Source organism: Elgaria multicarinata, chromosome 8 (assembly GCF_023053635.1).
Source record: "Elgaria multicarinata webbii isolate HBS135686 ecotype San Diego chromosome 8, rElgMul1.1.pri, whole genome shotgun sequence".
Classification (NCBI taxonomy): Eukaryota; Metazoa; Chordata; class Lepidosauria; order Squamata; family Anguidae; genus Elgaria; species Elgaria multicarinata.
Window position 1 is genome coordinate 55,600,846 of NC_086178.1, and position 143,503 is coordinate 55,744,348.

The 143,503-nt window shown below is 47.4% G+C and overlaps 4 protein-coding genes across 7 annotated transcripts in view; 2 read left to right on the top strand and 2 right to left on the bottom strand.

Annotated features, from left to right (window-relative positions):
* The first annotated feature begins 9,612 nt into the window (after positions 1 to 9,612).
* Positions 9,613 to 53,221, top strand: CRTAC1 (cartilage acidic protein 1). Of its 2 annotated transcripts, XM_063132488.1 has the most exons (16): positions 9,613 to 9,725; positions 16,113 to 16,315; positions 27,229 to 27,425; positions 29,535 to 29,665; positions 30,418 to 30,574; positions 31,533 to 31,667; positions 32,305 to 32,450; positions 33,282 to 33,418; positions 34,118 to 34,200; positions 36,414 to 36,514; positions 36,654 to 36,822; positions 37,727 to 37,875; positions 43,423 to 43,465; positions 43,688 to 43,831; positions 52,033 to 52,158; positions 52,828 to 53,221. In XM_063132488.1, exons 1-16 carry the CDS (start codon positions 9,672 to 9,674, stop codon positions 52,989 to 52,991), a joined length of 2,139 nt encoding a protein of 712 aa, XP_062988558.1. In that variant the 5' UTR covers positions 9,613 to 9,671; the 3' UTR covers positions 52,992 to 53,221. The 2 variants fall into 2 exon arrangements, with proteins under 2 accessions (XP_062988558.1, XP_062988560.1); XM_063132490.1 differs by lacking the exons at positions 52,033 to 52,158; positions 52,828 to 53,221 and adding an exon at positions 45,137 to 45,495.
* Positions 53,222 to 65,143: 11,922 nt separating this feature from the next.
* Positions 65,144 to 101,148, bottom strand: GOLGA7B (golgin A7 family member B). 2 transcript variants are annotated; one of them, XM_063132492.1, is made up of 5 exons: positions 101,022 to 101,148; positions 72,129 to 72,254; positions 71,492 to 71,644; positions 69,445 to 69,546; positions 65,144 to 66,051 (listed from the first exon to the last, which is right to left on the bottom strand). In XM_063132492.1, exons 1-5 carry the CDS (start codon positions 101,091 to 101,093, stop codon positions 65,944 to 65,946), a joined length of 561 nt encoding a protein of 186 aa, XP_062988562.1. In that variant the 5' UTR covers positions 101,094 to 101,148; the 3' UTR covers positions 65,144 to 65,943. The 2 variants fall into 2 exon arrangements, with proteins under 2 accessions (XP_062988562.1, XP_062988563.1); XM_063132493.1 differs by lacking the exon at positions 101,022 to 101,148 and adding an exon at positions 78,236 to 78,319.
* A 21,537-nt stretch (positions 101,149 to 122,685) lies between these two features.
* On the top strand, positions 122,686 to 131,086 carry SFRP5 (secreted frizzled related protein 5). Its single transcript, XM_063132491.1, has 3 exons — positions 122,686 to 123,485; positions 128,136 to 128,213; positions 130,182 to 131,086. Exons 1-3 carry the CDS (start codon positions 122,963 to 122,965, stop codon positions 130,523 to 130,525), a joined length of 945 nt encoding a protein of 314 aa, XP_062988561.1. The 5' UTR covers positions 122,686 to 122,962; the 3' UTR covers positions 130,526 to 131,086.
* A 9,930-nt stretch (positions 131,087 to 141,016) lies between these two features.
* The window catches only part of ZFYVE27 (zinc finger FYVE-type containing 27), a 15,099-nt gene continuing 12,612 nt past the window's right edge, over positions 141,017 to 143,503 (bottom strand). For both annotated transcript variants that reach the window (XM_063132495.1, XM_063132494.1), the window contains 2 exons: positions 143,026 to 143,107; positions 141,017 to 142,012 (listed from right to left, as the gene is read on the bottom strand). In XM_063132495.1, the coding sequence (XP_062988565.1) occupies positions 141,948 to 142,012; positions 143,026 to 143,107 (147 nt within the window). In that variant the 3' untranslated portion in view covers positions 141,017 to 141,947. The remainder of the gene's footprint in view (positions 142,013 to 143,025; positions 143,108 to 143,503) is intronic.

Below are 143,503 nucleotides of genomic sequence, written 5' to 3' on the forward strand. Positions count from 1 at the left end.
GGGTTTCAAACCTTCATTCTGAGTCTGGGGACAGAGAGAGACAATGACAAGACAGTCTACACAGAGAGGAAGTTGTTGGCTGTTCAGACCACCTGAAAAATCCCCTTGGCTTGGCTCAACTCTCCAGCTTGTGTCCTCCAGGTATCTTTGGACTACCAAGACTATCGGGCAGCTACAAGTGAATGTTTGTGGAGAGAAAAATTACAGAAGAGGTGATTAGGCCACTTTATTTTAAAATAACTATGGTAGACAGCTAAGGTAAATTCACTTTAAACAGGCACACACACACAGGAATGTTTAAACCCCAGAAACCTGGAATGTTCCCCAGATGGGTTTGCGGTTCCAGGAAAGAAAGAATTATCTACACTTGACAAACCACTGCAAGAACTAATATTTATATTTTTGACCAATGCTTTCACGTACTTCAATTTTTGACTTCACAGTGAATCCAATGGTGTGAGATATATCTTTGAGAGGTCTTTGGAATTCAGATCTGCAATTTCACAGTGTTTTTACCTGTGGTTCATTAACTAGAATAGATGAAAGCTTCTTACAGTTTTACAACTATGCTGGTGATGAGGTCTGTAACATTTAGACTTGTTTGCCATAGTTGGGCTGAAAACGGAACACAAAACATGAATGCGCCACACACACACACACACACACACACACGCATGCACCTCTGGCCCCCTCTACACTGGCTTTTCACTGCCGTATCTCACTGCCACCTCCTATCCAATATCCTGTCCATTGTTCCCAGCTCCCTTCGCAGCAGCACCCACTGTCTCTATAGCTTGTCGAGTCCTGCATCACCATCTACTACCCACTCCCGCATTTGCTGCTCTCCCTATCATCACCCCCCCACACTCTTCTTGCTGTTCTCTCTGCTGTGTTGACACCTCCCAATTTAGTATAAACTGCCAATATCATTAGCACTGCGCATTCCTCTGCATTGTTAATGGGAAGTCATAACCTGAGCAGGAGGCCTCTTTCTTCTCTCCCCGGACTCTGGACCCTAGCCCCATGTCTTTTGCTCTGCATTGTTCCCAAATTCAGCCAAACCCATGATTGGCAATACTGGTAATGGAGCAATCCACCAAACCCAGCTGAGGGCCGAGGAAGGTCCCCCTGGAGGCAGATTGCTTTCTCTTTTGTCCATAAACCTGAAGTGACAACTCCTTGCTGATTTCCACCTACTGAAGGCAATGTGGGTTATTTCTTCTTGGGTACACAAGAGTGATGGCATCTGGAATGGTGACTAGGAATGTCAGCCAATGTTCAAATTATGGGGTGAAAGGTAGGGGGCCACATAATGAAATCCACAAGCTCCACTCCCAACGTCTCCCAATTTTAGCCAAACTACTCCCCACCATAGCCTAAAGACAGCAGTTAAAGGGGATATCACTAAAAGTTAGGAGGACAGGTACCCTCTGTAGTTCAAGCACTGAACATGGATAGACGGCCCAAGAAAACAAAGTTGTGAAGATCTGAGACCAGAATGCCCTCCTCAGATAGGTGCATAGCCACAGAGAGACATCAAAGAAAAATTCACGTGAGGAGCATGATGGGGCTTCTTTTGAATAAAGGTAGGGGGCCAAATCATGTCCCCCTGTAGCTCAAGCACTGATATTAGGGTCCTGTTAGAAGAGCTCTGTCACTTCTACCAATAACCTTCATAGTCCTATTCATGGTACCAGTATCCACACATTAAAATGGGAAGTCTTTCCTAAGGGAGGTCTTTCACATCCCCTAGGCCAACCAAGCAATCATTGGCTGAGAAACAGCTGGGGTTTGGGTGGTGGTGATGGTGGTGGGACTCTTGTTTTCTTGTGTGGGTATTCTGTGGTCTGCATAAATTGAGGGAGGAAGCAGGAGAGGACCCTACTGAGTCACATGCTCCTCCAGGTCACTGGCACAAGTGAAGCAAGTGTCCCATTTCTGCTAGCAGAAATTTTCGATGAATCTGATGAAAGGGCTAAACATTGGGTTTGAGGGATGTTTCATTTTTTGGCCTATTATGCCTCTTGCTAATCCCCAAAGCTAGAGTCAGGGTTCATGCTGATCACTCCTTCCCTTCTATCTAGCCTCACCACATTCCTGGCCTTTCCAAACTCTCCTTAATCACCCCCAGAGGGACAAGTTGGCAGTGGAGGTTGGTGGCTCCAATGTCAGTGGGGCGGTGAATTCGCTTTGGGTTTCAGTCAGAACTCTAAAGGAACTATCCAAGGTGCAAAGGTGGCTGGATCTGACTGAAAGCCAGAGCAGATTCACCACCCCACTAACATGAGTATCACCAGCCTCCACTGCAAGTTGGTCACATCTTACCTGTGAGCTTCACATGGTCACCACTGTCTTCTTACTGAGATGAAACAGGAGCCAGAGTCAATCAGAGCATGAAAAGAAGATGAAATTAAAATATAACTGACTGGATGTAGCAGAATGAGGTGGGAATGAGGCAGTGGAATGAGGTGGGAATGGAGCAGTAAAGTCCTAAGGTGACAGCATGGACTATATCACTTTGGACTCTAAGTGGGGGAATCACAGTTTTGAAAGATCCCCTATGTGAAACAATTCCCTGCAAGCAGAAACTAGGACAGTAGGGAGATACCTGGGCTATAGATGGGTTGCTCCCTGATATGATAGTTTTCTACTTGCAGGGAGTTTCAAAATTATATTCTCTATCTGCAATCTGAAATGGTACATTAATTTTACTCTACCACCTCATTATGTTGCATATGTGGAAATAGCCTCTCTGAACAAGATAGTATAAACACATGCACTATATACGTGCATATATAGGTGTGGCATATATGTGCAAGTTTCTGATCAAGTGTATAGATTTGTATGTGGCAATATCTCCTAAACAAAGGCTCTGTGTGGTTTTTAGGTAACCTGTTAGGCAGGAAAAACAGATTTTCTTAATGCAAGAAAACCTTTGCACAAGATTTTGTTTGTTTTGAAATTAGTCACATTCTCTAATTTCAAAAAGGATACTTCTCTATTTCTTCTATTTCTCTGCTTCTTATATGAAGCAGTCCTAATTCTCCTAAGAGGAAGAGGAGTCATCACCATGTTGTAGAATACACTTTGTGGAGAGGAAGGAGCTCATAAATTTGTCCCTGAAAGGCAGCTGTTTGACATATTGGGAAAATATCCCCTTATCTAGTAGCTCTACTAAAACAGAGTGAGCCATTATGTTTGCAACTCAGGTTATAGGCACAGAAAACATTAAAAGTGTTTACATTTGACCACCTATTGAATAAAAAATATAGCTGTGCTTGTCCTTGAATATAGTATTCAGGTTTGCTTTAGTTTTCTTCCATCACCCATCAATGGTCACGTCCCAAAGGAATGAACTTTCCAGGTATGTACTGCACAGCAGAGAATCCACTCAAATCAATGACAACTTCCATTGCCTTTGAATGAGCAAATGTTCCCATTCTACATACTAGTCCAGGGGTAGGAAGGCTTTTGGGGATGGGGGCACATTTCCCCCCATACAGCCCTTTGGGGGCACATGAGTAGATGGGGCTGATCATGGATGAGACAGCAATGAGTAGGGCCTGGAGACACATTCACACCCACCCACATATACGCACATGTTCTCACACACATATGTTCACACCATATTTTAAATCTCACATCCTTTCCATCCCGTCTATGAAGAAACTCATGAATTTTGGTAAATTCTTATCAAAAGCGAACTGAAAGAAAATTCTCACTAATCTGCACTGCCCAAATTCAATAGGTCTGGATATTTCTAGCATGGAGAGAACCATGTTGTACCTGCCTGCCCTATAGCTGATAAAGATGAGAAGCCTCTCCAGAAAAAGAGTTGGCAACCCCAATTCAGCACCACAAACTTGCTTGAATACACAGGGATTCAAACCCAGACACTGAAGCACTCAAAGCCCTCTCTGCCTGGATGGATGAATCTGTAAGTTTTGGTTTCTCACACATTCAGGTTTTAATCTCAAGTCATTTCCATCCTATGTATGAGGAAATTTGCAGATCTGGTAATGTTGTTATAAAAAAACAAAATTCTCACCCATCCCTAGATCATATTGGCACACATTTGCAAGATCAGTATTGCAGGTGGGCGGCGGGGAAGGTTAAAGTCTCTGCAAACCCCACCAATCCTGCTTAAGATTCCTTTTTGCTTACTGCTTATTTAAGCTGCCCCCCCTCCCCACAAGCAGGGGGAGGGAGGGCTTTAGCCTCCCCCTCAGCCATTCTGGCAGTTAAGAGCTCCTCCTGCCCCCCTGCACGATCGTGATGATGCTCACTGTTTTCCCCACTGCTAATAGTATAGTAAGCGCTGATGGTTGATCAGCTAGGCTGCTGGGGATAGTGGTTGGGGCTCCATGGGCTAGAGAGAGCATGGCCTGGGGCCACATGGGCCGAAGGTTGACCACATGTGCACCAGTCAATGTAACTCACCTGGATTTCAATCATACTGGTAAAAAAAAGAAAAGGATATTGTGTCACCTGAAAGACTAACAGACGATAGATGTCACTGTGGGCTAGGGTCCACTTCATCAGGTGCATGAAGTGTTGTCCTCAGTTGGCAGGTGTATACAAAGAGAGGGAGGGAGGGAGCAGGAGTGTCAGAAGAATTTGTGGGCTGGAGCTTGATGTGCTTCCCTTGGTTCGCCCCCACCCCCCAGACTTTGGTCCATTTTCTGCAATCAGCATTGAGTCGGGCCAGTTCAAGGATTTTCCATTTATTTTTACCTTTGCGCAAATAGAGATTTGTGCACATTGCAGCTGTGATTCACATAATTTGCACAAGTTGCAACTGAAATTTGCACAAATAGTTACACAGAAAGTTCCTGGATTTCAGGAAAAACCTGCAGCTCAGCCTGCAAATGCAAGCCGAGATCAGGCATATCAGGGAACTTCCCCAAGCTAAAAAAGAAATGGTTTTCCCAGCTACAGACATCCCTAGGAGGAAGAGGTATACATGTAGAGGGGGCAAATGGCAATACAATGGCATTTCATTGCCATTTGGCTCCACTGTTAATGCTCCCTTCCCCTCCCCAGCCCCCATTCATGCAATGCATTGGATGAAGTTATGCCAGAAGAAATCTTTCAGTCTTTAAGACTCTATTGCTTTTGCTGCAGCAGACTAACACAGCTACCTTATCGGACCCTAGTATTCATGTTTTGATTGTAATATGTATGAGAGTGAATTCTCTGATGACTAGATTTCGGAGCTGGGGAAGACCAATAATTGTGTCTGCGGTTAAAGTGAGGTGACTGTTTTTTAGGGTGGAGTTATTGCTAGTTGCAGGTCCTTGTAAATTTGCATAATATACATGCAAGAATAAGAGCAATTGTATATAAATGAGCATGGCAGGGACTGACTGCTCCAACTGGACTGACGTGGAAATGAAACTGTACTATAGAAAAGGGCACTTGGGTCCATCTCACACAGAGGTTTCCAATATCTGATTGCTTTAGAGGTGGCGCATGATATATTATGATTTCCACTGCTCTTTTTCAACCACTCACATATTGCCCACCTGATCAATGTACTTGTGATGCAAAAAAACCCCACTCATGCTACACTTCAAACGTCAGCGCGTACACACTCTTTCCTACACAAAGATATATGTGGGGAATTATAATACATGAAGCATTATAATACAGTTCCTGATGGTGTGTGTGAGTGGAACTGAAAAAGCACCTATTAGCTTTGCTTTGCTATTGACATTAAAGAAGTGGGATGCTATCATTGCCCTCCATTAAACTCAATACCTGTTTCAGAAGGAGTTGCAGTGTAATTAATGTGGCTGAGTAGCAAAGCTGAGGATCTCTCCAACTAGGGAACAAAGGTTTAGGGTGCTTCAGGACAGAGGGCTCTGAGCGCTGTCTTTTCTTCCTTAATGGGTTTTCTGTGTTAAGGAAAAAGATGGGAGAAGTGGTAGCAAAACATTGAAGGGCTGCAGTACAAGATAACGTCATCTGGACCCACGGTCAGCCCAAGATATTTTGCCGCCCGAAGCAAAGGACAAAACAGCACCCTCCATTTCTTGTACAGAAGTCAACTGGACTAGCACTGAACTGGCAATGGGATAGGACCACACCCAAACGCAGCAGGCTAGATTATGGAGTACAGGACAGGCACATACAGCTCTATCTTCCCAAAAAAGAGGATGCCCAGAAGGAATGGTTAGGGGCTGCCACTGCTACCCTCCCCAGCATCTATCACCTGAGGCAATTGCCTCAAAGCTCCATCCGACGAGCGTTTTACTGCACGCTCGTTACTGGGAACTCACGGATTACTCACATGACGTTGTCTGCCTCTCACGTGTCTTCTGCCCCTTCTGGCCTTTGTTGCACAGCAAAAAAAAACCAGAGAAAGTCTGGTTGCTGCTCTCTCCTGAATGGGGCTACTTACTTCCTGTTTTCAGGAAGCGACGTTGGAGCAAGCGATGGGAGCCGCGTGTTTAACCTAGATGTGATGGGGCTCTCAGTCTGCCTAATGGTAAGGCAGACTGAGAGCCCTGGTTAACTTTTGTGAATAAGGCAGAGTGACAGCATCATATAAGCCTTGCCTGGAAGCAAACTTCGTCTGCTGTGTACATCCTGACAATTTTCCTAGTTGGTTTGTGTTGTGAAGGCCATTACACCCTGCAGGTCTTTGGAGAATTGGCAAATTGTGAAGGAGAATAAAAGAAAATAAAAAGAGTCCAAATGGATCAGACCTAGTCCAGTATCCTGTTTCCCACAGCAGCCAACCAGATTGCCTCACACTGTTGTGGAAGGAAGCTGCATTGCAATGCAAATATGGGATTGGCTGACACTCAGAGTGTCGGGGGGGGGGGGGATTGCGGTTCCCTACTGTTGCTTCTCCGCTCCTGTCCTGTTCCACATTACTTCCTCTTTCTTCCTAGAGGAGAAAGAGGAAGTAAACAAAGACCACTTGGCCCTTTCACTGGCTGTTTTTATTGCGCCACTTTTACTGCACACAGCAGGAAATGGTGGCACATTCCATTCCCCCCCCCCAACAAAAGTTGGATTAAAAGTGGTCCATTTTGTGATGGAAAAAAGGAAAGAAGGAGCAGGAGGTGCATGGAGGTGGATGGTGTCGCCTAAAGTACACACGAAGAACCGTGAGTGTGCAGTAGTGAGCGTACGATAAAACACTCGTCTGATGAACCCCTCAGTGTCAGCTCAACATTTCCCCTTCAGATTGGAAGGGACATAAGACAATGCATTGGCCATGATCTGCATTTTTAGAACGTTCTCAGAGTGATTGTTATGGATACTAATCCTTGAGTTTGAAGAGTGGCATTTGCTTGGTCTCTTCCTCTCTTAGCTTTGCTTTGCCCCAGCCCCCATTGGAGCTTAAGTCTGCCATTTGGCTGAGAAAAGCTGTAGGAATCTTTGCCCATTATACTGCAGTTGATCTATGACCACTGCTCATATCCCTCCACGGCACTAGCAACAGTACTTGGAGATATTCTGGAGAGATTTTAATTCTTTCCCCCAAAGTTACAGCCATCATCATAGGAATCTGGGGTCTCTCTATAGCATTTGCACTCTTTGGCATCATGTAATTCTAGTGCCAGCTCCAGGTTTTGGAGGGCCCTTGGGCAAGACACCCTGAAGAGGCCCCCCTCCCTCAGTGAGTCTAGCTTCCCACATCTATGGTCATCAGCTGCTGTTGTTCATCTTCTCCCTCATCATTGCTACTCTGAGGATGTGCAGTTTTGCATTTTAAACTCTCTTCTATCATAGCACCATCCTGACTGCTGAAATAAAATGGAGTTTGTGAACCCAGGTGCGGACTGGTTTGACACTTGCCCCCATTGCCTGCTGCTCTCCAGGTTGTTATTTGGGGGGGGGAGGGTGCAGGGCTATGAGATCCTGGACTTTGGCCCGGAGGTCCAGCCTAGCACACCAATGCACACAGGCAATCTAGAATGCTTATGTCCACAGCCTGAGGAGAGAAGCAGAACCAAAGGAAATACCCCCTGAACAATAGCAAATTTCCCTAGAAATGTTGTCCAAGGTGCCCTGCCAGCAGTATCGTGATGCCAGGAACTCAGCTGGCATGGAAGCACCCAAGGCAGGCATGTCCCAGGGGAGCTGTCTCGTGTTCTAGCTATGTCACCACATTCAGCCAATTGGATGGGCTCCACGTGTGTGCACACACAAACAAGCACACTTTGCCTATACTTTTGCCAGGGCTGGTGGCTTCGATTTCAGTGGGGCTGTGAATCCATTCTGAGTTTCAGTCAGAACCAGCCAGACTTCTAAGGGAGCTATCCGAAGTGCTGGATCTATTTGGAGGGCTAAAATTCAGCCCCGTGGATTAGAGTTCTAGCTGAAACTCGGAATGGATTCACAGCCCTACCAAATTCGGAGTCACCAGCCTCCACTGGCATTTGCTATACGCTTTGCAGCCCTTCCTTAAGGACAGAAGAAAAATGGTCCAGCCAGAGTCAGCAGTTGATGGAACGGGGGCGGGGAGGGCTGGGGGCAGAGAGGAAGGGGCGGGGTTGTCACCTGCCCAGTCCCATATTCACACACAAGAGATTGGAGCGGGCATCTCTGCTCTCCTTCCCCGCCCCTCCGCCTCATCTTCGACCAAACTTGTGTGGGGACAGCAGCAGGCTCACCAGTCAAGAGCTCCTGGGAGACTGGGATCGTTTGGTGAAGGGACCGGCCGTGGCTGTGATGTACTTCAGTGTCAAAGACGGGGTGGGGGACCTGAGCCTCAGCTAATTTAACCGGGATGGAGGGCAGAGAGGAAGCCAGTCCGGGGGTCCTTGGGCCGGGGGTAAGGGGGCATTTCCTGGACAGCGGCGAAGAGGCGGAGCCTGTGCCGCGCCTCCGAGGCTCCTGTCCAAAGTGGCAAACCGGCTTCCCACCCCCCACCCGACTCCTGCGCTCCGTTCCGCGCATCCCTTGCCCCGACAGGCGGCACTTGCATCCTCCCGGCTCGGACGCCGCTGATGGTATCTTCGCGGGAAGGGAACAGGATGGAGCATGTCACGGCAGCAGCGTGACGCCTGCTGCCCGCACCGAGCTCAGCTCTCTGGGAGGCGCCGGGCGAGCGGGAGAAGGAGGGAGCGGGGCGCGGGTCTCGGTGCCCCTGCGCTTGCCTCGGCTCCTCCTCCTCCTCCTCGGTGCCCCCCCCCCCCAGTGGGTGTGGTGGTGCCGTCGTGGGGACAGCGAGGCTGGCTTCGAGCCGTCGCTTCCCCGATCGGAACAGCCTCTTGAAGGTTACGAGGCGTGCTCTTGACGGCTGCTCGCACCCTTCTCGCCTTCCTCGCCTTCTCCCCGCTCCACACACACACACGCACACCCACCCCATCCCCGCCCGTCACAGTTTGGCTCCGTATTGATCGGCGCTGCCTGGCCGCGTTTCCCCTGCAATTCCAGGTAGTAAATCAGTGCCAGGCGGCCCCACCCCCCGGCGTTGCCATTGGGTGCCGGGCCCCGCTCGGGCCGCACTCATTGGCCGCCTCTCGGGCACAAGGCCTTACATAAAGAGGAGCGCTCGCTCCGCTGGGCTCGCTGAAGCTGGAGAGCGAAAGAGGCGCGCGACACAGAGAGACGCGCGCTCGGAGCGAAAGAGCAGCGGCGGCGCCAGCGAGTGGGCACCGGCAGCTGCGGGCATCGGCGCGGGATCAGGGCAGCCCGCCCGCCCGTCCAGGATGCTCCGTGGCCAGCTGGCAGACATGGAGCGCCCACGGCATCCCACCTGCCTGGTGAGTAGAGCTGACCCCCTGCGCAGCGGTGCGCACCTGGCGGGGCAAAGTTTCCCCAAAGAGATGGAGACTTCGGGTGGAGAAGAAAAGTTGGGAGCTGGCAAGCGAGCTGGACAGACGGCCCCGGGCATCGGAGAACGCGCCCCCTGCCCGGCCGCCTTCTGCCAAGTGGCGCTTGAGACCCGGGCGGAGTAAGGAGCACGGGATGGGATGTTGAGGAGGGCGGGGAGGCGCTGCGGGAGGATGCCTAGAAATCGGAGGCTGAGAAAGTGGCTCTGGAGGTAGAAGGGTGAAACCGAGGTGGGGTTTAGGGCAGCAGGCTCGGGGCATTCTGCTATGGTGCGAGAGTGGAGTTTTGGAGGGTTCTGTCAATTGGGCAGGGGCACCCTTCACATCGCCAGCCTGCCCGAGGAAAGTGTCTGCTGCCCCATGGCAGTGAGCAGGAAGCAGAGGCATCCCAAGGGTGCCAAGGTCTGTTTGCTGTTAAGGTGACTGCTTGCCTTCCCACTGCACTGGCTGCTGCTGGCTGGCTGGCTGTGCCCCAGCTCTGGGCTGGCTGGCCACCCTGCAGTGTGGCACAGGGAGAGCAATGCTACCAACTCAGAAGTGCAACTCCGTGGGGCCAGGTGGCTCTGGCTGCTTCCTGAGCCTCCTGCTGTGGGTCTCGTTTGGAGACCAGATACACAGTTTCTACAGCATTAATGCAGTTTCTAGCCTGGCATTAGTGGGCTTGAGGAAGACAGCAGTGCAGCCCAGGACACTAGCATTTTTCTCAGTTGCGGTTCCAGGACAATAGAATCAAAACCAGCAGCAACCCTGAGAGGCATGACTGGAGAACTCGGACCCTATTCTGCTGATGCCAAGCTTTTGTCGTGCTGGATCTGTTTGCACCCAAACTGCTTGCACTAGCAGCACTTTCGAAGATAACATGGTGGGGCTTGGGGTCATGATGTTTCCAGGCTGTTTTGATGTCATTGGCTGTGCTGTTGTGATGTCACAGAGCAGGATGTGGGAATGCATTTGGAGAATGGCAATGTGAGCTAGTGATGTCACTTGTCCACACTAGGGCAGGGAACGTTCTGTCCCTGTGAGATTGTTGTAGGGGAATATATATTTTATATTGGAGATAGTGGTGCCACAGGGACTGTCATGTCATTTAGGATAAATAGCAGGAGGTGTGTAACTGCAACTGCTAGCTGGTGCAGAGCAGTGATACAATTAAGTTTTAGCTTCTGCTGAGCCCACTCATCTGGAAGTCCAGGGTTTGCCAAAGAAGCTCTTGTTTTTGCCACATCCCCCTGGAGCGAGTGGAAGAGAGTTCCGAGGCGTCTTTCTCTCCCCGCCTCGTCTCTCTGGCAGGAAATAAAGCTGTGCCTTCATCTGGGAATGATTGCATATCCATGCTAGCATATCATGCAACCCTCACTGTCATCCCAGCATGCAGAGGCCCTATTGGCACCAACAAGAGCAAATGCCTCCTTGCAAACCTCTAGCAACATCCGCACTTTGGGGCAGGGCCTGCTCAATGGGGTTTTTCTCATCCTGCTTATATGGTGAAAATGGGTACAAACTGCAGTGCAATCAACCACACCCTTCAGGAGCATGAGAGGCATAGAAATGCGCAGCTGCCGGCATGGCTTAAGAGGTCTCTTCTCCTTTGCTCTGGGGTGAACTAATACAGCCATCAGCACTGAAGTTTTAGAAGCTTTCCAGCTCCTTGGCTCCTGGCACCATATTGCCACCTTAACCCCAGAGTCACAAGAACTGGAGTCAGGCGGGATACACAGCAAGTGGGAAAAGAGGATCCACGTATTACCACAGCCTGATGTTTGGGGCAAATTTACTGCAGTGTGGGCCCAGGATGGGCATCCTTGTCCACTTTGCGCTGCCTACCCAAGAGCTGGCCTATTAGTGGAGTTGAAACAGCAGTGCGCAGGCAGGGCACAAAGTCATGAAGGGGACTTCCATCAATGTCCACAACCGGAACAAGATGGCGACCGAATGCTGTTTTCTTTCCAGCTGCCAAGGGCATCTCCAAAAGCAAACCTGTGCCTTGGAGCCCTAGCAGGCGCTTGCCAAGCTTCCTGACAGTGATTCTGAGCCTGGTTTGGTCCAAGGACACCCTGGACTCAGAGATTGGATATGTCTTGCTTTGTCTCTGCTCTCCACCCTCAGAACTAACCAAAAGAAACAGAATAAGGGATGAGCAAACCCAATGCTGAACAGACAAAGGCCTTTCTCCAGTCTCTTGGTTTGATGTATAGTCTTCAGTCTACACACAGGAAGAATTCTCCCTGCTTTTTGGCAAGCTCCTTTACCCTGTCCAGATGAGACTCATTTCGACTTCTGTCTTATTACCCCCTCACCATTCTACAGAGAATTCTGCGGGCACTCCAGAGTTAGCGGGGCTAGACTCCTGCTACATCTGGCACAAAGAGTAGGAACCAGGATTCTGAGAGTAGAAGTAGCCACCAGCCTTGGCCATTCATCTTTGTCTCCCGTCTCCAAGTCTGTTCACTTTTGCATGCTCTCTGGGCCACAAATGGAAGGTGTTATCAGCTAATCAAATAAGAACTCCTCCCTATTAGACAATTCATGCCGAGTAAAGACTTTCACATAGGAATGTCTGGGAAATCAAGCGTATAAAATAATACATGATCATAGGACACATGGGTTGTTGCTGGGTTTTGTTGTTTTTGCTGTGGGTACATCTCCCAGGAACCTGTGGCCAATTGTGGCTTACTAATGTGTACACATAGTGGGAGGGAGAAACCCCAGGTGTTACAGTTTGTCACAATCAAACAATTCCCACCCACACACACCCAGATTTCTGAATGGAAGAACCTTCTGTGTCAGGATTTTGCCATGTATTAAGCAACCCTAAGTGGAGAATGATAGCATCAGGAGTGTAGGGACCAGGGCCGGATCTACACTACTGCTTTAAAGCGCTTTATAACAGTTATAAAGCGCTTTAACTGCTTTAAAGCACTATAAAACTGTTATAAAGTGCTTTAAAGCAATAGTGTAGATCCGGCCCTGGTCCTCCAGGTCCTGGAGGGAAAGGTGAGAGCCCTCGGAAAGGAGAGCAGGGGTTACAAAGATTCAAGTGTGTGCCTATTTGCTTGACTGTGTACAGGTGCAAGCCTGTGTGTGTGTGTGTTTAGGAAAGCAACTTAATTAATGGCCATTTCCCTAATGATCTATCTAGAAATGCTCACTGATGTATGGGTTTAATTAGCCCAAGCCAAATGCGGAGAGCCTGATGGTGGAACATGCCGTCTTTGTCACCAGGCGCCTGTTACCGTCTTGTGTTTATGGAAACTTCTTTAATGACAAGTTAATCTGGCCTAAACTGGAGGAAGGTGTCGGCATCCAGGCTGCCTGCTCTGTGCGATGGATTGCTTTGCTGGGGCCAAACACATGGGAGATGCATTCAATGCCTTTTCCAGACGGCTTCCAAAGGGAGTGGACAGAGGCAAGACTTTATCCCAATATCAAGGACTGAGCATGATGGCTCCTAGCATGTTGCAACATGATGGTGAGCACAATTCTCTGATACAGGGGCTCCTCAAACTGAAGTTTGATCTTAGCCAGGATTTCAAACCAGTGGTATTTAATATGCAACCTTCTGATGGACACTTGCAGACCACACCATGAATTCCACAGCCCTAAACTCTATTGTAAAACAACAATGAATTACATAAAACAGCCCCCCCCCCCCCGGCTGTTCCACCTCCAGAAAGTAATTTTAAGCATATGGTGATTCAAACCAGGTTTTGGAGCTAGCAGGGTCTGGCTGGCCCTAGGCCAGGAGCTGAATAAATTTGGGATGTGTTTGGTCCTAGCACCATATGCTGCTGGTGGCATGGGTGAGTCAGAAGCTTCCAAAGGTGCTAACCCACTTCTGTATCATGGGTCCAGGCAAAAGCATTTGAGGTTTAACACTGGAACAGTACCGAAGCATTTGCTTAGCCGAGCGATTGAGCAGCTGAGAGGAAGGGGTGGAAGCATTATCAGTAGATCAGTTTGCTAGAGTCTAGAACACAACAAGGCACTGCCAGAAGAGGTTGGAGCAATCCCAGAGGGCCAATAATGGAGCTAACGAAGTATTCTCTGTAAGAATGTTCACAAGACAGATTCCATATTCCATAATGCACTTTGACGACCCTTTTGTTCACACTATCAAGAAGAATAAAGCATGATGGGTTTCACCCCTCCGCCTTTCCCAAGAGACTTTAAAGACAGTATTGATTCTAACCTACAGGAGTGATTATAAGAACACTCCAAGCTGACAGACCCAGGGGAGGAAAAGATGCTGATTAACATAAGATGTAAGAGTTTCCATATGTGGATGCTGACAAAATGAAGAAGTGCTTCCTTTTCTAAGCGCTGGCTACCCTGCTTGCGTGTACAAATGCGGCAGGGTGGGTGGTGGCAACCTCTTTTAAGGATTAGCTGATCTAATTGTGAAAATGCTCCCTCAACTATAGGAGGGTGATCCTGATCTGAGAGATCTGCTGAACTATCCCTTGAATGGGAAAGGTGTCCTTCTGGCGCAAGATGACTTGTTTGTTCTTGTGGCTTGTTTGATAGATTATCCTTTAAGAGGTGTTAATGGGCTTTCTGTGGATATCATTTAATGCAGAGAGGGTCCTGCCTTAAGGAACAGGCTAGATGGCTCTCAAGACCTTTTAGTCTTTTTTATTGAATATAAAGCTGGAACCCTCTCATGATGTTTAATCAGAGTTCTTAATTATTGCTAGGGATATAATTAGAGATGAATTAATCTAAAATAGATGTGTGATCTTATGAAAATCTTTGCATGCATGGTCTATCTCCTGGTGTGTACACTAACTTGTATAGATTTGAAAGCTGCTTCTCCCTGTACACTACTTTATACATCTCTTGTGGCAGCAGCTACCTGGGGAGTCCACGGCCATCTTGAGATTCAGTCCCAGGAATGTGGCAAGACTGAATTGTAACGGTTATTTGCCTTGACACTCCAAATGGAACCTCCTTGATTATGGGCAGTATGCCTTGGATTGCAGGAGGCAAACTACAGGCTGCATATCTATTATATCATGCCCTGCTTGTGAGCATCCCATGGCATATGATTGACCACTGTTGGAGTCGGAATGCTGAATTGAAGACACCCTTGCTCTGATCTAACAAAGCAATTTTATAAACCTTAGATCCCTCTAAACCCCTTTCATTCAGAAATGTTCACTCCCAACCCATTATAAATCTCAGGGCAGGAAGGGCCCCTTCACTTTCTTAGCTATTCTACATTTCTGTCTGTTCTGCCTATGCATAATATAGTGTGTTAACTTTCTACTAGTTCAAATTTAACTTCATGCTGGCCAGCAAATGCGTGGCTAGCAGGAAAGCTATGACTGCTCCTTCTACTACAGAAATGCCATAACTTCAAACTGTTGTTGTCTAATGCTCTTTTATAGCTGCTTTCCCTCCCTCCTTCCTTGTAGCCCAGAAACAGCATCCTCTGCTGCCCTTTGATGCAGTCAAAGGGGAGAGTTGGGTCATTCTGCTCGAAGGAGCAGGCTTGAGACCTCCCTATTCCTATCAAAGTCCTGAGGAGAGAAGGGTAAATGAGAAGTCTAATCCAGTGTCCTTTTGTTTCTCTTCAGCAGGGATATGGAACTCTGGAGCAAGTCTGGTTCCACATCCCAATGTGAATTCTCCGAGAAAGTGGAATTCACTGTGATCACTAAAACCTAGACATTTTGCATCGACTCCCGTCCCAGCTCTTCCTGCTTTTGGGACCAGCCCAAACCTGCCATAGATCTAGCATTGCAGAGCTTTTCCCCAACAAGCCTAGAGGATTAAGAAGCACAGGCTTTCTGCCTACCAGTCATTCCTGGCTCTCGCTGAATGGGGGTGGGGTGAGAGACTGCATTGGCACTTGACCAATAGGCAACTGGCTGAACAATCCCAAACCAAAAAGCTCTGGGTTTGCCTGCCCAGACCTGCAAAGGGTAGGTGGGGGCGCTCTCCTAGCATTAAGGCAGGTGGTGTCAGATCCCTGCTGCAGACAGGGTAAGAAACAGTGACGTGGGCAAAATGGATTCTCCTCGAATCTATAGTCCATGACAGGTGAGATTCAGGGAATTTCTGAAGTGGTAACACTGCCTGAGCCCAGACAAAAATGGGAAGAGAATACATTGTCTTCCATGTCCAAATGAGAAAGGCTGAGTGGCACTTTTCCTCAGAGGCCAGTCCCGTAAGTTGTCAGTATATGACTAGGAACTGATATGGGCACAAGTTCTGGAAGATGGCCCAGAATTCATGCACAGGTGTGTTTTTTCCAGATGCTGGAAAGATGAGTGAGGGCAGCATGACTGACGTAGCCACCTGCCTTTCTTTTTGTAGGTGCCAAGGCTGCTGCTGTTACTGTTGTGGAGCTTGATTCTGGCTTGGCCTGGCGAAGGATCCCAGCGCAGTGAGCCCATGTTCACAGCCATCACCGACCGTGTCCTCCCTCCTGACTATGACAGCAACCCAACCCAGCTCAATTATGGTGTGGCCGTGACTGATGTGGACCAGGATGGAGACTTTGAGATTGTCGTGGCTGGGTGGGTACCATGGACAATGCTGGGTAATACCAAATGTATGGGAATAGGGGTGGCTGCCAGGAGAGAGGATGCCTCTCCTCTTAGCTGTCGGGCTGGCAGTAAGATCTTTATGCTAAAATACGCTGGCATTTGGGGCCTGCCCTTCTTGCCTGTCCACCACTTGAATATGCTCCCCCCCCCCCCCACCAAGAGCTTCTCCAAAGTTGAATTGAGCCCTGGGGTGGAAGAGGTTTGATAACCCTGCTCTAACAGCCAATCTAGGGTGTGTGTATGTCTTGGCATGTCCCATTAGGAAAGAGATCCAGTGTCTTCCTGGCTTATTGTAGAGGCAGGAACCAAAGGGATGGGTGTTTTACAACATGCTGTGTTCAGACCGTAGCCCTTGAAATAAACCAAAGCCAATAACAGTGCCCAGATTCAGCTGCAGGTACGAATGTGCATTCTCAGTAAAAGTTCCCTTTAGCAGCTTCCTCAAAGCTTACAACTTAACTGTCTTTCCAAGTCGTTTCCTTGACAAACTGTTTCTGCCAGCAGCTGCCACAACCCCCTCCTCTCTCCCCACCTGGCCAGGCTGGAGTCACGACCCAGCAAATGGAGGCCAGAGGGGGCTGTCCGTTTATACCTGGCCACCACTTGTATAACTTGTCCTGTCCATAAAACACCCCTGAATTGCCCTGAGCAGGAAAGAGCATATATCTATCAGAGAACTTTTTATGCCGAGTGTTTCCTGGAGAGCTGGGTCATATTCGCAACTTCACTTGAGTTCATTTTCCCCAAAGAAATTTCATCTCTTTCTGCAATCCTCAAACTTCTGCTTGGTCATTGCTCCGTCTGTCTCTAATGCAGCAAGGCAGAGTAATGTGTGTGCTTGTAAAGTCTTGGGCTATTAGGCTCCCAGCTTCAGGAATCCCAGAATTTTCTGTATTATCTCCAGTGGGCTGCTAGCCATCATAGTTGTTCAAAGCCACATTGTAAGCCTAAAGGCCATTTCAGAGTATCCTCCATTAGCAATATCCACAGCACCATGCTTAACTGTTCAACAACCATACTGGTCCATCACGCCCCCAACTTGATCCACACTGCTTTTGTCTCTGAAGTGAAGCACCTCCCAAAACACCCCGACTCAAAATGTTTTATCTGCCCTCAGATCTAGGGCTGTCCTTATGCCCATGAGTACATTACAAGAGTTAAATGGTACAGTTTAGCTAGGAGGGAGTTCACTTGCTTTGTAATAGAGAAGGCTGATTTGTTGTCCAGGAAGCAATATAAAGCAGATCAACATTCCCCAACTTGGTGCCCACCAAATGTTTTGAACTACAATTCCCAGCAGTCAATGGTCAGGAATTCTGGGAGTTGTCATCCAAAATATTTGGAGGGGACCAGGTTGGGAAGGCTGAAGTAAAACATGGCCTGGCACTTAAAATAATTGTGGACTCTCAATCTTTATCATGTGGCATCGCTGGGACCTGCAACAGAACATTGCAGTGGGGAGTGCTGCTGTTCAGGATTCCAGCCACTTCATTCCATCTCCCCTCTCCATTTTTTGCTTTGTTTTTTGCCCTAATGGTGAGTCAGCATTCCATGGCCACTGAACATTCCATGGCCACATCAGTCCCCTTTGGCTATTTCACCTTTTCCCCGGCCTTAAGCTTCCGTGCCCCACCGCCCCGAAAAGATTTATTTGTATTTCTGCAAACCTTGAGGTTCCCCCATGTCTGCCTATATCGCCCGCCTTATGCATAGATGGTGCTGTTCTGGCTACATAAACAATGGCTCTCACATCCTGAACATCAGAAATAGAGGGAACAATCCCATCCATCATTATACCGAATGCCCCCCAATGACCTCTGTCAATGCCAAATGATTGTGGTGCATGTCCTGACCGTCAACTCTTCACACAGGCTAGGCAAGCCCTCTCCCCCCACCCCCCAGTTCTCTTATTTGACTCCAAGGTCAGCCACCCTTGGCACAGCCTGTGTGGAGTAGCTGAGTGTACTCCTCACTTAACCACCCTTCCTTCCTAGCACTTGGCAGCCTCTCTTCACAAGAGCGTGAGCGTCTGTGGAGCAGCCAGCAACCAGCACTCTTCTTGTCTGTGAACTCAGGACAGAGTTTCTACCTCATTCTTTATGATGCGGCTCCATCTCTGGAACCCAAGCTATGTTACCCAGCTGCAGGTTGGGGGAGGGGGGAGGCCTAAGGTGGGGGGAAAGCAGGACACAATATGTGATGGGGCCTCCATGGCTTGACCTGAGGAAAAATGAAATTTCCCTTCCTCTGACCAAGCACTATATTCGCTTGGATGCTACAGTCTCCAGCACCCTCCTGGAGGGAGGAGGGACCCTCTTCTCTGTCGCTATGCTGACAGGCCTCCGTGTGCACCTTGACATTGTGTTAATTGGCTGGAGAGTAAGGGAGTGCCCTGTCTCGTTATTGGTAGTGTACTCGGCTTGGAAAGGTGCACAGGAGTGAGCAAGGCATTCAGCTGTGTGCTCCTTGTATCTTCCAGTCATTCCAACTGGAAGAGGTGGGAGGGAACGGAGTCGATGCTTGGCCAGCTGCTCAAAGCACCAACTGTCCAGCCCATCTCACAGAGAGGAACAGCCCATTTTTTGCCTTTGGAGGGGGCATGTAGAACACATTCGAAGGCATGTGCATGAGGCGGCGGAAGTTTCCATGCAGGCACAACTAGGAGTGTGCATATACCTTTATTATTGCATTTATATCCTGCCCTTTTTCCTCCAAGGAAGCCAAGGCAGTGTACATAATCCTCCTCCTCCTCTCCATTTTATCCTCACAACAACAACCCTGGTGGGTTGGGCTGAGAATCTGTGACTGGCCCAAAGTCACCCAGTGGGTTTCCATGGCTGAGTGGGGACAAGAACCCAGATCTCCCAGCTCCCAATCTGACACTTTAGCCACTACACCACACTGGCTACATGTGCTCAGGTGAATGGATGTTTCCTTGATAGGAATGGCATATCAGACACAGAAAGCAACATGGTCTACACACACCAGAATTTAACGAGCTCAGTTGTACCCCAAGGTTCCCTATAACCTTCAAACCAGATACCCTACAGCCCCCATAGAGCAAAGGAAATATTAGAATCATAGAGCTGGAAGGGATCTTGGAGGTCATCCAGTCCAACCCCGCTGCTCAATGCAAACACTGGAATGCAAGAGGCAGCTAGCACATCCCTGGCAAATGGCTGTCCGGCCTCTGCTTAAATGCCTCCCATAAAGGAGAATCCACCACATCCCAAGGCCGTCCACTGCCGAACAGCCCTCGCTGTGAGGAATCTTCTCTTAATGAACTGCCCAGAGAGCCCCGGCTATTGGGCAGTATAGAAATGTAATAAATAAATAAATAAATAAATAAATAAATAAATAATGTTTAGCCAATTCATGGACATCATGACTGGACTGTTCTCCTTTGGAGACCTCTGCACATTTTCTAGACCAGCCTTCCTCAACCAGATGCCTTCTAGTTGTGGTTGGCCCACATCTCCCAGCAGCCCAGCTAGCAGGGCCAATGGTTAAGGACAAATAGATTTGCAGTCCAAACCATCTGGATGGCCCCAAGTTGGGAGATCCTGTTCTAGACTGCCAAGGATCCCTGTGAGGAAGAACGTACTGAGCCTTTTTGAGGGATTTGCAAGCCGCAATGCATTAACATCATGAGACCAACATCTGGGGCCCATGTCTCATGAGACAGCTGTAGACTTGGGATCTGGGAATAGTAGTATTAAAATACACTAAATCATTGATGGATATGAAGAATGTGGACCTTGTAGTGCTAATGTTTCCTCTTATTCTGACGACTGCTCCAAAATCATGGTTTATTAGGGTTGGGAAGCTTCTTTATAGTATCATCTATGGCAGCCTCCCCCAATTTGGTGCCCTGCAGATGTGTTGGACTGAAACTCCCATTATTCCCACCATTGCAGTCCAACACATCTGGAGGACACCAGGTTGGGCAGAGATGAAGAACATGTGGCCCTCCACATGTTGTTCAACTGCCACTCCCCTCATCTCTCACCATTGGCTATGCTGGCTTGGGTTGGTGAGATCTGGAGGGCCACACGTTCCTGATCCCTGTCCAACCTGGTGCCCTCCCCTGCAGTTGGGAAAGGCTGATCTATACTATCATTCTCCTCTAAGCAACAACAATGTTAAACTCATCCCTGGCAAATCTATATCTGATCTAGCTGCTTAAAGTACCAGTGAAGGGAAATTTCTGTACCAATACTGAGCAAAAAAAAAAATGCCTCATTTACCTGTGTTTGTGTTTCACCTGAATCCATCCGTCCATCCTTATTCTCCCATCATTCCCCTGACCTTTCTTCATGGACTTGCATTCCAAGCCCTGCGCCTCCATCACTCTGTCCTAAACTGTCACCAATTTGTCAATGTTCTTATTAAAGGAGAAACATTAATAACATACTGGTTCTTCAGCAGTGGCTTAAGGAACAGCACTGAACACAGCAATTGGGTCCTGCTTCTTAGATATGCTGCTTCAACTAAGGCAACCTCAAAATAACATTTGTTGTTTGCTTTTGTTTAGCTCACATTAGTTTGGGATCTGCCATAATTAGACCCCTCCCCACACACCCCTGCAGTCTTCAGTGCCCAATAGTGGCCTCCTTGGTAGGTTGAGGTGTTAAGCCCTCCTACAACAATGCTATATGCTTCTTTCCTGCCCTGTCCTGGAGACTGGTCCTGCTGCCTACAACATGGATGTTTGCAACTTATCCAAGCAACTCCAGAACAAGGAGCTGCTAATGCCAAATGTCACTCAAAAAACCAAGCCTTGGACCTTCCTGGCATAAGAATGAGGAATGGATGGGTGGGCCAGGACAGAGGAGGAATGTAGAACCTTTCCTGGGAGCTTGGCTGCCAAGCCCTCTGGTGTAGTTGGGGGCCAGGCTATTTTCTGCCTCCCTTCTGTGCCAGGCCATAACTGCAAACAGACGGGACATTTCATAACCACACGGCTGCTGCTTGTGTAACTTGTTTACCAGTACCTGGGACAGAGTTGTTGTTGAGCCAGCTCAGGCAGAGAGCCCTAAGCTGGGAACCGGTGCTATTATCTCTTCTATGGCAGTGGTACTCAAAAAGAATCTTCACCAAAAATTGGGGTGAAGGGGACAACCAACCTTCTATTTAACTTCTCGTATATGCATTCTGTGGAGAATGTTCTCAAAATTCAGGCACCTTAGTTGTACACTGTTAGGGACCAGGGTTGCCAGCTTCATAGCTGGAAACTATGGTGGTAGATTTAAGGGCCCCAAAGTAGTGAAACCTTATGCAGCAGCACATCTCTGCCCTCTGCTCCAACTTGCCTGGCATCACGAATGAGGTGAGAGAGCTGCTATTCCAGGGATAGGTAATGTGGTGCTCATGGCCCCCAGTGTGCCCCTGGTCACCTTTCTTGGCACCCACCCCTCCCACTTTTTAAAATTATTGATTGGTTGATTGAATACATTTTTAACAAATTAACAACAACAAAAATACCTGCAGCTAGAATTGCTTCAAAGCAAAGTGAGGGCCTGCAGCCACTGCCATCTTGATTTCTTCTGGGCCACATGTGGGGCTCTGAGACATTCTTAGGTCATGAAGATGGTGGGCAGATTCTGGCTAATACCTTCCTCTGCAGTGCATTGAGACCCCAAGAAAAGCCAGAGGAAAAAGAAAAAGGGACTCCTGCTTCATCAGCTGGGGGTGGAGCTAAAGAGAACAGCAAGGGAGGGAGTGCTGAGGCCCACACCCCACCTCTGCCTTGTACTCAGTCTTTTAGGCAGGTTAATTGTCCTTTCTGATTAGTCACGCCTCTCATGGCAGCCATGTTGTGGTAGTGCCCACAACAGTTTCTCCAATTGCCAAATGTGCCCATGGCTCAAAACGATTGCCTACTCCTGTGCTAGTCTATTCTGCAGGGGTGGGTAACTTGAACACACACACAACCCAATATGTTTTGGGCTGCAGCTCACATTAGCTCTAGCAAGCATAGGCAATGGTGAGAGCTGACAGAACTTGTAAGCCAAAACATCTGAAGGGCCCCAAGTTACCCTTCCCTGCTGCCCTGCCTTAGAGCTCTTAAAGTTACAGACACACTCTTTAGCTCTGGAATTAACAATCTTACCTGGGCACCAGTAAAATGCTTGTCTCAGCCATATTAGAAAAGCCCTCAACCAGGAGGACTGCCATTATTCCGCCCTCAGAAGAGAATCAGGAACTTTGCAAATCCAACCACCAACACCTTTACCATAATCTACAGAACAAGCGCCCTGTTCATACCTTACTTCTTCTAATCTACTCTTGAGATTGTTGCAAACACATTTCTGGCTTGTGGGAGGAAAAAAGGAACATAGCATCTCATCTAATAAAGTCTTGAGCTGCTCAGAACTAAAAAGTGCTGGATCAGAGGCCACAAGCTTTCCAAATAGATCTTCTCCCTAGCCTTGCCAGTATGATGGTTTTTAAGCATGGTGCATTTCTAGTCAGAAAAAGGCTAAATAAACAACAAAAAATCAGATAGAAACAAGGTCCTGGTGGAAAAACTCTGAGGAACAATTAACCCATTCATATGGCTTTCATCACATGATAGCCTCTTCCCATTAGTGATTACAGTTGGGGAAGAAAGGAAATCTTACAGTTAGTCACAATGTGATGATAGCTCCAAACGGTCAGGCTATCATGTGATAATAGCAACTGTCATATAAGTAACAGCATTGTCCGAATCTATTTTCTCTCAGAGGAATGTTGAGAACCTGAACAAAATCTGTAGCTTCAGAGACGATGTTTTGTATTTCCTAAAACCAGCGCTTCTTACACAAATCACACTCCAACATATTTTTACTTAGTGCATTCTAAAAGATGAAGTAGCACCTCTGATACATCACATGATTTAATTTTTTTTATATTTATAGGGATTTATTTTTAGGTCACTTTTCTCAAGGCAGCATACATGATTTTAAAAAATCATACAAAAGTTTACAAAGAGGCAATAAATACATATACAATACAATACTATAAAACAGATTACAGCAATAAATCCTGCTGCCCATAGAGTAGGGGAAAGCTAGCAAAAACACGTGGGTCCCCGGAGCCTTCCTGAAGACCTGCAAAGAAGGGGACTGACAAACCCCTGATGGAGATGATTTGAGAGATGAGACGCCCACACTGAACACACACACCCCAGCCTAGCTGCCCTTAGTTGCAGGCAAGTGTGAAGAGCCTCTGTATGGATAGGCAGGTAGAGGAGGAGAAGGCGGGCCAAACCATTTTTGTCCAAACCATTTAAGGCTTTAAAGGTTAAAACCACCAGGGCTTTTATTTATTTGTTTGTTTGTTTGTTACATTTATATACCGCCCCATAGCTGAAGCTCTCTGGGCAGTTTACAAAAGTTAAAAACAGTAAACTTTATATAAAATTTAAAAGTATAAAAACAACGGTATCCATTTTAAAACCAACAGCTCTGGGGTTCCGTTAAAAAACGAACTTAGCGTTGTTAAATGGTGTTAAATGCCTGGGAGAAGAGAAAAGTCTTGACCTGGCGCCCAAAAGATAACAGTTTTGGCGCCAGGCGAGCCTCATCGGGGAGATCATTCCGCAGTCGGGGGGCCACCACCGAAAAGGCCCTCTCCCTTGTTGCCATCCTCCGAGCTTCCCTCGGAGTAGTCACTTGGAGAGGACCTTAGATGTTGAGCGCAGTGTACGGGTAGGTTCATGTCGGGAGAGGCATTCCATCAGGTATTGTGGTCCCAAGCCATGTAGAGCTTTATAGGTTAAAACCAGCACCTTGAATTGGGCTTGGAAACGTATAGGCAGCCAATGCAAGCGGGCCAGAATTGGTGTTATATGTTTGATCATCCTTGTTCCAGTTATCAATCTGGCCCTTGCATTTTGCACAAGCTGCAGCTTCTGAACCATCTTCAAAGGCTGCCCCATGTAGAGGGCATTGCAGTAATCTAATTTGGAGGTTTCCAGAGTATGGACAACTGTAGCTAGGTTATCCCTGTCCAGATGGGGGTGCAGCTGGGGGTGCAGTTGGTAGAAAGCACTCTGTGCCACCGAGGCCACCTGAGCCTCAAGTGACAGAGATGGTTCTAGGAGAACCCCCAAGCTACGAACCTGCTCCTTCAGGGGGAGTGCAACCCCATCCAGAACCGGTTGAACACACACACCCCATCTGGTCAGAAAACCACTGGTCAGAACTGGGCTCAGAAAGGCACTGGCAACCAATGTAATTGGCACAGTATCAGTGTCATATGATCACACCCACCACTTTCTGGGCTGCTGCATTCTGCACCAACTGAAGTTTCTGAACCATGTTCAAAGGCAGCCCCACATAGAATGCATCACAGAAGTGAAACCTGGATGTTATGAGAGCATGAATGACAACGGCAAGGTCATTCATGCTGTTCTCCAGACAGAGTCACAGCTGGCATACAAGCAGTTGATACTCCAATTCACCACCACCACCACCACCAGAGCTTGCCCAGTTAGTGCCAAGTCCAAGAGCACACCCAAACTCCGCACTGGGTCCTTCAACTAAGACCACATATATTCCTCTGTCCAGATTGGTCAGTGACCCTACCAACAGTATCTCCTAGCTATGGCCATTTTCATTCATTGCTTTTTTTCTATTGGGCCCCAGTAATGATCCCCATTGGGTGCAGGAATGCATGTTGGCTCCCTCTCTTTCCTCCAGGACCATGTAATATTGTCCTCGTGGTTTGGCCGTGCTCTGCATTTATTCCTAGCTGCTGGAGCTCCCCTCCCTGCCCTCCTTCTCCTCTGCTATATTAATTTCCCCTCTCAACTGTGCATTTTCAGCCTTAGCAAACTCCATGCTAACCACATTAGAGTCACACATCATTAGCTGCCAGATGAAATCACTCAGGCGTTTCTGCAACTTTGCATTGTGTGATGTTAACATGGATGGATGTCTAACAGAACCCAGAGCTCGCCCTGGATCAAACTGTCGGAATACTGCAATTTTGATTACCTGGAGGCTTTAGGTGGAAGGGTGCAGTTTGGCTGGAGCAATCTGCAAGATGGGCAAGTACTGTGAAAAAGCAGTGCTCTTAACACTGCCCAGCCAGCATGGGCAATGCTTAGGAATGATGGGAGTTGTAGACCAAAACATCTGGATTGCACCTCCAAGGATGCTTCCAGACGGAGGGCTCCTCAAAAGACATTGTGCAGCTATTCCATATTTCCCTCCTTAACAGATTTTATGTGATTAGATAAAAGATGGAAGTAGTAGTGGGAAAAACACAGGAGGGCTACAAATGGAAGATGACAGAGTCTGGATCTCCCAATAAAATTCCGTGAATGAAGCAGTGCAATTGCACAGTAAACGCCTTGTCTGAAAGCATCCCAAGAGTTTATATCAGCCCTCTCCAACCTGGTACTCTTCAGGTGTTTTGGACTTCAACTTCCATCTGCCCCAACCAGTATGGGCAATGCTTAGGAATGCTGGGAGTTGTCGTCCAAAACATCTGGAGGGCACCAGGTTAGGAAAAGCTGGTTTATGCATTTGCCATTCCTTTACTTGAGGTACCTACCAGCCAGGACAACCCAGTGTCATGTACCCCTTTGGTGCTCCAGCTCCCAATGAGTCCTACTAATCCCCAAACAGGCAAGAGGACACTACAGCTTGAATCTTTTGGGCATCAGATTGCTGATAATAGATACCTAATGCTACAAACACGCTCTTCTCAGGTCTTTACCAGCTGGCCTTTATTTATTGGGGTGCCATATTTTCCTTGATCCCAGAATCCTTCAGGGTGAGGGAAAAGGATTAGAAAGGGAACTCTGCCTCCGAAGAGATGGGACACAGAGCCCAACACCCCCTCCAAAGCTTTATGCCTTAACCATGCAATGTTCCTCGCCAAATGAATCAAGTTTATTGAGCATAAGATGGATATAGTACAAGTTACACAATGAAACAAAATGAAGGTTTAAGCTACTACTGGTCTATTTATTTATTTATTTATTTATTTATTTCACTTATATACTGCCCCCATAGCCAGGGCTCTTGGGCAGGTTACAGAAATTCTAAAATTAAGATAAAAATGAGTAAACGAGTCTAAACATACAACATTACGTTCTGCTATCCTGACAGATAAACGGTTTACCTTCATAGCTTGCAACACTTACATAGGACTGGATAAAAAACGAAAGACCAAGACTGCCACCGTATCTTCTTCTTCTTTTAACGTAAACCTAGTCATCATAATCAGGTCCCCTGCCTTTGTTGGTTTTTCCATGGGGTGTTTGAGAGAAACATGGTTAATCCAGTTCTTTAGGACTGGGTTTGGATTTCTGACTGGTTAATACTGGGTGGGGGTGGGGGTGGGGGGCGGGGGAAGGACTAGGAACTATGGAGAGCCTTGTGAACCGCCTCCCTAGCTATCACATTAAGCTACCCTGGTGGGGGAACCATGCCTCATTATAGGAGTCGGTCATATCTTTGCTTTGAGCATGCCTTTTGCCATGCTATCTCTGCCTGATCTGGAACTTTTGTGGTACCCTGTTTCCCAGATGGATTATGTGTTTGCAGTGGATACAGATGCTGAATGAAAAGGAAGCTTCTCAGCCATGGAACTCACCGCATGACCATGGGCCTAGCATTCTCCTATGATGATAAAATGGGGTAACCCTGGGGGAAAGAGTAGAATAAAAATGTAATCAGCATATACATTCTCCAGTCCCCTCCCTCTTTGACTTCAAGCACTGCTCCCTCTCCAGGAACAGCAGATATGGGATTGTGCTCTTTGCTCTCTCATCTCAGATTCTGCAAAGTTGGAATGGAGGACTCCACATTGGTGGGAAAGACCTGGTGGGAAGGGCTACGCTCTTGACTCACCCTCTGTATCACATTTCCTGGTCTCTGCTCCTTCAGGTACAATGGTCCCAACCTGGTGCTGAAGTACGACAAGGCACGGGGGCGGCTGGTGAATCTGGCGGTGGATGAACGTAGCTCCCCATACTATGCACTGCGGGATCGCCAAGGCAATGCGATCGGTGTGGCAGCATGTGACATTGATGGAGATGGACGGGAGGAGATCTACTTTCTCAACACCAATAATGCCTTTTCTGGTGCGTGTTGAAGCCATTGACATTCAACTTGCCACTGACAACCAAAATAAGACTTTGATCTTTTCACATGCCCTATGCATTTCCTCACCCCCATTCTCTGATATCCACCCATCTTCGATATTCAACCCATCAAGACTTATTTCTCAAATATCACCTTGCCATACTCCTTCATCTCCCAACATCTACTTAATTCTTGAACCTTTCTGTTATCTAGCATCTGGCACATCCTCCCCGTAATACCCATTCAACCTATGGCTCCAACCCGCCATCACACATTCACTCACTGCTGCTAAACACAAGTTATTTGTTGTTTTTGCTACATCACACCAAGACAGCTACACCTCACTGAAAATTATCCCGTCATCACAACCTGGCCACCGCCAACCAGGCACAGTGTTTATTTATGCTGCCAACAACAGCTTGCAGAAGGCAGGCAAGTGATCTACAGAGTGGCATGTGGTGGTGGCAGTAGGGGATGATCAGTGGTCTGCCTTACTAGGACCCTTTCTTGTTTGATGTTCAGGCTCCCCTCTTTCACATTGTTTGCTTTGGGGCTTCACCTGCTAGCCCTGAGCCCCTGACTCCAGTTCCCTGACCTTCACTGGCCACCAGGGTGGGATGTTTCAAGGCTGGAGTTAATTTCCCAGCTGAGTGATTTTGTCGATTCTCTGGCAGCAGCGGGGGGGGGGCAGTGGGAGGGGGGAGTTGGCTGCTGACTCAGGGCTTTGGCACATCTCTAGTTGCCAGCAGGGACTGCAGATCAGGGAGCCCAAAAACTGCCGAGGGATGCACAGATGCCTCCCTGGGCAAATAGCTTTGGGATACATGGAGGGGTGGGGGGAGACATGAACTCCCTCTGAACAGTCTCCTCCCTGCTTCTGCAATTCTGCTTCCTAGTGGCAGAGGGCATTCTCTTTTCCCTTTGGGAAGGCAATGCTCTGATTTCTAGGTTGGCACTAAGACCTTCTGCTGCATGAGGAGCAGAGGAGATGTTCAGCATGCTGTTGCAAAGTCTGAATATGTAGGTCTAGCCCAGAGGTGGGCACTGCCAGCCTATGTGTCCCAAACCCTAGCCTCTTCCCTGTGGTTAAAGAGGAATTGCATTCAGTTAGCAGACGCTTTGCTGGGATGGCTTCACATGTGCATGTGGGTACCCTAGGAAAATGGGGCTGGATCAGGCCCGGCCTTACTCACATCACTGTGACTTGCTCTCTAGGTTTCATGCCAGATCTTGTGGCCAAGTCTTGATCCTTGTGGGTTAGGATATCTCTGCAAGTGACAATTACCCTTCCTCCCGCTTTGCGGCAACACCTTTGCTCTATATTATTTGGGATTTCTGTGGCCGCCTGCCCAGAAAGGAGCAGTGCCTCATCTACCACCCTCCTGCAGCATCCATCCTGACTTGGGCTGGGCCCCTCACCTGCACCATCGACTTGCTCTTGGCTCCACTTATCCGTCTTCCTGACACACCCAATTACTGTTTTGCAGCTGCCAAAGGCTGCCGCTCCCTAAATCAGCCATTCACATTACTCCTGGCGTCGGGGCTCGGCCAGTGCCTGCCATTGATTTTCCCTTTTCCCTTTATGATGTACATGGCTCCGCGCCGCTCTGGCACATTTTACCTTAATGAGTTTATTCTTCTGGGCCTCCCTTACCAGCCCTTAAGCTTTGCTGGGGTTGCTGCATTCATTGTAGTGCAGTCCCGGTCATAGCCCTGCAGTACTGGCTAGCAATTAGGCATAAGGTGAGGATATTGACGGGGGCGGCCATTGATCAGGAATGAGTGTCTATCAGCAGAGTGGATGAGATCCAAATGAGCTAGCAGTGAGGTTCCAGCCTGGATCTTGATACAGGGGTTCAATAAGCCTATGCAAACATCTGCATATACATATAGGGTGTGACATCTGCACAGTGTAAGGCGGGGGCTCAGGGCCAAATTTATGCCAACTCTCTGCACCTGATCCCTGGTGCGTTAGAGGGGTCCTGTCACCAAAGGACATAGGGTTCTAGAGCACAAGTCAGATGGGTTCTGTGACTTCGTAAAGAGAGTCGATGAAGTGTGAGGCAAAGGGACCCTGAAATGCCTGATGGCATCTCTCTCCTCCCCAGGTGTAGCCACCTATACAGACAAACTGTTCAAGTTTCGCAATGGGCGTTGGGAGGACATCCTGAGCGACGAGGTGAATCGGGGTGTGGCAAGCCGTTTTGCTGGGCGCTCAGTGGCATGCGTGGACAGGACGGTGAGTGGATGGGCGGGGTGGTGTGGGACGACTGAGGCTACAGCAACGTTCCCCAACCCGATGCCTTTCAGATGTGCTGGACCTCACTTCCCATCATCGCATGGCTGGGGATGGTGGGAGCTGTAGTCCGGCACCAGGCTGGGAAAGGTTGAACTACAGCTTCAGGGCTGTGGATCTTGTACAGAGTTGAGGAAGGTGCCCACTGCCCAGCTGGGAGCTGAAGAGGCCTCACCTAAGCTGCCTGAAGAGAGAGGATAGGTCTGGAGGGGACTTGCTCTCCACAAACCCTTCAGTGGACCGGTTCTGCCCCCTCCCCCTCAGCTGTCAGGACTCCCATCAGGGGCTGCCGTGCCAGGCGGGTGCCGTGCTGCTGATAAACGCCGCCTGTCTGGGTGATTTATGCCCCTGTCACCTGCGCTTTCTTCTCCTTCTACCTTGTGTGCTTCGTTTTCAAACGATTATTGCTAAATAAGGGTGCCACAGGAGAACAATGGGGGGGGCAGGGGGCGGTTGGCAGAGAGGCTTGAGGCAAACAGGGGGCATGAAGGACTGGCATGTCCCCGTTGGAAGCCCAGGGGGGAAACGGATGGACTAGGCTGGTTCTGCTTGTGCTCATCTGTCTGGCATTTAGCAGACTCCTCGTCAGGGCCCTGGGGCTGGCAGCACCAACTGGGTCTGCTCACATGCAGGGAGGAAGGGACCATTCCTACGGAGACTCAGATCCTTCCTCTCCCCTGACTTCCTTCCTACAGGGATCCGGCCGCTACTCCATCTATATAGCTAACTATGCCAGTGGGAGAGTAGGCCCCCACGCCCTCATTGAGATGGACACAGCTGCCAGTGACCCAGAGCTTGGCATCGTGGCATTGAATGACGTGGCTGCGGACGCAGGAGTCAACAAATTCACAGGTAGGAGGGCAGAGGGTTGCTGTTCTCAGAACTGGCCTAGTATAAAGCAGACCAGGCCTCTCAAGCAGGTGTGAATCTCTGCATCAGGGCACTTCTGGTCAGGGCCAGCTCCAGGTTTGAGGAGCCTCTTGACAAAGTACCCTCCATGGGGCCCCTTTCATGTGGGTTCCCCCTCTACGATTTGTGAAGGGGCTTACTCTGTAGAGCAGCAGAGTGGCAGGATTATTGTTTTTCCGTAAGTGTTACAAAGTGTGTCAGAACTCCTCTGGGCAGTACTGGCAGCCTCCCTTAGCCACTATTTTGTTTTCTCCACAGTGCTCTGGGTGTTCTCTGAGTCTGGGGCATCATGGGGAAAATGAAATTATGGCGACCTCAAGAACATGGCATCCTCTCCTGGTGGCTGCTATTTGGCAGCTGCCCAGGGATGCTTCATGTTGATGCTGGGGCTGCCTCTGATTCTAGTCCCATTTCTACTGAGAGGACATCCTGTGGTCTTAGCCCTGCTCTAAAGTCTCTATGAATAGTGGAGGATGGTGGCTCCAATTTCAGTAGGGCAATCAATCTGCTCTGGGTTTCAGTCAACCAGTCAGAACCCTAAAGGAGCTATCCAAGGTGCCAAACCTAGTTTGGGGATAGGTTTCAGCATCTAAGATAGCTCCTTTAGGGTTCTGACTGAAACCCGGAGCTGATTTACTGCTCCACTGACATCGGGGCCACCAGCCTCCATGGTTCAGTCATGAACTATTTTTTATAATGATTGTGGTAACTTGATGATTGCAGATGAAGAGTGAGCCCCAATATCACATCAAGGTTCAATGTGTGTCGTTTCATCTGTGGGACAACGCTGGGGTGTGAACAAACTCGTGGATGTTTTGTTGGTCTTGAATCATCCCAGCTGGAACTTTCCCCAGTGCAGCTGGTGGGAACGTTCTGGAACTTTCTTTCTTCCCCTTCCCAGGGGGTCGGGGTGTGGCTGTGGGGCCCATCCTCAGTGAAGCTGCCTCTGACATCTTTTGTGACAATGAAAACGGAGCCAACTTCCTCTTCCAGAACCACGGTGACGGTACCTTCATAGATGTAGCACCCAGTACTGGTGAGTACGTACCCTGGGGTGAGGGTGTTTCAGAATTTTAGGACAGAAATGACTGTGTAGCAGCTGGGCACTCTCTAATCTCATTGGGGCCCTGAGATTGTCCTGTTCCACTGCTGGTGGGGTGGGGTGGGGTGCTGTGGCAGGGGTGGATGATGAGTGCACGCCATCTCAGCCAGCATTAATTTAGCGTCTGGCTGATCACTGGAGTTTAACGAGGTGTCAGAGCAGCATCCATCACCACGCTGCTGCTGCTGACACCTTTTCTTCCTAGAAACACTTTTTCCTTGTCAGCAAGAGAACGGGACTTGGGTGGCTAGGGGAGGGGAAGAGGTGATAGGATGGGTGGAAACAGGGATTGTGCAGACGTTCTCCAGCCCCGATCTGATCCATTACACATTCCTGCCATCCCCCACAACTTGCAGCTCTCATTGCCCCTATTACAGCTCTCCGCTGGCAGATTGAATTTGGACTGTGCTGGGTAAGAACTGCCCAATAACCCTCTTGTCTCCTTCCCCAGTGTGGAGCCTGGAGCCCACAACCTTCCCTATCAGCGATAGGGAAGGTTCCGTTGAGTACACAGGGATGTAAGTCACCTTTAGACGCACAGCCCTGCTGACTCCTCTGCTGCCCTCTGTAGGCTTGGATGACCCATACCAGCATGGGCGTGGTGTGGCACTGGCCGACTTCAACCGTGATGGCAAAGTCGACCTAATCTACGGCAACTGGAATGGACCCCACCGGCTCTATCTGCAGATGAGTGCAGGTGGGCGTGTCCGCTTCCGGGTAGGTGTTGTGCGGATGAGGGAAAGCCAAAGTGTGGCATACTGCCAGGATATCCTGGTTGTGAGCAGGGAAGTGGCGGGCGGAGCTCCAGTAGAGTCTCAGAAAGAGTGAAATGCATAGATTTGATCCAATCACCAAAGAGGCTACTATCTCTACCCCCAGCAGGGTTGCCAGCCAATTCTTGTTTTAAAGAGGGGTGTTGGACCTCTCTCAGCCCGACCACCAAATTCCATTTCAGAAATGCTCTCAAGGGCTGCATTCCAGTGGTGGGTGGAGCGAAAGACAAAGGGGCAAACCCAAATTACCAACAATACCAGCATATTTTAACCTTAGTGCCAGGAACTAAGCCTAAGGAGAGGCATCTCAGCCTTATGGTATGGTGTGTGTGGTGGGGGGAGATTGCACAAAAGCCAGGACACCCACCAAACAATCTGGAAGGGTGACAGGGTGGGACCAAGGGAAGGGGCATCTGGGGAACTCTGGAGGGCCAGATTGGTACCCCAGGAGGGCCGGAATTGGCCCCTGGGCCTGAGGTTCCCTGCCCTTGTGTTAAAGGATTGCCTCCTATTTCAGGCCTGCAGCTCCAGAGTATCCCTTATTCTTGCAATGTAGATCTAGCAGCCTTTTCCTTATCTTGGTTTCCACCCCAGCCACCACTATAGTAGCTTTTGGCCTATCCCAGCCTGTGGCAGTCTTATTCTCCCCTCCCCGCCTTTCCTAGCTCAGCCACCACACCTCCTCCTGCCACCTAATTCCCTCCCTAGAGCTGAACGTCCTCTTGGCCCTGCTCCAGCCCAAGCCCTGCCCCACTAATCCCCGTCCTTCCCCCAGGACATTGCCACGCCCAAACTGTCCATGCCATCACCCGTCCGCACCGTCATCGCTGCTGACTTTGACAATGACCAGGAGTTGGAGGTCTTCTTCAACAACATCGCCTATCGCGGCTCGTCCGCCAACCGCCTCTTCCGGTGGGTGAGAGCCACATGGCCACCAGAGACTGGGGCAGTGGGCTCCCCATCTTACTAGGCTCTGGGCAGTGCAGGAAGGGCTTCCCCACACCAGAGTCTGGTGGAAATCCATCATGTCCTTAGCAAGTCCTGCATGCAGAAGTGAGAGTATGGGGTGGTGGGCGGAGGGAGGGCTGAGCTCTCTGTCCACAATATAGTGCCATTTAGCTCTCCTGCGCTAAAATGGCTCAGGGGCAAAATGGCTCCACCAGAACGGGGAGGGGGTGTCCTACTCAGTTCTCTCCTCCCTCTAGCCAGCTGATAGAGCTGTGACTGAAGCCCTTCCAACATCACTACCGATACAGCCGTCTGTTCTGCCTAGACCACATCCCTGGAGGTTCTGGCTTTCGCTAATTAGCACTTATGCACGGTTCCCATTAATTGTAGGCAATCAATGGCTCGTTAAACAGAGCCGCTTACATTTCTCAGGCTAATAAAGTGATAGCAGCAGCACATGGCAGCTCTGGAGAGTCCGTGCGGAGACCTGTCATTGTGCGAGTGGGCAGGGCCCCTTCTGGAAAGATGAACATTGGCAAGAGAGGGTTTAGTCTGTGGACAAACAGTGGTGCCCATTCAAGTCATAGGCTTGCCCCATCAAGAGCACATGCGTGGGAGGGGAGTGCATCCATGCTTCCCTGCTATGACCCCTTTCTGCTGCAGGATCACCCGCCGAGAGCATGCTGACCCAGCCATTGAGGAACTGAACCCTGGTGATGCTGTCGAGCCTGAAGGGCGTGGCACCGGTGAGTCATTGTGGTGTCTGTCATGGACCACTATTGTGTTGTTTCATTTAGCAAGAGGAGGACTGAAGTACCAAGAGATTACTCTAAGGGGTCTTCAACTCTTTTGGGCTGGTGGGCACATTTTGGAATGTTGAGAGTGTGTCACGGTCAATCCCACAAAATGGCCACCAGAGAAGGTGGAGCTTTCCCTTTCATAAAATGTCTGCCATGACAATGCCAGTTTAAAAACACTCATTTTCCAGAATGTAAACTAAAAGGAAAGTAACTTGACCAAGAACCCAATTAGAAGGCAGATGTGGGGTCTGATCTCTTCTCAATCCTCCCAGAGTGCAGGACACGGAATCATAGAATCATAGAATCATAGAATAGCAGAGTTGGAAGGGGCCTACAAGGCCATCGAGTCCAACCCCCTGCTCAATGCAGGAATCCACCCTAAAGCATCCCTGACAGATGGTTGTCCAGCTGCCTCTTGAAGGCCTCTAGTGTGGGAGAGCCCACAACCTCCCTAGGTAGCTGATTCCACTGTCGCACTGCTCTAACAGTCAGGAAGTTTTTCCTGATGTCCAGCCGGAATCTGGCTTCCTTTAACTTGAGCCCGTTATTCCGTGTCCTGCACTCTGGGAGAATCGAGAAGAGATCCTGGCCCTCCTCTGTGTGACAACCTTTTAAGTATTTGAAGAGTGCTATCACGGAATAACGGGCTCAAGTTAAAGGAAGCCAGATTCCAGCTGGACATCAGGAAAAACTTCCTGACTGTTAGAGCAGTACGACAATGGAATCAGTTACCTAGGGAGGTGGTGGGCTCTCCCACACTAGAGGCATTCAAGAGGCAGCTGGACAACCATCTGTCAGGGATGCTTTAGAGTGGATTCCTACATTGAGCAGAGGGTTGGACTCGATGGCCTTGTAGGCCCCTTCCAACTCTGCTATTCTATGAATTCTATGAAAACACAAAACTACTCTTTTGGGCCCAATAGCACTGGAGGGCAGCACTATGCTTTGCAGCATATTACCTTCTCAGATGATGATGATGATGATGATGATGATTATAAAATTAAGAAATAAAATAATAATCAGGCAGGGCCCCTGGAGTGTGCCAAGAGAGGAATCCATGAGCACATTGGTGCTCACAGGCACCATGTTGGAGACCGCAGCTGTAACCACTGGAGGGAGTTGGGACAGACCTTGTGCCACAGATGAACACTTTGCTGGTGACCCTCTCTGTGTGACAAAGAATCCAGATGTCCAGTCTTAATGATTATGCATCCCCTCCCCACAGTCTTACGAGGATAATGAGTATTCCTTCACTTACTTCAGAGTGTGATAAGCCAGTCCTGCTTCTTTGGGTGGTATTCTGCTGAATGGGGCCCTAGACATCTGCCCCACAGTCCTACCCTGAAGTGCCACTGGTGCTGGCTTTTCAGATAACCTTTATTGTAGCCTTTTTAAGGCTCATGCACTCCTTTAATGTCCCAAAGAATTCACACCTAGGTCTGAAGAAGGGAGCCTCACCTTGGAAGTGGCCACAGTACACATCTCCTCACAGCAGCATGCACAAAAGGGGGCACTTGTGGGAGGCAGGAGAGAGCTGGCGAAGCCTGCAGGCTGGGTTCCTTGCTGAGCCATGACAAGGTCAGAAGTTCTTGGTGTGTTTCAGGCGGAGGGACAAAGCATCCACATGGCCTGAGCCACAACGCTTGTGGCTGGTCCACATGGTTGGCTGCATCTGAGAGCAGCTTTCCCCCATCTGCTGCTTTCCATATGTTTTGGACTACAATTCCCATCACCCCTAGCCAGCACGGCCCTGCTGGATGAGGGTGATGGGAGTTGCAATCCAACACATCGAGAGGTCACCGAGTTGAAGAAGGCTGTCTTAGAGCATACCAAGACTGGGAAGGATGGTCTTTGATTCCCATCCACCACCAGGATGCTGGTCTCTTGAGTAACTTTGGCAGAAAGGTGGTGCCATTGATGAAGGATTTGGTACCAGGTACAGAAGCAGCCCCTGGAATAAGCAGGCACGGGGATAGACAGTGTCGCTACAGGCAAGGGGTGGTTCAAATGAAAACAAAAAGCAGTGATGGAAGAAATTGTGTTCCTCGACTCTCTCCCCTGGGTGTTCTACCACCCGTGATGGTGGCGGGGGAGGGTCATCCTATGAGGAAAGTGGGGCAGAAAGAGACCTGCTGCTGACTTCAGTTGTGTCCTTTCAGGGGGGGCAGTGGTGGATTTTGATGGCGACGGGAGGCTGGACCTGATCCTGTCGCACGGCGAGTCCATGGCACAGCCGCTCTCGGTCTTCAGCGTCAACGAGGTGGGTTCAGCGGTGGCTGCTCCTCCTCAGGCGTTGAGGCCCCCTCCCCCTCCCACGTGTCATCCAGCATGGTCCCCCCTCCTCAGTTTCATGCCCGCCTCATCCCTCCCCGGCTGAGTCTGTCTGTCCATCTCCACAGGGTGCTGGCAACAACTGGCTGCGGGTGATTCCACGTACACGCTTTGGGGCATTTGCTCGCGGTGCTAAGGTGGTGTTGTTCACGCGGCACAGTGGCGCCCATCTGCGCATCATTGATGGCGGGTCTGGGTACTTGTGCGAGATGGAGCCCGTTGCCCATTTCGGCCTGGGTGAGTGAGGAGGAGCGGAGGCGGAGCTTGGCGTGCTGTCCCAGGTCTCTTCTTGTCTTGTCCGTCCCCCTGACCGGGCCAAGAAGGCCCAGCATCAGGGCTCCCTTGGACCTTCCCCGTCTCTCAACTCTGACAGGACCTGCCAAATGCTAACACATTCCAAGCGACGCAAAATTTGATTTGGACCTATCACGAACCCACTTTCTGACCACTCGACTCCTTGCGGTGTGAAATCTTCTATTTGTATTGCCCCATCCTTGAACTCCTCCAATTCTGCAAATGTCTTTCCAAACTGCCGTTGATTCTACAGTACAATAAAGCCTTTCTCTCCCCAAGCCTTTTCCCATGAAACACGTGGAAAGCCTATTTTCCCATCCCCTTATGATCAAGCGCACAAGGGGCTCTCACAGAAGTTCCCAGAGATCAGAGCATTCCCAGAAATGAGCGCACGCATTGCAGGGAGGCCTTGGTTGCCCCCTCCAGCTGTTCCCACAGAAGGCACCGCGTATCTCCACACCTCATTACTCTTCCACAGCCCTGAGGTGGCCCAACTTAGTGGGGCATGGCCAGGCCAGACTGGGCAGTGAGTCGGGAAGCCAAGTGGCTCTGGGAGTCAGAGGGTCCATGCACCAGAATGCCCCCCACATCCCCGCTCACAGCTGGCATTTTGCCTGGGAGCTGTGCTGGTCTTGGCATAGAGCAGCTGGCCGAAGGACATGATCCCATCACATCCCCAGTTCTTTCATTTCTGTAAGAGGAGGTTGTTAAAATGGGGGAAGAGGGAGGAGAGGAGAGGATGGAGCACTCCGTGAGAGAAGGATGGTTTGGCAATGGCAGTGTGGCTCCCTGAGTGGGCTGCTGATCTCTCCTTAGCTCAGCTCTGCATTGCTCTTCTTCCCTGCAGGACAGGATGAGCCCAGCAGCCTGGAGGTGACCTGGCCGGATGGTCGGCTTATCAGCCGCACTGTGGGGAGCGGCGAGACCAATTCCGTGCTGGAAATCCCCTATCCCCAGGACACTCCGGGGTCACCCCCTATCATACTTCCTCTTGAGGTAAGCCCCATCTTTGGTAGCCAGTGATTTGGAATGGATCCCTGCAAAGCTCCCCCTTCAAGCCACTGTTCTTTTTCGTGTCCTATTGGGAAAAGAGCCACATAAAGTCCAGATGGAAGCTCTACGCTCCACGAGTTAAGGGGGTGTGTTTTGTTTTTGGTCCCATTACTAAGGCAAATGGACAACCTAAGCTTTTTTCCCCCCTGTATGAGGAATGTCAATAATCATTGTAATCGTTCCTGCCTCTAATAATCAGCTCAGTGCCCTCATGCCAAAAGAAACAGAGCCCAAGTGAGGCCACCCAGGGACAAGAGGGTGGTATCTAGGGTAACCATATGAAAAGGAGGACAGGGCTCCTGAATCTTTAACAGTTGTATTGAAAAGGGAATCTCAGCAGGTGTATGGGGAACCTGGTGAAAATTCCTCTTCACCACAACAGTTAAACTTGCAGGTGCCCTGCCTTCTTTTAAATCTGGTCACTCTAGTATAGCTCCTGCACTTTAATTGTTGTGATGAAGAGGGAGTTTCACCAGATGCTGTATGCATACAAATGACACCTGCTGAAATGCCCTTTTCTAGACAACTGTTAAAGATACAGGAGCCCTGTCCTCCTTTCCATAGGGTCACCCTACCTCAGCCCAGTGAGGACTGAGTATGTCGCCAAGAGCTAGAGAATGTTGATCCCCATTTCAGAAAAGCGATGGGAGAGGTGTGTGTGTGTGTTGTGCGTTGGCCTGCTTGAGCCCCTTGCAGGTGATATCATGCCAGAAAAAGGCATGGCCAGCTGGAACCCTGACCAGGAGCACTTCTCCTAGCAAGTAAGGATGTACTGCACTATTTGGTTGCAAGTTCCACTTGTTCCCTCTAATACACACTTAACTACGTGAGAGTTGGCTATCAGTTTCAAAGTGAAAAGGGGCACCCAAAAATAAAGAGAATCCAATGTTAGTCTAACTTAAGTCCCATTCATTTCAATGGGTTTGTCTAAGTAGGAGTAACACTGCGTACAACTCATGGCTTCCCAATATACATTTGGGGCACCATTGGTATGTAGAAGTGCATATGTTTGTGAATTAAAAGGGAATTATTATTTTTTAAAAAACACTACCCCAAATGGCCTAACTGGGACTGGTGAGCTTATGCAATGTTGATGGATGCTGAACATACAGGAAGAGAGCAGGGAGATGGTTGGAGAATCTAAGCAGCCTTCCCCAAACTGGTGCCCTCCGGATGTGTTGGACTAAAACTCCCATCATCTGCAACCATGCCGGCTCAGAATGATGGGAGTCCAACACATCTGGAGGGCACCAGCTTGGGGAAGGCTTGTCTAAAGAAATCAGAAATCAGGCAGGCTCAAGAATCAAGTCTATGGTTAGGAACAGTTTGAGACACAGATTTTGTGTGTTAATTGAAAACATGCACAATTCACCCTCTCCCTCTGGAAGGCAGGGTGAGAGGGGGAATTGACCTGCTGAAGGCCCTGGATGCATATAGTAAGTATCAGGGTGGAAGGGCAGGGGAAGAATCGGGGAGGGGGGAGCCTTCCTCATCTCTAGAACTCTGAGCATTCGACCCCTTGCTATTTAGCTGTAAAATACTCAGGTTTGGGGCTAGCTGCCCTCTAGCACTATAAAACCACAGCATGTGAAAGTCGGGTGGGGGCAGGTGTCCTTTCTCCCTTCCCCACTCACACGTAGAGCTCCATCACATGGGGAAAATAACGTTTGCTTACCGTCGCTTCTCCACCCAAGCATTTGACCCCCATTAGTTCCTCTTTCGAAAGAGGAAGTAAACAACCTGCATGTGGCTCATTCATTGGGCCGTTTTGATCATGCTGCTTCTCCTGCACACAGCAGGAGAGAGCAGCAACTTCTGTCTTTAAAATAAATCTGAATTACTGGGGTGTGTTGTTGTTTTTTGTGGTGCAAAGAAGGCTAGAAGGGGTGGGAGGTGCACGGGAGGCAGATGACATTTCGGAGTGTCTGGTAACAAGCGTGGAATAAAACGCTTGTCTGATGGACAACCTCCCACTAGAGGCTGGTGGCTCCAAGGTCAATGGGGCGATAAATCCACTTTGGGTTTCAGTCAGAACTCTAAAGGAGCTACCCAAGGTTCCACATGTGACTTTGTATTGCTTTCCTTTTTTCCCTTCCATTTTTAAAATTTCAAGGTACTGTACCAACAATGTACAATAAACACAAAATAAAAGAATTATTCACTCTGAAGGAAAGGAAGGAGAAAAGTATACGTTATAACACATTTTCTACATAACATAATTTATAACATGGGGATGTGGGGGTGGGAATATAACACTGGACCCTCTCTTGAAACTTGTCATTCCAAAGGTTAATAGACAATGACCATATTTGTACAAAGATATCATTTTGTGGGTTATATTGCCCTCTTGTGAAATAAGTTAGTTTTGTGAGAAGTTTTGCTATATCCCATATTTCCCTGAACCATTCTGTAGGACTTGGTGGTTTTATTGCTTTCCAATGTTGCTTGATACAAATCTGGATTATTATGGTGCATTTAGTTTAGTTTATGAGGGGCCTGTTCAGACAACACTTCAGGTTCTGTGGTTAACAAAACTGTGGTTCTACGGGGTTAGCACTAACCACAAGCTGTGCTGTCGCACACAACACTTTAAGCCATGGTTAGAACCGTTAACCCTGCTGCAGACAGTCCAACTATGGTTAGTGAGTGGGCAGGGTTTAGCAAAATGCATTGCACAAGACACCTTAACCCTGCTGTTTAACCAAAACCCTTAACGAGCAGGGTTTAACGTGTCTTCTGAACAGGCCCAAAGGTGTCAAATACCACTGATCAATTAATCTTTTTTTAAAAAAAAAAATCCTGTAGGTTTCTGCTTAGGAGGTTAGCTGTTGTGTTACTTCATATTTCTAAAAGTGCTTGTGTGTGCTAGGAGCTGTATAAAATACACAAATCAGCAAGGACCCTGACATTTTCCAATTGGGGTGAGCAACCTGTGGCCTTCCAGATGTTTTGGCCTATAACTCCCATCAGCCCTAGTCAGTATAGCCTGTGTGTGGGGATGATGGCAGATGTAGGCCAAAATACCTGGAGGGCAACAAGTTGCCCACCCCTGTTTTAAAAGGAGAGCAAAAGGGAAAGTTCATCAGATACTAGGACGAACACATAAATAACAGGATTAAAGAGCAATCAAGATGAAAAAGCAAGTGACAAAAACAATAACATGACATTAAAGAAGCTGTTGTTGTTTTTTTTAAAAAAGATAAAAGAGTAAGTCAGGCAGATGTCAGAGAGTTGCATCCAGTAATTCAGCTCCACACGCAACTGCAGAATAAATTACCTCCTTTAGTTAAACCAGGTCACACACTGAGCTTTGAAGGACGTTGTATGGTAGTTGTATGTACCTGCTGTATTTTTCTAGGAAGGAGGCATCCCATCAATGTGATTCCACAGCAAGGACGGCCAGGTTGACGTTGTAAAACCCCACTTTTCTCTCTTCGGTCTTGCTCCAACCCACTCCCTTTCCCAAATCCCTTCAAGTCTGTTCCCTTCTAGTGGTCCAGTTTCTGTATTCTGGGGCTCCCTGAATGGTGACAGCAAGATTAAAAATTGATCAGAGTGGCTAGAAGCTGTAAAACTGTTAAAGGGGCCTTGGTGTGAGGCAGATAATAACTGAAGTGATGTTGTTACAAAATGTGCTTCTGTCAGCACAATGGCTTTCAACACTAGAGATGCAGCGGCAGGAGGCAGAACAGGGCTTGGAGAATGCTGCAGCTCTACTTCTTCAGCTCTGGCCAGGGTTACTTCTAAGTGAAGCCATCCGACGTAGACTGCGTTTGCGTTCCCCCTGTTCTAGTTCCTCTGCTGCCTCAATGGGGCAATGGAGATGACCAATAACAGACGGATGAAATTTGCAAATGGAATTTGACTATCCACTACCATTGATGAGAGGGCTGGATATGAATGTGCAGGATATGCATAACATCTTCAAATAATTCAGCCACTGTTCTTCAGATGGGGCTGAAGAACATAAGCTCCATAGCCAAAAGGGAAAGAAAGTACAGGCTACTTAGGTTATATAACCTCACCACTGTTGTGGGAACTGGATTGTGAATTCTCAGCTACGTTCAATAGCAGATTTTGAAGATATTAAAGGGATTTGGATTTGCTTCATGGGAAAACAGGACTGGCAAAATACAGGATTTACTCTGACGGTTAACTCTTGTCTTGCCCCTATCTAGAAAACTGCCGTAGGTACCCTAATGTACATATGGAGTCCTCCACCCACAAGGTGGTGAAGCACCAATGCAGGTACATCCATTTGCACATGTGGATTTGTCCCTTCCATTGAAGTACATGGGGAAGGCCACATGCATAAGGGCTCTATGTACATTGCAAAGCACATAGGGCTCTGGATCTGGGTGGCTTGGCTGTAATTTTACTGCATGTGTAGAACAGGCACAGATGCCACTGCCAGTAGAAGCAGGAGGGGGTTGCACATTAAAGTGCTCCAGCATTTTAGGAGACTGCATAGCACTACTGTAGGCAGCGAGATGATCAGGCACAGCAGCCAGGCAGGAAGAAATGATGAGACAATAAAGAGTTAATCTCAGCAATAAATGGACGAAGGCATGCCAGAGAAATTGAGGGGTTAAGTAATTCTGCAACATCCCTCCCCGGTTTCAGAGAGAAGGATATTAAGGTATGGGAAGTATCCAGTGCTAGTATCCAAGGTTAGTCCTACATAGAGTAGGCCCATTTAAATGAATAGGACTTAAGCATGCAGCTCTGTATGCATGCTGGGAGACCTGTGGAGCCCCACCCACTTTCCCCTACAGCCCAGCCAATTGGGATTGCTGGGGCAGGGGAAGAGGTTTAGCCCTTCCTGTGACGTTTCTCCATCATTAATGGTGGTTGGGAGACTGCAATCATAGAGGAAATTGCTTGGGAGCCAGGGAGGCTTCAACCCTGCGCACTGAGATGTGTGCATGGGGAGGGGGAGGTGTGCATGTGAGGCACACCACACCACACAGTGTGTAGTCCCCAGGGCCCAAACATTGCCCATCTCGGCTTTAGAGTAAAAAAAGAAAGACGTAGCTGGTACCCACATCTTCGAAGTAACATATAGTTAGGGTCTTAGAATTCTGGAATAACACATAAGCCTTTCTCATTGACACATAGGTTGTAGGAAAGAGTATTTGCACATCACAAAATCTGAGAAAAAATAGGTGCAGAGAAGCAAAGAAATTGAGCCTTGGGAAATGACTGGGGAACTAATAACAACCTCCGACAGCCAAAAGCCCTGCCCAGATTCCTTGTACTTTTTAAGCATCCAACAGAAACTTTATGTACACTTTTCAAAACTGACTCTATAACAAAAAGATTCAAAACTGAGAACTACCACATTAGCTACTATATGGTCTGAAGCAGAAATTGCAGACATACAAATTCCCAGACTCCTTGGAAATTGCATCTCAGAGTAGAAACGGTAGAGAGAGATGAGCCTGAAAGGAAATTAAGTGCTGATGACAAATTTCTCTCTTTCCCTCGCAGTGTGGCCAAGGATTCTCTCAGCATGAAAATGGGCGATGTGTCGGTGAGTCCCCTGGCAGGGAGAGGTCTGTGAGTGGTGCTGGGGTGTGATTTCTTCCGCCTGCAACTGGTCTCAGCGGGATAGAGTGGTATCCAATGACAACAGCATGGCTGGATTCTGAGCAGAAAGAAACCACCCAAGTGTGGTGTGGAGAGGCTGTGGGTCATTAGATTTTGTGCTGTCCCGGGCTTGCGTCATGCTCCCTTTCTCTTCCCTTCTTCTTAGATATGGATGAATGTGCTGAATTTCCCTTTGTCTGTCCAAGGGGCAGGCCCATCTGCATCAACACATATGGCGGATACCGTTGCCGCAGCAACAAGCGCTGCAACCGGGGCTTTGAGCCCAATGAGGACGGCACGGCGTGTGTTGGTGAGCGGGGGCTTGGGCAGACCAGAGAGTTTAACTCCTCGCAGAGGCTGAGCTTGGGGTTCACTCCCTAATGGCAGCCAATGGTGACCTGGGTTGGGAAGCACGCGCTCCCTGCATCAGGCAGGGAAAAGTTTTGCTGGGGCTGGCTGGGTGGGTTTGTTTACATCAACACATGAAGGACCAAGGGGGTGGGGAAATTCTAGTGAAGTCCTGAGTTTCGAAGCACAATGTCTTTAAGTCAACCAATGAGAAGACGGTGTAGCTGGGCAATATAGCCAGGGGTGTAGCGTAGCCAGGATTGCAGGGATGCAGTTCCAGGACCCTTTTATTAGCAGGGATGCTGACATCATCTGCCTACCCCACCCCCACCCCTAGACTTCCTTGTTTCCTCTGAGCTAAGTTGACATCCTCACAGTACTAATGGGTTTTCCCAGCAGCAAGACAGTTTTCCCTGGTATTTAGGGGTGGCTTGGTCTGAATGGGCAATAGACAGGAATACTGGAAGCTGTAGTCCAAAACATCTGGAGGGCATCAGTTTGGGGAAGGTTGTAATAGATCTCAGGCCAAACTAGGCATTTGGCATCAGCCATGTGTCTGGAGAACTGTAATAACTGCTGAACAGCTGCAAAGCGGTGGGAGGAGGATGCCATTTGTTGGGGGGAATTGGCAAGTGGGGGAAAGGATGCTTAATGTTTCCCCCAATTGTTTTCCTGTGTATCCGTCTCTCCCAGCCATTTCCTGGCTATTTGATGGCAGTTGGGGTTTCCAGGCCTTTTTCTGTTGCCATGAAGGGCTAGTGTCCAAGGTGGGCAAGGCTGAGCAACTGCTGGCAAGAGCCCCCTAGACTTGTTCCCCCTCCTCAGCATTGCCACCTGCTTCTTCACCTGCCTCTTGCTCTGGCCCAGACAACAGTGGTGGTGAGAAGGAGGAGCAGCAGGTGCCCCCTGCCTGCCTGCTCACTGGCCCTCTGCCTGTCAAGCAAGGAAGCAGGAGCAATGAGGAGGAAGCAGATGCTAGTGACAGTGTTGGTGAGAAGGTAGACTCATTGAAGGAGGAGACCCTCTGAAGGTGTCTCCCCATGGGCCCTTTAAGCCCCAGAGATGACACTGCTGCCAAGCATTTGGTGCAGCCCCTGCCCCTCTATCCTGAAGATCTCCCTCTTGCCATTTGTCACTAACGTGCCCTGTCCTTCTCTCTCTCTCTCTCTCTCTCTCTCTCTCTCTCTCTCTCTCTCTCTCTCTCTCTCTCTCTCTCTCTCCCTCCCTCCCTCTCTCTTCCTATCTTTCTATTTCCCTCTGTGTGCAGCTCAAGTGGCCTTTTTTGGTGGATATCCTTCTTCGGGGAGTTGGCTGGGTCCCACCTTGCCCTCAGCCCCTCTCCTTCCGCTTTGCCTCGGACTCTGCTTCCACTCCTATGCACTTTAAGCCTTGCCAATAAAGGACAGAAACAGCCTTTATGGATGAACTGGCCTCCCCTGTACTTCTTCCCCCTACTTTCTCTCATCCAGTCTTCTCATGGTGGTCTCTGGGAACATGGACTGAGGTGGGGGCAGCCATCTTCGCAAAGGGCACGACACAGTCCAGCTGATGACACTGGCACTAGTGACACACCCCTTGCATGTTTTCTGAGAAAACAGACAGGGCAGCGGCCCCCCAGTGCTTTGTCTCCTCAGTGTGGTGGCCATCTTCCTTGGAGCTTGCCTTTAACCAAGATGGCGGCTCCTGCTGGTAGTTCCTTGCTTGGTTAAAATCAATACAGTTACCCTGTGCCTGCTGGTTTGGCCTGTGACATGATTGCTTCCCTTCCCTTCTCCTTCTCCTTCTCCACCTCCTCCTCTTCCTCCAGCCCGACTGGACCGGGATTCACCTCTGATCTCGTTTGCCAATATGTGTCTGTAGTTTGAATCCGCTCTGTCTTCCAGCTGGAGAATCCCCAACCCACCCAATAAACTCTACACTGTCTATAAGCACCTGCTTGCAGCTATGCTTGGGGTGTGGGTGAGGTTGGGGACAACAACAGCTCATATTCAGAAGTAGGCCAGAATGAGGTGGGGCCAAACTGCGTGCCTGTTTCCTTTTGCAAGAAACATGTGAGCTTCTACGGGTAGTGGTTATCTAAAGCTCTAGCAGGGTAGAAGGATGGGAACATTTCCATGAAATATTGATTGCGTAGGAGGAGGTGGTAGTGCCGTTAGGTGATGGTAGACCCCGAGCTTAATGGTTTTATGCCCACCCATCCCCGCCCCCACCCTTTAGACCACAATGTGTATTATTTCACTCACATCAACATGTGGTGAGCCAGCCCTGCTGTATCTGGGTCCTCTTCTGCTCATTCTGCTGAGTGGCGCCCTGGGCTTCCTACCTTCATGGCACCACTGGTAGCAGGAGGTTCCAGTTTGTAAGTTGGCTGCACTTTGCCCATTGGCCTCCACTGTTCCTTACACAGAGCAGCATTGTGCCCTTCTGCTATTTAGCAGCCCAAGTGTCTGAGCTGAAGCAATTTCTTCCATATGCAAGCAGCTGTACTAGAATCCTAAAGCCATATAACTTAGCAGGTCATCGCCAAGCACGCAGGAGGAGTGCTTCGTATCAAAGACTGTTGTGAGGCAACGTAGGGGCTGCTTCACATATCACATCGTAAACACATTTCAAGCATGGGCACTATCTGTTGTACCATGACCCCCTAACTTTGAAGGAATGCAAACAATGCACAATGGGCATATGCCAGGGAGCCATGATCAGCCATAGTTTCCACTTTGTGCTCACAGATGTGCATTTCCCATTCAAATGTTGTTGTGGTCTTGTCTCGGACACACTTGGATGTATTGTGTGCAGTGAAGAAAGCCCAGACGGCTCAAGCAAATGCCTTGTGCCACGTGTCAGAGGAGAGAAGGGCAGGGGAGGCAGAAATCCTACAGGTACCAACCAATGTAAACTGGTGGGAAAAGCCTTCCCAAAACATCATATGATCTGTTAGTCCCCGAGTTTACAGGAAGGACTGGTCTAATAGGTTTTCCCATGGAGTAAATTTTCTTCTTCTTTTTCCTTTAAGTAAAATTAGTAGTGATGGATCCAAACATCATCCAAGTACAGCTTTGTATATGAATCCAGATCAGCTCATATTGCAATACAAGGCACGCACTATAACCCTGGAAGTTCTTATTGTCTCAGATTAAATCCAAACCAGAGACGAACTTCCTCTATTATCACCTCTATCCCATACATCCGCCCACCACCTCTAAGCCCTTCTCACTTCCTTATTATTTTGTGTGCTCCAGCAGTGGAGGAAAGGAGGGGGTTATCTCTCCGGCCCTCTCTGATCCCTGGCATGCTTTGTGTCAGATGCAAGGAGCACTGGGAAAGGTCAATAGTTCTGGGAACTTGCATTTCCCAGTGCACCTTGCATCCGACACACTGCCAAAGCAGCATGGCAGGTATTAGAGTGGGAGCAGCAATGAAGTAATTGTTGGGAAGAAAGCAGCTTTGGGGAGGCAGACAGGTGGGCAGATGGGTGAGGGGTATTCATTGCCATTGTGGGGGAAGGGGAAAGAATTGGATTCTGTCATGTTCCCAGCTACCTAACTGAGGTCACATCAGGGTCTGAAATAGGCTTGGAATTGAGTTCAAGAACACCAAGCTGTTTTCTGAAGGGGGAGTAGGAGATAGTTGTAGTTTTGTAGCTTAATTTTGAGCCTGACTGGGGAGAGTTCATCCATCACTACAAAATTAGTCATTACTTTTCTGATGATATTGAGGAAATAGAAGACACTCAAAATCTTAGGCGAGGAACAATTATTTCCTGACTACACCTGGCCATTTCTGAGACACAAGAGGATGCTTAGAATTCAACACCCTTCATAAGTTTATCTGGCTCTCTTTTGACTAATGCCATTGCTACTCCCTGCTCCAGAGGTACAGCTTCAGAGCTTCATTCCTTGGGTGCTTATAAATCTTCATCTTATCTGCAGGCTTAATGTGTTATTGGAGAACACAAATCTGTCTGCTCTTTCACTGCTATAACTGAAACAATTCTCTCTCCAATATGATATAATGAGTCAAATCAAAATATGATGGGCTCATTTATTTATTTATTTATTTATTTATTTATTTATTTATTTATTTATTACTGCATTTGTATCCTGCCTTTTCTTCCTGTAAGGAACCCAAGGCGGCGTACATAAACCTCCTCCTCTCCATTTTATCCTCACAACAACCCTGTGCGGTGGGTTGGGCTGAGAGTCTGTGACTGGCCCAAAGTCACCCAGTGGGTTTCCATGGCCGAGTGGGGACTAGAACCTGGATCTCCCAACTCCCAGTCCAACACTTTAGCCACTACACCACATCGAGCAGCCTTCCCCAATTGGGAGCCCTCCAGATGTGTTGGGTTACCACTTCCACCACCCACCTACCCAGCGTGGGTGTTGTTGACCAATACATCTGCAGGGAAGCCTACCTTAGAAGAACCTGCTTCTTGTACATTCTGATTTTTGCTTGCAGCCCTTCCACATTTCTGGTGGGCCCCACATCCTGCTGGAACATCCAGTTGGCTACGCACTGCCATGGAGCCCAGCTGCTGAGACCCAGAGCAGCTTTTTCTCTACAACTGTCTCAGCCATACAAAAGGAGCCAAGAGGCTTAGCCGGAGCAAAAGGCACTACAGCAAGTCTCTAACTGTGCAATCCTATGTGTGTCTACTCAGATGTCAACCCCATTAAGTTCAATAGGACTTGCTCACAGGTAAGCACACATAGGATTGCAGCCTAAGTCTGCTGGCGTCGAGAGAAAGCTGAGCCTTTTCACCATTTCTAGAGCACATTGTCCCTTGTTGAGTCCACAAGGAAGACCAGACTCCACTTTATCCATGGCCTGGGTACTAAGGTCCACATTGTATTTATGCTGGGGAGTCCTAAATTGTGTGTCCATAGAGCAATTTTGAAGGGTACAGATTGCATTTACTTTGCCACAGTCTGTACATACTGATGACTCTATCCCACCCTAGTCTCTTCCTATTTCTGCTCAACTACACCACTACCACAACACTGAACATGTACCATGAAGTCTGCCTGTCAACTCTGCATAGGGCTGAGAAAGACTTTTGCCTGAGAGCAGGGTAAACTGCTACCAGTGTAGACAATACTGAGCTAGATGGACCAATGGCCAGACTTGATATAAGGCAGCTTCCTGCATTTCTAGGAGTTATAGGTTTGCAGCAGCAGCAACAACAACAACAACAACAAGGTACCTGCTGTCATCTGAATGTGCTTTTAGGACCATTCAGCTATAATTTTGGACTTACAGTTCTTGCTGTGTGATTGAGCACAGTTGTTCTCGGAATCCCTTTTAGATGGGAATGAAATGGATGGATCTGTTTTAACACTCAGTGTAGGGTCCTAACTAGCATAAGAGGCAGGAAGGAGAGAGGGCAGCAAGAGCTCCAGATGATGGCTGATTATTTATTCATTTATTTTTTTTCTATACTGCTCAGTAGCCCTCCATCTTCTGCACTAGGCAAAGGTTTAAATGGCTTAACAGCTAAGTTCCAAATACATCTTGAGCATGCAAGGAAAGGCTAGACATAATCTTATAAGGATGATTTAAATATAGGACATCCTGTTTTATGGCAGGGAGCGTTGGATTGGTTTATGTCAGGGATAGGCAACTGGCAGCCAACAAGTTGCCTCCTGCATCTTCCCTTGCTAAGTGGGAAGTGGACCATTTCTGATCTCATTACCACTCCCTCCTAGTGCAAAATAGGAGGATACCCTAGCAGCAACTGCATCATATAGAGGTCATGGGAGTACACCCTCCTTTCATGGCAAAAGGGGGCTCTACCAGTCCAGAAGCAATGCAATGCCCCACATTTTGCTTTTTAGGCTTAAGCAGTATGTGAACGATTTTCACATTGTTTCCAACTTATCCTCTTGGCCTCGCAGCAGTGAAAACAGGAGGGATGGGGCTCCTGCTGCACACTTCAGCCTGGAGGATCCTACCTGTCAACACTGTTCAAATGCACAATGAGATCATCATAATGGTGGGGCTCCAGTTTCTGTGGATCTTGGCTGACCAGCCATTAGATGATCCATTGGGTCTTTTCCAGCTCTAAGCTTCTGTGCTTCCTGTGCCAGTTTAGCACATCCTGAGAGGTCTTTGCTCTTGTTCTTCATGGATTCAGGGTAGCTTGTGTAGTTGTATTTATATTATTATTATTATTATTATTATTATTATTATTATTATTATTATTATTGCATTGTAATGCACAGCATTAATTTCATATTCATCATATTCATTACATCAGATCTGTATCTATTCCAAAAGCTAATAAATAGAACCCAGTTTTTCAAAACACTTGAACTGAGTTCATCTGTCCATTGCAGAGCAGTTTATAACTGGTGATTTTATTCATCAGCCTAATAGTCCATATCATTTTTATGGTTGTATTTCTCGAGATAGGATTGGAAAGTCATCAGATCTGGCTGGTTATAAAACTGAGAAACTAAGGTGGACAGGTGATCTCTTTTACAGAGGACAATCCTCTATTTGAAGGTGTCCTCTATTTGAAGGGATAAACTTGTCCAATTCCAGTTTAAAGGTAATGATCTGTAAGAATTATTGCCTATCCACAGTTAACACTTGGACAGTGGGCTGAACAGGCAGACACACACATCACCTAGTCACAGTCTTTCACAGTGTGTGGAGATGTACTATATTTCTATTTAAATTATAATAATTATTTCTAAATTTGCATCTATACATATAAATTAGCATGTGCAAATGACATGCAGCCCAAAGTTCTCTTTTTATTTTTTATTTTTTGCAATTCATAGGTGGCCACCCTATGAAGAATGCACACATGCATATACAAATGCATGTATACACACATGCATATGCAGGGATGCACCCAAGATGTTAAAGTTATGTTTTCCACGTCATGGGAGTATGTTTGTATCATTCTAAGCCACGTATATTTATGCTCAAATGTGTTGTGAGTATTGCATGTGTGAATGTGTGGGCTATGTATCTGGATTGTATAATGCACCTAGTTCTAGGGAAAGGAGCTATTGGGGTGGGATGGTTCTTGCGTCATCCTTCCCAGACCTGGCAGTAGCAATGAGACACTTACAGCTGGAATGGAGTCTGGAAGCCTTACCTGCTGCATCGACACATTACTCTGCTCCAAAAGAGAACAGAAGAACTCAGATATTAGACATCTGGGCAGTGGTGCCATGGGGCCTCCGTGAATCATTGAGCAGGGAGACATCTCACTTGGCCAACTAGGTCCAAGAGCACAACCTACAGAGTGTGACCAAGCCATGATTTGTTTGTTTCCTACTACAAGGTAATGTCAGCAGTGAGGTGGCTGCAACACTCAGATATGGTTCCTGCGCCCTCTAAAGGGCAGAAGTAGGATCAGAACAGCTGGTTGCAAGCTTCACCACACAGGACAGGAAATGTGAGAAAGAGCATAAGGGATAAGGAAAACGTGCCCTACTGATGTTGTTGGGCTCCAGCTCCCATCAACCCCAGACAGTATGGCCAGGGGTTGGAGATGATGGGAGTTATAATACAAAAACATCTGGAAAGCTGCAGGCTCCACACCTGCACTACAGGTCCATGCTAGGGCAAGGGGAAGAATCCAGCCAATGGAATCGAATAATGGCCTAGTAGTGTCCTGTAGACAGTAACCCAGCACTAGGGTTGTACTCAAGGGGTGAGTGTGACAGCCATGTTTGCCCTGCTTAAAGAATGGGAATGGTTTCCTTGCAGCTGGCCAGGGTTTGCTGCTCAAATTAGGTGTGCATAGTTACACAATCCTGGTCAGTTTCATTCTATTCAAGTTTTAGGGGTTGGGGTGGTTATGGGTCTTCAGATCACATTTTTACAAGATTGACTCTGAGGATACCAGGGCAGGATCTACATTACTGCTTTTAACGGTTTATAATGGTTATTATAACTGTTCAGGCCCAGGACACATTACGTATACCGTTTTCATAACTTTTTAAAGTGTTATATCCTGCTTGGTGTAGATCAGGCCCAGGAGTGGGAATTCAGCTAGATTTCCTGCATGGGGCAGTGAGGCCAATGTAGACAGTAGGCTATGGGGTGCCCATAGGGTTCCTCATCAGGTTGGTGGTATGTGTGTGAACACAAACACTCCAGCCTACTGCTCACTGTGATCACCTATAATTCCTCCTCTCTGCCCAGACATAGACGAGTGTGCCAAAGGTCTGCACAACTGCAGCCACATCTGTGTCAACACTCGGGGTGGGCACTCCTGCCACTGCCACCCTGGCTTCAAGACTGTTGCCGGTGATGCCAACAAGTGCTTGGGTAAGTAGCCAGTATCTGCTAAGGAGGGCAGCAACTGATGCTCGAAAACCTCTGCAAGGAATGAGCTGGACAAAATAGCCAGGAACATCCGTGATGTGCTGTAGCATCTCCTCTTCTAGGTCATGCTGGGATGTCCCTTGGCACAAACGTATGGAGGACTGGGTAGGTGACTGCCCCTTGCAGAGTGATGGAACTGGACTGGAACAGGGCCAGCATCAAGGGTAGACATGGTTGGGGATACTTGCAGAGGGCTCATACACCAACAGGAGCCCCCTAGACTTGCTCCTCCTCTTCACCATTGCAACCTGCTTTTTCATTTCCCTCTTGCTCTTGCCTTGACAAATGGTGGTGGTGAGAAGGAGGAGCAGTCCATGCCCTGGGCTACTTGCTCGTTAAAACTCTGCATGCTATGAGCTTGCTTGACAACAGTGCTGGTGAGCAGGAGACTCCTGGAGGGAGAGGGGCCCACTGAGGGTGTCTTGCCAAGAGCCCTCCTAACCCTGGAGCCACTGCTAGCCTGCAATAAAGATTTGTTCCAGAGAAGGAGATGCACCACATTTTTGATCTCCAGAGGTCTGGTTTTCTTCACTGTGCTCCACGCCATTCAAGCTCCCACTGCTACCTTCTCCTCACACTGGGTGACCCACTCCTCTTCCTTCTGTTTTTCAGATGTGGATGAGTGCAAGGAGAAACCAGCCCCCTGTGACCACATCTGCCACAATGAACCTGGCTCTTTCCATTGCCACTGCCAAAAAGGCTTCTCCCTGGGGTCAGACAGACGGCATTGTTGGCGGGACAGACCAGTGGCCAGAACGTTCTTGCACTCTGCCTGAAATGCATAGCAGGCATTGGAGTGCACTTACTGGCTCATATCTAGCAGGTTGACAGTGCCCAGTTGCTGTGTGGCACAAGTCATCATTTCTGCCTCCAGTTCAAGATTGTCCTTCCATCTCCTCCAGGCTAATGTACCATGGTCTGTTTGGAAACTGGACTCACCCATTCCTTGCTATTCCCACTTGAATCCAAAATAAAGCACGCCCCTCTCTGCTCATTTTATGGCTAATTGAGGATGTGGTAGTTTATGATCTCTGGTATTACTTGGTTCTAGTTCTTTCCATCCTGGCAATGCAACAGTATTCTGCCGGCCTACAGACTTGTCTTTCTAGGGATGAGGACCAGTCGAGACATATATAAACATACCACTTCTGAGTTCAGGCCAAAAATAATAAAAATACAGCATGATCTTATTTCCATTCCTGACCTTGTAACAAGTTACTTATCTCAACATCACCCTCATGGACTGGGAGTCCAAGTCCAGGGAGTTCTCTCCACTTTTACCTTGGAACACCCCAGCCATTTTTTGATTCTGAAATACAAAGGAAATTGGCTCATGAATGTTAGTACTGTGCTAAAATACCAGATTTAGCTACTGCCAGGATGTTACTGCTTATTTTTATAATCAGGTAGGTAATGATGCCTGAATAACACACAACCTGGAGAAATCAGGACTTCGGTGAGGAATCTCTTCTTGTTACTCATTTAAGCCAGAACTTCTAATCCCTTCCAATCTGTTCCCTGCATATTTTACAACAACAAGAGCCCAAGCCTATGTTTGTTTATTCAGATGTAAGTCCCATTGAGTTCAACGGGCAAATCCCATTGAGTTCAATGGGACTTACTCTCTGGCAAGTGTGTAAAGGATTGCAGCCTCTTTTGAATCTGGTCACCCTAGGCAGGGCTCATGCAGCTTTAACTGTTGTGACAAAGAGGAGATTTCAGCAGGTGCTGACTGCATACAAATGACACCTGCTGAAGTTCACTTTTCTATACAACTGCTAAAGATACAGGAGCCCTGTCCTCTTTTTCACATGGCCACCCTAATTGCCACGGAATTGCATGTGTCCAGGCTCTGAGCCTGAAATGAACATGGGTCATGAGTGTCTGGCTAGCAAGTAGCAGTGCTTGGCGTACAATGCCTGATGCTCATCCAGAAAAGTGGCTGTGCTCCCTATTGCTTTCACTTATGCATCATGGAAGCTTACCGGCCTTTGGGCTTTCATGGCCAATGGTCATTGTCTGCACAGTGCAGGCCATTTGGTACACAAGGTTTAGTTCACTGACAGTTGGAATTGGTCTACATGCAAACAGGTTTGCCTTTCGGTGGAACTGAGATAGTTGCACACTAGTAAAAAGAAAGAAAAGAGAAAGGGTGATAACTGAACAATATTACAATTGTAACCTAGATCAGAGCTAACACACAGTCCCCAATTCCATTTCCATCTCTTTCAGGCATCCACTGCAATTTTTCTACTCATTGCAGTTGCTGACTGTTGGTGTTTGTGTGTCTGTAAGTAATGAAAAATTATGTAAATGATGGAGCTGATTGTCAAGAAGCTTAAGGCTGGCAATGCAACATCATATAAAGTTAAGATAGTGCTGTGAGGCCGTCAATCCACAGCACCATGCAAAAACTGTCATGGTGTTGGTGATGTTCAGTGATTATCACACAAAGGATTTCTGCTTGCTAGCGGACAAATCCATAATCCATTTAAGCCAAAACACTTGAATTTAAGCTGCTTCTAGTTATCACATGAAATTAATGTAAGCAGATTGCGCTGAGGAGGCCTATGGGATGGGCAGCTTGATCTTCAAGTCAGATCAGATCAATGCAGATTCATGGTGCTAATACCTTTTCAGTTATGTCACATGATCTTATAGCTTTAATTTAGCATTTTTGCAGTCATTCTGAGCGTCAAATTCTGTACCTTGTTTACAAAATGACAGGGTCATTTGTTATCTTATGTCAGACCAAGGCCCCCATTTCATCTGTTGTATTTCCTCCTGTCACTGTGATCTGTTAGAGAATGTACTGTATCTCCCAAAAGGTCTGGATTACATCATCCTCACATGCATCGACACTCTGTGGTGCAAGAATCTTTCCCCCTTTCCTTAGGAAACCAGGGAAACACAACTCCCATAATTCCCTGGTTCCAACACAAACAACCCTGCAATTTATTTACAAGCAAGTCAGCAACTGAGGGAGGCAAATATGGGTAGGGAGACATTTTTCTCCCTTTCTCATGATACTAGAAACTGGGGTCATCCCATGAAGCTGATCGGTGGATTCAGGACAGATAAAAGGAAGTACTGTTCACATAGCACATAATTAAACTGTAGAATTCACTATCACGAGATGTAGTGATGGCCACCAATTTGGATGGCTTTAAAAGGGGGAGTGAATAAATTTCTGGAAGAGAAGACTATCAATGGCTACCTCCAGTATCAAAGGCAGTAAGCCTGTATACACCAGTTGCTGGGGAACCTGGATGTGAGGATGCTGTTGCACCCATATCCTGCTTGTGGGTCCCTGTTCAACAGCTGGTTGGCCACTGTGTGAACAGAGTGCTGGACTAGAGGGACCCTTGGTCTGATCCAGCATGTCTCTTACGTTCTTATGATGTGCCAGAAGTGATGGCTCCCAGGTTCCAAGTCCTGCTCCTCCTTTATGCTGTTGTCCCAGCTCCCAGGGAAGAGGTCTCTCCAGTCCCTGCAGATCCCACCCCTTATCTTGGCTCTGCTACACATGGACAACAACACACAGCATGTGGGCTGCATCCAGCACTTGGAGGCTGCCTGTGCAGCCTGCTGAGGGGCCCGTAGCCCCCAGTTCCCCATGCCTCTGCCACACAGGGCACACAGAGGTAGTCATCCCAGTGCACCCTGTTTCCCAATTCTGCTGGGAAACTGGGTGCATGAAAATGACCTTCCCTGCACACCCTGTGTACCAACAGAAGTGGGAGTGCTGGAGAGAGGTTGCGAGAGCAGAGTCATCCACATGACCCTTCTCTTCCAGTAAGGTAGCTGCAATGGGGCAGGGCGGAGATTAAAGCCTTCTCCCCACCACAGCAATCTTCAGCAGCATCTCTGCAATGAGGGGAGGTTTTAGCCATCCCAGTGATATTACTGAATATTGTTGAGATGGATGCAAGGTTCATTGCCCACAGTATTCATCAGGAAGGTGTGCTCTGGACTGCAGAACAATTTCCCCCAGTGGGTGGCACTAAACACCACAACATTGGCTCTGAAGGCCTCTGGAGACTAGGATTTTAAAGGCAACTGAGACTTGTCAAGCCCAGCACATCCTCTGGGCTATATTGACAAGGCTGATTCACCTGTCTGCATTTGATTCACATTTGAATCAAATGCATCAAGTCTGCATTTGATCACCCCCTTTAATAACAGTGTCAAATTATTATTGCAACATCGTGCGATACTTGCAGAGGCTCACTTGAGTCAGCTAATGATTAGTTCCCCTTACCCAACACTAGAATCCAACCTCTGGTACATGTAGGGCTGCTCTGTTAGCCTAGTATAGGAAGCTGCATTATACCACCTTGGATTGTTTATCCACCTAGCTCAGATGCCAGGGATCGAACTGAGAAGCTTCTGCATGCAAATCGTGTGCTCTATCATCAAGCTGTCGTGGGCCTTTCCCTGTATTAGCCATGGACAAAGTGAGAAAAACGCAAAGTGCAAACTGGGTTTCTGATTCAGGTAGTCCTGCCTTTGTAGGCGATAGAAAATATTGATGCTTTTTGTGAGAGTTTGATGGAAAATAACAAAACAAAGTAAATATGGTGGATAGGGGGGGAAACAAGTTAATGGGAAATAAGGTAACAGCAGCTGTCCCTGTTGCTCTCATTGGTGCAAGTCAATTAAACAAGAAAGCATCAATTTCCCAAGTCATGTAGGGCATTGGCCTATGTGACAGTCAAGAGCTAGAGGGGTAAGATCTTTGCCTTAATGGTGGTCTTCAGGTGAATGGAGGAGAGTCATAGGACAGATTGACACATGCCTATATGTCATTCGATAGCTCATCACTTACTGATATTACTTGGTGACTCACAGTTAAATGAGTGACCTGCTCTCATTGGAAAATGTTGCATCAGGGTGGTGGTGGTGGTGGTGGTGGTGGGTGACATATGCCTGTATGTCTGTCTGTTCAATCTGGGATGATTGTTTCACACATGTAGGTTGTCACTTTATGTTGCATTCATCAAAAGATGAATATGCCTATGTGAATTCATTAACAGAATCACATTAAGGTTCATTTAAAAGATCAGAACACAAATTAATTGTCCATAGTTTCTACTGTTTATATCATTTCACAGCATTTTCTTACAGATTTGGAAGCAAACTGGAAGGTCATCTAGTCCAACCCCTGTCAGTGCATGGAAACCCACTGCTCAGGCATCCCTAATAGCTGGTTTTTAAAAAACCTCTAACAAGCATTTGCTTTAAAACATCTAACAAAGAAGAGTCCAGCACTTTCCAAGACCGTCTGCTCCACTGTTGAACAGCTCATATAATCAGGAACATCTTCCTAATATTTAATCAAAATTTGAACTCATCTGTTCAGGTTTTACCCTCTGGAGCAACAGAAAACATCTATGTGACAGCCCTTCAAATATTTGAATATGGCATATCATATCACTTTTTTATCATCTCTTATTCTGGCCAACTATACCCAACTCTTTGAACTTTTCCTCATAGGACTTGGCCTTCAGGCCCCACACCTTTATCACCCTCCTTTGGACATGTTGTAACTTGTTAATATTCTTATTAAACCATCTTGGTGAGAACTGGAAATGACACTCCTGCTAAGGTTGACTAAGGCATAATAGAGTGGTACCATTATTTAACATGATGTGGATGCTATACTAGGGTGACCAACTGTCAGGATTTCCCCGGATTTGTCCTGGTTTTTGTTCTTTCCATGGTGTCAGGGGGGATTTTCTATAATTTTCAATAATGTCCTGGAATGACACACCTTCCCCTTTAAGGCTGCCATTAGCATGGCAGGAGGGAATGACATGCTTTCTTGAGGCACATCATTCCCCCACCCCGAGCTCCAATTGAGGTCTTAAAGGGGAAAGTGGGTCATTCGTGGACATTATAGAAAAGGCCCCAATTGGAGTGGATGGTGGTGGTGCAGAATGAAATCCTTTCCCCTCCTCCACTCCAATTGGGTTCTTTAAGGTGGCGGGGGAATAACGTACTTTCTGCAGGACTCAGAAAGCTGCTCCCCCACACACACACACACTAGGTGTCCTCTTTTTTGGTTTCCCAAATATGGTCACCCTATGCTATACTTCTCTGCATGCAGCTTAGAATTGCATTTGCTTTTTAAGCTGTCACTTCACACTGCGGGGTCAAGTTCAGCTTGTAGTCTACTAAAACTCCTAGATTCTTGTCATATGTCTCACTATATTTTATAGCCTCTCATTGTTTAAACAAACACACTGGGAAACAGTTTCATCCATCAATTGAAAATCCTTAAAAGTGGAAATCTATGGCTGAATCTCTTTTAAAATTTACTTCTTTTTTAATTTAAAGTTTTCCATGGAGAAAATGCATCATTATTGCAAGGACTATATGTATTAAATAAATACATACATTTTATGCTAAGAAATGCTGAACATAATCTTTCAAAATGATGCATGTTCTCTTATTTTGCATACTTCAATCAGCAATTATTTCTATTTTGCATGATTCATAGGGAGGGCAAAAACGCTAGAGACCTAATTCCTTACCTCTGAAAATCTTATTCAGCTACTGGTCCAGCTTCTGATACTCCAGCTGATATTGCCCATGTCACTTAAGCATACCTTCACAGCCCTAAGGGTTAGAAAAATATATTTAAAACAAAAACTGAGATTATAAGGAAACTCATCCTCTATTGTAGTCTGTGTTCCCACAGAATTGCACCACAATACATGGCTGTGGTTATGTCTCTTTGACCACTTGAGGGTGCTGTTATACAAACATGAATCTCATGGTTAGAAACCTCTGTTTTAAAGAATGAAAGTTTAAATTCACCCATGGGCTGTGCATGCACAGGTGCAATCGGTGTCATAAAAACATTAGTTCCAGTCCCTACATTCCTGCATGGTCCAGTTGAACAGGAAACAACATCTCCATGGACACATATTCCATAGCCAATGCTCTTAGGTTAATAAAGCTAATCACCTGTTTTGGGTGGAGATAGTGGAAGAAACGTAGTCTTTATGGAGGCGCTTTGGTGCCACGAGGTGCCTTGCACCCGCACTTGCCTTCCTTCCCAGCATCTGCACAGGAAGAAAAGGCAAGTGTGATTTTTTCAGACCATGCCTCTGGAGAAGTAAAAAAAAAAGGGGGGGGGGAGGAAAGGAACAGGTCTGTTCCTCCCCCCACCCTTTTTAAAATTTTCTAATCTCTATCTGTGGAGCTCCGCAAATGCATATAATAAAAATAAAAATGGGGGGAAAGGAACGAGGCAGCAGAGGAGGACGCGAGAGGGACTGGGCGAACCACTTCTCCTCCCTCTGGCTGCCCGTTCCTCCCCCCCTTTTTTAATTTTATAATTATCTGTGGAGCTCCGCAGATACATATAATTAAAAATAAAAATGGGGAAAGGAATGAGGGAGCCAGAGGGGGGAGAAATGGTTCTCCCAGACCTTCTCACATCCTCTGCTGCCCCATAGCTTTCCCCCATTTTTATTTTTACTGTATGTATTTGCGGAGCTCCACAGATAGAGATTAGAAAATTTAGAAAAGGGTGGGGGGGAGGAACAGACCTGTTCCTTTCCTCCTCCCCCCCTTTTTTTTTTTACTTCTCCAGAGGTGTGGGCTGGAAAAATCGCACTCCCAATTGGTGACATCAACTCAATGATGCCATCCCCTGGCCATGCTCACCGCTTGTCTAGAGCTATCCACACAGACCTGTTCAAGCAGGAACCATTATGGACTCAAGAGGTTGGTGAAGCCCTCCTGAGCCATACCAGGCTCAGAAATGATCTTGGAGGGTTCGTAGAGTCCACCTCCAATGAGAGGTGAGCTTTACGAGCTCCAAAATTCTTCTCCAGCTCAGCACAAAGGCCAGTCCCTGGGAGAAGTACATTTCCCATAGTCCTCCACACCCCAGTACGTTGTTATCCAATGTGACAGGAAAGAGAAAAGAGGGTGGGTGAAACAACTTCTTGTGTGCCTCTGCTTCTGCTCCCAGTGTCTCCACAGCTTCATGGTAAGAAAAGAGAAGGAGGACGGTGGTGGGGGGACGACAGATTTTGGAGATGTGGGAGGGCAGTAGAGATGAGCGAATATATTTTTTTGTGTGCTCCCTGATTGGCTGGGAGTGGAGAGAAATCCCCAGGTCTTCTGATCATGTGCTCTTCTCTGCTGTGGCCAGAGCTCTCAGTGCAGGATGCAGAGCTTTTTACTCTACTCTGTACATTTCTGTGGGAGTGGAGGAAGTCACATCAGCAAGGCTATTTGTTTGTGAAAGCCTGTGACCTGGTGCACATGTAATGACAATCCAGAGTATGGATTGAGTATGGGTAGTTGTTGAATCATGGGTTGTTGTTACATGTGAACCTGCACTATGGTTTAGCTATGGGTTGTTAACCATCCCAACAACAAACTATAAGTTTTCTTCCTGGGTTGTTCATGGCTAAAATCCCATATTTAAACCATAGTGCAGGATTTGCACATAACAACAACCCTCTATTCAACAACAATCCGCAGTTCAACAACAACCCATACTGCACCCATACTCTGAGTTGTTGTTACATGTGAACCAGACCTGTGACTCCACATTACCCACCTTTGCTTGCTCAGGACAATTGCCTACATACCTACATATGAGTTCAAACAACCCAGGCAGCAGGTCAGTTGAGCGCTAGCTGCATTACAGTCTAAACTGAGCAGCAGGACTTACACAGCAGGCCAGTGTAGTCTCTGATGAAGTCATGATTCAGGCACCTGGAGCATTTGTTTTAGGAGCAATGTTAGCACCAGGTCACATTTCTCCTAAATGTAAAGGTACAATTTATATCTCAACTGCACATGCAACTATTGGAGTCTCTGGAATTTAGATATAAATGAGGTTTCCAATACATCAGAATTCTTTTCTGAAACTGTAAGCCCACTTTCAGATTTACTGAATGTCCATCCATTAAATGGATTCAGCATTATTCCACTGTAATTAATGGGAACTCTTACTAGTAGTTTATGTACCCCTTAATACTACAAAACCTATGATGCAATGCAACTGTGAATGAAATACTTGTGTGGGAGTTAGATCTACTGTTTACATATAAAATCTCTCAGATAAGAGCCAACTTTGATGCCATCATTATAACAGAAGCTGACAATGGAGTGTCCAGCAACTCCGCAAGTAGAATTACACTGGATCAGTTTCAGCTGGTGAGTGCCAAGGACGTGGACAAGCTGCTTAGATGAGTGAGGACAACTTGCCCTCTCAATCCCTTCCCTCATGGCTGGTCATCCAGGGAGGAGATGCAGCTAGACAACAACTACACCATATTATTAATGCATCTCTCAGGGAGGGGAGTTTTCCATCATGCTTAAAAGAGGTGGTAGTATGGCCGCTTCTAAAAAACGCCCTCCCTGCACACCCTGCACCTTAATAATTACAGACCAGTATCAAATCTTCCATTTTTGGGCAAGGTGATTGAGGAGGCAGTTGCCTTCCAGCTCCAAGCAGTCTTGGATGATACAAATTTTCTACACCCATTTCAAACTGGCTTCAGAGCAGGATACAGAGTTCAGACCACTATGGTCACCTTAGTGGATGATCTTTGCAAGAGCATTGACAGGGGGAGTATGTCCCTGCTGGTACTTTTGGACCTCTCAGTGGCTTTCGATACCATCAACCATGGTATCCTTCTGGAACACCTGAGGGGATTGGGAATCAGGGGCACTGTGCTCCAGTGGTTCTGGTCCTACCTCTCGGGTAGGTTCCAGATGGTGATGCTTGGGGATAGCTGCTCCTCAAAGAAGGAGCTGTTCTATGGCATACCACAAGGACCATCCTATCCCCAATGCTGTTAAACATCTACATGAAACCTCTGGGAGAGATCATCCGGAGGCATGGGGCGGGTTGCTATCGGTATGCTGATGACACCCGAACATATTTCTCTCTGCCTTCGACAACAGTGTTACCTAAGGATAGTGTGTCTCCTCTGAATGAATGCTTAGAGGTGGTAATGGATGAGGGGAAAAACAAACTGAAGCTGAATCCAGACAAGATGGAGGTGCTTACTGTCAAGGGCCCTTATCTGGGTTTGGAGGTGTGTCAACCAGTTCTGGATGGGGTTACACTCCCTCTGAAAGACTGTGTTCGCAATTTGGGCTATTGGGCAGTATAAAAATGAAATAAATAAATAAATAAATAAATAAATAAATAAATAAATGGGGGGTTTGCTTCTGAATCTGTCACTCCAAATGATAGCCCAGATAGATGCGACAGCCAGGAGTGCCTACTATCAGCTTCGGCTGATATGCCAGCTGTGCCTCTTCCTAGAGTTAGAAGACCTAAAGATGGCAGTGCACATGCTGGTAACTTCAAGGCTCACCTTCTGCAATGTGCCATACATAGGGCTGCCTTTGTACCTAGTCTGGAAACTTCAACTAGTTCAAAACAGGGCAGCCAGGTTGGTCACCAGTGGTCATATTACACCAACATTGAAATCACTTCACTGGCTGCCAATTAGTTTCTGGGCAAAGTATAAAGTGTAGGTTATTACTTTTAAAGCCCTATATGGTTTGGGTCCAGGTTACCTGTGGAATTGCCTTCTCCCATACAATCCACCCTGCACACTCAGGTCCTCTGGGAAGGGTTTACTCCAGTCAGCCACAAATAGACTGACGTTACCTAGAGGACCTTTTCTTCTGCCACCCCCAGACTATGGAATGGACTGCCAGAGGAAATTTATTGGCTTAACACACTCTCTGAGTTTAAGACAGCCATAAAGACTAGTCTCTTCCAGCAGGCCTACCAAGATGAATTTTAAACCTACGAATTTTAAGATGTCGTGATTGTTATTTTAATATTGTATTAGTTTTATATGCTCTTTTAACCATTTTATGTGTTATATTGTATTTAATGTTGTTCCCCACCTCAATCCAGAGGTAGAAGAATTATTATTGTTGTTGTTGATGAAGGGACAGATCAGACAAAAGCAACATTGGTAGATTCTCACTTGCCATTTATTGTCAGAGGTTTCCATGTAGAGACAGAGAGGTTCAGTCATGACCAGCTTCATGTTGCAGAGGTGATATCCAACATACGGCATGGGGAGGAGCTGCTCAAGGCATCTGGGTGTAAGGGAAAAACCCTCCCAGGTTCACACTGTCCCAAACCTCTGTGCTTCTGTCATGGCCCCTGCAGCTCTCCCATTCCCCCGTCCCTCTCATGGCACAAAACAGAGGCTGGTCATTCTCCAAATCCCTTCCCACCATCAAAAATAGGTATGTCCCATTCTGAAATCAAGACGTTGGGCGCACTGATTGAAGTAGCTGAGTCACAGAAGAGCTTGTCCTCCATTCGGTTAACTTTTCCATCCTAATCATATCCTGGTTTCTGCCCTCCACAAGTTTTTCCCTCCTCAGATAGCTATGATCAATTCTTTTCTTTGAGGACCTCAGCAAAAAAACCAAAACCAAATCTGCCTGGGTGCAGCACATGTGGTGTGTGAGAAGTTGGAAGCATTGAAGGAGCTGCTGTCCATTGCTGAAAGTGGTGCTAGGCATCACGCACCGGGGTGAGGCAGCAACATCACAGTTTTATTAGCAGGGATGCTGATGTCATCTGCCACCTCTATCAGATTTCCCTGTTCCCTCTGAGCTTAGCTGCAGCGCTCACAGTAGCTGGGGGGAAATGGATTCTCCCAGAGACAATATATTGTTCCCTGTTATAATGCAAAGGATTTTTGGGTGGCTTGGTCTTGAATAGGCAATTAAGACCCATCAGCTTTACCAAAGACCTGCTCCTGGTAGAAATGAAACCTGCTGGAACTGGTTTGATTTGAATCGACACCTCTGGCTGCATTTTTGGACATTCCTCGGGGTGGGGTGGGGGCTGCTCTAGGCACTGTCATGATCCTGAAAGGATCCAGAGCTTAGGGCAAGTTCCTTTGTGTGCCCAAGCAAAGAAGCCATCCTGGCAGGCCTTTGCATTTCAAAATGTACCACCATACCACTGGTCATTCATGATTTAGATACACCTGTTCATTGGGCAACCCAATGCAGCCTTCTCCCCTTACTTTCCCATCTTGCTGTCCACTGGGGGATTCAGAGAAGTGGCACTGAAGCACCAGCATCCAGAGGGTCTCAAGTGTACGTGGGACACAGGTAGCTATTTACAGGGGGAAGGAACATGCAGCAAGAACACAACCTGTACATGCAAGTGTGACAAGGTGATGCTGCAGAACACCAGTGTATGGTGGGGAGGGGGAAGAGGGAGTCAAGCGTTGCAGGTTAAAAAAAGAAGAAGCCCTACCATGCCCACCTTGGAGTTACAGCCTCCTTTCTCTTCATCCCGTTTGCCAGAAAATGGTGCACAGGTGGGGTGGGGTAGGGTGGGGCTTTGATAGCTAGGACTATATTAGATATTTACACACATCTTCAAAAGAGGCTTCTCGGGCTGGACTGGGCTGAGCAAATAATGAGCCAGAGCCCTCTCCCACAAAGCACCACCATCATCTCCCATCTCTCCACACTCTCCTCCATGATCCTAAAATGCACTGAAACCTGTTGGAATTGGTCAGCGTGAGTGTGGCGCAGTCCTCCAAATTAGGGAGGATTTACAACCCCCAGCATTATCCACGCAGGCCCGGCTCTATCATTAGGCAAAATGCAGCATGTTGGGAGGTTACAGCAAAGTGTTGGAGTAGAAATCTGTGTGCTGTGTGGCCTGTTCTGCACCTTCTAAGTTAGCCTGCTGCCCTCAGACGCAGCGGCGGAGGCTGTCCCGCCATCACTGTTGGAAGACAGATGCACGTGCTAGTCCAGTTGTTTTTTGTACACAGAAGGGGAGAGGGCACCGTCTTGTCCTTTGCCTCAGGCAGCAAATGTCTTGTATCCTCCCTGCATCCATGCCACTATCCCACAAAAGGAGCCAGAATAGCTCCCTCCCACCCACCCATACCGCCCCCCCCCCTGGCTCCATAGGATCCCCTTGCCCTTCTGATGCCCTGAAAGGAACCAGAGCAAAGGGCAAGTTCCTTAGTGTGCCCAAGCAAAGAAGCCATACTGGCAGGCCTTTGCCAGGACAGGCACCCACACTATAGGTATAGGAGAGGGTGCAGGTGCCTGCAAGGAGCACCCACCCACACACACACACAGCACTATGGACATGCCTCACGTGCCCAGAGAGCGTGGCATGCAGAGCGGCAGGCAAAGATAGGTGCTGGGAAGGCATGTCAGCTGCCAACTGAGGAGGCAACTGAATGATGGAGATCAGGGAAAGGACTGCAACAGGGTCTCGAACACACAACTCCTCTCAGCCCAGCCCAGCCCACCTCCCCATCCTGGCCTGATCTTTCTCTGCTGGTCCTTTCACCATTAGAAAGAGGGGCATAGTCAATCAGGATGATGCACCTACAGCTCAGGACGTCAAAGGTAATGACACATCTGGGCATCTGGGGGAGGGGTTGTCCCCAGCATCCCCAGGAGTCCACAGGAAGTATCAGTGGCCCAGGGTCTCCAGGCCTCAGCCACAGGGAGGGATCTCTCTCCTTTGGGGCCAGGGCCAGGCCAAGCATCCCCTAAGGAGGACATTGCCCTCGCTGGTTGTTGCAAACCCCAGGGGCGTCGCAACACTCCCCGCTGGCGTCCCAACCCCCCTGGGGGAGCTCAGAAGCGGGTGCTCTGATAGCGCAGCCTGCGGATCTCGGAGACACCGTCGTCCCGGCAGTACAAGTCCCTGCCGGGACTCTGTGCCAGTCACCGACCACCGGCTCCCCCGCCGCCACCCCCAGCGCTGCTGGGGGTGCTGGTAGAGCTGCCTGAGCTGGAACTGCTGCAACGATCTTCGTAGATGGAGATCTCGATCTGCAGGCAAGAAGCTAAGGACACAGGGAATGGATGAGGGGTACCCCAGACCCCTCCCCAATTCATTCCCCCCCCCTTTAATACACCCATACCAGTACACATCTTGCTGCTCAGTAGTTCAGGTACTCAATGTGCACATGCATTATGAGCTTTTCTGTATTATTTCTAACTCTCCTTTATGATCCCTGCCACGTTTGGGTTTTTGAAGGTGGAGATGCATTTTGCTGATGTGTTAGGAAAACAGTAAGTCAGAGCAGCAGGAATACCTGTTGGGTTGGGGGAAAACAAGTCCAGAGTCAGAAGTGGCTGCTGGAGGCACTGGATGTGGGGAGTCACTGACGTGTAAAGTCCTCTGCCCAGTCTTCTGGCTGGTGTTGCTTCCTCACCAGGTTCTCAGCAGTGGCCACAGGAAACTACTCCCACCCCAGCCACCCACTAATAGGCTGCTAGGGTTATGCTTAACAGGCAGATGTTTTCAGCCTCTGGGATGGTTGGTTTCCTCACCTGGGATGATGTCCAACTGCTGTGACTTTTGGCTCTGCTCCTTTGAAGGGTTGTGTGGTGGCAAAGAACAGTAAGACTGGGATCCATTGATCGCATTTTCCCAGAGCAGCGGTGGCAGCAATTGCACGGTAGCAGAAAAACTTGATGGACCAGGAAGAGACCGTGAAGAATTTCTGACACCACTTTTCAGGGGAGAAGAGCATGGAGCCACGTGGAATTATTTTTTGATACCATCAGCAGCATCTGTCTCCTTGGACTCAGCTGTCTCCTTCTTTAATTCCTCCTTATCTTCAACTCTTGATAATCTTGCTCCATCTACAACTCGGATAGTTCGCCCTTCTCAACCCCAACCGTGGCTCACCTCTTCCCTCCGCTACCTTCGCTCTTGTTCCCGGGCAGCTGAACGCCTTTGGCGTAAGACCAGGGACCGGGCAGACTTTGTCCATTACAAATTTGTACTTTCCTCTTTCTCTTCTGCCATCTCACTGGCCAAACAGCAGTACTACTCAACGCTGATCCAGTCAAATGCTAGGCATCCTCAGCGGCTCTTTGCGTCCTTCAATTCTCTTCTGAAGCCTAATCCGCCATCTCTCCCCGCCTCTCTGTCTGCTAACAACTTTGCCTCTTTTTTCAATGCTAAAATCCAAACTATCCGCTCTGATCTGGCCAGCTCTGCTCCTCTTCCAGTTCCTGTTCCTCATCTGTCAGCTCCTCCTGCAAATTTCTCTGCGTTTCCTTCGGTCTCTGCGGATGAACTGTCTACAATACTGCGCTCTTCGAAGCCTTCCACTTGTTCTCGTGACCCGATTCCTTCTCGCGTCTTTATTAATCTTATTCCTGCTATCCTCCCTTCCTTGCTACATATTATTAATCTTTCTCTGTCCTCTGGTTCATTTCCTTCTGCTTTTAAACATGCTACAGTCTCTCCCATTCTCAAGAAACCTACTCTTGATAGGCTATCTCTGTCTAACTACCGACCTGTCTCTTTGTTGCCGTTTGTTTCAAAGATCCTGGAGCGTGCGGTCTACTCTCGCTGTCTTGACTTTCTTTCTAGTAACTCTGCTTTGGATCCATTTCAATCTGGATTCCGTCCTCTGCATTCCACCGAAACAGCCCTTACTAAGATCACCAATGATCTCCTTACTGCCAAGTCTAAAGGCCATTATTCCGTTCTTATTCTCCTTGATCTAACTGCAGCCTTTGACACGGTTGATCATGATCTTCTCTTAGATTCCCTTCATGACCTTGGATTTTGTGGCTCTGTCTATAACTGGTTTGCCTCCTATCTAGCGGGTCGCTCTTTCAGCGTGTTGACTAATGGCAGCTCGTCTTCCTCCTTTCCCCTTTCAGTAGGGGTTCCGCAAGGCTCGGTGCTTGGCCCGTTGTTGTTTTCCTTATACATGTTGCCCTTGGGCAAGCTTATTCAATCTCATGGTCTCCAATATCATCTGTACGCCGATGATACACAACTATATCTGTCATCTCCGGAACTTTCTCCTGATGTTCACGATCGTATCTCGGCATGTCTTTCAGATATCTCAGCTTGGCTGCTTCATCGTCGCTTGAAGCTTAACATGGCAAAGACTGAATTGCTTGTTTTTCCTCCTAAACCTTCTCCTCATCTCTCATTCTCTCTTACTGTCAATGATGTTACGCTTACTCCGGTCAAGGAAGCTCGTAGCCTTGGCTTTATCTTCGACTCCTCGCTCTCCTTTATTCCTCATATTGAGGCAGTAGCTAAATCTTGTCGATTTTTCCTGTATAATATTGCCAGGATTCGATCATTTTTGTCTGTCTCTTCTGCCAAGACGCTTGTTCATGCACTGGTTATTTCACGGTTGGACTACTGCAACCTTCTTCTCTCTGGCCTTCCTTCTTCTCACATCAGCCCGTTGGTTTCTGTTCACCACTCTGCCGCAAAGATCATCTTCTTAGCACGCCGCTCCGACCATGTTACTCCGCTTCTGAAATCTCTTCATTGGCTTCCAATTCACTTCAGAATCCAATATAAACTTCTCCTGTTAACCTTCAAAGCTTTTCACGGTCTAGCTCCTTCCTATCTCTCCTCTCTCATCTCACACTATTGCCCCGCTCGTGCTCTTCGCTCCTCTGATGCCATGTTTCTTGCCTGCCCAAGGGCCTCTACTTCCCTTGCTCGGCTTCGTCCATTTTCGTCTGCTGCTCCTTACGCCTGGAACGCTCTTCCAGAACATTTGAGAACTACAAGTTCAACCACAGCTTTTAAAGCTCAACTAAAAACTTTTCTTTTTCCTAAAGCTTTTAAAACTTGATGTTGTGCAGACTTCTACTGTTACTTTCTACTGTTAGTTTTTCCCTACCCTGTGCCTGCTTACCCTTCCCTGTACCTGTTGGCATTCTCTTCCCCTCCTTATTGTTTTACTATGATTTTATTAGATTGTAAGCCTATGCGGCAGAGTCTTGCTAGTTACTGTTTTACTCTGTACAGCACCATGTACATTGATGGTGCTATATAAATAATAATAATAATAATAATAATAATAATAATAATAATAATCTGGTATTCCAGATCCATTGTTGTGTGGACAATATCGGCTGCTATATTGTGAACTGCTTTGAGAACCACTGTGGTTCTTGCTATATTTTAGAAATAGTGTAAAATAAATAACTGAACTTTACACTGTGTTTTCACAATTGCTTCCTCTCCCTCTCCCTCTCCGTCTCCCTCTCCCTCCCTCCCTCTCCCTCTCCTTTTGATAATGAATGGTGAATTTGGAACAGAGAATCTCAACTGAGATGCAGGAAGTGACCTGTATGTGATGGCAAGCAAGGGGCTGTCTCATGAATAAGAGCTAGCTGGACGGGGCCACATCTTTCCCTTTTGGCTTGAGTGTCATTCAGGAAGGATACAACCCGCATGCCCCTTTCCACTGGGTCAGTCAGCAATAGCCCTCGTGGAGCATAGATTTTCTCATTCTGCTCCTGGATGTACTTGGAGATCTTCTTCAGAACCTGGGGAGATAATTAGACACAACTGTTCAGCAACGACTTGGCAAAGATGATGCCTCACCCCAGTTAGTGACCCCAGAGAGAGGGAGATACAAAGGAGAGAAATCGATAGCTTTAACTATATCCTCTTATGTTCTCTTGGGGATAGTTCACCTACTTTCAGAAAAAAGGAGTGTTTCATGAAACCTGAAAGGATGCATCCCTGGTAATAGAAATGAGTATTGACTAAGGAACCCCATTCCCCATTTCAGGTCAGCAATCTCATTGATAACCATTCAGCCAATATTTACAGCTTCCCAGGACAACTCATTCTATTTCCTAACTATGTTCCTACATCGAGCATGTTATGCCTGAGACTCATCTTAGGGCAGGGGTGCAGAACTTCAGGCCCAGGGGGGAAATTCAGCCCTCCTGGGCCCCCAATCTGGCTGTTCAAGGTTCTCCAGGTTGCCTCACCCACTTTCCCCCATCCACAGATTGTTTGGTGGTCTCCTGGCTTTTGTGTAGTTCCTCACCCCCACCATACTAACAGGTGAAAATGCCTATCCAAAGGCTTTCCCACGTTGGGGTGGAGTGGGGGACTTCTGTTCTAAAAAGCGTAGGAATATTTGAAATAAATAAATAAAATTAGTTACTAGCAGTTAGTTACTAGGTGGAAAAATCTGCTTCTGCCAGTGCCAACATCTAGATCTAACCCATGGTGCAAAGTGACCGTCATTGTGAAAGCAATAGGGATGGATAAGGGTTGGAGGGAAGAATCCTTTGACCCCCCAGACAGCATCAGAGGGGCCATGGGATAGTTGAGATTCCTAGATCCGAGGTTTAAGACAGCATTCTGACCTTGAAGCTGGAGCTGGTGCAGAAAGAACCACACCAAGTACTCTCCAAGCTCAGAAACCTGAACTCGGAGAACAAGAGAGGGTGTATGTCAGTGGACAAAGAGGGGAGGAGACTGGAGACACCAGGATATGAGCTATCCTGAAGCCTGTCCAGCCTCCTTCCCTCCCCCTCTGAAACACCCCAGCTAGATGGGCAAAAAAGCCCATCTAGTGAAAATGCAGGGTGGGAAGAAAGCAGTCTGGGAGGAACAGCAAACACAAAGATTGCCTCTACTGCTCTTCCTGCCCTGCATAGGGTGACAGTATGCCTTCAAGTTTGGAGGTTTACAGTCATTGCCATAGGATTGCACCCTAAATGACCATCATAGAGACAGTGTTGACTGTTGTTTTGTGTGGCAGTTCTATCCCCTCCCTGTCCCATCAGAGGCAGCTGGAGACAGACAAGCATTTCTGAAAGAGTTGAGAGGGGTTTGAGAGGGGTCTTGTTCCCACGGTATACTCATGGCTCATTTCTTTTATCCCATTGTTACCCCATTGTTGGGATGAGTGTCTAAATCACGAATTGTGATCCTGCTTCCAAAACATCTGCAGCTCTCGGGGGAGGGGGGATGACCAATTACGCCTCTAGCCTGAATGTACCAATGGCATCTGCCTTTCAGAAGACAGGCTAACAAAATTAAGCTCTGGAACAGAATGGAATTCTCAGGTTACCACCTGTTTGACTAAAACATAAATCTGTTGCCAATTTACTGATCCTGCTGGAACAAAACCAAGATATTGTGCTGCTTCTGTTGGCAACAGATAAGTTAACACTTCACAGGGAAAGAATTCTAATCGTCTCCCAATCTAATTTGCTCAAAAACAGTGAAGTGCTTTGAAGGGAGGGAAAGAGCAGAAACTTAATCATGGATCTCCTGTGCCTAGCCTAGTTTGTCCCTTAGTGCACCAGGATACATAGTTTCTTTCCTTCAACAGTTCTAGATCTAAATAAATAGTTACTCTGATTGTGTTGGTTCATCTACCATACATGCTGAATATTGGGTCATCAGTGTGTTATAACAACGTTCATAATATCGGTGGTTCTCTTCGTTCTAGCGTGCTCTCCAAACCTTCTCATAGTGGGTCTCCATGCAAAGGAAGATGAAATAGGCTGTGGCACAAGCCAGACATCCCTCCAGATAGGAGCTGCCCCCAATTTTCTCAGCCTCTGCATAGAAGTTGTTGAGGGTCTTCACTGTCTCCTCGAAAAGTTGCCGCTCAATCTTTGGCAGAAAGAGAAGAGAGGAAGAGCAGAATAAAAGCTATGTACAGAAGGCCTTTTTATGGATCCTGGCTTTCCCAAATGCAAAAAGGCAGAAAAGTGACGTTAGCATAGAGAAGGGAGCCCTTAGAGCAAAAGCAGATATGCTGTGGGGTGACATATATGTGAGTGTTGGCATGCAAGCCATTAAGTGGAAGGGATTAAAACTACTAACAATTTAATAGAAATACCAAAAGGAGAAAAGGTATAGGTCTGTAAGAAGATAGCAAACCTCTCTGTGAAACGTAGGTTTCCAAATATCTAGAACAGCCTTCCCCAACTTGCACCCTTGAGATGCATTGAATTACAAATCCCATCATCCCCACATACTCTCCAGATGTGTTGAATTACAACTCAGCCCATCATCCCTCCAATACTCTGGTCTAACATATACTAAGCCAGTCAAAGTGTGAGCCATGGCAACCCTAGGAGATAGCTGACTGTACCCGGCTGTCCAGCTCAGGAGGAAATTTGGTCTGGAACTGACAGATGGTGCCATCACTGTAGTCCCGCTGCACAAAGACCTTGGTGGCCAATGAAGCACTGCGCCGTAGTTCTTGGAGATTGTGGACCTGGGGAGAAAAAGAGAGGCAGGTGGTTACAATAGGCAAAACACCTGCTTGGAGGAAATTGTGTCCTGGCACTCGCTGTTCAAAGAGCATGGACTTTTCTTTGTGCTCTTCACGACCTCATCTTGATGATTTCGGGTCTGCAGCGTAGGGTGGTGCGAGGCGGTGCGGTGCTGCATTGGCGCTCCTTGTGACCATCTACAGCAGAAGGAGCACAGTTCCAGGCTTTCCTGTAGGCACTGCCACCGCGCTCGCCCACCCGAGCACACATGCAGCAGTTCAGGGGCACCTGGGAGCATCCATTTTTCCTCTTCCAAGGTTAGTTCTATTTATTTTTTTTAAGCTGTAAATGCGAAGGGTCACATTTACAGCTAAATGGAAGGGAAAACAAGGGGGGAGGAATGAGGTGCTCCCTCCCTCACAGAATATCCAACCCCCATTTATTTATTTATTTTTGAACAAGGGTCCTTAGAGGCGTGGAGCCTCACTCCAAGCTAAAAAGAGTCAGGGTACTGCCCAACTTATTTAGAGTGGAGCTTTGGGGTTTTGCCCCTGGGTTGCTTCGGAGTGCCGGCTGCGTCATGTAGATCACCTGCTGCCACTCCCAAGCTACCGTAGGGGGAAAAGTGCCTGTCTAGACAAGCCCACTGCGTCCTTCCAATCCATTTTTTTTCACTGAGACAAACCTGTTAATTCTCCCCCAGTTGCAACAATTTCATCTAGTGACTCTCTAGGACAATTGTCTCACTGACATGCCTTTCTTCATAAGAGGGAAATACAGAAGGGCAAGTGGACATATCCAAGGAAGACACTCTGCTAAATAGCACAGAAAGGGACTGCTGCCGCCACCGCCGCCGCCACCACCACCACCACAGAGAGCATCACTGGAAAGTAGGGCAGTTACCCCATTAAATACATCTTGCCCAGTTAATCCCATACATTTTTGAACCAATTAATCAACTGTTAAAAGTGGGTGTTAGATATTCTCAAACTCACATAGGATCTCTGTGAACAGTCTCTATGGGAAAGTTTAAGTGATCCATCTATATGAACTGGCTCAGGGGGTGCTGGTCCAGTGGGAAAGACCCACATGATCAGGCCCATCCAAGCGGTTGGATCATTCAGCATTCTCCCAGCTGTGCAATCACTAGTCATAGATAAGTATCTCACATGGGAGAATCATTAAAGCAGCTTTATCCAATCAGGCACCCTCCAGTTGTGTTGGGCTACAACTCCCATCATCCCCAGCCAGCATACCCATTATGGCTGCAGTTGGTGGGAGCTCTGGTGCAACACACCTGGACGGTTGGGGAATGCTGCCCTAAATCTGCATTCAATTGCATATCAATAAAAATAATAGTTATGATGGGGGGAGGGATACTGTCATTGTTTTTAGATGATGCATCACATGCTGCAGCCGGCACCATCTTAGTAGATGCATTCCTTCCTGTGTGGGCAAGATATTAGTGGGGGGGGCATGCCTTTTCCAATTTGGCACCTACCACCTGCAGTTTTTGTATATGCATCACTGCAGGTCAATTTGTATCTACTTGTTTGTGTTGTTGTTTTTAATCTAATGCCTAATTAATTTTCGTTGATCAAAAAGTACATAACAAGATTGAACTAACTGATAAATTAATTAAATATTGCAGTTCTACACTGAAAAGATAAAAAGACCTTCTATGAGCGATTCCTCCCATTGTGACTAGCAGGCTCAGGGGGTGCCGATCCTACGGGAAGATTCTTGTGATCAGCCCCTCCCAAGTGGACATGGAAATCCAATTCCAATTGGGGCCATGGTGGGAGCAAGGGATTAAAGCCCTCCTTCTCCCAGGCCATGGTCCCAATCTGACACAGCATCACTCCGTGCCAGCTATTCGTTGTTTTTAAAGAACAGCTATGCAAGGATGAACTAGGTGATGGATCTCACTTCTGCTCAGGCCCTAAATGTTGCCTTGGAATACTGGTAAGGGTTTTAGATGTGGAAATATAATTTGAAGTTTAGGCATTTATGTTCATTATTGTATACCTTATGTGTGTAAAAGAGGCATCATAGATCACCAAGCTTTTATATCACATCAGAGAATATTATTCAATGGACGCAGGCACATTATCAGCTGAGAATCAGTGGGTGATGAGATATAAAGTCCTGCATAAGATACATGTGTGATTCAGCCCTCATATTACATTTTGTGGGCTATTCTTTCCTGATGTGCAACCAATATTGGCTTGCTACTTTTAGGGGGCAAGAGGGTTAAAAATGGGATTAATGCTGAAGCCAGAGTGCTGCAATTGGTGCTGTAGCAAGAGACAGAGCAAGTTCACCAAAATCACCAATGACTGCAAAGCCTGAAACTCTGGAGCTATATAGCTACAAGGATTGGGGCTGCCGGGGACATATAGGAAAGACCACCCAACTATCTCTGTAGAAGGGCCCTCCCAGCTAGGGGTGTTGGAGAAATCTACAACAGATTCTAAACAAGTTGCACAGATCCTACAGACTTGGAGACTAGGTTTTTACTTTCTGGAATTGTACACAAATTTATTAATAAAAACTACAAAAAAATACAAGGAAAATGCAGATTCATGGGGCAGGGGGCGCATATTTGCTCAAATGCGTATTTTCCAACATGAATGCAAGTTTGGGAAATTGAGAAAAATCCAAGTCCATCAAAGAGTGGACAATACAAAGAAAAATACCTGACAATCTATGAAAGATAGACAGAACGGGTTTAACAAAACCCGTACATTCCCACCCCCAGCCATCAGGGCCATGGTGGATTCTCCCAGGATTATTGATGAAGGTGATTCTCTTGAAACTCTCTTTCTGCCCCCTGGTGCCAGCCAACTTTGAGTGGCAAATACAGCCTGATACACTTCCGGTTTGAATCCCCACCAAGTATGCAGATCAAAGGTAAGACCAGGAGAGAATCCTATAAAGACAAGAGCCTTGGGCTGATACAAAGACCAGTCTTGCATCTGTCTTTCTTATTTAATGTAGATCCAAAAACTCCAGTCCCAGAGCAAGATGCTCCATAAACACTGCAGACATCTGTCACATAGTTTTAGGGAGCAAAGGTCTGTATGACTCCCGAGGCTAACCCATTATAAACATTTCATCAAAAACTCTGAACGATCCCCACTTTCCTCAGATGTGCATACATTAACATGTTTTCATAAATTGCCAGCTTGTAGCTGAATTTAGCCTGGCCATTCTGAAGTGAATTTCTTCTCTGCCCTTACTCCACTGCACAAGGTGAAGTTCTGGGTTTGTTTATTTGTTTTCTATGTAAATGAAACACATCCAGTTTAATGACCATGTGCCTCAATAGCTGAAGCATTAGACATAGTACATGTCTCTGCACTCACCATTTCATGTGGCATAATAAATCAGCTTCAGTGTAATCTTCCCCAACCTGGTGCTCTCCATATGTATTGAACTACAACTCCTATCACCCCCAACCCAACAATCTATTAAGAATATTTTGCTGGAAATGTTTTTTGAGAGATTGATATTTACATAAATTACTACTATGTATAAATTATATAATGGAGAAGCCACACTATTGTTGAGATACATTTTTTGTATCTTAATTGTCTTATATTATATGACATTAATTTGCTGATTATTTATCATTTCATATGTTGAATGAGGATGCGGCTAAAGAAATGTGCTTTTGGAATTAAGCTATTATGTTGGACGAAAATAAAACAATGTGTTATTGTTGATTTTAAAAAGAACCAAATCTCTGTCTGTTTACGCATCTATCCATCTCTGCTCTCACAACCTACTGAAATAGAGTCTATAAGAGTTAAACCAGGGCAGCCCCAAAACACTGAAGATCACACTGAAGATTGGTGGCTTCACCAAACACTGGAATAACAGGAAAAAAGAAAGAAAGAAAGACAGACAGACAGACAGACAGAATCAACAGTGCAATCCTATACATATCTACCCAGAAGTAAGCTCCATTAAGTTCAAAGGGTCTTTCTTCCTAGTAAGTATAGGTTTTCAGCTGAACAGCACCAAGATGCATGAGTAGTCAGCTTGCAAACAGTTATACTCCCAAACAGGATTTGCTCAGAGTTAAGAGTGGTGTGATTGATAAACTAAGAGGTGGAGCACATTTTGTTCCTCAAGGTTTTCCTTCCCTCATTGTGATAAATTCCACACACAAAATAGCCAACCTGGAACTCTATACCTCTTAGCTCTATCCCATGGACCCAATTTCTAATGAGCTTTGAGAAACTGCAGCTTCCAGGAATTCTGCCAGCCTAGTTCCAAAGCTTCAAAGGTATATCTCAAATCTGTCATCTTGACCATTTACAGTGAGATGTAGGCTTTTTTCAGAAGCAGAAATTATATATATTATATAATATCCCCTCCCCCAATACAGGGTTGTTTATTGTGGTTGTTCCTAGGCAGGGAGAGAACTCCTTAATAACCATTCCTTTACAAGACTCCAGACAAAGCTGCATTACATACTTGCCTAGTTAACCTGAATCTCAGGTCACACTGTTTAATAAAACATCCCTGACGCTGGTAACACTAGTAATTGCATTATGCTTTGATTTCAGAGCATCCCTGGTTCTTCTCATTCAGGGTTGGGCTCAATGTTTATTTAATTTGAGCACCTGCAAACCTAGCTTGGATGCTATCTGAGGTCAAAATCTGAAGACCTGTTGCTGGGGAAAATAGAACTGGGTCTTCTTGGTAGGGGGATCAGGTTACACGACCTCTGTCCAGAAACAAATGCCAGGACAAGTGCCTGCATGTGTGTGCAGGAGGGGGATTCTGCAGGCACCATGTGTTTGGGTGCTCTGGCTGTCGCAGGCTGCTCCGCTGCACTGCCCTATTCAGAAACTGCCGCCCTTTCCCTAGTAACAAGCAAGCCCTCGGTTGTTTCCACTCTGGCTCAGCCCGCTTTCTGCTCGCCTGCATCGGGGCTACATCCAGCATGACAACGACAAGGAGGGGGAAAGAGCCTTCCCCAGCTACTATTGGGTTGGCACAGGTTGTGACGACAGCACTGAGGGATGGGGGTGAGATGCAGGAACCGACTTGGGAGGGATCCTGGGCATAGGCTGTAGTACCTTTTGAGAAAGAGCTCTCCCCTCCCTCCTCCATTGCTTTGAACCCCACATGGAGCAATGAATGGATTTGTGGCAGGGTGGGGGTGTCTTGCTGATGAGTACATAATTCAGCAACCTGGAAAGTGGAACTAGTCTTAAACCAGAGAGTCATGCCACAGGTATCTCCTCTTCCTTCCCCCTCCCAATTCCAAAGCATCCGAGCCATATGCAAAGTGCAATCTGGGGGGCATAAGGGATGGTGTTTCCTCAGCCTTGTGACCTCCTTCTACCTGCCCCTTCTCTGTGCCTGGCAAGTACCGCCATGTGCTTCCTGTGTCCATGGAACAACACTAATTCACTGATGAGCACAGCGAGGTATTCACAAAACCCTGCTTTGTTTTTTGCTCTGTGGGTTGCAGAGCAGGAAGGGCAAAGCCACACTAGAGAGGATGGCTTTGGACTGAGCGATGGCGTTCCTTCCTAGCCCCAAGCACACACCAGATTTTCTCAGGACTGCCTTCCTTCAGATCAGCCTTCCCCAAGCCGATGTGCCCCAGATGTGTTGGACTACAACTCCCAGCACACCGTGCTGGCTGGGATGATGGGAGTTGTAGTCCAACACACCTGGGGCGCACCAGTTTGGGGAAGGCTGCTTTACTGGCGCGGAAGGCGGAAGCACAAGAGACCCATTGGGCCTGCAGCAGAACAAGCCAGGTGATGCGCTGCTGCTAGAGTGCAGCAGCCGACGTGAGCGAGGGATCGGGAGCGCCGGATCTGGCGGCTCCTGCCGCATCAGGCAGCACTAACGCAGACCAGCCAGGCAGGTTCTGGCCGGCGGCTGCCATGACTCGGCAGAGCCTCGTAGCCTCTCGTGCCCTCCGTGCGTTCTGTGCTTCCCCCGCGCTGCTCACCTCGGTTGCCATGTTGGGTGTCGGCGTGGTGGATCCACGCTGCTCGTGCGCCCGGGAGCGAGACCGCAGCTGCGACTAGAGCAGCTCGGGGATGAAGACTCCCGGCTGCCCAGGAAGCCGCCCTCAGGGGCGCTGTCCCTGGTGCTGCAGGCGGAGGGCACGCTGGAAGACCGGAGCTCCTATGCGCTGCGCTGGGGCGGCGTCCGCGGCGGCGAAGCGCGATGAAGGATGGGCGCAGGGAGTTCGCCGCTGTCCCTGGTGCTGAAAAATCGGGTCTCGGCGGCGCAGGAGCCGGGGGCACGCGCCCCACCTAGCGTTGTCGGCGGTGCTGACGACCCATTTCCCAACTCGTCCCCCTCAGCGGGCAGCTGCTTCGCTCCCCCTCAGCAGCCTCGACGCTCAGGCTCGCTCAGTGACTGGCATCTCCACAAGGGGAGGGGGCGGAGGCGGGGGCTGCCTTAGTGGGAGCCGCATCCCCCCAGGGCGTCCCCATGCTGGAGCGCCGGGCTCCAGCTCCGGCGCTGACTTGGAGGAGGGACGGTGGGAGGCGGAGCTGTAGAGCCCGAGGAAAAGAGCAAGTCGCCTACCGCTCATTTCCTGCTCGTCCTCCCGGAGCCAAGATGCGGGCAGCCTCGGACAGGGGTGAACGCCTGGTCACCTCCCCCGCCCCCGCCCTGCCGGCCTTCCCCCCCCCCCACGGTGCCAAGGAAGAACTGGTAGCAGCTGCGAGACTGACTAATTCACCACACTAAAGTGCACTTAGGTTAACCTTCCCCAACCTGGAGCCCTCCAGATGTGTTGGACTATAACTCCCAGAATCCTCTCCCTGAGGTTGGGGAAGGCTGACCTAGGGTACAGTGACAGAAGAGTGCCTAGCAGAATAGCCTCCCTGGGCAGGAGTATTCACCTTCAGACAGAAATAAACCTTCAAGGATAATTGTTGTTGTCTCTGAATGCTCCATTTGGAATTTTAAAATAACCAAATTTCTTCCTATTCTATGGAATGATGTTCCTAGGATAGGATTGGAAGATATAAATAAACATGATATAAATAAGCTGACATAAACATGGATTTTCAATGCCTTTGAAATGAAATATATGTATTTGCATCTCCTCTCTCTAGTTCTGAATTAGACAACCTTAGATGCAGCAACATTAGTTAACTGTAATGTTGAACCAAATGTTTGGGTGGTTAGTTCAAATTCAGCCTCCTGCCTCTCAGATCCTGGTGCCTCTTTATAAGTTCATGCCCTGAGAGGCTTTCTCTACCTTTAAGAGTTTGATTGTAATATGAATTTGTTGCAGGTGTAGCTTTTCAACCTCTGGTTAGAACTTCCCCTTTTAAAGGTACAGGAGCTTTCCCAGCTCCTGGAAGTAGTAAACAGATGCTCAGCTTGTTCCCTGGCCCACAATACCTAATCTTGAGAACATCTTTACCTGTCCATTCCCTTCCTGGTCATAGCATACAGTCCCTAGGTCCCACATAAGGGGTCTTACCAGCTACACCTTCTCCTTAGTCCCTCTCTTCAACTCCCAGGGATCCACCACTCTCCTTGGGTTCCATCTTCCTTTTGCCACCATGACTCCCACCCAGTCGCTCTGCCTGCCCAGACATCCCCCTGCCCAAACCACAGACTGCTCCTGCCAACATCATACAGCCTTTCCCCTTCTTAGGCCCTATGAGAGTTTTCCGCCCACAGCACCTTTCTCACAGTTGATTCCTTTCCTCAGTTTCGGGTCTCCTCTGCCTTTCCTCCCCTTCGCTTCTGCTTTCTCAGCTTATCCTCCCCTTAGGTTTCCCAGTCCACTGCCTGCTCTACCCTGCCTGGACTCTGTTTCTTACCTTCCCTATTCTTAGGGGGCTCCTGTTATTTCAGCTGCCTGCTACACACAAATATACTCCATCATGTTCATTTCTTCACTTACAGAGAATCACAGAGCCCAGTGCAAAGGAACCTCAAATTCTGTGCCAAAAAAAAAAAAAACTAAATTCCACAATCTATATGAATTATGTAGATGTTAATGTCTTTGCTTAGCGTGTATAATTTATTTTGTAGATGTGGGAATGGGGTAATGAGCTATGTAGTGCACTGAAGCCTCATCCTCTGATAAACTTCTCCTGTTGACCTACAAAGCTTTTCACTGTCTAGCTCCTTCCTATCTCTCCTCTCTCATCTCACACTATTGCCCCGCTCGTGCTCTTCGCTCCTCTGATGCCATGTTTCTCGCCTGCCCAAGGGTCTCTACTTCCCTTGCTCGGCTTCGTCCATATTCTTCTGCTGCCCCTTATGCCTGGAACGCTCTTCCAGAACATTTGAGAACTACAAGTTCAACCACAGCTTTTAAAGCTCAGCTAAAAACTTTTCTTTTTCCTAAAGCTTTTAAATCTTGATTTTGTTCTGACTTTATACTGTTAGTTTTACCCTACCCAGTGCCTGTTTACCCTACCCTGTGCCTGTTTGCATTCTCTTCCCCTCCTTATTGTTTTATTATGATTTTATTAGAATGTAAGCCTATGCGGCAGGGTCTTGCTATTTACTGTTTTACTCTGTACAGCAACATGTGCATTGATGGTGCTATATAAATAAATAAATAACTAAATAAATAATCTGAAGCTTCATTGCAATCTTCCTATGGCTTTGGAAATTTCATCATATAATTTAAAGACTCATCTTCAAACTTCTAAGGACTAGAAACTGGGTTTTCTCTCCACACACACCCCAACATAAAAAGTGAGATTCTCATGATACTAAGTCTGTGTTTTTCTGCAATTACATAGCATCATAGAGTGCACACAGACTTGATATAATTCCTTCTGCCTATGTGAATTTTCTCGCCAGCCAAACTAATCTTTCAGTTCCCTCTCAGAAGTAAGACTGCAGTTCATCCATGATAGGGGAGCTCAGTTAGGGATGCTCAGCTATACACAGAAGACAGAAATTGTGTAGGGGTATGTGTGTGATATGCCCTACTTTAAGAAAAAAGAAAAGAAAATGCTTAGGTCTTGAGATTTTGGGTTATTATGTGACTCCAAGAGACTCTAGACTTGCATGCATACTTATCCACTTAAATAATCTCAGCTGCATGCCTCATTCAAACCAGCACACATCTGCAGAACCACCCCACCCCACCCTTCAGCCAGGAATCTGCTCCTCCTGCCTCAACCTGAAAACCAGCCCATCCACTCAGCCCCTCCTCTCCCCACTCCCAGCCCTTCCCAGTTACCACAGCCCAGGCCCCTGGCAGGCAAGTGTACAATGCAAAGGCACGTGATAAAGTCTTGTATTTCTGTACAACACAAGGAGCAATATAGATTGCTGAGAAGCCTGTCACTCTGGGTAGAGCTCTTGATCTCTCCATCAGCAGAGTGGATGTTTAAGACCCAAAGGGAATCCAGCTGTTTGCTGGCATGAACAGAGCTGCTGTGCTGACCTGAGCAGATGCTGGGTGTGCCTGGCCCAAAGCCAGAGTTAATACCTGGTGCTTGAAACCTGCAATTATCAGCAGAACACATTTGCTCTGGAAATGTTGTAATATTGCTCATTGATGCCGTTCTGTGCAGTGATCTCCAAACTGCAACCTACTTTTCTTTGTTAAAACTTCATATCTGATGTCCTTTCTCTATACTGAAGATTTGGAAATGAAAGCCAGGCTGCATTTTGGAGATCACTGCACAGAACAGCTTCAACAAGAGATGTGAAAAGATTCTGGTTTGCTATGGCTCAGCCCCAGTTCCATGTGAGTGGCCAAACTTCCAGAAGATTACGTAAAGGCAGGACTTTGCAGATGGCAGAGTCTGCAGTTTGGACAATAAGGGATAGGTAGGATGGCTGAAGAGTGGTACATTGCTGGGGTGTTTTGAACCCAGTGGAAAGAGTCATGTCTGGGGGAGAGAGAGCAGGTTTGGGAACCACCCTAGGTAAAGGTACTGGCTTTCTGAGACAGTGCCTTATAATCACAAGGCAAGAATTAAAGGACTGGCAAGGATAGGCCATGCATGTCGGGACGCATTTCAGAGAAATGCTAATAAGGTTTCTGACAGGATGAGCAGAGAAGAAGCATGGTTTAAAGTATCTCTAGGGCTTGGAGGCTCAGAACCGCACTTCTGCTTTATGTAATACAGTCTACAGTATACAGGAAGAAAGGTCTTGCATGAGCTAAGGCAGAGACTGGGAGTCAAACAGTGTATTTAGAAGGATTGAGGACATGTCAGTCTGTAACATATGCTACATACTATGTACATTGATGACAGACAGACAGAGCAGATCACAATCAATGTGCATTGGCACTACACAGAGTAGCACAGGCAAAAATGGCACGTCTCTGCCCTAAGGAGCTTACAATCTAAGTTGCTTATTCCAGCTAGGCCACTCCATTATGTCTTGGGTTGGGATTAAATCTTCTTGTGCCTCAGATCACCGAGCAGATTCAAGACAAACTGGAGAGACTTTTCCTTGGCTGTTGTCATTCCCCCAAAGATTTTGCTGACATCTGAAACCAAGCTTCCCTGCAGGACATAAGCTGCCCTTGGGAAGGAAGCAATGCCTCACAAATCACTCGTGGTACTTAGCGGAGGGAGGAATCTGCCAACAACAGTGCTTTATGGCAAGTAATTATGCCTGCTGCCTAATGGGCTCAAACCAATCCTTTTAGGTCATGACTGCTGCTGCTGCTGCTGCTGCTGCCGCCGCCGCTGCCACCAGATCCACTGTGTTTTGCCATGAAAGGGCCTGACTGATAAAAAGTTTAATAAAATTTAGAGAAGGGATATTGCATAGCTTTCCATTAAAGGGGTACAAAGGCATAGTTATCGTTGGGACTGCAGTGAAGGATCACTCTTGCCTTCAGTTGTGTGAAATGCAAAATCTCTGTGTGCTTTACATATTGGAAAGATATAGACTGCTTGCTATAAATTGGAAGGAAAAGCATATATATTCCACAGGGGAGGAGGAACTAATACATGTCTACATTCTGCACAGTGGCTCTCTTTCAATATTAGCTCTAGTAAATCAGTCTGCAAATTGCAAATACAACTGGAGCTTTAGTTGATTAATCTACCAAGAACATTGATTAAAGCTCACAGCTGTGCCTGATACTGATACAGCCATTATCAGCAGGCCTATTTAGTTTGCACATGGCATAAACGGCCTGGCTTTTACATCAGCTGGGGGGGCGGGGGAATGAAGGGATGCAATGCTGACCTAGCTATTTCTCTGCATGGAATTAAAAATATGGACTTCTGGCAATAACACAGCAGGAGAACAGAAAGAGAGGTTGAAAGTTAGACATGCATGCAACTAGCTTGGGAGAGATGCGTCTCCTGTGAGTAATGTTAGGGCGGGGATGGGAAACATGTGGCCCTGCAGAAGTTGTTGGGCTCCAACTCCCATCATCCCTAGCCATTGTCTATGCTGGATGAGACTGATGGGAGCTGGACTCCAACAACATCTGGAAAGTGTTAGAGGAACAAAGGAGCACAAAGAATGTACAGTTGGCAGAACAATCCAAGGAGTTTGTCCAAACCAGATCAGACAATGGGTGGAAAGGACTTGTTATATTGGTGCAAACATCATGAGATGCATTATCTGACAGCTAAGCTAAATGACAAATCCACAACCAACACATATATTTCCTGCCCTTTAAAAGGTCTGGATACTTTAGAAGGTAAAAGCCTCCTGATAATATGTCTGTTTCTTATTGTGATATTATGTGCATCATCAAAGAAGTCCAAAATAAAAACTCTGAATCAACCCATAAAATAGTCTTCTCAGCATGATACCACACATCCATGTGGCATGTATTGGATCAGTCACCATTAATGGCAAGAAGCCAGTAAAAGAAGAAATGATAAGCGAACAGGATGCCTAGAAACACAGAAAAACTAGTCAGTTAGCCAAAAAAAAATTGTTCCAAATCTGAAATCATCAGTAGGATATTCTAAGTTTTGGATTGTTAAATAACTATTTCTAAACTGTGCTGTTCCTTGTCATCCTCTCTGCTTGGGAGGTGGAGAATCCGCCTGGGCACCACAGGGATCCCAGCCACTGAGAGTCAGTTAAGGAGCAGTCGCTTTTATTTTCTCCAGCAGTCATTTGACTTCTTTGTTCCTTTTATGATACTGAAGTTCAGTTTTCGGGGTGAGGATGCTTCCAGAAGAGGCTTACTTTGTGTCAGAGAACATCATGTTTCTCAATTTCAGCCTGGTGGAAATTGGTCTATTGTTGCATCATGCAGAACATGATCGTAGCCTTCAAAATTAACTGAACCAGGATGCAGCCACACCCATAGCCAGTGGTGGCATGGACCAAGAATCAGGAGCTTATCTCTGACAGAGGCCAGCATACCAGGGTGGGACCACAGCTGTAAAACACCCCACAGATAGTCACACCCAAAGACTATATTTAGGAGATGAAGTTGCTTGGCAGTCCTGGTTCCCCAGCCTGGTGCCCTTCAAATGCATCTAGCTCCTGAAAAGTCCTGCATTTATATTCTTCTTCTCATGCGCTTTTCCCAGGCATCCTCCTTAGTCCATTAAGAGTAAGGCTTAAAGCTCTTACTGCCAGTAACTAAACCTTAGGAGAGGCATTTCAACCTTTTAGAAGGTGGAGAAACTGGACAAAAGCTGGGAAACCACCCAATGATCATTGGTGGGGAAAAAGGGGGTGAGGACATCTGGGGGAAACCAGGAGGAGTGTGAGCCTGTTGATTCTCCTTGATCTCTCAGTGGCTTTCAATACTATCAACCATGGTATCCTTCTGGGACAACTATCTGAGTTGGGAGTGGTTGGTACTGCATTGCAGTGGTTCTGCTCCTACTTGGTGGGTTGGCTCCAGAAGGCGGTGCTTGGGGAACATTGCTCGGCCCCATGGACTCTCCAGTATGGAGTTCTGCAGGGGTCAGTTTTGTCCCCCATGCTGTTCAACTTCTACATGAAACCATTGAGTACGGTCATCCAGAGTTTTGGAGTCCATTGTCATCAGTACGCTGATGACATGCAGCTCTACTTCTCATTTTCATCAGGTGAGGTTGTAGATGTGCTGAACTGGTGCCTGGACACGACAATGGACTGGATGAGGGCTAAATAAACTGAAACTCAATCCAGACAAGACTGAGATGCTGTTAGTGGGTGGTTCTGCTTACCAGATGGAGGGTGTTCAACCTGTTTTGGATGGGGCTACACTCCTTCTGAAGGAGCAGGTTCGTAGCTTGGGGATTCTCCTAGAACCATCTCTGTCACTTGAGGCTCAGGTGGCCTCAGTGGCACGGAGTGCCTTCTACCAACTTTGGTTGGAGGCTCAGCTATGCCCCTATCTTGAAAGGGATAACCTGGCCAGTTGTCTATGCTCTGGTAAACTCTAAATTAGATTTCAGAATGCACTCTATATGGGGCTGCCTTTGAAGATGGTTCAGAAGCTGCAGCTTGTGCAAAATGCAGCAGCCAGATTAATAAATGTGCAAAATAAAGAGGTTTGAACATATAAAACCAACTCTGACCTGCTTGCATTGGCTACCTATATGTTTCCGAGCACGATTCAAGGTGCTGGTTTTAACCTATAAAGCCTTACAAGGCTTGGGACCACTATACCTGATGGAACGCCTCTCCCAACATGAAGCTACCCTTACACTATGCTCGACATCTAAGGTCCTCCTCTGGGTGCCTACTCCAAGGGAAGCTCGGTGGTGCCCCCCACCAAATTTAGAATAATCTCCCCTACATTGGCACCAGGCTCAACTGGCACCAACGTTGTTATCTTTTGGGCACCAGGTCAAGACTTTTCTTTTCTCCCAGGCATTTAACAGCATATGCTGAGTTTTTAAATTGACTCAGGGTCTATATTTAGGCCTGGCTGAGAGTTCACAGTTGTTTTAAATATATATTGTCCTTGTATGTTGTCAGTTGTCTGTTTTTATGCTCTTTTAGTTTTAAATTTTGGATATTGATTTTTAATGTTCAGCATTTTAATCTTTGTAAACCACCAAGAGAGCTTCAGCTATGGGGCGGTATATAAATGTAATAAATATAATATCTGTGGCCAAGATCCAAGTGCTTGTCAGGAGCAAAGGGTACATAAAACTAAGGAACCTATTACATTTACTTGCCAATACCATTACCTGCTACACATTCTTTGCTCCAGCTGCTGAGCTTGCCAGGTTTCTGCAACCAGTTCTGAGTGTGTGGTGTCAAGCTAGTAGAGAGGGTGCTTGCTGTTGCTGGGTTATAGGCCCCACTGATGGGGATCGTATATGCAAGGTTCTCATTGATAGCAGGGCAGGCAGAGGGTAGGGAATCACAGGGTGGCAGGAGGCGGGTTTGTGTCAGCCACTGAAGGGCCAAGGCTGCTTCCAGGAGTCCTTGCAAAATTCTAGTAGTATAACTGGCCTGGGAAATAGAAACCTGATGCCTGGGATATCCCAACACACACACATGTGCACACACTTACTGTCCATACTAGATTTAGCTTCCTGTACAGCAGCAGCTGCAGGGACTCCCTGAATGCAAAGACATATCTAGAGCCGCCTGATGCTCCCATTTCCCATTTCTATCACAAGCCCCCTGCTGCAATGCCATAGGCTCAGTGTCCACACCCTTCGGTGCCAAGCGTATGCCATCCCCTCTGTGACGTCAGCCAGGAGTCGTCTCCCCAGCTGGCAAAAGGGACGTGCTGTGTTTCTATAGCAACACTTCTGCCTTTGGATGTATGAATAAAAGATTCACACTCGTGCACTCACAGTGGTCTGCTACTCCTTCCTTGGAACAGAAGGAAAGGACTTCAGCCCTTTGCCATCCCATCCCTCAATCCTTTTTCTCTGCCCCTACAAAAATATTGTACCCTGAAGGTCTACGTCTCAGTGGCTGCTTGTTTGTGCACAGTGCACAAAACCTTCCCTGCATGTACACACTAACCGAGTTTCCCCCTGATGCATGCAGGACTGTGTGTGTAAAAAAGGTGTAACTGCATCTCAGGCCGCCACCCCACTGCTGTGCTCTCAAAAAGTAAAGATGTCAGTGATAGGAGAACACCCAAATAATAGAACTGGGTTGCCCTAAATCAGGGGTGGGCAACTTATGACCCTCCAGATGATAGGATGCAGAACTGGTTGGAGCATTTGTTCACCCACATGTAGTTGCTAGTTTCCCCTTTTGCCTTAAATCAGATACAACATGTTGAGACAGAACAGATTCTCCAATTATTTCTGCAAGACATATTGCGCTAAGTGAAAAGTGGAAGACATTTAGCAGTGAATCCTCCCAGAGAAAAATCTCTTCTGGGTTCACCCAGGGCCAACGTGCACCTTGGTCTCCTGCCCAGAGCTATTACTGCACTGCATCACTCCATCCATCACTCACACCAGTGTCAGAGATGCAAGCATAAACCAGGTTTTGTAGAAGGCTGAGAAGGAAGCCAGTGACATGGCTTTGTGCATTATTGATTCTGCAGGTCTCATCACATATCAGGACATGGGGGTGTATTGACAATAACGCATTGGGGCCGCGAACCCCCAAAAACCCACACTTGTGCTGCTGCGGGGGTGTCCCCACAGCAAAGAGTGAGCGCAGGGTTTGCATCTATCAGTCAGAGGAGGAGGAGCCACCACCGCCCTGTGCACTGTCGCTCCACACTCTGCCGCACCACTGTGCATCACCACACAAGCGCTGCTGCGTGTCCGCACATACCTCCCCACTTTTTTGTGGGGCTTTCCCCACCAAGCGTTTCCTTCTCCCCATGCTGGAGGAAGCATGGAGGCATCTGAGCGGCCATTCAACTTGCTGGCCACCCCCTCCCCCTGTCTGGGCAGATGGTGTCCAATCAGGGGTCACTATCTGCCTGGCCACACCTCTGCTGCAACTCCGGAGCAGTGAGAGACAGCAGATGCACCATCGTTGCCTCAATCCAGAGAAAAAGTCAGGATAAGTCCCCAACTTTTTATTTCAAAGCTTTGGAGGAAAGTCCTGGGATGGCTCCACAGTCGCTTCTGTGTCATATAAACAACACAGCATCACTGTGGAACCACCCGGGGCTTTTTCCATGTATAAACAGCCCCAGAGCAATATGAAAATGTCACAAACAGATGAAACCCCAGTGCCACCACATCTTGCACATCAACCCACTGTAAGATCCATTCATCAGGGTGCACAGAAAGATCCATGATCAGGCCTTCAGAGATAGATTGACGGAAGGCACTCTGGGCTATTCCTCTCAGCCCCCAGCCCCATATCCATCTGCCGCTGCCAGACAAATACTGAGCCCCGAGGCAAAGATGAACATGGTACCACTGTTATGCACTGCTCCTGACTTGCACATCGTACTAGCAAGGCCTAGTGACCTCCTTCAGTTCAGGCCTGCCAAGTTACCCAGAGGGAAGGGGATGAGCCAAGACCTGAGCAACGACAAATGCAGAGCTCCAGAAGTGTGCTTTTCCCACTATGTTCTGTACTCAGCAACGTGGATTCCATCGGACACAATTCAATTTCCTTCAAGGATACCTTCAAGAGAGCATCAATATGTGTGTCCAACAAGCCTAGAGTGAGCACACAAAGGTTCGGGTATATGAAAATGTCCTGAAGAGTTATGGACGAAGTGTAACTGGTGGTGAAATTATCTACTGAGCTATCAAGGCAGTTTGGAGTTCAGAACAGAGGCAGGCACCACTGTAACTAAAGATCACTTGGGAGAGAAGTTTCAACGGTGCTTTAGCTCAACAGCAGGCAGAAAGTAAGTCTCTAGATGTTTTGCACTTCAACTCCCAGCTTTCCTGACCATTGGCTCTGCTAGCAAAGGCTTCTGGGGATTGAAGCCCTGAACATCTGGAGATGTACCTTCTCCCCACCCCTGCTTTAGCAATGCTAGCAGAGGACATTCACATGGCTGGGGACACACAATGGGTTGGATCCAAGATCTGCTTTTTGTAAATGGAAGGGCTCTGCTCACAGAAGATGCCTTTTCCTGATTTGGGGGGATCCTTCCACCCTCCCCCACATCACACTTTACCCCTGACCCCTCTGTGTAGTATCTTCAGGGAGCTGGAGATCTGCTATGGGCAGGAGGAGGTGGGGGAGACTGCTTCCATCAGCCCAGTTACATGGGCCTAAATCTGAATCCATCCCAAGAGTTTTCAAGAGAATTGAAAGTGGTTTGAATGAGACATCATTACTCATTGTCATAGGCACATCTTTCCTTCATTCCACTCTTTCCTCTATCTATTTTGTAGGTTTTTTTAATTGTTCCAAAACCCTGCAAAACCTGTTCTACCAAAAACACTAGTACAAGAAATAGTACTTTAAAACTCCTGCTACACTGTAGAGCAGAGGCAAAAGGGAGATGAGCCCATAGAACATAAGCAGTGCAGTTTCTTTCAAGTGACCTTCAATTCCATTATTATTATTATTATTATTATTATTATTATTATTATTATTATTAAATTATCTATTAACAACCTCTCAGCCTGATCCAAAGATTTTTTTGGAAGTCATTTCAAAGCTTGGGATGAGGGTGTAAATTAATGAAGATGTTTGGAAGTGTCTGGGATTGTTGTTGTTTTTAATTTAATATATTTTGTTTTCTACTATCTGTTTCTTGATTCCTGGGTCCAGCTTTAATAAACATCTGCTTCTAATTTTATTAGGACTTGGACTCCCAGAGGATTTGGGAATCTGTTTGCTTGCTTTCAAGATATCTACCTCACCTTTCAACAAGTTCCCAGGGCAGCTTACAAGGGATCAACGACCAATAAACCCAATTAAAATATACAAATGATAGCAAAAAAAATAAAAATAAATTAAAAGTGCAGAAACTCAAAGAACAGCATAACAATCTTTCATCAGAGGCACTGAATCAATATCAGAGTAGGCTCCAGGGCCAGGCAATCCTCTTTGGAGAGAGAGTGTCCCACCACGGAAAAGGTCCTTTCTCTGGTAGCCACCCACTGCACTTAAGATGGCAGGAGCACTAGAAGGTCTTTGTGTATAGACAGGCACATGTGGTGTCAGGCAGTCCTTCAGGTACCTTGGTTCCAACCCCAGAAGGTTTTTAAAGGTCAAAACCAGCACTTTGAATTAAATCCAAAAAGCTTCAGACTGGGAGGCAGAGCAATTGATGAAGCTCTGGCATAGTACAATCCTAGTGACAGGTCCCCATTAGTATTCTAGTAGCTATATTTCTGAACAGACTTCAAAGGCAGCCCCACAAATAAAGCTGTCCATCTCAGGGACTAAAAAAAGACCATAAAAGTCTTGAGATGTGGGGCAGTCAACTGCTTGCTTGTTCTCTTCACAGAGTTTGTCCTGTCCTGGCAAAGGGTCAACTTTGTGCTTAGAGTGGCTGGGATCAAGCATCCAACTGCAAATACATTTTGCTTTCTAATGTGCATGTCAGGTTTGAGAACAAAAAAGGCTGCCTATCATATTAAATGTACTGGAGGTATCATCTGAGAGGCCTGGTTCAGGTGCAGCTATGGTGTTTTGTCAATGTTTGGGGAGACAAGGCAGAAGAAAGTTTAATCCAAAGGGACAAGGAATCGTCCTTCACATTCGGAAATGTATTAAACTGGGATTCAGCTTTGTTGTCCTACAGCACCAGCAATGAACTCCTTGCCAACAAGGTACATTGTTGCACACTCACCTTGTCCAGTAGAAGATTTTGACAGTTACCACACTTTTGTCTGTCATAAGAAGCTATTTGCAATAGATAGCATTTTGCAACAGATAAGTCTGGGGTGGGACTACAACTCCCATCATAATATGACTGTCATATGTGAAAATCATCCCTGACCACTGGCTATGGTGGTTGGAGCTGATGGGAGTTGGAGTTCAACGCCTTCAGGTGTCCCACAGGTTCTCCAGCCCTAGATAAGCACTTTATGAGAGCAAGTAACTGCTGGAGATTAGCAGAAGCACTCCTGTGAATGATGGGTAACCAGGTTAGCTAGGGCACCCCCTTTATGCTTCTAAAATGTGACCAGTGTCATCTGGAGTCCATGATAAACAAAGGAGCCTGGTTACCTTGCCGTCATCTCTGTGATTCAACTTTCTTCTGAATGGCTGGATATTTCTCAAGCCGGGGAGCCGGAATTCGTCACCCCATATGTACTGGGGGAGGTGGGAGAGAGTGTTCACAGGTTGTTGGGTGAGGCAGTGCGAAGTTATATTTAGACCTGGCGCAGTACTGACTCAGTGTCGTGTTTATGCAGGATTTGTTCCATAATCCCAGCCAGTCTATAAGAAGAGCCCAGAGTTCTAGCATAATCCATCCCAGGTTTTATATTGCTCTGTGAGATAAGGAGGTACTTGGGGAAATCGCTAGCAGTTAGTTAGAATATATTGTACTGCATAGCATATAATTAAAGTTGTCTGCCTGTTTGGTCTTTTTGAATATTGTAGCTTCTGTGTCTTTCCTTCCAAAGAACGCCCCATCTTTTGGGACACAGCAGCACATGGCGACATTTGAAAGGGGGTGGAGAGGGAGGGGGAGAAAAGAGGGAAAATGTGCTGATGCTAGAAGAACCCCTAGAGTTTTCTAGGCTGCTCACAGCAAAACCTAGCAGGTCCTAAGGGAATATAGATGATGCGATTCCAATCTTACTAGAGCAACAATAATATGTAGTGGAAGTTAATACCTATGGCCACTTCTCCCAAGCCTCTTGGATGTCATACCTGAAGGTCACTTCAGAGATTACTACTTTTTTTTCTTACGTGGGAAGACTTCTGTGTAGGTAAAAGCCTGGCATCTACATGTAGATTGTCATATGTGAAAATCATATACTCTAGGGATGAGAATCCTGTGGCCCTCCAGATGTTGTTGGACCCCAACTCCCATCAGCCCCAGCCAGCATGGGCAGTGGACAAGGATGATGGGAACTGTACTGCAGCCCCTGGTGCAGTAATTTCATACATGATCCGGGAAGATCTAATTAGCAATGACTTCCCACTGCATGTTTGTGCATTCAGTGGCACAGCCAGATTCAACCTCTGGACCAAATTCCTGGGCCCCACAGCCCAGGAGCTGCTCAAGCGACCACCCAGAGAGCCAGGGGTGGGGTCGGGTAGTGGCAAACAGGGCAAGTGTCAGCACCTGTGCGAGGAGGGGCACATTTGGACCCACTGGGGCCAACACTGCTCCCCGTAGCATCCTTCCTTTCTTCTTATTTAAAAAAATACACACACTTTATAGACCGGGAACAGCCAGGCAGGCATGTACAAGATCACAGATGCTCATTTTATTATTTTACTTTAAAAAGTTTTTCTACAACAAAATGATGCTTATTCCCAAGAAAGGGTACAATCCTGTGCATGTTTAGACACAGAAAAAGTCCTACAATTCCCAGCATTCCCCAGACAGCCTAGCTGTCCAAAGAGGACCCCTATCAGACCCCTATCTGGGGTTGAAATTAGCTAGCTGCATCACTGTCTACACAGTGAAAAGGTGTGTGAGTGCTCGTCATACCTGATGATCTAAGGCGTTTTTCCATGCTGTTTTCCTAGTTCTTTGTACAGAAAACATAACAGGTCCCTACTCTGGAGTTAAAGAGAGGTAGTGCTTTCATAAAGAACTGTACAATTCTCTGCCAGGACTATTCCTTTTGTACCCAGTGAGCTGGCTATGACAACACCTGACAGATGGTGCTCCTTCCCAGGTGTCCCTGCCTGATTTACTATTGCCAAGGCAGCCAGATCACATGGCAGAGCAAAAGATAGGGAATTAACTCTTGCGCTAAATAAGCTATAGAGTTGGGTCCCAGCCAAATTGCATTCTGCCTGCCGTATGATGATCTAAGTGTGTCTCTGTATACAAGTCATACCTGTCTCTCTAAGATCCTTCAAACTTCTCCACTGTTCAGACAAGGGCATGGCTGGATACTTAAAATATCTGGGGCATGGGGTCATTCGCCTGCTCTAAGAATAGTTAGGTATGTCAACATTTCGCTGAGGGAGTCAAGACTGAAGAGTGGTAATATACTAAGTTATAAGTATAGATGACAATTTAGAAACAATCACAATAATCATTTACATTTCAGAGAAAGCAAGCCAATTAATTTTCCATCCATATCACCGCCAATAAATTCTTCAAAGAATTTGTACCCCACCCCAAGATCACATCAGATCGATAGTTCATCTTCAATTGGAGATAAATTAATTGAAGAGGAATTACTGACTTGAGGTGACCTGGGGTGGGGTTCAAATTAATTGCAGGATGTATTTCCCACCTAAATCCTGCTCTAAATCAATTTCTCCTTCAATTAATTACCTACATTAATCATAACCCCTGAAAAGACCTCTAGGTTTAAGATGACAGAAAGTGCGCCATATTCAGGGCAGGGACAGAAAAATTAAATAATATCCCTCCAAACTTTTATTGAGAGAGAGAGAGAGAGAGAGAGAGAGAGAGAGAGAGAGAGAATGAATGTGAGTGATGCTTGTCCTAGTTACTTAGCACCAAATGGCCACTAAGAAGTGGGATTTTTGCATCTCTAATAAACAGATTTAAGATGGAAGTGCCACTCTTGTGGGCTTTGCATTCACTTGTACAGTTTGAAACATGCCAGTTTTTAATATGGCCTCCCAATAATTCCCCAGCAACAAATAATTCCCTACTCACACCCGCAGGCTCATGTCATTTAAAGGGAAAAAAGTCAAGCCTTCTTTACATGCATTTGCATGTAATTTGTGGTTGGCCCCACAGGAATGTGGTTCAAGTGCATTGTAACTGAAGGCCCCATTGTACTATGTTTATGCACAGAACTCGTGCAGGAGAGAAGATCTGGGGGGATATGGAATTGGAGGAGGCCGACACAGGCAATGCTAGGAGACATGTAGTTAAGAACGGGCAGCAACCAAGAGGAGTGATCAGACGGCAAGGAAAACAGGGATCCTCTACATTAACAGCAGCGTACAAGAGGGAATTGCTGCAGATGTAATTCATGACGGGGCGGTGGTGAGAAAAGCTGCATGTCCACACAGTTATGGAAGTTGCAGGACAGGAGCTCTGTTCCTTTCTTTGTGGGGGTGAGGAAAGACTGTCCGACATGCTAAACCATGGTTAGGCCACTAACCCTTTTGCAGCAAATGGTTAGTAATTGTAAATATATGAAATAAATAAATAAGTTTGGGAAACCAAGCAGGGCACATTGCTAACAGGCCTCCCCCATAGTTTGTCTACCAGTTGAGCCAGTGAGTGTGGGGCTCGGCTGCTACTGCCGCTGTTCCTCCATGTTGTCACTTGCTCTGCTTGCCCACCCTCTGCCATAGCAAAAGAGAGGACGAATGGGTGGCGACAAGGAGGAGAAGGAGCAGCAGCAGCCGCCGCATGATAATTCCCTTGCTTTCTACAATGCTGAGGGAGAAGTTAAAGGAGAGTTCCCCAACCTTTTCGAACCAGTGGGCACATTCAGAATACAATACTGAAAGTGTCGTTGACATGCTCACAGAATGGGGACCATGGTGCGGGGCTTGCTCTTTCTCAAAATGGCTGCTATGCTGGGTGTGACCAGCCACAAAACACCCTTTTCTCAGAAGACAAACTGTGAGGCTAAAAGAAAAATAGCTTGCTTAAGGCCATTCAAAAGTGAAGTCTGAGCTCTCACACACAGGCAAGATACCCACCCACACCCAAACTAACCCAGACATGTGGCTCACACATACACACTCCAGGTGTACACTCACATAGTGTACACACATACAAAAAAAAAAAAAAACAGGAAAAACAACACACACTACACCAATCCACCCCCACAAACACACCACAAATCCTGGCAAAAAAACACGATACCAAAACAAATGCCAAAAGACACTATACCAAAACAAAGCAGGCTAATGTACACATAGCACAGGCAAAATACTTCCTGTCATTCCCTGCCAACCTGCCTAGCCCCCACCCTCCTTACCTTTTTCTTCTTTCTGATGGCTAGGCAGACTTAAAAATGAAGCACTGGGCTACAGCCACCCACCATGTTTATTTTCTTAGGATCATTCCGGGGCCCATGTGAGGCATTCTTGAATGGTGCTGGAGCCAGGCCTTCGCTTTGAGCATGCCTGCCTCCTAGTTAAACTCTCTCTCTCTCTCTCTCTCTCTCTCTCTCTCTCTGTGTGTGTGTGTGTGTGTTTACATCTTTTCAAATAGTGATGATAAAAATATCAAGAAGAGTAGGGAGCTGGTGGGCACCAAGAGAGGAGTCTGTGGGCAAATTGGTGCCCTTGAGCACCACATTGGGAACACCCAGTTTAAATGAACATGAAGTGGCAGACTCCTTGAAAACAGGCACCCTGCTGGTCCTTAGACAGGTAAACACATTTAGGATGCAATTCCCATGGCTGGCTGGGGGAATACTGGGATCATGAATAATGCAAATGTAGCTAATGTTATTTGTATACGCCTTTCCCCTCCCCCCATCCCTTATGCCCCCTGATTGGCTGGCAGTGGCAGCCTAATCACATGGCTGGGCTGGAGCCTCTATGTCAAGCAATCTCTCAGATTCAATGTCCCCCATGAGACAGGACACCCATCACTTTTCAGACCGCTGTAGATCAATGCTCATTTGAAGCATGTTACATTTGTCCAATTACACTAAAATTAAAAGTATATTAAAGAAAGACCAGGGGAAGATAAGGATGACATAAAATATGGGAAAGTAAAACGATGAGCTCTAAAAAAACAAAAACAAAAACAGGACACACACACACCCAGCCCATGCTGCCATCCTGGCCCAGTTCTGCTGTTCAGGCCTGCCATCACTTTCAGTAATTAAGGTCCACAGGGGAGGCATAGTCCCCATACGGCTCCCCTTCCCCTCCCCTTGAGCTGTCATTACAACCTGCAGCTGGTGTCCCCGTTCATTACACCCACTATGGCTGGGCTGTCATCAACTGCCTGCTAAAGCCCTCTTCAAAGTAAGTAACAGAAAGCACAAGCAATTTGGCTAGGAGCCTGTCAGCTGTACTCCAAAGCAATGATGGGGAGGGGCTAACGCTGATTGGATCATTAGGATGGAAAGTGACACAACAGCCAAACCAGGTGATAGCAGAAGCTGCTGGAGATATGTATTGACCTTTTTCAGAAAAGCACCAGGTGTGCATGGAAGACCTACTTCTATGGATGCCTTTGTGCAGGGGACATACTTTCAAATGCATGACCTTTTAGGGATAGTCTAAAGCAGGTTTCAGCTCCTTCTCCCCTCCTACACTAGAATTTGAGGTCCTCCAGGTAAATAGAGGCACTCAAAGCAAAGAGCATGATTCATTGAGAAGGGAGTGGGGGAGGGAGCCTGTTATTTCTGGGTAAGGACAGATATCAGGACAGGCATTAGCACTGGGTGGCCCTGCTGAGTTTAGAACAGCCGTTCTACCACCACAAACATGGATGCCAGCCATGCAAAGCTTTATCTGGCATAATAATATCAACACATTATCCTGAGAGGAGTCCAGAAGGCAATCTGCTCAGGAAGAACTTCAGGTTTGCAGGTCAGCTGGAGATCATCCGAGGTCACCTCTTTGCCTACATTTTCCCCACCCCTTTCAGCAAACCCCTATAGAATGGTGCCTTGGGGCATCAGAGCTAACAGGCCCTTTGACTCCATGAACCACAACAGGGGTAGTTTCCTTTCTTAGGATGGGCTCATAGTCGCAGGTGTCTTTCTGGCTGACTGTGATGTTCTGTTGGCCATCAGCACTACATCTGGTACAAAGAGGTTACATACATTTTATCTGTGAAAGCCTCTGTTACCAGATGTAGTGGTGGCTAAAAGGGTAGATACATTTTACATCATGAGGCATATTAATGGAAAGGATGGAGCCCTGCCGTGGGCTTCCCAAAAGCATCTGGCTAACTGATGTTGGAAACAGGATGCTCAACCAGCAGGGCTCTTCTTATAGGAATGTTACAGGATATTAGTAATAAATTAGGCAAGATAGTCAAAGCATATCTCTTCTTATGTAAGCATTAAGGTGCCAAGAGCTAGAAGTAAACTATAAGGAATTGAGAGCTCTGTTGGTGCCGTTTGACAAACTAGTTATTTTGCAGACTTGAACCTTAATGTGTGTGTGTGTGTGTGTGTGTGTGTGTGTATCCTCGCATGTAGTTTTGCACTTTAGCATTTCACTTTTGTTTATTTCACTTTTGCCTGTCGTCTATTTCACTATTGTCTATTTCACATTTGCTAGTCTACAGTGGTGTCTATTGGAGCTGTGCTAGTCAACAGTGGCAATCCAGACCTTTTCAGATGTACACTGTTCTGCATGTTAACTACCACATTCCTCTTGACCAAAGTACAGCTATTATTTGTAATACCATGTGACATTGGCTTCCAGACAGTCACACATGCTTGCTAGGATGAAACATTCAGCTGTCAATTTTTCTCAGACCCTAAACTGATGGCCATTCTCTTTAATAAAGAATAGGGAGGTGTGAACAAGATGAACAGAGAATGAGGTGAAGGAGCAAACAGAGCTACATGGATAGACCAAGGCTGAAACCCTGTACCCTATGTGAGCAACGCAGAATGAAGTGGTCTCTCATAAGATGAGTCCCCTCCTCAACCAGGGTGCTGCCCTCACCCTCAGTTCTCTGCTATCATGCCAGCCATACATCACTTTAGTGCAACAACCTACTCCATCCTGTGGCATACAGTTGATCCCAATGGAAACAGGAACAGAGCCACTCACAGGTGTGGGCAAGTGTAGGCTGTTGGAGGCCCTAAAGTGAGCCATGGAGGGGTCTCAGTTTAGAGCAGGGATGGGAGATTCTATGGCCCTCCAGATGTTCACTCCAACTTTCATCAGCCCCAGCAAACATACCCAATGAGCAGGGATAATTAGGGCTTTTCCATACAAGATGGTTAATCAGTACCTTTAACTGAGGCTTCTGTTTCCAGATTCTTTGTGGGATTAAGGTCACCTCCTTTACACATTTTTTTTCTCCCAAGGGTTTGCTTTCTCTGCCTTTCTATATATTTCATTACACAACCACTAGATGATGATGTGGTACTATAGAATTGTGCAAAAACATGAGAGTCTCATTCCACCATTTCTAAATAATATCATACTTTCCCCAATCTAAAAAAGGCAGGGATTTTTTTTACAAAGAGGGTCCCTGGAGGATGAAGACATTGTGTAAAGGATCTGCAAATTACTATGAGTGAGCAGTCACAAGCACATAATAAAATGTCTTGTGTAGAAAGGCTCTGGGCATTGTAGTCCAGCAACATCTGGATGATCGCAGGTTCCCTCCCCAAAGGAGGGAAAGAGGCAAAATGAGTGCAGGACAGGGACGACGTCATGTGAGTACCATGCTGCAGAACCATGTATTATTATTATTATTTATTTATTTATTTATTTATTTATATAGCACCATATATTATATAGCACCATTTATATACCAGGCATCGCTGGTGTGATGGAACTCTGGGAAACTGACAAAAGGAGAGTTGATCAGTCTGGTGTCTGTCTATATCAGCCTCTCCCAATCTTGTGCCCTCCTCCTATAACTCCCACGGCTGACCGGGGGTGGGTGGGTTATGGGAGCTGTAGTCCGACACATTTGGAGGGCATCAGGTTGGGAAAGGTTGGCTGGCTGGGGATCATGGAAGTTGTAATCTAACACATCTGAAGGGCACCAGGTTGGGGAGGCTGATTTGCTGGTGAGGATAATGGGAGTTGTAGTCTAACACATCAGAGGGCCGTCAAGTTGGGAAAGGCGATTCCTGCTGCCATCACCAGCCCTCAGGCACAATAGCTCAGTCCTCTATGATGCATACAATGTTTCGTGCCCAACCTGTCCTAAACTCCCCCCCCCCAGCCCCTGGCATATCGCCTGTTGGACCCGCAGGAGAGCAGCACAGGCTGTGGCCACTGCTGCAAGAAGTATCCTGACCCCAGTAGGAAACTCCCCGCCTTCCCCCAGGATGGGTGGCGGCAAAGGTGTTGCCAGAAGACTTGCATTCAGCAAAGTCCCTGGTCCCCAAAAGGTTGCTTGGTCGCGGGGTGGGGTGTTGCTGGACTGTGGCCTGGATCCACCCCACTCTCCTGGGATTCCCTCCTGCATGGAGAGCTGTCCTGTTCCTCTTTCATCCCCTCCCTGTCAGCCAGCCAGCTAGCTCTCCCCTGCAACAGGAGCTCAGGTATTATGGGTACAGCTGGGGGACTGGGGCAGGGAAGGAGAAGGAGTTGTCAGAGTAGCTGCCACCATAAGGGATCAGGAAGGATCCCTGCCACTGCTGCCGCCCAAGGCCCTTGATGGCACCGTGTTGCCTGACATCATTCCAGGGAAAGGGACTCAGCCCAGGGGCGGGGTGTTGTGGGGGGAAGGGAATGAGCTAGGCAGCAGCATCTCTGCAGTCCCTCCAAGCAGCCAGGCAGGATTTATTAGTATGGGAGGCAGGAGCTGCAGCGCGGCGATAATGGCGCAGCACCAGATGCATTCATTCACCTCCCCTCAGAGCCAGACTGAGCCTCAGCCAAGGACACAGCCTGGTGCTTCAGGGACACACGTGCATGTCATGGAATCGAGGAGAGTTTGGAGGCCACCGAGGCTAGATGTCCTATGCACCAGGACGAGGGCTCTGGGAGGGGCACCACGGCTGAGTACCTGGCCACACTCCACCCTGCTACAGGTTCATGCCACAAGCCTGAGCATATTACTGCCCCTCCACAAACCTCATGGAGTTTGCCTCAAGTCTGCAAACCTCCCCACCCACCCATGACCTTAAAACAAAGAAGGCAGTTCCCTGCTGCCACACAGTTCTCTGCTATCACAGAATGTCCTTCGCTTTAATGGCACGGTTTTCTCCCCCTTCCACAAGCACGCAAGCAACCAAACACACACATGCCCCAAATATGATGCCACTGCACGACAATCCACCCCTACTCCACTGCATGCTTGTTACTGGGAACTCATGGATTTTCCCAGGTTCCTCTCACAACGTCTCTTCACGTGACAAAAAAACACCCCAGTAAGTCCGACTTATTTTTAAAGATGGAAGCGACCGCTATCTCCTGCTGTGTGCAGGAGAAGCAGCAGGATCAAAACAGCCCATTGAATGGACCACGAGCACATTGTTTACTTCCTCTTTCAAAAGAGGAAGTAATGAGGGACAAATGTGTGGGCAGAGAAGTGAAGGTACGCAAACACGATTTCCCCCATGTGATGACACTCCAAGTGTGGACTCATCCCCATCTTTTCCTTTAGGCCCAAAGGTTCCTCGGCCTCCCCAGAAGGATTGTGCTGTCATTTTAGCTGAAGTCCCCCTCTCTCCCCTGAAAGGCCTCTTTGGTTCTCCCTCACTGCCTGCAGATCTGAGCAGCCAGTTGTAACCAAAAGCCCCAATAAATAAGCTGCAGGGAGCAGAATGACAAGGGCATGGCAGGATCCAGGCCTGCGGAGCAAAACAGAGCAGACGGGAGGCTGGAGCAAAGAGTCTGCTAGCCCAGGAGGGATTGTTCACCCAGGCTGACACACAACACAGCCAAGACTGTGTGCCCTGCACAGAGAAGGCAAACAGAGGCTGCTCCAGGGTGGAGTGGATCTAGCCCTATGGTACTCTGAACCCTAGAGCACAGGCCCTATGAAAGGGGGATGCCATAACAAGGGTGGTCAAGTTGTGGCCCTCCATATGTTTTGGCCTACAAGTCCCGTCAGTCCTAACCAGCATAAGCAATAGTGAGGGATGATGGGAGTTGGAGGCCCAAATACCTGGAGGACCACAAGGTGCCCAGCCTTACCTAGCAGTCAGGGAGAGGCTTCACTGCAGGGAGCCAGATAGCAACAATGCTAACATGAGAAGGGAATGCTGTTGCAGTACCTGTGATGCGAGGGTTGGCTCAGTCTCGGCCGAAGGTCTCACAGTGTTTTCAGATGAGCCTCCAGCCCCCATTGAGTTGCGTCAAACGCCGTCTCTCTTCCTGGCTCCCACACTGCCTTGCTGAGATGGCGGCTGCCCTCAGCACGTCACTGACAGGCACAGCTGCTCAGCAGGCCCAGCCAGCTAGATTGACATTCGGTCATCCACCAAACCAGCTCCCCTTGCAGTGCCGATGCCCATATCCAAGATCCTATCGGAGTTCAGAGCAGGGAGAGAAGGTGGAGTGATGCAGACCCCCATGTTTAACAGCTGTCTCTGGTATGGGTCAGAGCTCCCATCGCAGAGATTGCCTTTCACATATGTGGAGGAGGAGGAGGAAGGAACTCAGAAGAATTGAGAAACTGAAGCAACTGAAGCTGAGAGTTTGAAAGGGGAACCAGAGGCCAATGTGAATTTCTGTGATCTTTTTGGACAGCAAGGGGCTCAGTGTGAAACAGCAAACAGGAAGGGTTCTAGAACAATGCCAGTTGGAGCTGGTCACCATCACTCATGATAAAATCCAGACCAGGCTACTGTAACACAGTCAACTTGGGGCTATCTTTGAGAAATTTTTGGAACTATGATTGATCCAGAATACAGCAGAAAGCATGTTGACTGGTGCCTGATCCGCAGAACAAAATTTCCAATTTCACTGGTTCCCAGTTTGTTTCTGGGCCCAATTTAAAGTGCTGGTTCTGACTTTTAAAGCCCTGAATGGTCTGAGATCCAGAAGATGTCTTAAGGACCACTTCTTCTAGATGAACCTGCCCTCTCACTCAGATCATCTTTGCATTGCCACATCTTCTTTCTCGTGTGGTTATACAAGACAGCACCTTCTCAATGGTGGCTCCTAGCCTATGGAACACCAACCAACCAACCAACCAACAAAAAGAGGTTTACCTGGATCCCACACAAATTGAGTTCACACAGCAAGTTAAGACCCTGCTGTTTAAGATAGCAAAGAGCTAGATGTTGTTTTTAAGGGCTCATTCAATTCTTCAGTTTCAATGCTGGTAGTGTGACTGTGTTGTTTTATTATGCTTTTTATGTGCTTGCTTTTATATTGATACTAGCTGTACCCTGCCACGTGTTGCTGTGGCTCAGTCTGGTTAAATTGAAAAGAAAGAAAAGACAAAGCGGATGTTTCTAATATGTTTAATTTCACAATGCTTGTGGATATACAATATTTTTAGTTGTTCCATTGTCTGTGTAGATATAGAGATTGTCTGGTTTGCCGACTCTAGAACACGCAACATATAATTGTCCATGTGAGAAGCAATCTGTGTCTAGATCTAAACCTCACAATTCTAAAGATTGGCCCTGAGCTTTGTTGATGGTGATTGCAAACGCCAATCGAATTGGGAATTGCAATCTCTTAAATTGAAATGGCATATCTGTTGGAATCATAGGAATGCGAGGAATGAGGACATCTTCACCTTTGAAAGGTCCTGTCAAGATTGATCTCCGACTATAACAATTGCCACTTCGTCTATAGTTGGAGCATTGAATCTTCGCACATGTTTCCAGCAGGCGTTTTGTCAGCATGAATAACAATCTTGTGTGTATCAGATGGCATCATGTCAATTGCTGTTTTGAACAAATGTACTAAATTGTTCTTTTCGTGAAGTAGCTGTTGCAGTTTTGAAACGATGGACCTTTTTATGCCGGTATAAATTCCGCAGCGTGCATTCAATTCATCATTGCCATCACCAATGAAATACATTTGTAGGAATTTATGTTGACTATCTTGAAATGGAAGGAAGGAGCCAGCTTTATGATAAATTTTTCCTTTGACTTTGAAAGTTGGCATAAATGGAGCTGTGATGATTTCTGTGCCGAACGACGTCATTTGGAAGCATGAGTTGTATTTCCTGATGTTAGATAGGAAATGCTTTGATTCTGTGGTATATCCGGCAAGCAAAGTTTGTAATGGCTCTGGTGGTTCTCCAAGTTGAGGCAGTTTAATTTTTCCAGCAGCGCAACACATTCCTTTTGTTTCTCCATTAAATTTAAGAGCCTTGCAATAAGGACACACTTCAGTCATAGTGCCGATGAGAACATGCCACCTCAAACTATAATCATCAGCTGGGTTGTACCGGAATGCAAGGCGATTGTAATCGTGTGATTGTTTACCATGGAGTCGTGTTTGACGCTGATGTGCTGTTTCTCGTTGACGTCTTTCAGCCACTCTCAGCCTGTCGCGTTCATTCTGTTGAGAACAAAGCAGATCTGAAGCTGTAGAATGCGATTGCTGTGCTCGCAACCGTGCATCCTCAAGTCTGGCTGAACGTTGCTTGGCTGGTTCCTTGGCACGTATTTGAGGCATTCTTTTTCTTTTTTTCTCGTTTGCTGATGCCCGTTCTTCCTCAGTCTGATTTGCAATTTCTTGTCACAGTGCTTCCGCTCTGCGAGTACGACAACCTAAGTATGATCTTCTGTGAGGCATTATTTGGATGAAGTAAAGCAGATTGTTTGGTTTTTTAAAAAGGATGTTTTTACGGTGAGGAGGTTAGTGGAAACTCCTGGCAGTTACCTTTCTTCAGAACGTGTAACTGTCACAGGTGTGACATCTATATTCACTCAGCCAATTGTGAGAGAATATGCAAATAGGAGAGGAGGCAGAGGCAGTGGATTGGCCTACTGGTTGGCGATATCACAATGACTTATAAGAGCAAATAGGAGAGAACATGCAAATAGGAGAGAAGGCAGAGGCAGTGGATTGGCCTACTGGTTGGCGATGTCACAATGACTTATAAGAGCAAATAGGAGAGAACATGCAAATAGGAGAGAAGGCAGAGGCAGTGGATTGGTCTACTGGTTGGCGATGTCACAATGACCTATAAGAGCAAATAGGAGAGAACATGCAAATAGGAGAGGAGGCAGAGGCAGTTGATTGGCCTACTGGTTGGTGATGTCACAATGATCAGCAGGACTGGTTTTGAGGAGGCCTATTTCTTCGATTTTAAGACAAACCTTTGACCCCATAGAGAACATAGTTACATAACAACACTGGCGTATTCAAACGCAACGCTGTGTCAAAATTTCAAAGCAATCGGTGAAGAACTTTCGGAGATATAAAAGCATGTTTTTACGGTGAGGAGGTTACTGGAAACTCATGGCAGTTACCTTTCTTCTGAACGTGTAACTGTCACAGGTGTGACATCTATATTCACTCAGCCAATTGCGGGAGTACATGCAAATAGGAGAGGAGGCAGAGGGAGCGGATTGGCCTACTGGTTGGTGATTTCACAATGATCAGCAGGACTGGTTTTGAGGAGGCCTATTTCTTCGATTTTAAGACAAACCTTTGACCCCATAGAGAACATAGTTACATAACAACGCTGGCGTATTCGAACGCAACGCTGGGTCAAAATTTCAAAGCACTCGGTGAAGAACTTTCGGAGATATAAAAGCATGTTTTTACGGTGAGCAGGTTACTGGAAACTCCTGGCAGTTACCTTTCTTCTGAACGTGTAACTGTCACAGGTGTGACATCTATATTCACTCAGCCAATTGCGAGAGTACATGCAAATAGGAGAGGAGGCAGAGGCAGCGGATTGGCCTACTGGTTGGTGATGTCACAGTGATCAGCAGGACTGGTTTTGAGGAGGCCTATTTCTTCGATTTTAAGACAAACCTTTGACCCCATAGAGAACATAGTTACATAACAACGCTGTGTCAAAATTTCAAAGCAATCGGTGAAGAACTTTCGGAGATATAAAAGCATGTTTTTACGGTGAGGAGGTTACTGGAAACTCCTGGCAGTTACCTTTCTTCTGAACGTGTAACTGTCACAGGTGTGACATCTATATTCACTCAGCCAATTGCGGGAGTACATGCAAATAGGAGAGGAGGCAGAGGGAGCGGATTGGCCTACTGGTTGGTGATTTCACAATGATCAGCAGGACTGGTTTTGAGGAGGCCTATTTCTTCGATTTTAAGACAAACCTTTGACCCCATAGAGAACATAGTTACATAACAACGCTGGCGTATTCGAACGCAACGCTGGGTCAAAATTTCAAAGCACTCGGTGAAGAACTTTCGGAGATATAAAAGCATGTTTTTACGGTGAGCAGGTTACTGGAAACTCCTGGCAGTTACCTTTCTTCTGAACGTGTAACTGTCACAGGTGTGACATCTATATTCACTCAGCCAATTGCGAGAGTACATGCAAATAGGAGAGGAGGCAGAGGCAGCGGATTGGCCTACTGGTTGGTGATGTCACAGTGATCAGCAGGACTGGTTTTGAGGAGGCCTATTTCTTCGATTTTAAGACAAACCTTTGACCCCATAGAGAACATAGTTACATAACAACGCTGTGTCAAAATTTCAAAGCAATCGGTGAAGAACTTTCGGAGATATAAAAGCATGTTTTTACGGTGAGGAGGTTACTGGAAACTCCTGGCAGTTACCTTTCTTCTGAACGTGTAACTGTCACAGGTGTGACATCTATATTCACTCAGCCAATTGCGGGAGTACATGCAAATAGGAGAGGAGGCAGAGGGAGCGGATTGGCCTACTGGTTGGTGATTTCACAATGATCAGCAGGACTGGTTTTGAGGAGGCCTATTTCTTCGATTTTAAGACAAACCTTTGACCCCATAGAGAACATAGTTACATAACAACGCTGGCGTATTCGAACGCAACGCTGGGTCAAAATTTCAAAGCACTCGGTGAAGAACTTTCGGAGATATAAAAGCATGTTTTTACGGTGAGCAGGTTACTGGAAACTCCTGGCAGTTACCTTTCTTCTGAACGTGTAACTGTCACAGGTGTGACATCTATATTCACTCAGCCAATTGCGAGAGTACATGCAAATAGGAGAGGAGGCAGAGGCAGCGGATTGGCCTACTGGTTGGTGATGTCACAGTGATCAGCAGGACTGGTTTTGAGGAGGCCTATTTCTTCGATTTTAAGACAAACCTTTGACCCCATAGAGAACATAGTTACATAACAACGCTGTGTCAAAATTTCAAAGCAATCGGTGAAGAACTTTCGGAGATATAAAAGCATGTTTTTACGGTGAGGAGGTTACTGGAAACTCCTGGCAGTTACCTTTCTTCTGAACGTGTAACTGTCACAGGTGTGACATCTATATTCACTCAGCCAATTGCGAGAGAATATGCAAATAGGAGAGGAGGCAGAGGCAGTGGATTGGCCTACTGGTTGGCGATGTCACAATGATCAGCAGGACTGGTTTTGAGGAGGCCTATTTCTTCGATTTTAAGACAAACTTTTGACCCCATAGAGAACATAGTTACATAACAACGCTCGCGTATTCGAACACAACGCTGTGTCAAAATTTCAAAGCAATCGGTGAAGAACTTTTGGAGATATAACGACAGTAACGAACGGTCTTTTTCATTTTTATTTATATAGAAGATTAGGCTGCCTTACATATCCATTTGAATGGGAAAGTAGGATATAAATATTTTTAAGCCAGTAAAAACAAAATAATAATATAATGTTGGTCCGCAGTTCCTGGCACCAACTGCAAAGGGATGGGATGGGATGGCTGCAAAAACTAGAGGAGACCCTGGAGGAAGCAGCATAAATCAGCTGGCTGTAAGAAGCCACACACTGCTCCAACGTCTAATGAAGGCATAGGATTGCAAGATCAACCTTGCGAAGTCCAACGGCACTGTGAAACCGATGTTTTGCAAGAGGCAACCATAAGAGGCAACGAAGGATATAAGGTCGACAGGGGAGGCAGAGCTATGCTGCAGAGTAAAGGCTACCTGGGAGTGATGAAGAGACCCCAGCTAATCAGTGAAGCAGAAGCATTTTGAGCCACTGTATCGCCCTTCCCAAAGGTCAATGGCCGACTGATGTCCCCTATGCTGGTAGATCAGAGGCTGCAGTAATGAAGGTGTCTTGACAGACAGAGAAAACAGGCCAGCTGGCTGTGAGCCCATCCTGTGCAGGCCTTTCACAATCCCCTGATCAAAAAGGGAACTCTGTGGTCTTTGAATTCCCTCCTACTCGTCTCTGTGCTGATGCCGGGGATCACAGGAAGATGGATCAGAAGTTGTGGTTGTCGGTGGAACTTGGGGCTGTTTACACATTGCCAAAGAAAAGGAAGCCCATCATCACCACAAAAGAGGACACCAATTTGTGTAACATTTTCATAAGCAAAGGGACATGCATAGGTGCAAAGTTAGAAATAACAACTATTATTTAAATAGAAATACAAGACATCTCATAATAGTGGGGAAGACAGACTAAGTGACCCGAGTAGTTGCTCATTCTGCTGTCTGGGAGCTAAGTGTGGATGGATACCTTCAAGGCCACTGCTGCTCCTCCACCACCACCCCCGCCCCACTTTCTGATGGTTCTTTAGCTTTAAACCAAACTTGGACTGGACAAGCTATCAAATAGAGGACACCTTCAAATAGAAGACTGTCCTCTGCCAACTTTCCAAAATGAAAGTCTGTGCTCTGTAAAGAAGGACATGCGGCCGCCTCATGCCTTCATATGGCCAGGAGTGAGACTCAGAGCAGCCTGAGGTCAGAGAATCTCAGGAAGCAAAACTCATAGCAGTGGAGGCTGGTGGCTCCGATGTCAGTGAGGCTGTGAATCCACTCCAGGTTTCAGTCAGAACTCTAAGAGCAGCTCCTTCTGACTGAAACCTGAAGCAGATTCACAGCCTCACTGACATCGGAGCCACCAGCCTCCACTGCTAGGGAGCTCTGAATGAGATGAGAGTCCCATTTGCTTCTTTGGAACAGAGAGAGGCCCCACACCAAAAGAAAAGGGGATTGTGGATCTCTTAGGGCTCTCCCACTCCAGAAACATTGCAAAACCCAAGACCTGGCTCATGCTCCCACTTTAGCCTCTGGGACATGGCACGCAGGGCTTTCTTGGGACAACAACAAAATTATCCTGGGAACACAGTAACGGACGCTCAGCCATCAGCATCAAGGCTTGTGTTGAAATTGGGGTGGGTGGGGTGGAGTTCTGCTCAACCAGAAGCAGGATGAGAGCTCAAGGGAGTGGGGGGACATTCATTCTCCCCTCGGAGTCAGAGATGCCCCATATTCTCCATGTAACACTAGAGGGCGCTATACTACTTTCTTGGAAAAAGTGGATGCTCATAAAAGAAACCTCCATGAGAGGTAACATTGAGGAGATCTAACCTTAGCGCCTCTTTTTCTAATTTGGAGGGCTCTTTCTTTCTTTCTTTCTTTCTTTCAACCCTAAATTATCCCTGTCATCATTCCTCATCAACCTCTTCAAAAGCAGAGACTAAGTGAATAATACCGTGAATACTGCAATACTCTACTGCAGTGGATTATATCACCCAGAACCATAGACTAATTCCCTAGGGATCGTTAATGTGCCATCTAGACATCACAGTCTCACCTCATTTCATAGATTCCCTTATGGAAAGGAAGAAGGGGAAATAATTCCTCTCTGTCATAGGAAGTTGACCTTCTGTGCTGACTAGAGATGGGGTCCCGGCACCTCTCAACGTGAACATCTCACCCAGGCAAACAGCGGGGGGGGGGGGAATAGCCATGCAGGAGGGAAAGGTGAAATAGTGGGGGTGGGGGAGCACAGGGAAGCCCCCTTCCCCATTCTGAGCTAAGGCTTCAGTATGTGGGGGTGGGGGTGGGGTGGGGGGAAGCGGCTGTCAGGAGGCAATGCCTGAGGGAAGCAGCCAAGTTAGCCATGCTGTTCACAGCCAGTATTCATAATTGGTATCTTGTGGCTGGCTGAGCTGCAGGCACATGCGATGTGTGCACTGGAGTACTCTGAGGAGACAGTAATTGCAGTGACTATAAGCGTGGCTGGGTTTTGATGGACAGGGAGCAGATCAGCTCTAATGAGGCTGGAGAGAAGCCCCTCAAGCATAGCACCCTATGAACAGGCAGGAGGGTGAGGAATACATACCCGAGGCCAGGACAAATCCTCTACCATGATGGGTCTAGGGGAGGGTGGGCAGCAAGCATGGCAGACACAATTGTCCAGCAGGACCCCCGTGGTTTTAGCTGCATGCCAGACAGAAATTCAACAGGTGCTGCATTTCTCCACATGGCAATGCAGAGAAATCTTCACCTGTTGAATTCCTGCCTTGTCTAATGTCCACTGATGAGGTCATCCAATTGCCCTAATGTTTGCAGCCTCACTTAAAGTAGATTCCTCCCCCTTTCATCAAAGCTCACTCTCTTTTGGCCCAGCCTCCGCGTCCTTAGAACTGTCATCCTGCGCAAAGCAGCTTCTGATTTATTTGAAAACGGTTATCGCGCTGTCCGCCTGCCTTCCCTCCACTTTCCCTTTAAGTGATCTGGCCCAGTTCTTCTGTCTTACCTCATAGGTCTTGCATTCCAAGCCAATCAACTTCCCCACTCACTTTCCTCTGAACTCTCTCCAGATTGTCAGTGTCCTTATTAAAGGGAGGTCCACATTTCTGAGGCTTGGAGCCTGAGGGGTGCTGAGTGGGGTGGAATAATCAAATCTTCAGTTTTAATACAGTGCTCTGGCTAAAGTAGCACATAATACCAATAGCTGTTCTGTAGCAGGATCTCTGTGTGTGTGTGTGTGTGTGTGTGTGTGTGTGTGTGTGTGTGTGTGTGTGTGTGTGTAAAAAGAAAGAAAAAGGGGGGGGGAAGCAGGAATCCAGACATGTCACTTGAGCACTGGCCACTTTTTCCACCCAGTTTCACATCCACTCAGAACTTATAGCCCTTGCATTTTTACTATCACTGAAGGTCAAAATGTATGTCCAAACTGGTTGAGTAAATACATGCACTTTGGCAAATGATGAAGGAAACATGAGATTGCTTAATCATCATACACCCAATGTAAGGCATGGAGGGGGGCAAATTAGGCAGACACCTTGGACATATTCTGGGGGTGACAAACAACCCCCTGAAGGGGGCAGCACCCTGGCTCCTCCCCCCTCACCTCTCTGGGTAACCCCACTGGCTACTTCTCTGCTGGAACAATGCCAGCAAAAAAGCAGCCAGTGCAGCTCTCCAGAGAACAAACCCAACCCAAATGCTTCACTTTGAGGGGTCCTTCCTAAAAGTGAGCGAGGCATTCTGGGTGAGGTGGCCTTGAAGATCGCCCGTGGTGGCATGGCATACACAATCACCAGGGCCACCTCATGCAGAATGATCACTTTGAGGAAGGACCCTTCAAGTGAAGCATTGAAGCGGAGGTGGAAGAAGAGGAGGGCAATTGTGGCTGCAGCCAGGGGTGGGGGAGACAGAAGAGGAAGAGGGTGGCCATGGGGGGGGGGAGAGGAGGAGGAAGAGGGTAGTGGGGGGGGGAAGAGAGGAGGAGGGCAGCAGAGGGGGAACACAAAAATGTGTTCCTAGTCCAGAACCAGGGTGCCCAGCAACCAGACTCTGGCACCAGACCTCCTGTACCGCCAGCACTAAACCCTTGCAGACGGCTCTGTGCTTTCTGTCACCCAACAGAGTAGTCAGTCATCTGATCCCAAGGGCCCATCCTTCTTCCCCAGGCCCTACAAAGATGGAGGTACTGCTGGCAGTCAGGCATGGTTGGGCACCTGCCAAGAGCCCACACTGCTGCAGGGGCCCAGTGACAAGAACCCCCTGAAGTTGCTCCACCATTGCAACCTGCCTCATGCTTTGGCCCAGACAATAGTGGTGGTGAGAAGGAGGAGCAGTAGATGTCACCACCTACATCCTCATTGGATGTCTGTCAAGTGATGATGAAAAAGAAGGTGAGGTGCAAATGCAGCTGGTGACAATGGTGATGAGGAAATGGACTCACTGAGGGGGCCCATCAAGAGTGTCTTGCCTAAAGGACCTAAAAAACCTGGAGCCAGCACTGTCTGGGGAGATGGTTTACCAACAGGATGGCCCAAGACATGTTGCTATCTGAGGTGAAGGCCAAGATGGAATCCAAGTCCATCCCCTCCACATACTGACAAGACTGGAATTTGAATCTTACTTCAGTAGTGACAACAAGACAGCATCCTCCACTGCACCTGAAGCCAGCAGGCTAGCTTAATGGGAGTAGGTCAGGCCGTGTGTGACACACAGCTCTGTCCTCCAACAGAGGGGAACAGCTAAGTGGCTCAGGTGGAACGGCCAAGGGTTGCCACTGCTACACACACACATACACGCCAACCGTCTCCCGAGGCAGACAGCTCACTCTGGCTAATAGTTAGGCTGGTGCTGTGTTCAAACCCATTCTGGATAAGTCTACATTTTCCCTACAGGGCCAGGACATGGGGTGGCCATGTGACCTCTATTTTATAGAGGACAGTCCATCATCATCATCATTATTATTATTATTATTATTATTATTATTATTATTATTATTATTATTCAGAAGACAGACCTCTAATTTAAGATGTCCTCTGTTTGAAGGTCTGTCCAGTCCAAGCCCAGGATAAAAATAAAGAAACATCAGGGGGGGAAATGCTGGTATGGGCCTTGAAGCTACCCATCAACAGCACCTGGACAGCAGGCTGAGCAAGGCACAAAGGTCACTTGGTCAGAGTCTGCCACACTAGGGTGGGGTGTACTGTATTTCTCTTTAAATTATAATCACTTCTAAAATTGCATCTCTAAATTAGGATGTGCACATTTTATACAAATCAGTGCCCTCATTTCCCCTCTTTTTTGGTGATACATTTCCTCTTTTTTGGCCACCCTAAGATTCCTGACCCTAACCCTAGCCCAGCTATCAATAGGCAGTGTTCCCTTAATTCCCCCTAACTCGGCAGTACCAAGCCCCACTCCTCATCTCTAGGCAGGCGTCATTTTGTCTCGCAATAATGTCTCTCTGCAAAAAAAAAAAAAAAAAAAAAGCAAACATAAAGGCCCCATAGGAAATCAATTTGCCCCTCCCAGCCAGGACTCAGGCAATGCTAACTATCCTTACCCAGAGCAAGGATTAACCCCTGCTCTTCCACTGGCCCTCTTTCTTTTAGTTCAGGATTAAGTCCCCCCCCCCCCCCCGACTCAAGGTTTAGGTACACCTACACGTGACCAGCCATTACAGTATGTTGCCCGCATTGCCGATCACTGAGTGATCCATGTGGGTCAGCAAACCTCTCTCTTCCTTTTCCTTAAAAAGAACTGTTTTAGGGCAAGTCTGACCACAGTTTGGATATGGAGTAGGTAGTGGTGGTACTTCTAGTAATCTGGGTGAGGGTTACAAACTAAATCAAACCATGAAAAATTCCAGACTACAGATAACGCAGCTTGGAATGTGTCTCCAGGATGAGAAAGGAAAACCCTCTTGCTTCCAGAGATATGACCAGATCTCAGACTCTTTGACCTGAAGTTTCAGGGTTTTATCCTCCTTCACAGGGGGCTTGTCTAGATGGGTGCTTTCCCCTGCGGTAGTTTCGGAGTGGCGGCAGGTGATCTACATGACGCAGCCGCCACTCCGAAGCAATCCAGGGGCAAAGCCCCAAAGCTCTGCTCTAAAAAAAAGTTGGGCACTTACCCTGACATTTTTAGCTTGGAGGGGGGCTCCATGCCTCTGCAGACGCTTGTTAAAAAAAAAATTAAAGGGGGTGTTGTATATTCTGCGAGGGAGGGAACACCCCATTTCCCCCCTCTTTTAGCTGTAAATGCAAACCTTTGCATTTAAAGCTTTTTTAAAAAGGGGGGGACTTAGGCCATTTTTAAAAAAACCAACAACCCTAACCTTGAAAGACAGGGCGTGGATGCTCCCATGCACCCTGGAACGGCCGTGGATGGGCTCAGGTGGGTGGGCACGGCTGTGGCGACGCCTATTCGAAAGGCCGCAACTGCACTCCTTCCGATGTAGATGGTCAGAAGGAGAGCCAATGCAGCGGGCACGCCACCTCACACCACCCCGCACTGCAGACCTGACGTCGTTAAGATGAGTGCAGGGTCTCCAAGAGGGGCAAAATTTCAGGACGAGAGTCCAGAATTAAGCAAGCTATTTTCTGCTTGCCTCGATTGGAGCTTTGGCTATCAGCTCCACAGATCAGATTCAGGCATAGCTATTCCCTGCCTCCACCAGATGCGTCTGGGCTCCACTCAGCTCTGCCATGAGGCTGCCCTACAGCTGCAGTGCCAGCTGTATTAGAATGTAAGCCTATGCGGCAGGGTTTTGCTATTTTATTGTTTTACTCTGTACAGCACCATGTACACTGATGGTGCTATATAAATAAATAATAACAATAAATAATAACTAACCTTCCCTATATAGGGTCTGAAACTTTGGAGGCCTGACACAACCCTAAACAGGGCAAATCTCAGGCCTACATTTCCAACCAACTCAGCTTCCACCTGTTCCTGTCATCATTACAGGGTGGCCAGATGTCCTTCTTCACAGAGGACAGTCTTCTATTTGAAGGTGCCCTCTATTTGATGGACTGTCCAGTCCAAGTCTAGTTTAAAGAGAAAGAACCATAAGATGGGGAGAGCTGCAGGGGCCTTAAAGTTGCCCATCAACACTTAACACCTGGATGGTAGACTGAGCAGGCACACAGATCACCTGGTCAGTCTTCCCAACTATGGTAATGAGATGTGTTGCTGTTTGAATTATAATCGTTATTTCTAAGTGTGTGTGTGTGTGCGTGCATGCAAATGCTATGCATATTGATGACCTCTCTTTTTTATTACCCATTTCCTCTTTTGGGGTGAAGCATAAGTAGCCATCCTATATTCATGGTACAAGTGCATGCCGCAGTCCTCATGACTGCTGTCTCTTTGGCATTCTGTGCATGTACACGTGTACACACACACACAGCTTCATAAAGAACCATGGCAGTTGGGAGTGGGCATTAGGAGCCGTGGCCACGTGAGACCAGGCAGACCCCAGAGCACCAGGCCAAGGGGTGGAGTGACTACAATTCATTCAAGTGGTGGCAATAAAAGGGATCGTGTTTATTTCCAAGAAATGTGGAGACATTGGTCTTCAAAGGATGAGAGTAATACCCCCCTCCCCCCTTCCCCCAATTTCTGCAATGAACAGTATGGATAAAGGTATTCTATCAAGATTAATATGTGCTGATGCCTATGCAAGTGTATTACACAAGGTGGGAGGGGAAATGGTGGGAGGGGAAATGGGACCTTGGAGGGGGGTGCATACATGTCTGTGAAAAACGTTCCCTGTTCCCAAGACCTGGCAGAACGGCCTGTTCCTGGATCTCTCCTCTCCTCTCCACCCTTGGCCCAAGTTTACTGGGGCTTTTTCTCCCCTTCCCACAGAGCCAGCATCTGGGAACGATTATCTCTTGGCACAGATCCAGACTAAGGAAGGCAGGAGGGAATGAAGCCTGTAGGAGGTGCTGTTGCGCACGCACACAGAGCACTCAGTGCACACGAAATTGTATGTCCAGCACCTTACACTGATCTTCTGTCATCACAGAGAGGCAAAGTGGTTGGGCAGTGCTGCCTACGACTGGGTCATGAAGTCAGGTTAGCATTCAGGTGTTCCAGCCTGGTTGCTTTCTCTTTCAAGCAGAAGTTACAAAGGATTCACTTTTCTCTCTCTCTCTCTCTCTCTGCCTAAAGTCACTTAAAAATGCTGATTCACACACACTTACTTCCATCTTCACACTCTTATAAATTCCCTCACGCAACCTCACCTCATGACAATCACACTCACACCTCAAGGTCTGTCATCCTCCCCTTTCTTCTCTCCCCCACCCCCACCCCCCGCCGGACGCACTGCTCATGACCGGATTCATCCCAGCACATTCATCACCAGCCACTGATTTTCTGTCAGTACCAGAGGCTGCTGAGCTTATCTTGCTCCTACCTGTGATAACTGGCGGCCTCAGGCCACCTCCCCTCACTCCAGTCAGTGGGCTTGATAAAGCCATGGCCTTATCTTATCAGAGCTCCAGTGGCAGCCACAGATTAATGGGGCTGAGAGAGCCTGTCTCCCCAGTCCAGGCAGGAATGCCAAGGCTGGGTCCCACCTCGAGTCCACAGCCACAACAAAAGCAAAATGGGGCCTGAGAGAGGTGCAGAGGAGGAATTCTGGGTGACAGCACCCAGATGATGAGGGGCTGGTAGATACACAACAGCCACAGTTTCATGGGCAAAGTGGCTTCACTTGAAATGAAGAAGAAATTCACCCCCTAGAAGGGCCAGCATCAAGGGTAGGTATGGTTGGGCACCTGCTGAGGGTCCACACCCCAGCAGGGGCCTGCTGCCAAGAGCCCCTGGGAGTTGTTCCTCCTCTGTGCTTGTTTACCTGCCACCTCTCGTTCTGGCCCAGACTAAGGTAGTGGTGAGAAGGAAGAGTCGTAGATGCCACTGCTTGCATGCTCATTGGCTTTCTGCCTAGCAAGCCAATAAGTGATAGTTGTGATAAGGAAGAGGAGGAGAAGGAACAGGTAGCAATGCTGGTGAAACTCACTGACGGAGGGAGCCCATTGAGGATGTCTTGCCAAAAGGCTCTCACGAACCTGCCTCCTGCAGGGCCACATCTACACCAAGCAGGATATGACACTTTAAAAATGGTTTGAAAACTGTATGGAATCCACACGTCGTACTGAGGCCGCTTCCATGCGGCCCCAGTGCGACCCCAAAGCGATCATGTAACTTGCCTGGAGAAGAAACGAGGAAGAGGCGTCCTTGCCGGCGCCGCCACCCACCTCCCTCCTCGCCAGCTGGCTCGGAGAGCTCAGCAGAAGAAGGCGGGGTGGAGAGCTTCTTCCACTCTCCACCCCGCCTTCTTCTGCCGAGCTCTCCGTCCCGGCCGGCGAGGAGGGAGGTGGGTGGCGGCAGCGGCGGCAAGGACGCCTCTTCCTCGTTTCTTCGCCAGGCAAGTTACACGATTGCTTTGGGGTCGCACTGGGGCCGCATGGAAGCGGCCTCAGTACGACGTGTGGATTCCCCGTCTTGGGCACCAACAGTTGTCACTACTGTTATAAACCATTTTAAAGCAGTAGTGTAAATCCTGCCTCCTGCATACTTCAGACAGGTCCCCCATGCTGTTGTCATTTAGGCATCAGGTAAAGACCCCCCACCCCTATTTGTGCAAGGGGTAAAGACAACAAGTGCTGTATTTGCTAATTGATTCATTGAATTTTATTATAAATTTGTGATTTTTACACTCATGATTTTAATGCAGTTTATGTAGCGTGCTGTATTTTATCTAGGTTTTGAGCCACCCTACACTGTTTGGGAGGCAGGGCAGGGTATAAATTAAATAAACGTCACAGAGGTTTCCCACCTATAAAAAGAGAGCCATGCAAGTCTTTAGGCTACATCCACAAACCCACACCCTCTTACCTGGGGGTAAACCCAATTAAACTCAACAGGACTTACTTTGGAGTAGACATGTATAGTATTGTGCCGCAAGGTGTTATCTGGAGTGTGTGGAGCTTTTGGATGCTACTTAGCTAGGTGGAACAAGAGTCCTTGACGAAAAACCCACTTCCACTGTATGTCGTTCTTGATCCAGTGACAAAGCCACCTTCACTACATTGCTGGTTGTTGTTGTTTTAAAGGAAAGAACCATGTATGGGCTCTGGTCATTTAAAGAAGAATCTTCCTTTTATTTCAATGTGCTTTGATAGAAAATGTCTGTTATGTGCTTCATCATGTTATGTGCTTGCATCATATCTCTTAACAGGGTTTAAAGAAGGATTGCTGCTATGAAAGGCAGATTCTGTGCCTTTAAACAGCTGCATAACAGACATAATTTGATCAGGTGCAGAGGTCCTAATGAGCACGTTAGAAAAAGATGCACCAGTTTCATTTTTGTCTGTCATGCAGCTATTAAAAGCACAGAACCTCTGCCCATAAAAAAGTGGTAACCTATAGATCGAGTCAGAAAATTTGTGATTCTCCAGATGTTTTGGCCTACAATTCCCATCAGCCCCAGCCAGCATAGCGTGTGGTGAAGGATGGTGGGAGATGTAGGTTAAAACATCTGTAGTGCCACAAGTCATCCACCCCTGCTATAGATGAATGAAAGTGTGCGTACATGCATGCATCTATGTTCATGTGCATGATGCTGCCAATTGCTCATTTTTAACGTGTTATGAAGCACCAAGAGCTTGCTAATTGAAGTTCCGTTCTATACTTGGAGGGGGAAATCCTATTTTAACTCAGCACATTTCACTGTGATGAGACAATGTGATAGCACAACAGTTTTGTGAAGGGAGATATTGCTAGTTTTGGCTGGTTCTCCACAGTAATTCTTGATTCAAGTTTTTGCTGCTACAGGTTCTGTGAAGCTTGAACATTTTAAAAGTATGTCAATCAGTATGACAGGCTCCATTCACTTTCCTCCCCCCAAAAAGAATGTTTTGACTTCTTTGGGTGAAAGTAAAGCAGTTACAATTAGTGACCCAACTGAGGTGAGGGGGAAACCCTGCCTTCCCCCACTCCCAAATTGTAATGTTGGAATTAACAGTGTCTGGGGAATTACCTTGACTCTGTCTGCAGTAGAAGCCACTGCAATTGCATTGTACTTTTCTTCTCAGAAATGACTCCTTGTCTGTCTTCTCTACCTGCAGGTTCCTGGCCACCTTGGGCTCTCTCTACCCCCAACATGGGGTGCACATCCCATATAGGAAAGGAGACAGCACCACAGCAGACATCAAGAATGATCAAGAGATACAGAGCGTCATCGTACGAGGGTGGGCGGGAATTGCGTTTCCTTACCATCACTCCTCTGCACTTCCTCATTCTTCCCAGAGGGGAAAGAGGAAGTAAACAAAGACCACGTGGCCCATTCAGAGGCTGTTTTTGTCATGCCGTTTTTCCTGTGCATTCCATTTTTTAAAAAAAGTTGGAATAAAAGAAGTCTATTTTACTACGAAAAAACGAGCAGGAGGCACGCAGGTGACGGACGTCACTGGCCTTGCCTTTACGGCTTCTTTAACCCGACCTAAATGTGCATATTTGCGTTTTAGGTTACATGACGCAGGCGTCCATTCACCTCAGTGCTGGGTTTTAACTGCAATAACGTACATATTTGCATTCGCAATTTACCGCGACTTTTGGATCGGGTCCAAGTTTGCACCGGATTACGGCTGTGTGTCTTTGAGGGAGTTATGTCGGATTAAGGGTGTCTTGATCCCCAAAGCCCCTCCAATACCTGGAGCTGGCACTGGGCCTCTTTGCCGGTGCCCGAGTTGCCTTTTGCTCTCTAGATGGTTATTCCCCCTGCTGTGGGGCCCAGGACTTCGGCCCTGAAGTCCACTCCTAGCTGCACCACTGCTATGCAGAGAAAGGTCCCCAGGTTAGATTTTATCCCATTCCATTAAAGTGAACTTTTGCCAGGCTGTTTCTGGTCTCCTAAACCAAATTCAGGAGGCAAGAGCAATGCGCACCTCATACCTCCATTATTAGCAAGGCTATGATCTTACGTCCTAAGCCCAAGCAGGTGTAGTACCTTAGCAGCTAGTACCTTCCTTTCCCCATAGGGCAAAGGCCACAGCACAGCAGGGGGAAATGACTCATTGATCCTCAGGAGCAGGATAGCAATAGGAGTCCCCTGACTGATAGCCCAGATAAAAGCTGGAGAAAAATCACTTTCTAATGGGTCTGCCTCAGGAGGGGCAGCCAGTGCAGCTGAGCGGGTTTCCAGGGATTCAAAGGCATGTATGCACTCTGCAGGGCCATCCACACCCACCCCGAATCGAACCTACAAGGAAAGCAAGGAGGGAGGAACTCTTCTTCCCTTTGTGAATGGCCCTGCCTTTTCCCAGGCGGAACAGAGAGAGACCAGCAGAGAAGAAGTGTTGTGGTCACTGCAGACCTTGGGAATGCTATATTTAATCCGAGCAACTTCAGAGCACCAGGAAGCTGTTGCAGAACTGAAATCCATTCACACATTTGATTATATCCAGATTAGTTTGTAGCAGCACAAAGATTGTGTCTTGGGCTGCTGAGTGGTTTACTTTGGCATAATAAGATCTTGTGGATAGGGTGGCCTGTGACCTACAAAGCACAGTCCTCCATTTTAAGGACTGACAGAGGACGGTCCTCTGTTTAAAGCCATCCTGTATTTCAGTGGTGGGCAACTTGTCAACCTCCAGATGTTTTGGCCTACAACTCCAATCTGCCCTACCCAGCATAGCTAATGGTGATGGATGATGGGTGTTGCAGACCAAAACATTTGGAGGGCCACAAGCTTCCCACCTCTGCTGTATTTGAAGGGCTGAGACTTCCAGGGCAGGTCTGTTAAAGAGAAAGCACCCTAAGAAAGCAGAGAAGGAGCCTTAAAGTTGTCCCTCAATAGTTAGCCCCAAGGCACCACACTGAGCAAGCACACAGGTCAGGTGTTCACAGCCTTCTCAACTATGGTGAGATGCATTCTATTTCTATTTAAATTATAGTCATTATTTCTAAGCCAACATCAATACATATATTAGCATATGCAAATTATATGCAAATTTACATCTTCTTTTGTCCTTTTTTGGGTGACCCATTTCCTCTATTTTGGCAATGCATGAGACCACCACACTATTTGTGGACAACAATCTGTTTTCTTAGACTCATTGCGTGACTATCAAAATCCAGCACAGAGTTAAGCCCATCAATTTCAATGAGTTTAAAATATGCTCTATGGTAGGTTTTTTTTAGCATTTGGAAAGGAATCGCAGGTTGTTCTTGCACTACAACACAGACATTCTCTACTTACATGAATATACTGTGTCCATATATGCATAATGCTCCAGTAATCAAAGTGGATTGCCAACTTTTTTTACTGGCCCCTTCTCCTGCACCTTTAACCGCAGTTTGATCTTTAGACTTTGCTGGTGGCATTCAGGGCCGGATTAAGGCCAGCTGAATGGTGCCCCCTTGGCCCTTCCACTGCTTAGCCGGCAAGACATTAAGACTCAGTAAATGCTGAAGGTGGAAATAAGACATTAAAAACTCAGTTTTCTTCAAGGCCATCCCCCACGCCAGAACACACAACTATATTAAATATAAACTGCTTTTTATTATATGTATTTAACACTAAATAGCAGCAAGCAATATAAGCCAATTACTTACTTATAACTAGGGCAATGGGGGGAAAAAATACAAATTTTCATCACTGTTTTATGCATTTTTAATAAAACTGTTATAAGGGGGAAATGCAAATGCAAAAATTGATTGAAAATGATTTTTAATCTGGAATTCCTTAAAATTAGAGGGCTGCAGCTATGGTACCTGTACTCTGTGGTGCCCCCCTTCCCTTGGTGCCCTAAGCACGTGCTTATATTGCTTAAAGGTTAATCCAGGGCTGGTAGCAGTGCTGATCTCCAATCTGTAATAAGCTTCTCCTAGAGATTTCTGAAGTTCAAGCTGTTGTTGTTGTTGTTGAAGTCACAAGAGCTGTCCAGGACAGTCTTTTTTTCCCTCCTGGCCATTTGACAACCCTAATTTTCTTTAGCTTTAATTATAACCTTGTTGACTTGGTTTTGACCAACCTTCATGCAGCTAGTGAAGTAGGTAATAATGAAATAGGATGGCAAGGAGAGCATCTTCCATCCTTGAACTTTTAAAAGTTAATTTATCTCAGGATCCATCCAAGTCCAATTTGGGACAATTGCCCCCTCCCTCAGCAGTCTGTCCAGTCCTGTCCCATACTGTTCAGGATGCCCCCCCCAAGCCTCTGCAGATGCCTTTTGGGGGGCACAAGGAGCAACAGGAGGGAGGAGGAGGAGGATGGGAAACTTTCCTTCCATTAATTTCATTAAGTTAACTTAATTTAGGATCTAAGCCACTGAATCATCCATCTGAATTGATTTCCTATTACAGGAGTTCACGAAAACCTGACCATGTCAACAGAAATATCCTCCAAAGCTGATTGAAAGCCATCCAGGTCCACCAAGGGTGAGGCAACCTAACTGGTCTACCATCCCAGAAGAAGTTAAGAGAATCCATGAAACCAACCTTCACCATGCATGACATGGGGGCCATCACTGGCTCCCCCAACCCCACAGATCATCTCCTGCTTGCCCTGTACAGAAAATCAAACTGAGAGTGTGACTTGCCATGTGTGTTGGGCAAAAAGCACAGCAGGATGGGCCCATAGTATTCATGATGGTCTTGAGCCCACCTGTTAACAGGGCTTTAGCATGAAGACTGAGGTTACTCAAAACCATACGTTTAAGGACGCTCAACACCCACTCTGCCAGTTCAGACAGAGACTTTGTTAGGTTGAAGGATGGCCAGTACACAAACAGAATCCTTAATCTGTCCCAAATACTGAGCAACTGTATATATAATCCATATGAACTGCATCTTAGATCAGGAACATTGTCCTCAATATCCCCTGCTCATAGCTAGGTGGTGTCCAGTAATCCAATGGCCACTCTCACGCCACCATTTTGGAATCACTGATATCATGGTGCCTTTCTGATTAAATGTTTCACCCTTCACTTCCTTCCCATTCCTGCTCCAATCTGGCCAATTACATTTGAAGCATTTACTAAGTATTCATCTGATATCCAACACTGGTCCTATCAACAGGTGGGCAACTTGAGGCCCTAAAGACGTTTTGGCTAGGGTTGATGGGAATTGTAGGCCAAAACATCTCGAGGGCCATACGTTTGTTTATTTATTTATTATTGCATTTATATTCCGCCTTTTTTCCTCCAAGGAACCCAAGGCAGTGTACATAATCCTCCTCCTCTCCGTTTTATCCTTACAACAACAACCCTGTGAGGCAGGTTGGGCTGAAAGTCTGTGATAGGCCCAAAGTAACCCAGTGGGTTTCCATGGATAAGTGAGGACTAGAACCCAGATCTCCCAACTCCCAGTCCAACACTTTAGCCACAACACCATACTGGCTCTCCACCTTGCCCTATACTCTCTGGTTGCTATCACCTACATTTGGTTTAAGCCCATCCTTCATATTTTTAAAAAATAATGATAATCGAGGTCTGTCTACCTGTCTGATACTCCCATAGAGAAGAGGAGGCTGGTATTCTTTCTACACTGATACCCGATTCCACAAATTCTCCCTGCCAAGCTTCTTTCATCAGCATATATTTTTGCTAAAACTAAATCAATCCCAAATGGGGCTTAAATTTAACAATTTCCAGTAGCACATCCAATTTTTTTCCTGACATTTGCCCATCTTAAACAATATTTGCCAAAAGAAGGGGGCTGTTGGGTTCTGCCACCACCATCACCACTAGTTTTTAATCTGCAAATGAAAAAGTTAAAAGCCATAAATTACATTTCAATATTTAACTAGCGAGTTAGACATTCAACACTTATCACAGGAGATATTGAACTGAGTGGACAGGTTTTTATCAGGCCTCCTGGGCATAGGTATTTTCTCACCTGAAAAGCGGGGTGGGGGGGTGGAGATTTGAATTAAACCACTTTCACATGCAGTGCCCAGAGTTCACTTTTAAAAGCATCCAGAGATAGAGTCTGGAGGCAGGAAAATTGCATCCTTCCTGAAATCGGCTTCATGGCATGTCATCGCCATGCCAGCTGGGGCCGATGCCTCTCTGCTGCGCTGGAGATGGGAACAAGCCAGTAGAATGAGGAAAAGGAAAGAATTGGTCAGTAGAGGGAGAGAGCAGGAAGCAGGGGGTGGGGGAGAAAGAGAAGGCTGGAGGAGCGGCCCAGAGTGGGAGGTGGGGACATCTTCATGGCTGGCTCCCAATTCAGTCTTGGGAGGGGAGCATGCCTGGAGCAGATTGGCTGCTGGCTCCCCCCAAGGGGCTGCTTTGGAAGCCTAGAGGGGGTGGTGCTAAACAGCCCAGAGCAGAGACTTTAACTTAATCTAGCTTCAGCTCGCTCCATCCCACTGATGGTGCCAGATACAAACACGCAACCTTGGGGAGAAGAGATTCGCTTTCCTGGGCACAAAGGCAGGGGTTGGCTGCTCGGCTTGGCTGGGCTCAGGGCACTGCCCATTCCACTTGGCTCCTGCTGGCACCGGTGGCAACTCAGCCCCACCACGTCTCCCTCCAGCCACCCTCCCTGGCTGAGGCAGCCCTGGGGGGAGTGTCTGTGTGAGCCATGATGGCACCCTGCCAGTGGAATGCCCGGGGTGCAGCGCTGCTGGTCCTGGTGCAGGGCTGGGCACTGTCCGTGAGTCAGGAGTATGACTACTACAGCTGGCCTTCGGACAACTTCCAACATGGGCGCTTCTACGCCAAGCAGCCGCAGTGCGTGGACATCCCCGCTGACCTGCAGCTCTGCCACAATGTGGGCTACAAACGCATGCGCCTCCCGAACCTGCTGGAGCACGAGTCCATGCCAGAGGTCAAGCAGCAAGCCAGCAGCTGGGTGCCCCTGCTGGCCAAGCGATGTCATTCGGACACCCAAGTCTTCCTGTGCTCCCTGTTTGCACCCGTCTGTCTGGACCGGCCCATTTACCCATGCCGTTCACTGTGTGAGGTGGTCCGGGACTCCTGTGCTCCTGTCATGGAATCCTATGGCTTCCCCTGGCCGGACATGCTCAACTGCAACAAATTTCCCTTCGACAATGACCTGTGCATCGCCGTGCAGTTTGGAAACAGCCAGGCTACTCAGCCACCAGGTAACTGCATGGGGGGCACAGAGGGGAGGGAAGCTGAAAGGGCCCTGTGTTAAGAAGAAACTATTCCTGGGGCTAGTTGATACTGTTCTTCGGGTGCAAGCGCTGCATTCACACTTCCCATTAGACTTTGGATCTCAAAACCAGAAGATGCACAAGTTGGAGCATTGTTAGACCTGGGCCCCTGGCTCTGAATCTATTTCTCAGTGCTACGGATCTATTTCCCAGATTCCGGAGTACTCATTGGTGCCAATTGAAGTGGTTTTTGTTTCGTCAGTGGTGTGGGGGTGAGGCACAAGGATGCAAACTCGGCCAAGGCTTGGAGTTTGATCCCATGTCCATGGCTTATCCGATCCATTCCCAAACTGGTAGCAGCAAGTGGCTTCACAACCTCTTCATGCCTCAAGACACAGCAAATTTTACTGATGTACCTGTAACTTTGACAAACTCTTCTGTCATAGGTCAAAAATTAGAGTAGAAAGCGGCCTTCTGTTTCACTGTCTTTGCAATATTCACGCACTTTTATTTCTATCTCTTGATGAAGTTTCCATCATTTCCCATTCCATTAGCGTGAAATACAGCAGTCTGTCTAGCCAGACAGACTGCTTTGGCTTGAATGCTGCTGAAAAGAACCACCTTTGTCCTGGGATATTGTCTCCATACCCAATGTTGTTACATATTCCCATATGTAACATCTGCTGTTTCCTCCAATATCTGTTCCTTCCAAGGGCACCGTCTTCTGGGTGTCACATTCCCAGTACGAGTTCTTCTAATGATGTATCCAGACTTGGGATAATTGGAGCAGTCCTTCCAAGATTTTGTTGTTGTTTGGGGGTGGGGGATTAGTCCATAGGGCTAAAAGGAGTAGGCAGAAAAACAAGTGACTGACCCATCCATACACACACACACCTACCTATGTGCAGTCATTAGGAAAATATTTGGCACAGCAACCAGTGGGAGGCAGTGTTTGAACAAACCCAGAAGAAAGGGGAACTTCAAAGAGATTCAGGACAGGGAGTGAGACACTGGCCGACTTGAAACTAAGAGCCACAAAGACCTGACTTCTCTACAGCTTATCCTCCTAGAGAGAATGGCTTGGGCCGCTCAGTTGATTGGAATAACTCACAGCACCTGACTTACAGCAGATTTTTGCACACACTGGGAAAATCCCCCCCCCCCCCCCAATTCTTAATCACATATTCAAGATCTGAATTCCATTCTGGGCTTGGTAAGCACCATTTTCCATGGATGGGTTTACTTCAGGCTCCTCTTAAATTCAAGAGAATTCTTGGAGGCAAAGCATATTGTTTTGCGCTCCAAAAATTCAGGGCAGCCTTCTCAGGATCCATTTCCTTCCTTGGAGGAGTGAGCACCAGAGATTTAAAGCTCCATCTGACAAGCGTTTTACTGCATGCTCGTTACTGGGCACTCACGGATTGCTCGCATGACGTCGTCTGCCTCTCACGCATCTTCCGCCCCTTCTGGCCCTTTGTTGCGCCACAACCCCACCCCCAGACCCCCAGTCTGGTTGCTGCTCTCTCCTACCGGGCTGAATGGGCCTAACTACTTCCTGTTTTCAGGAAGTGATGTCGGAGCGATGAGAGAAGCGACAGGAGCCGCGCGTTTCAACCTAGATGTGATGGGGGCCTTAGTGTGTCTGTGAAAATCTGTTTATTTACAAATATATAGGCACAAACCTAGAACAGCATAAACAGTGCCTGTCAACACAGGTCTTGGAATAAAGAGCCTAGCAAGCCCAAGCACCCCACCTGCTTCCACCCAGCCACCACTTCCAGCATCTTATCCAGTACAAAAATTGCCCTCTTATACAGCTTTGTGACTGATCTCCAGGAATGCTCTAAGGGCAAGTCCGCAAACTGTAGAATAGGGGATGCAGGACACCTGGCAGAGGCGTGGGAAGACAAGTAGCAGAAGATCCCAGGGGAAGTGGATCTCTCTTTCTCTCCCCTCACCCTGCACTCAACCACACTGATTGAGTGATTGCACCCCCACAGCTCTATCATCCCAACTAGGTTTTGAGCTGCTTAGAACAGTTGATAATGTGTTCCGATTGTGTTTCCCTGTGCATGGCTTCAAGAGTGCATCAGAGATGTTCTATTCCTTGTCTAGTGCCAATATTTGAATTAATGACCCAACCTACAAATTCTCACATGCAACAGCAGGCTGCCCACAAGGATCTCCACATGTTCACCGATAGAGCAGAGGATGGCTGGTGCTAGGTTGGGTGAGCTCTGAAGGTAGGAGTTACAAATGGGGAGGGTGAGTTAAAAGGCTAAAAAAAACACAATTTTCTCATGCAACAGTCTTCACACTTTTCACACAGAATGTGCCTGTAATCCAAAGCACTGTGAGACCAACTTTTAATTTGTTATAGCGTATACACCTCTTTCTCATCAATCTGGGGTAGCCAGAAGCAAAGGATGTCAGAATTCTTGTGCCTTTAATATTGGTATAAATGTGGGGGCTTTAGCAGCTTCAGCTCAGCCTGCAGGGGTAAGGAAAGGCAGATCTGCTGAAATACCTTTTCTGTGCAACTATTAAAAAATAAAGAAGCTCTGCCCTTCTCTACATCTCTGTCCTGGTATATTTTCATCCTGTGTGTTGCTTTTTGCTCTTTCTTCTTCTCCAAAGAAAAGAGGTGTGGTAATGGGACTCATGCAACTTACCCTAAGTCATGGTATGACCCACCTACGGGTCCCAACCTACCAGCCAAAGTGAAGATCAATGCATGTCCCCAAGCTGGGCAGCTAAAATAGGTTCTAAAGGTTGGCAGGGATAAGTTAATCAGCCTGAATTGCTCTAATACAGGGCTGGGTGATGTCTGGGGTGTCGGGTGGGGGACTGCATTACCCTCGTCCAGAACCCACCCTGCTACAAGTGGGAAAAATTGCAGTGAGTTTACAAGGAAGCAAGGAGGATTTTCAGATGGGTGGGAAATCACGTTTCCTTACCATCGCTCCATTATTATTATTATTATTATTATTATTATTATTATTATTTATATAGCACCATCAATGTACATGGTGCTGTACAGAGTAAAACAGTAAATAGCAAGACCCTGCCGCATAGGCTCTTCCGCAGTAGGGATGAGCAGAATCACAAAGGAAAGAAGCAGCGACCACGTGGCTCATTCAGTTTAGTGGGACAGCACCCTCTAGTGGGCGCTCTGTAGCGCAGCTTCTCCTGCACACGGCAGGAAATAGCGACAAATATTGTTATCGCTCAGAAAAGTCGGGTTTTCGAGGTCTTATTTTGTGATTGGAAAAAAGAGCAGAAGGAGTGGGAGATGCGCAGAAAGATCACTGTGTCATCAAAATGTCCCACAAATATCTGTCAGTGGCCAGTCATGTGTGCTATAAAACGCTGATCTGAAGAAGCTCAAGGTGTGCAGGAAGTGCACACAATGTTTTCAAGCAGAATTGTGCTCTCGGAAGGCTTCTGTGAGCACAATTCTGCTTGCCAACAAAGCACATGTTCATCATGCACCTGGTTTTCTTGCAAAATAGTTGTGTTTTTTGCCACCAGAGCTAATTCAGCATTGCTGGCGAAGGGATTGCATATGGCCCATAGGCTGAGTATTGCCCACCCCTGCCTCTAACCCATGGTCCCGCTATGCATTGCTAGAGCTCCAAAGAGAAGGCTGATCTTCAGTTTTGTTCATCACATCTCTAGACACACAGTATTACCATGTTTATTTAGCCTTTACTTGAGCCTATTTCTTCCAGCCCGCCCAGAAATCTGTTATGACTTTGTGATTCTGCTTGTCTAAGGCCTTCACTGACAGGTTTGCTTTGCACTGCACAGAAACAAAGCACTTTGATTTCCCTCACCCATCCAGCACCCCCCTTCCTTTAATGTACACCACTCTTAACCTAAAAGGTAGTAAAATTAAATGGAAATTTATTTAACTGGGGCAGGGATAGAGGTCTGCATAATAGAGGGAAATTAGGAAGTGGAGAAAGGATCAGTTACATGAAAAACAAGTATTTCCCCTAAAACGTGCAGCTGTTCAGAACCCTTTCCAAAAAGCATTACAGGCTTCCTGTTCGGATGAGCCAAGCTCCCAAACCTTCTGTAACTTCAGGACACTTCATGGCAAGTCAAAGGAAGTTCATGATGAGGCAGAGGAGTTGAGGCTGGGAATCGCCATCCTTACTATAACCTGAAGACACAGGGATGTGGAAAGATGTCCAGACCACTGGGTGCACTCTCACCAGTGGTGTAGTGGACTCTGGGCTTGCAGTGACACATTGCTGACACTCTTTTATTACCAGGGATGCTGACATCAGCTGCCACCCCCCTCAGACTTCCCACTGAGCTCAACTGCAATTCTCACAGTAGCTGCAGGAAAATGAATTTCCCCAGCAACAATATATTGCTCCAGTTGTAATGCAAATTTTTGGGGGTGGCTTAATCCTGAATGGGCAATTAAGACCCATCAGCTTTACAAAAGATCTGCTCCTGGTGGAGATGAAAAATGGTTAAAACTGGTACATTCATATGAACCTACACAGCTGCCTGCATTTTTGGTCTCTCCTTGGGGGTGCAGCTATGGGGACTGTCATGAATGCCTGCACCTCAACATTTACTACTACACTGCTGGCTCACACTCACCCTTCTTCCATTTCACAGTTTCCAAGATCTGCACCCAATGTGAAATGGAGCACAAAGCTGATGGCATCATGGAGCAGATGTGTTCCAGTGACTTTGGTAAGTCATTCATTCAAAGGCGCCTCTATTTGAGTTGTCTAAGGGTTATCCTACACATGCCATTAAATATGTAGCATGCAGCTGACCCTCCACATTCATGAGGGCAAAGAGGAAGAGGGAGAAGGAGAAGTCATCTCCCATTTGCACCAGTGAAGACTTTTTTTCCTTAGCACTGGCAGGGGGTTGGGTTCAAAAAGCAAGGGGCTGGGGGGAGGTTTAAACCACCCTTCCCCAACCGGGCGCGCTCTAGAATTTTTAGACTTCAATTCCATCAGTCCCAGCCTCAGGCACGGCTGTGGAACAAGCAGGGAATTGTGTATTTCCTTCTGCCCCTGCCTGGAGAGCCCACCACAGCCTCCAATGGATGCTCTGGGGAGCTCAGCCAGCCACTCTCTCACCAGCGGGGCTCTCTGGAACAGTCATCCACCTGGCTATACTATAGCCCCATTCTCCTGCTGTAGCAAATGCCACAGTGAGACAGCAGTTAGCGGGGCTCTCTGGAACAGCTACCCAGCCTCTGGCTCACTCTAAGGTGATCCTCAGAGTGAAACAGAGGATGGGCAGCTGCGCTCAGTCACCCACCTTCTGGCTTGTGCTAAGAATCCTCTCAATGTGAGCCACAGGGCTGGTGGGTTCTCTAGTGAGCTGCGTCAGCCAGAGGAAGCAGTCAATGCAGTGCTTCAGAGAGCCAGCCAGGCCCAAGTGCCTGCCTGGCTCTGAGGAAGGCTTTCTTGGAGACAGGTGTTGTGGAAGGGGCATCCCAGGTTATCATTCACAGTACTCACATTCCTCTGTCCCTTGAACCCCATCCACCAGATCTTCATTGGCTTCTAGTTTGAATTGGACCCAGAAACAAAGTGCTAGTTCTGACCTTTACAGCCCTAAACACACACCCATAGTTAAGTGGAAGAGCACATGTTTTGCACGAAGGAAGTCCCATCTCTGACATCTCCAAATAGGGATAAGAACATAAGAAATGACATGCTGAATCAGACCGAGGGTCCATCTAGTCCAGCACTCTGTTCACACAGTGGCCAACCAGCTGTCGACCAGGGACCAACAAAGCAGGATATGGTGCAACAGATGAGAAAACTCTGGAGAAGCATTGCCAAATCAGTGTAGGCCAGGGGTGAGCAACTTGTGGTCCTGAAGATGTTTTTGCCCTGCATTTCCCATCAGCCCTAGCCATTGTACCTCAGCCTAACCTACTTCACAGGGTTGTTGCAAGAACAAAATGGGGACCATGAGCTCCTTAGAGGCATAAAAATGCAAACAAACAGGTCAAATCTATCTGGTTTACCTCAGCTTTTAATACTATCTGCCTGTAACTATTTTATCAATATGTCTGCTGCTGGTTTATCTGTAATTTTATATCAGATTTTAATTTTTCTTTAATGAGTTTTGTGATGCTTCAATTAAGACAATGAAGGGTGTGCTTGTGGTCTTGGACTAGGTTGAAAAGCCAGGATATACATTTTAAATGAATCATAATAGAATAATCATGATGCAGTTCCCATATGTACAGTCCTAGGAGAAATGAGGCTAGCCTGATACTTAGAATGAACATCCCAGGAGGACACACTAACACTGAAAATAGGAGGCAATGGGCTGTATCCAATGTTAGTCCATTCATTTCGATGGGTCTACTGTAAGTAGGACTGACATTAGATACAATCCAATGGTTACAGAGGATGTCAGGTCTCTTGCCTAACTTAGGGTGCCCAGGTGCCCTTTTTTTAATAGCGGTTCTTCCTTCCCTTTGATTTCATCCTTTAGTCCAGGGGTCAGCAACCTGTAGCTCTCCAGGTGTTGTTGGCCTGCAACTACCCTCAGCCCTCACTATTGCCCATGCTGGCTAGAGCTGATGGGAGTTATAGGCCAACAACATCTGGAGGGCCACAGGTTGCCCATCCCTGCTCTAGCCTGTATGCCCTTAGTACAATCCATTACTTATTTCCTCCCCAACAGTGGTGAAGATGCGCATCAAAGAGATCAAGAAGGAGAATGGAGAGAGGCGGCTGGTGGCTGCACAGAAGAAGAAAAAGCTGCTCAAAGTGGGGCCACTGAAACGCAAGGACACCAAGAAGCTGGTGCTGCATATGAAGAATGCAGGCGCCTGCCCTTGCCCCCAGCTGGACGACCTCAGTGGCAGCTTTCTGGTGATGGGTCGCAAGGTGGGTGGGCGCCTGCTGGTCTTGGCCATTTATCGCTGGGAGAAGAAAAATAAGGAGATGAAATTTGCTGTCAAATTCATGTTCTCCTACCCCTGCTCCATGCACTACCCCTTCTTCTATGGGGCAGACCCCCACTGAACCCCCAGTCCTTCTGAGAACCTTCCTTGCAGCACTCCCCACACTTTCAGTCCCACATTCTGAGACCATAGATACCCCCCTTCTTCTATGGGCAGACCCAAGCCAAGCCACATACTGTCAGAACACATCCTTGCAAAGTTTCTTTATTTCGTAGGACAAACTCCATTTAATTCGAAAACTTCGCAAGAGCTCTGCCCACTTTGGATAGTCAACTTCAGAGAGCTTGCAGGAATCCCCTCCGTCCCCTTCATCCCCAGCACACTTCCACGAAAAAAATAGAGCAGTCTTGCCAACTGTGGGCAACCACTCACCCAGCCCCATATTACCCCTTTTTCTAATAATGGCTGAATTGCCTAGAAGAGCCTTTTCCAGCCAGGCACCCTTCAGATGTGTTAGACTACATGTCCCATAATCTTTGCTGGCTGGGGGATTTGGGGAGTTGTAGTCTAGGCCAGCACATCTGGAGGGCACCAGATTGTATTTAGTGGAAATATATAATTAACTGCAGCATTTAAAGAAAGCTTCTCCAGTCTATTCTTAATGCCTACCAGTAAAGAATGATAAGATTTGCCAACATCATGAGGACAATCCCTGCATTGACTATTCCAGCCTTTAACCTGCATAGTCCAACATGAAATTCTGAACAGTTCAGACGATCAGACGCCAGCTGCGCTGTAGGAACCATGATGTCCCACTGGCACTTCATTGGACTGACAACCTCTGATTCTGGCCTTTCCCCTCCCCCAGCCTTTGTTCCTAGCATCAACTCAACCACATAGAACTTCAAGGAGGGACTGGGCAACTCCTCTGTGATCTGATGGTGCTGGAAGGCGGGCAGGGCTGGCCCAATGCACTTTGCTGCCTGAGGAGAAGCTGCAAAGGGCCTCACACATGCACATGCGCCCAAGTCAAATCCCACAAGAACTTCTTCCCCTCACTGGCAATAAAAAGACAACAATAATAATAATAATAAACACAATCCTATGCATCTTTAAACAGAAAAAGTCCTACAACTCACACCATGCCCCAGCCAGTGATGCTCGGAGTTGTAGGACTTTTTTTTTTGTCTAAACCTGCATAGGATTGCACCCTAAATAACGATCAGTTTGCTGCCTTTTCATGTCACCCCAATTCAGCTGCCTGATGCACCTGCCAAACAGTTAGGGCAATGCTCCCTAACTAAAAGGCCCATTCTTTAGTCACAACATGGTGATCCATCTCTCTCACACACGCAGACGCTGCTGTCACCACTGCGATGAATTCTGTGAGCACATCTCAAGGCACCTTTAAGCATTGTGGGTAATCTCAAGCAAGCCGTGAGACTGTGGCTTGGAACTGTTCCTAATGCAAATACGGCTCCTGAGGCATGCATGGTGCCCCACGGGCCAAGAGACACTGAGCAGTCTATCGATTTAATTCTTCAAAACTGATTATATTTCAGAAAGAGGTGGTGATCACCTTGTTCAATGAGCCAATTTTTGAGGATTTCACAGAAAAAAATACACACTGTTGGCTCTATTGTTAATTCTATCTCCTGCCCCATTCTTCTCATTTACCTGCTTGCAGAAATGTTGTGGCTACACAAAGTACACCAGTGTGCCAGGTTTAGAGGAGCAAATCAGTCCTGTGTGTGCCACCAGTGAGGGTGCCAAACCACCAACTGGGCTTGCCGGGTGGCTGCATCCCACCATGCAAGATGCCAGACCACCAACTGGGCCTGATGGACGGATGGCAAACACTGGGTGAATGTGTCGCCCTGGGGCCCCTCCATCTGGCACATTTCCAACCTCCTGAGTGCCGAGATCAGCTGGCAGAGCTAATCCTGGAATGAATATTTATAGCAGCAGCACTGCCAGTGAAGGCAGAATGTGTGTGTGTGCGCACAACACAAAGCGAGCTATAAGAGATTCTCACACAGAGGGTTTCTTTTCACAGGGGCCCATTCCCAGGTAACATTTGCTGGGGAGAATGGGAAGGTGACTCAAGGGAACTTTCAGAGAAACTTCTCTTGGACTCAAGGAATACTCTACCCTCAATCTTTCTGTATCAGCCTTCCCCAACCTGATGCCCTCCACATGAGCTGGCCTACAACTCCCAGTATCCTTACACATCCGGCAACTCTTGTTCTCTCTGCCTGCTCTGGGGGGTTAAAGACTACGCAGCAGTGGGGGAGATGCCTTGAATTCAGTGCTTGGGAGATGAGTTATGACATCCTTTAGCACCAATGCACTCTGGGCATAACAGGAAAAGAGTTGAGATTGCCAGAAGCTTTTAAGACATTTATGCTGTTTGGCTTCTGTGAACGTAAAAGAAGTAAACCCCATGCGAGTGCTTGGTAGAAAAATGTATGTTCTGGAATACATTCAAGTGCTCTGGTAAATGTGGATCAGGAGACATTTTTCTCCCTCTCCCATAATACTAGATCCCGGGGTCATCCCATGAAGCTGATGGTTGAGAGTTTCAGGACTGTACTTCACACAGCACACAGTTAAATTATGGAATTTGGGTGGTTTTAAAAGGGGGTTGGATAAATTCCTGGAGGAGAAAGCTATCAATTGCTATTAGTCCTGATGACTATGTGCTACTTCCAGTATCAGAGTCAGTAAGGTGGGGAACATGGGTGGGAGGGTGCTGTTGCACCCGTGTCCTGCTTGTGGGTTCCTGGTTGACAGCTGATTGGCAACTGTGTGGACAGAATGCTGAACTAGATGGACCCTTAGTCTGATCCAGCAGGGCTTATGCTCTTAATGTTCAGGGACTGGATCACTTTTTCTTAGTTATCTCACTCTCCAAGGACCACTCTTGAAGTGATCTCAAGACTTGTCCCTCTTCTTCTGGATTTTATCTGCTACTAGCCCCCCTTCCCCCTTCCCTGGGAATTGCAGTCAGCTTGCTGGGGGCTGCTGGGAGTTGTAGTCTAACACATATGTAGGATACCAGGTTGAAGAAGGCTGTTCTATATTCACTGCTTTGCAAAGTTTACAGAATATCACATGCAACATACAATTGCAACCAGAAGCCGAGATCATCATCTCAGGGTCCAATTCCATAAAATAACTCACTTTCCCCATACAATACTAAGCCACAGGTCTTTAAAAATGACATTTGCCTGGATTTATTATCACAGGTGTGAAAATGGTCATTCACAAGAGCTTGGCTGCAGGAGGGATAGTAGCAGATGACATCCAAAAGAAGATAGTAAGCTAAACTATCTTCACCCAGTTTCCCTGAGTACTGTTCACCAAGATTTCAGCAAGATGTAATATATCGTCCAACACTTAGGAGGCTCTTACTAGGTGTTGGTTCCTAACTCCTCTCATCCAACTAGTTCTGGTGTGTCTGAATTCACACACAGAGAGAGAGGAAATTCAGAGTCTGAGATATTGAGGGATCACAAAGAGGTTGAGGGATTATTATGAAACAGACAAGCCACACTTTCATGGTTAGCATTTCTGTGTTGCGCTAGCTGTGCTGTGCTACCATATCTTCCATAATTTGGAACTTCCAGCCTGGATGCCCACATCCACCTGTTCTTGAACTGTGCAAGACAGTTCCAGCCCATTCCATACAAAGCTGTTTTGAGAAATCCCAAGCACATTTTCTGCCTTTCGAAAGCTCTAAACACAAAAAAACTCTGCCACCTTGAGGCCACAGCAACACATTTCCTGTGGGATGCCACTGGCGCTGCCTTCAACATCATCCCTTGCTGAGCATCTCTACACGAAGGCAAAACTCATTGTTTACCCAGGGCTGTTGTGCTCCCTGGTTCTTGGCGCGATTGATATGAGCTGATTACACCAGAGGAAAGGGGTGTCAAGGCGGAAGATCCTGCTGTTTCCCCGGGGCTCCTTTAAAGGTTTGAATCGAGGGAACGCCTCCCTCTCTTCCTGGGCATGTGTGCAAAGGAGCAGCCCCCAAGAAAGCCAGGACTTACTTCTGAGTAGACATAAGACTCTCCACACACTTCCTTGGAAGTAAGCCCCATTGAACTTGAAGGGTGCTCTTGGTGGGGCGGGGAATCCGATCTGCCTCCTTTTGTTTCAGGAAGGCATTTTACCCTCTTCTCCTGCAAGTTCATAACGCAAACCCAGCTTTACACACTGCCAATTTCAACCCATTAGGGTTTATTCCAGCTTTTCTTTGATCTATTTTATAATGGAATAAGGGGGGAAGCTGCAGGAGACGTCCCGGCCAATGCTGACGTCATCAAAAGAACACAACTTCCACGAGCGGCCAGTCACAAGGATGCTTTTTGCTCATGTGAAGAAGCCCAAAGCCTCAGTAATTGTGAGAACATCCTCTCAGGTTATTTCCATCACAAAAGGTGACTCTATTTCTATAAATGAAATCCCTTTGCTCTGTGCTCAGGGCTAATGCAACACAAACCCTCTTGCCAGGCCCAATTTCCCATCCCAAAAGAGTGGCAGCTATTCACCCCCATACTCAGGAACCTACGCTAGTCCCCCTGCAACTAGGATTTGTGACTTCAGTCCCCCTCAACTGGTGAATTTGAGATTATATTTACAAATCAAGCCATCCCCTTAATCTCTGCATTTTGATTTAAGTTACCTGCAATTCATCACTTTGGGGCTCAGATACCCACTGAAATTGGTAATGACAGACCTAGCATTGTTTGACCATTGGAAGACCCCAAAAGCCCTTGTGTGGCTTGCAGCAAGAACATTTCGCACATCCATACACCAGACCACAGAAAGTTTAACAACAGCGCATGTACTTTTGGCCAAGAGCGCTACGTTGCTCAATTGGAAACTGAGGTGGGGGTGGGGGGGGAAATGCTCACCTTGTTAAAATGTTTTCCAATCAACATGGACATGGAAATAGTTTTCAAGGCTTAGTAACATAAACCATGTCTTTACTGAGCCAGCCCAACTGAGTCAGAACTTCCCGAGCCTTTTAATAAACCATCAAGCTTGGAGATGCAGCCATGCGTAACCTATTCCATTTTCTTCTCTGAAAATATTCGAAGACCATTTTTAAAAAAAGAAAAAAAGGGTTATTGGATTTTCATCTGTTCTGTGTCCAATATCCACCAAAATAAATAATCACATAACGTTGGTACTGTTCACCATCATGTTCCGTCAATTTCTTTCCCCATTTCTAGCAAGGCTCTATTTCTGGGACCCTCTATCAAATATGTCCCCTTGCCCCTTTACATATCTCGGGAACATGTGCACGGACCTGCTTTGAAAGCAGGAAGTTCCAGGTTCAAGCCACCTGTCTAAAAACCTGGAGAGCCGCTTTCCATTCAGTGTAGACAATACTGAGCTAGATGGCCCAATGGTCTGACTCGTTATATAACAGCTTCCTATCTTAACTTTGCTGTTGGCTCTCACTGTTGCTGTTTTCTTAACCTGGAGCACTAATATTACGACATTTGCACAACATCACCAGCTTGGGATGCAATCCTTGGGAGACTGGAGCAGGCAGGGACCATCAGAGCCTGCTTCAGTTGGACCCCATCCCCCAGGGCTAACATCTTCACCTTGTGAGGAAGAAGGAGCTGTTGGTTTGCCCCTCCATTGGGAGATGAGAGGATGGAGCAGGGCCTTCCCACCAACCTTAACAGTCCCCTTAATTTCTTTTTATTTTCTCCCTCTTCCCTCCCCATCCACTTTTCCTTGTGTGTCATGTCTTTTTTTAGAATGTAAGCCTGAGGGTAGGGACTGTCTTCTTTATTGATACATTGTAAGCCGCTCCGAGAGCCTTTTGACTGAGGTGCGGGATGAAAATACTCTAAATAAATAAAAATAAATAAATAAATAAACCTACTTAACAGGTAGTAATCCCCACTGAGCTCAATGGGATTTACTTATGAGCAAACATGTTTAAGATTGCACTGTTAATCAAACATCCATAAGGTACTGTTTTTTCTGGTTATTGGCTTGGATCAAGACTTAAGATAGTTACACATAGCTCCCACCAAAACCAATGGCACTTGTCACAGTGCGCTTACTGCATTGGTTTCAATGGGAGGTAACGTAGCCTAGATCCAACCTTCAGTTATATTCTATTACCCTGCTAGATTTATTTAGGGTTACTGTCATGCTGGGCACTGAATCCTGCCATCACTATCGTATTTAGAGTGTTATAATATCACTCCTATAACGTGCAGACTTGCACTGCAAATATAACACTCCATATTGTCGTCTTCACCTATCCCCCTGTCCGCCCCCATCCCTGCATAATGAGATCATTTTTTATAAAGCAAAATGGGCTTTTGGGGGAGGTTTCAAGCAAATTCATCTGGCTCAAATTTGCTTGCAAAGCAAAAAAAAAAGAAAAAAGGAATTTATACTCCTCTAATTTGTCCGTTTCTCAATGTCACTAATTATGAATACTTTTGGATTCAAATAAAAAATTAGTTAAATGACCTTCTTTAAAAGATTTCTTCAAAATTTAATTTTAAAGCAGGATCTATTTTTCATGCAGAAATGCTAATACACTGCAAAGGAAATATCTTGGAACTCGCTGGAACTCCAGTGCTTTACTTCTCTGCAGCACTAAACTCCAGTCCCCCGTTCACTTTCCCCAGGGCCAGCGTCATAGGCTGACATAACCAGGCACCTGCCCAGGAACCAGAGCCCAGAAGGGGCTCACTGACAACAGCCCTCTGGATCTGCTCCTCCTCTTCACCACTGCAACCTGCTTATTCGCCCACCTCTCTCTCTCATTGGCACAGAAAACAGTGGTTCTAGGATGGTGCGGACGCCACTGCCCACTTAAGCAATGGCTCTCTGCCTGGCAAGCAAGCAGGTGGTAAGGAGGAGGAGGAGGCAACAATGCTGGTGAGAGGGTAGACTCCTTCAAGGAGGGGGCCTTTGAGGCCGTCTTGGCCAAGGGCACCTCTAAAACCCGGAGTTCGAACTGACTTCCCACACAGCTCCTGGTATTATTAGTTTTCCCCACAGCAATGCTGTGGCTCTGGAGCACAGCAGCACCACTTCCTTACATCTCCAATCACATTACAGTAAATAACAGTAATAAAAGCTTTGGGTTATCTTTAGCAGGAGAATTTGGCAAGAACTGGCCACACACAGGAGAGTGCATATTGATCCACCGCTGATGCAGCCTTACGATTATATATGCAATTCTGTGAGGAAACGGCCATTCGGAACAGTTTGAAATGTCACACTGCACAACAAACGATGAGAAATGCTGCGTGCATACGAAGGCTTGAATAACATGCAGACCGACTGCGACTTTGTTACCGCCACAGGAATAGGCAATCCTCAAGTAGCCTATTCCTGCAGAAGGCTAATGAGTAGCCCAGAGGCTTTAATGAGATTGCGTTTAATATTGATTGAACTTTGCTGCTATTTTGGTCTCCTGCTTGAACCAGTCTGGGGAGTAGAGGGTGCCATCTGCACAGCGCACCAGCCGGGCTAATAGCTCAGCTCCTGGTAAGCAGCGAGATCGAGGAATCTGCCCCGTGCTGACGGCAGGGTGTTGGGGTGGGGAGTGCAGATTACCAAGCGCGCAGTGGTTGCTTCTCACTGCAGGGCACCTGCAACTCCGCTTATTGCATGATCACACAGTACAGATAAAAACAGCCCTCAGGGGTTGCAGCCCTATTAAAATGTTGTTGCTTTTTAAAAATGTGAATGTGACACATTTGAATGCCATTAAGAGCTGGCCTGTATGAATACGTGGTAGAATCCTAGGACTTTCTGTAAGACCCAGAAGACAACTGAGGGGGATGAGACACGCTAAGCCAGTGTGGCGCCCTCCGTGTGGCCCCCTCCATGTGGCCCCCATTATCCCCAGCCAGCATGGCATGATGGGAGTTGCAGTCCAACCACATCTGGAGGGCACCAGATTGGGGAAGGCTGCTCTAAGCACAGGGAGCAGCCTGTGTTCTTTAGCTAACAAGGCCGCCTTGTTCTCCCTTTCTGCAATCCTTTCTCCTTACGCCTTGTACCCATGAGCTTGTGATGGAACCTGACCTTTTCCCGAAGGTTATTTCCGAGCACCAGGGCTGCGTCCGCTTGCCAAGGACGGTTCGTTTCATGCTAGGATTCAAATAAATCATGGGTGACATTTCTGCCCAAGATTCAAACACAAGCAAGCTGTGACTTGGAATTGGCCAGTCTGCCAGCGCTGCAGCCTGCTCAGATAAGGGAAGCATTCTTCTTCATGGGCTTGGCTAGAGAATATTAGGTTGAGGGGAAACCGTCTACACCGCAACTTAATATTCACAAGCATCCACAAGAGTGCGATCTGAACACCCCTTTACGGACCGCTTTGAAACACTCTCTCGTTCTTCTAAAAGGGGCAAAGGGTTTTCTGCATTTCTCGTGCCACACCTCCCCCTGTGGCCACTTGTGCAGGGTAACCACAGGCCCAACACTGGGACCCTGGGGGCAACCCTGCACAAAGTGGCCCCTATTGCAAGGAAGCACTTGAGGTTCTTCCTTGGTCAAGAAAGCCACAAGTTACCAGACCACCAAGCAGCAATCACTGAAGCAGATGAGAGCAAGAACACCTTAGTCCAGATCGTCTGGAATTAATCTCGAATCTGAAAGAACAGCCCTGCAATAACGTTACAATCGCTCTCTGACATTGCAGCCACACTTTGGTTGTAGATCAAATCAGCCCTAAAATTGCTTTGATCTCTTAGGGTGCTTCCAGGAGGATGGATGCCAGTCTTTTCTTACAGCAGTTAAGCAAGAATAGATGGACTTGCTGCAAGGGAAAAGGTGGAAGAGGCAGTGGGAAAACACAATTGAAGATGTTGTTTGGACATCCCATCCTACCCCACCCCTAGAGAATGACATCTTGAAGCAGGACGATAGAGCCATAAAAGGCTCATCTGGAAGCACTCTTGGTTTAGAGAAAGACTATAGGCCTCTTCAGGTACAGTGTCTGCCTGCGAGGAGGGGAAGGAGTGTGCTAGAGCATGCTAGAACCCAGAGGTTCCAGGTTTCGAATGGTGTGAAGAGCCTGCACAGATAGAGGACTCACCCTCTATACATGGTGGATGGCATGACAGAAGAGGGTGGCATTAGCACACTCATCCCTTCCCCTTCCTCACAAGTGGAGGCTACGTGCTTTGAGAACACCTGAAGAGAGCTTATGGCTTTAGGAATTTCATCAAGTCACGTTTCAATGTTCCTTGAAAAGCTATCAACTAAAGTCAGCAAGGAAATAGGAAAAGAGCTCACAGCAGCTTTCTAGCTACTGAAAACCAGTGGCACCATCAGGACAGGACTTTGGGGCAGACGCCCAGGACCCCACAAAGCAAAAGGCAACTAAAGAGTCAAGGAGCTGGAGCAACTCCCCTATGAAGGAAGCTTACAACAGCTGGGATTATTTAGCTTGAAGAAAAGGCAAGTGAGGGGGAGCATGGTAGAGGTGCACAAAATTATACATGGTGTGGAGGAAGTGGATAGGGATACAATTTCTCCCTCCCTCATAATACTAGAACATGGGGTGATTCCACAGTGGGAGATGTAGTGATGGTCACCAATTTGGATTACTTCAAATTCCTGGAGAAGGCTACCAATGTCTCCTAGTCCTGGTGGCTATCTGTTATCTCCAGTATCCGAGGCAGTATGCCTGTGGACAACCAGCTGCTGGGAAACATGGGTAGGGGGTGGTGGAAGCAACATCACATCGCGCTACGCTGCGTTCCAGAAGCTACGTTATATGTTGTGTGAAGGGCGGCTTTTTGTCTGGCCTGAATCCATTTCTGGTCGGATTTTGTAACTGTATCTTTGTCTTCCTACTTTTGCTCTGCCACCTGGCCCTGACAATGCCCCACCCCAAGACAAAAAGCTGAGAAATGCATCGCCGTGTGCCCCGACACATCGCCCCACTCACTGTGGCCCAATAGGCAGCATTAGGCAGCACTGTGGGTGCTTCCGGGAGGAGAGCTCCTAGTACCAAGAATCTGAAGGCCTTTTGCAGCTATTCTGTCTTTTATCCCTTAACAGAAGAGGTGGGAAAACACCCAGGAGAGCTGCAAATGGAAGACAATGAATTCTGGCCCATGGGTGAAATTCCATGAATGTGGCAGGGTACACATTCTGGGACCACCTACGGAACCACCTATGGTTTGGCCTTTCTCCCCCTCCTCCCGCCCCACTCTGTGCATTCTCTTATCCCAGGGGTGTCAAACCTCTTTCAGCCCCAGGACTGAATTCAATTTCGGAGAAGCTTGAGAAAAATCATGCTAACCATTTACAACAGGGAATTAAAATGCACCAAAGCCAGGAAGTCACCAAATTGTTGGTAGTCTGGGGGGAGGGAGGGCGAGGGGGAACAATCCGGGCAACCCCAGAGGGCCAGCTTGAGTCCCAGGGCCTGAGGTTCAAAATACTCTTGCCTTACGCCCCATCTTGCACCCTAAGCTCCATTATTCCATCTCACGAGGGCATCCAAAGGTTTGTCCCCAGCAATCTTTATGCAGAACTAGGCCCCCTTCGCTCGGCTCCTGCTCACCACACCGAAAGCTATTTCAGACACAGGAACTGCTGTCTCCACTCTCCGAGGATACGGTTTATTGTAAGATATATATTACTCTGCTTACAAGGTGGCAACAGTTCCAAAAATGCTCCACTCTTGTAGAGGAAGGGATCCACCTCCCGAGGCAGACGCCCCACACTTCCCGCCGGGCTTTGAGATTAGTAAGAGCTCCGTCCGGCTGCAGCAGCCTCTGTGCCCTCCGACACTGCAGGGATGAAGAGGGCAACGTTCCCAGTTCCGGGTCAGGCCAGACGGTGGAGCTTTGGCTAGAAACTATCTAGAAAGAGCAAAGTCAATGGCAGGGAGATGGAGAAAGGAGAGTGATGCGGTCCACACCTGGCCAAAGGAGAGAAAGCAGGTCCAGCTGCTCAGCACTCTCAGCCCCAGGCTGGACCTCCGGAGTTGGTCTTCTTGACACGGCAGAGCCTACTCTTGGCACAGCCAACTCCAGCTGCCATCGGAAGGAAGGCCCAGCCTCCACTTCGGAACAAAACACTCACAGAACAGGCAGCTCACTCGGGAGCGGAAGAGAGGCACCTTGAGATGCCCAGCAGTCTGGAGGGACCCTGCAAGAAGTGGATGGCCAAGCTGCCATGAGGATGACCGGGGAGAATTCGGGGCTCCAGGCAAGCGAAGGACTTTTTGCTCCTGCGTTGTGGGGGCAAGGGAGAAGCCTACAGTAGTCTAGTGCATAACGAACCTCCTACGCCGTGATTGCAGGACATCTCCTGAGCTGCTCGCAACACAGGGAGGGGGGCACACAGGGTGCTTAGCTGGTCAGGTGCATGAGTCCCCTCCCCTTACAGGTACAGGGAGGAGCAGGAGTGCACAAATGCTGCCGCTTAGCCCCACACCCCAGCCACCCACCCCAGTGTCCGCGAGTACAAGGTAAGGTGCACAGCAGATTCAGCAGAGGACAGGACTCCAAAGCAGCTTCTCACTTGACGAGGGCTTGGTTGCACTGCCCACACACGAAGACTGTCTCCCGCTGGGCATCAGGGGCTGCAGGAGGAAACACCAGTCAGAGACTCAGGGCCCAGCAAGGATCATGCAGCTCCCCATCCCCCAAATCCTGGCAAGGGCTACTTTTGTTGGTTTGCCCCTCCATTGGGAGATGAGAGGATGGAGCAGGGCCTTCCCACCAGCCTAAACAGTCTCCTTAATTTCTTTTTATTTTCTCCCTCTTCCCTCCCCATCCACTTTTCCTTGTGTGTCATGTCTTTTTTTAGAATGTAAGCCTGAGGGTAGGGACTGTCTTCTTTATTGATACATTGTAAGCCGCTCCGAGAGCCTTTTGGCTGAGGTGCGGGATAAAAATACTCTAAATAAATAAATATACCCAGCCTCACACACAAAGCCTCTGTTCTCTACTTGCTGGGCTCTCCAGGGTGGTGCCCATAGAAACGAATGTGTCCCCTGACACCTCACCTGGTGTCCATCAAGCTCACTGTCGCTCCTGATTTTTAAATTTTATTTCATAAAGTTGTTTGCAATTTTAAAAAAACTGGGAGGCTGGCATGCTGCAAAGCAAAGTGCTGCCCTCCTGCTCCATCTTTAGTTGGGTTCAAAGGAATGATTTTGTGTTTCGAAGCTCAGACCCCAGCTGTGTCTTCTTCTTTAAGTTCTTGGGAAAGTTATTTTTTCTTTTAATCTCACCAGTTTTGCCTTCTGGGAAATGAATGTTTTGTGACTGGCCATACCCACCCATAGCAGCCATTTTAAGAATGGGCAAATCTTCCCCCATGGCCTCCATTTTGTGAGAGCACACACGACACTCCATCAAAATTCCAGATGAGCCCACCAGACCAAAAAGGTTGGGAACTCCCTGCTCTACTATCCCCCACCCCCACACCCCACTGTAGCACAATGCAGCAGAAGTCAGGATTACAGCAGCTCCCCACTAGGAGAGAACTCTCTCCCTCTCTCTCTCTCTCTCTCCCTCTCTCACAAACACGCACACAGGACCCCCCTCCCCCAAATCCCATCCCCATGTTGCTCTCCTGTCTGTCACTCACCTGTAGCCCCCATGCAGCTCTTGGGAACTTTGAAGGAGCAGCACCTGGAGCAAAAACTGTTTCCGCAGTTACTGCAGCTCCGCTGAAGGGAAGAAACAGGAGAGAGAGCTACGGAAGGAGAAGGCTCAAGGAAGCCATTCCATGATGTGTCATTTACACACACACACACACACACACACACACACACACAGAGGGCCCCCAAGATAGATCCCTGGGCAGCCAGGCCTCCTTCACTATCCCCCTACTGATGCAACAAGACATGGTGGAAGGGATCCATGGTGAACATCTCCTGCTTTGTTAAAAAAAGAAGTTAACTGCAGCCGCAGGCCTCCCCAAATGGAGCTGGCATTGAGGATGGGGGCAGAGAGGTTTAACTCTCCCCACTACCCCTACCTCTGCAATGCTATTTGCCCTGTATGAGGGTGGGGTGGGGTGGGATGTACAGGTATCTATCTATAGGATAGCTGCAGCAATTGGC

Bases quoted from the DNA above. Each gene is read 5' to 3' on its own strand.
- CRTAC1 (XM_063132488.1), top strand. From the start codon at position 9,672: ATGCTCCGTGGCCAGCTGGCAGACATGGAGCGCCCACGGCATCCCACC. The intron at 37,876-43,422 runs GTAAGCCCCATC...TTTCCCTCGCAG, and splicing joins CTATCATACTTCCTCTTGAG to TGTGGCCAAGGATTCTCTCA. The intron at 52,159-52,827 runs GTAAGTAGCCAG...TCTGTTTTTCAG, and splicing joins TGATGCCAACAAGTGCTTGG to ATGTGGATGAGTGCAAGGAG.
- GOLGA7B (XM_063132492.1), bottom strand. From the start codon at position 101,093: ATGGGGGCTGGAGGCTCATCTGAAAACACTGTGAGACCTTCGGCCGAG. The intron at 71,645-72,128 runs GTACAGTCAGCT...TTTCTGCCAAAG, and splicing joins CTCCTGAGCTGGACAGCCGG to ATTGAGCGGCAACTTTTCGA. The intron at 69,547-71,491 runs GTTTGGAGAGCA...TTATCTCCCCAG, and splicing joins TGGAGACCCACTATGAGAAG to GTTCTGAAGAAGATCTCCAA.
- SFRP5 (XM_063132491.1), top strand. From the start codon at position 122,963: ATGATGGCACCCTGCCAGTGGAATGCCCGGGGTGCAGCGCTGCTGGTC. The intron at 123,486-128,135 runs GTAACTGCATGG...TCCATTTCACAG, and splicing joins CCAGGCTACTCAGCCACCAG to TTTCCAAGATCTGCACCCAA. The intron at 128,214-130,181 runs GTAAGTCATTCA...CCTCCCCAACAG, and splicing joins GATGTGTTCCAGTGACTTTG to TGGTGAAGATGCGCATCAAA.